Source organism: Amblyomma americanum, chromosome 6, assembly GCF_052857255.1.
Source record: "Amblyomma americanum isolate KBUSLIRL-KWMA chromosome 6, ASM5285725v1, whole genome shotgun sequence".
In the NCBI taxonomy this organism is placed as follows: domain Eukaryota; kingdom Metazoa; phylum Arthropoda; class Arachnida; order Ixodida; family Ixodidae; genus Amblyomma; species Amblyomma americanum.
Genome location: NC_135502.1, coordinates 60,478,865 through 60,623,043, shown reverse-complemented (window position 1 = coordinate 60,623,043; position 144,179 = coordinate 60,478,865). Strand labels below are relative to the sequence as shown.

At 46.5% G+C, this 144,179-nt stretch overlaps 3 protein-coding genes across 4 annotated transcripts in view; all 3 read left to right on the top strand.

Moving 5' to 3' along the window:
* The window catches only part of LOC144093590 (chymotrypsin-like elastase family member 2A), a 52,140-nt gene extending 50,404 nt beyond the window's left edge, over positions 1-1,736 (top strand). Inside the window, exon 5 of one of the 2 annotated variants that reach the window (XM_077627140.1) lies at positions 918-1,736. In XM_077627140.1, the coding sequence (XP_077483266.1) occupies positions 918-1,187 (270 nt within the window). In that variant the 3' untranslated portion in view covers positions 1,188-1,736. The remainder of the gene's footprint in view (positions 1-917) is intronic. The other variant, XM_077627141.1, reaches the window with a different exon arrangement.
* Positions 1,737-50,855: 49,119 nt separating this feature from the next.
* pHCl-1 (pH-sensitive chloride channel 1) lies at positions 50,856-115,656 on the top strand. The gene is made up of 9 exons (XM_077627127.1): positions 50,856-51,037; positions 74,597-74,753; positions 81,973-82,052; positions 86,625-86,689; positions 88,998-89,304; positions 92,704-92,844; positions 94,984-95,176; positions 99,581-99,815; positions 114,471-115,656. The coding sequence occupies exons 2-9, from the start codon at positions 74,656-74,658 to the stop codon at positions 114,876-114,878; spliced, it is 1,527 nt and encodes a 508-aa protein (XP_077483253.1). The 5' UTR covers positions 50,856-51,037; positions 74,597-74,655; the 3' UTR covers positions 114,879-115,656.
* A 7,187-nt stretch (positions 115,657-122,843) lies between these two features.
* LOC144094742 (xaa-Arg dipeptidase-like) lies at positions 122,844-132,056 on the top strand. Its single transcript, XM_077628650.1, has 4 exons — positions 122,844-123,094; positions 126,640-126,773; positions 129,352-129,862; positions 131,360-132,056. Exons 1-4 carry the CDS (start codon positions 122,887-122,889, stop codon positions 131,650-131,652), a joined length of 1,146 nt encoding a protein of 381 aa, XP_077484776.1. The 5' UTR covers positions 122,844-122,886; the 3' UTR covers positions 131,653-132,056.
* The last annotated feature ends 12,123 nt before the right edge of the window (positions 132,057-144,179 follow it).

The window sequence follows — 144,179 nt, the reverse complement described above, 5'->3', positions numbered from 1 at the left end:
TAAGACGCGTCGCAAAGTGGGTGAGAAGCACTTCCAAGCTGCATGACGAATGCTGAACCGTCCTGTCTCGACAGTGTAGAGGGCTGAAACAGCCTCGCGAATGGAGCACACAGTTCGTGAATGGATCGATCGATCGATCGATCAATCAATCAATCAATCAATCAATCAATCAATCAATCAATCAATCAATCAATCAATCAATCAATCAATCAATCGACCATTCAATCAATCATCCAATCAATCCATTAATAAATCTATCGATCGATTTATTAACCAATCAATCAATCCAATTTCTGGAGGGGGAGCAACGTACAAAAAGAGAGGACATTTGCCTAGGCATACACCATAAGCGTCTATAGTCGTAAATATTTGGTTCAGCGACTCGCACACGTTGCGTATGCGTTCTTTGTGTGCGCTTCCCCAGTCATCTTTTTCGCGCCATTCTTATCAAGACGAAAAACCAGCAAGTGCAAGCTGCAGTTCTCTCTACTACATCCCTCTGCTGCGCGTACTTTCCGCGTCGTGGATTGCGCTACGTAGTCGGCGGTATGGCGTAGTCGGCGTAGCACGCCTCCTGACAGATGGCAGGCAGTACCTGTGACAAGTAGTAGAAGAGCGAAACGCCGCCTGTCACAGCAAGAGTGGTGGAATGACAACCGGAAGATGACTGCCACTGGGAGATCCCGGAGCGTGGCTAGCAGCGTAACACGCCATCTGCCAGTGGTGGCAGGTCATTCGTCCGCTCTCGCCGTTACAGGTGGCGCCCACCGGTAGCAGGTGGCGTGTGGAGAGGAGTGCTCAAATCTCGCATTACCGAGTACCGTAATTGTCTCTCAATTTTTTTATCTGTCCACAAGATTATTAGTGAGCGACACGAAAGAGCGGTCGCGCGTTGTAAGCAGCCGCTCAATCCGCAGGGAGATTCCGGTGGACCCCTCCAGTGCCAACGCAGCGACGGCCGCTGGCAGCTGTCCGGCCTGGTGTCCTGGGGCGCCGGTTGCGGCCGCCCCGGTAGACCGGCCGTGTTCGTGCGTGTGGCCGCCTACCGCCGCTGGATACGCGACGCCACCAAACGCCTGCAGCACAGGGGCACCACGCCACCCAGCCACTCCTGGCGGCAACAGGCGCCGAGGCAGCGTGCCCCGCATAAGAACCACCGTCCACTCATCACAGCCATTTCGTTCTGACCACAGAATCTAGGCCAAAGGCGGCACTGCTGACACATGGCGTCGAAGCCATCACATAGGTGCAACTGCACCAGTGTGTCCTTGAAGTGCAGATGCTTTCGTCCGCGTCCTTGAATAAATTTAATAATTCGGGAAACCTGGCTGTTCGTTAAAGGGGGGGGGGGGGACTGTTTCGTTCAGTTATACCGCATGCGGGAAGAAAACTGTTTCCAATAATATAGATAGCATGGTGTATCTGCTGCTAGTCTGGTTAACTTTCTTTCCCAGACAATCTTAATGATATGCTAAGAAAAAAAAACATTATTTTTTTGTTTTTCAGTCAGAAACAAATAACTCGAAAAAGACAGACATGTACCTTAATAAGAGAGAGAACGACTTGCAAGAAACACCAAATGTTTCAAACAGTCAGCGTACACTGCACACAAACCAATGTGCCGTTTCCTGTTGAGTGTTCCGGCATAACGGTAACGAGTTTCTAGGTTGGTAACGTATATGAGAAGACACTGGGTCCACTACATTTGAAGTAACCATTAAAACCATTTTAAAGTGTATTCTTCTGCTGTCCTTCGAAAGCTATTCGCAACCTCTGAAGTTGTCCGTCTCAGTGACTGCGTCCATCGGTCACTCCCGTTTCCAGATGAGTCGCACCTTTTTTTTTCAGGGGGGGGAGGGGGTGCTTGGGGGAACCAATTTTCAATTTTTGACAATATATGACGATGTCAGTGCACGTTAAAGATCCCCAGGTGGTCGAAATTATACCGGAACCCTCCACTACGGCACCTCTTTCTTCCTTTCTTCTTTAACGCCTTCCTTTATCTCTTCCGTTACGGCGCGGTTCAGGTGTCTGCCGATATATGAGACAGATACTGCGCCATTTCCTTTCCCCAAAAACCGAATAATATTATTATTTTTGGGGAACGGAAATGACGCAGTATCGGTCTGACATCTCGGCGGTCACCTGAACCACGCCGTAAATGAAGGGATAAAGGAGGGATTGATAGAAGGAAGAAAGAGGTGCCGTAGTGGAGGGCTCCGTAATAATTTCGACCACCTGGGGATTATTAACGTGCACTGAAATTACACAGCACACGGGCGCCTTAGCGTTTCGCCTCCATCGAAATGCAGCCGCCGCGGTCGGGTTCGAACCCAGGAACTGCGGATCAGTAGCCGAGCGCGTGACGGAAAAATCCGGGCTGGTCGTAAAGATGGCTGTTACAAGAGGCTTCTATAGATGGCACTAGACACACCAGCAGCACGTCGGAAACCGGATCCTTGGGTTGCGAGTCACACACGCTACTACACGCCATGCAGTTATGTTAGTACCGCTTGGTTCAAGCGGGGCGTTATATGTACATCCTTTATTCTTTCACATAATAATTGTGATTGTGAAAGAAGAAACAATGTCCGTGTCTGCGTGGGCAAGAGGAATCGATGTCGTGTCATCATACCCGTAAAGGCGTATTAAGTGTCCCCCAATTTTTAAACTCTTGTTAATAGCTGTACGCGATCGAGCTGCTTGTGTATATTGTGGAGCTTAAGTTTACTGTCCAGGTTTTTTTTTCATGCATGATGAAAACATAGGCACATGTACAAGCCACAGCCGCGTCGTAGGGTAATCTATGAGTTATTTCGCTCAGTCTATGAGTGAGTGAAATTATGTTTCACACCTACAACTGGTTTTCAGTAGACGCGCACAACAATGGCTAAGTTTCACATTTTTTTATACGCATGTAGAAGTTCTGACACTTTTAGAGGGCCCTCCGATGCAGTGAAAGACAAGCAAGTCTGAGAAGTAAGCCTTCAGGAAAGGGGGAACGTAGCTACCAGAGAGCAAAATAGACATAAGAGCAGACTGTGCTGATAAGAACACAAGATTAGTGCATCGTGAAGGTAGAGCTACGTTGCACAGCTGAGAATGGCGTTGCGACTTAACCAGAGACTGGTATACTCTCCCGCTTCCCCTCTTGCACCTGGTCCCGCAGCAATGTGAACAGGTGGCGCTGCGACGTAACCTCGTCTGCAGGGAAGGTGTAATAATAATTGGTTTTTGGGGAAAGGATATGGCGCAGTATCTGTCTCATATATCGGCGGACACCTGAACCGCGCCGTAAGGGAAGGGACAAAGGAGGGACTAAGACAAGAAGGACGTGCCGTAGTGAAGGGCTTCAGAATAATTTCGACCATCTGGGGATCTTTAACGTGCACTGACGTCACACAGCACACGGGCGCTTTAGCCTTTTTCCTCCATAAAAACGCAGCCGCCGCGGTCGGGTTCGAACCCGGGAACTCCGGATCAGCAGCCGAGCGCTCTAACCACTGAGCCACCGCGGCGGGTGCAGGGAAGGTGTTGAAAGAGGAAAAGCGTGAAAAAAGGCGGGTCGTCGAGAGAAGGGGAGTGGACGGAAAGCATACGCAAACACCGAGGCGTAACGCCAGCTTGACAACAGCGGCGTGGGAGGCATTGCGACGAGTTCGAATCGGCGCTCCCTTCGATCCTACTCCGTAGCAGCTACCATTTCAACGTAAGGGGACCTTAGGCAGAAAAGCGTCTTTGCGTCATCTGACTGTGTGCTCTAGCTCTCGAAACACGCACGTATCTTTCTGCTTTCTAGGGCAATCTACCAACGTCGAGCTATGCAGCAAACTCTCCAGCGCTCGGTTGGCTGGTGTTTATAGGCATCATAACGCATCAGCGACTGGTACCTTAACACATTTAGAGCATCCTCTGAGGATTCCAGTTAAACAATAGTATTTCACAGGGGTTGCACTCGCTAGAACAGAAGGTGGACAACGCCTCTGACGGCTGGTTGAGCGAGCAAAGGTGAAGTATAATGCTTGTAACATGGAACTTGCGATAATCTAGACGTTCAAGGTGATTTTTGCATTGTTTTTATTACAAAATAAATTTGCAAGGTAATTTTAAAACTCTTCCCCTGCTGGAAAACGTTCAAAGGCAATCGAATTTTCTTGAGGGCTTCGCAGGGTGGCCACGTTTCATCCCTAGCGTTTCTATCTGTGGAACGTTTCTATCTCTGGAGCTTTCTTTTTTACCACATTGGGCCTTGATTCCCAGGAGCTGGGGAGGCTGCTTGAGCTCCTTTACACTGCTAGGAAATAATTTAATACCTTGCCTTTTTACAGGTCGTACTGTCTATCTTAAAATATTAAAGAACAGGACTTGTACGATTTTTTTTTCCTGTTTAATGGGTTGGGACGAGTATTAAGAGGAGTTACAAGGCGCAGGGTACAAAGCACAGTGGTGCACACTGCGCCGTTGATCGAAAAGAATCCGTTGAAGGTCTAATTTAGGGCTCTATAAATGGCGGCTAATCGAATACGACGAGTTGGCAGTGAACGTGAATCCGCTGCAAAGCGATGCATCTCAATGCTCAATGCGCGAAAGTTTTCTGTGCCGAGCAAATTATCAAAGGAGACAAAACACCGCAGATAAAAGTAGGCATCTATTTTTCTATATCCATTTAATTTTCGGGTGTATAACAAGGCACACAAGAAAGCGGAATAAACTGTGCGTAATGAAGAAGGCTGGCAAAGAATTCTGCGTGAGAGAAGCGATGAAATCACGGCACAATATTATAGGAACGTTTCGTCCAAGCGTTTCCGTCGCTTCAAACTATCTCATCCCTCAAGACTGATGGTCGTCAGCTCATCAGTATCGCCATCGCCATGAAGACAATGAATAACCCATGATCAAAATCCAGTCCGATCCAAGATGGCAAGGCTGTTTACAGCAGCAGGTTTGCTGGTTTTCGGCGCCGCCCAGCCGCCCGACTCGCTGACCAGGTAGGACACACCTGCCAAAGAACCTTTTTTTACAAATGGTCCGCAGTGCCTGTTCTTTATGTCAGCTGTCTACTGCTCGAGCATGACGCTACAGCGTACTTTGATCAACGCGTACGCCACATCCATAGCATTACACAGAATGCGCTGAGGTTAACGCGGACGTCACGGAGAGGACTTTTAATTGCACTGGGATTTTATTGCCGATGGTCTGGGGCAGTGATTTTATTTCTCTGTTAACCACCAGGACAGTCAGTTGGATAAGGCGGCCTATATGGCTGAGCCTGTTTGAAGCGTCGCTTTCGATATACGCAACTGGCGAATATATTTAGCTGGCTGTTGAATATGTGGTGCGGACGCGAAACAATGTTTCACTTACGTCCCGCGGCCGATGGAGAATCAACACCCGATTGACCAGCAGCTCAAAAATTTGCAGTAAAAAAGCATTTTGCGCTTGTACAAGCATTCAATTGCGCTTTTGGGGCGACACTGTTGATGAAATTCGGTCTTTATCCGTGCACATCAAAATTTGTCATTTCAGACGCAGCACTTGCGCAGCTTGCCGTAATACATTGATTGTAGTGTGCTGAAACATAATGACAGAGCACGCCATGGTCGCAACTTGCGAAATCCCCCCTTTTTATGTTCATTCTGCGATGGCTCAGTGGTTATGGTGCTCGGCTGCTGACCCGAAAGACGCGGGTTCCAACACCGTCACGGCGGTCCAATTTCTTCGCAGGCGAAATTCCAGAGGCATGTATGCCGTGCGATGTCAGTGCACGTTAAAGAACCACAGGTGTTCGAAATTTCCGGAGACCTTCACTGCGGCGTGCCTCATAGTCTGAGTCTCTTTGGGGCTTTAAACCTCGATAAACCATAAACCATCTTTACAACCGAATTGCACGCTGGTCGATGCAGGCGTAAGTGATTATAACGGTGATTTCGACCAAGGGACACTATTCGTAAGAATCATTCTTGTACACAATGGACATGAAAGCATGAAGCACCAGTGCACTATCATGACTCACTTTTCCAATAGCGAATAGTAATAAATATAAGCTTCCCCTGCTTTGCTCGCCTTGGCGCGCATGTCATTTATTCTCATGTTGTCAGGCGTTTTGTGTCAGCGATCGCATGGTGACCGCATTATGTCCGTGGTCGCATTGCTATCACTAAATGCTTTTTTGCTAGATTTCCACCAAGTAACAAATGGCCCCTAAGAATGAATCTACAGCTTGTACTATCTCTTGCTGTAAAAATGGACGACTGTGCCTTGCGATGGCGTGTTTTAATTTATGCAAATTATTATTTTTCTTAGCTACAGGAAAGGCCTCCCAGTCCAACGCTAACTCCCTTTAGTCACGGCTGGCCAATATTTGCGTGTTTTTATCTGCACAAGACTGGACACGGTCTCTACTATAGCTGCAGCATGTCACTACCTCTGCTCACTTAAAGTAAACGGAAAATAAACTTTTTGTGTACTGCATGCCTTAGGACGACAGAGCTTAAAAATGGTTAGGAATGTGTAGCAGGACCACGCGGCTTGCTGCGATTATAGACTATGCTCGCGGTATTAAGAACACTGGAAACAAGCTTCATTCCTTAGTGATGCCAATAATCGGAATCATCTAGGATTCTTGCCCCTTATGATCAGTGTGTTGTTGACGTATTTCACAAACTGTGATATTAACCCTTCAATGCCCGAATAATGAATGAGTAAAAGAAACAGCTACGTCCACATTATGCTAGCGAATGCATCCTCATTCAAAAGACAATATCGAGGTATTCTTAACGCCCATAAAATTTTATAAATCAGAATTTCGCCACTTACTAACAATTGCATTTCTACTAAATTGTACTAAAAGAATGGCAAGGTTTCGCTCTGGTTAAACCTGGAGTGACGCGATAGCTACAGCTGGCTGAGTGGAACTTGGTCAGGTGACCAACCACGTGAAGAACCACGCGATCAGCCACGGCTCCGCGCCGCCGGCAGTTGCTCCACACCACGAGACCAACCACGTGACAGCTTGGCGGCGCCGCCATGCTGAAGGCTCGAAATGCTACCGTAATGTAGCTATCGCTACAAAACGGTTGCCTTTGAACAAGACTAAATCTAACGCCTCGAACCAAATCAAGGACCCGGATACAGTGATCAATATGTTATCCAACAGATGTTTCTTATTTTAACTCGATATCGCTAAGGCAGTTTGGCAGAAAATCCGGCGTTGTCGTCGTCGGCGCCGTCGGAGCTGCGAGCGAAAAATCACCGAAGAAGCAACCTAGGTGGGCCACGTAGGTCACGTGACGTTGTGACATCATCACCAGATTGTGAGCAAACTGTCCACCATAGCAGGTGGCTGGTAAATTAATGATAGGTTGTGAGAGGCTGCTCGGCAAGAGCAACTTGGTTCGCACAAGCACCACCGGTGGCAGCACGTACCATCGCAGGGCAGTGGCGCATCGCTTAACCGCTGCCCCACTGCGCCAGGAGTGGTACGACGACTCCCGGGTGCCTATGAATGTAAAGTCGAGAATGAATAATTCCGCATATGTGGACATTAGTTAATCAACTCTATCGCAACATTAACGTTATCGCGTCACACCCTCAATGCGGAGCTTAAGTGTCCCCGTCCCATTTTTTTTCTGCCAACAATGTCCAAAAACTGGGAGATGAGGAATTGTTCGACGCTAGTTTGAAGTCGCGCGTTTGCGCCCCCTATTTTTTTCACGCAGATTGCTCACAGTCCCGCCAAACATTTCGATCGGGAAGAACTGGCTACTAGGAATATGTCGATATAAAACGTTCGATGAAAGCACTATTTCCCTTGTGCCTACCTTTATTGGTCTTTTCATTACATATAATGGAGGAGATAAGGCAAAAAGCTGCGTACGCAGCTTGACTAAGGCCTTATCCTATCAAAGGCAAAACAGTAGTGAACACAGACCGAACACCGATCAGAAACTAGTAACAAAGAATAATGAAGACAATAGTTACAAATGTACAATAGATTCAAGTATCTGCGCAAAAGAAAAACAAATTTCGGTTAGGAGCAAACACAAAATGCAGTGATAGGCCAAGTCGACAATGTACACAATGAAGAAATTATGGGTACGGAAGGAGCATGAGTAGCACAGCATATTATGACGTGAAGCAATGAAGGCGCATAAAAATGTCTAGCACATCATTTGACATAGGAAAACAAAGGAAAAAACGGTTAGGTTCTTACTCGCTGAGCATTAAAAATAGCGATAAGGACAGAAAAGTATGGTACAGCTGCACATTGCTTAAGATATAAAACTAATAAGGACATAACAAAAATAGTGTCGTGAATCATCGTGAAGGAAAAAAAAAGTTGTTTTAAATGTTTGAGGTGACTGTTAAGAATGTCTATATTTTCTTGAAAAAAATTGTTGAGAAGAGTTGGTATCTGATATTTTAGAGATTGTGTTGCCTAATTAGTTCGATAATGCTCTACTTTCCAGTATAAGGAATTTCGCGTATTATAACCCGATGGCTCTTTGATTTCCAACTCACCAAGGTTAATAAGATAATTATTGTGCTCTAGTTTGCCACAAATCAAACATTTACAAAGCTGGTATCTATGTATATCATTAACGCTTAGCAAATTCAGGTTATGGAGCAAAGGTGCAATCGGATTATCATAGGCAGACCGGGTCATAACACGGATTGCCTTATTTTGGAGCCGGGACAGTTTTAACTTGTTGCTTAGTGTGGTAGTACCCCATACAGGAATGCAATAATTTATGTGCGACATGAACAGAGAATTGTAAAGGATTAATGCTATTTTCCGAGGAAGGTAGTCTCTATAGCGATGAAAAATACCTACCATGTTTCCTAACTTGGAAGCTATGTGGTCCACATGGGCGTCCCGAGACAAGGTTTCTGTAAATAATACGCCTAGCGTTTTAAAGCTAGGTACTATCTCTACTGTGCAATTATTGAGGGTAAGTGTTGTGTTTTGCGGAACAGATCGAGACTTTGCGCGATAAATGATGGCTTTAGTTTTTGTTTCATTAATTACTAGACCATTTGCCCTTGCCCAGTTACTAACTTTATGTAGAATTAAGTTACCGGTATCAAGAAGTTCTGTGCACGTGTCTGATGAGAGGTAATATGGTGGTGTCGTCTGCATATATTACAAATTCTGCTCGTGCATCAATTGCTGAAATGTCATTAAGATATATGTTAAATAAAAGTGGACCCAATATACTGCCTTGAGGAACTCCAGAGTTAATTGGCAACGGACATGATCGGTGATCGTTCATGCTTACGTACTGGGAGTGATTACTCAAATAAGACTTCAGTAAGTCTAAAGGTGGGCCGTATATACCATGATATTGTAATTTGTCAGTAAGAAGATTGCGATTCATGTAGTCAAATGCTTTAGTGAAATCAATGAATATGCTTAGTACAAATTTCTTAGCCTCCAGATTTTTAATTATATATTCTTTCTGCTTAAGAAGAGCTGAGTTGATCAGTACTTGCGAAAACCGCTGATCGTCGCTTAGTATATTCATCTTTTCACAGTATGATGTAAGCCGTTTGTGAATTAATTTTTCAAGTCCTTTCGAGAAGACTGGCCAGATAGAAATAGGACGGTAGTTATTGAGATTATTTTTTTCACCTTTTTTATGGATGACAGTTACTTTCGCTAACTGTATTGATGCAGGAAAGACACCATCTCTGAAGCACATATTAAATATATCAGTAAGAATGGGGGCTATGATGTCTAGTACAAATTTGATAGGCTTGATTTGCATGTTATACGCATCACAGCTGCAACTGTTTTTGAGGGACATAAACGCGGTGATTACTTCGTTCTCAGTTACTGGACGGAGATACATACTGTTTGTGTGGTTAGGTTTTATAAAAGAACTTGCAGCACCGGTCAACGTCGGTGTCGGCAAATTAGTAAAGTATTCATTGAATACATTCGCTAAGTCAGAACCGGATATTGTTCGACCATTTATGACAAGATCGTCTACAGAACTTGAAGATGCTGACCGATTTAAGGACTGTTTAGTTTGTTCCACGTAACTTTAACGTCACTGGCGGTACTTTGAAATGAATTTTCAAGGTAACTTACTTTAGCAACCTTCAGTGCTTTATTAAGATTGTTGTGGTATTTTTTGAACTCGCGCAAGTCGCTGACTTCACGGGTGGCTAAGAATTTGCGAAACAGTTGATTCTTCATGGTAATTTTGGTTAACAATTGAGTCGTTATCCAAGGTTATCGAATTCTTTTAGAGGTACGTTATTCTATAACAGGAAAGTATTGATTAGAAAGTGTACTTAATTTGTCACGGAACAAATCAAATGCGTCACCTGCGTTTACAGCATTTATCACATACGACCAATTGACGTTCTGTAGATCCTGACGAAACCTTATGAAACTTGAAGGCAAAATTTTCTGATACAAAACAGATCGCGCGGTGTTTATTCGTTTTCTACCTAACTTAACACATAAAAATTGGAAGATGATCACTGAAGCTGTAAGCCATAACTCCTGACACAGTTTGGTTTAATTCGTAATTAGTTAGAAATAAATCAATTAGCGTTGCAGAACTGCATGTAACTCTTGTGGGTAGTTTAATGGTATTTTTTATGTAATGTGTCTTAAGTAGAAGACTGAGCTCTTTCACAGCTGATGAATTTGAAAGAATGTTAAGATTAAAATCACCGCCACAGACAACATGAAGTCTATTCTCATTAACATATGTAAAAAGACTTTCGAGAAACGCAAAAAAAGGTGAATAATTTCCTTCTGGTGGACTGTATATTGTTACCAGTATGGTTTTGTCGCATAGTACTGATAGTACTTCTATATCTCTAGTGCAAAGTGTAAAAGATGGCAGAAGCTCATACTTTATGGTGTCATGTAATAATAAGGATACACCCCCTCCACGACTGTATGTTCTGTTCAAGTTGCATGTATTGTAACCAGGAAGTCTGTAGGCGTCCATATCACATGTGTACCAAGTTTCAGAGAACATTATAACCTGATATTGAATTCTCGACTGACTGAAAAAGGTGTCTAGTAAAGAACTTTTATTTCTTGCCGACTGCGTGTTCACGTGAAATACCTTAAACGAAGTTTGGAAACCTGCACCAAGAAATTTGTATATATTATCTGGATCTACGTAACATTCACCTGACATTCAAGAAAAAAAGAATCCGCTTAACCAAACAACAACCATGGAAACTACAGTTCTATCGTTGCCAGGTCACCTACTGTCTTGACGCGCCACGCATTCTCGCCATCTTTCCGCCTGACAAAGATCTTTTCATTCCTGTGCCATGCATACCGGAAGTTGTGGCTTTTCGCCCATTGTTTCGCGTCCCAAAGAAGAGCCCTGCAATGCTTAGTCAAGTTTTCTTGAATGTAAACTGAAGTTCCAGACGTCTTTAGCGCATGCCTTTTCTGAAACCATTCGTCCCGCGTGTCTTGTGCAGCAAACCGTACGATAACACCGGGCGTCTTATCTGGCTTAGGCGGCAGTCGATGAACTGTTACAATATCTGCTTTCGAGAGGGGTGTGACTTCCAGTGACTGCGCTACATCATTTACTTTTGCTAGCAGGTCCTCATTTTCTGTTGCCTTGATACCGTGTATTTCTAGGTTGAGCTTGCGGTTCCGCCATTCCAAATCATTCAGTTGGTCCTGTACGGACGGCAATGCAATGTCTGTCTTTGCTTCTAGCGCCTGGACTCTGTTCTTGATGTCCTTTATCTCATTGTCATGACGCGCGCTGTCAGCAAGAATTTTGTCATATTTATCCGACATTAGCTGTACAGATGCTTCAATGTTTTCAACAGTGTCATTCAATGACATGAGAGCGCTGAGCTTCTCTTGAATGTCGTATAAGACATAGCTGATGTCAGGCCTGTCCTCATTCTGCTGCGCAACACTGCTCTCAGCTGCTCTGAGCTGCTCTCAGCTGCTCTCTGCCTTGTGCTTTCCTTTCGCATTACCTCTTGATTTGCTAACACGACATGTCTGACATCGCCATGTCTTTCGTATCACTTCCCTCATTGCAATATATTGCGTTTCTGAGGTGCCGCAACACTTTCCTAAGTGGTAGACGTATTCACACTCATTACATTTTAGGTAATGTTCACTGTCGACCTCTACATTGCACGCTACACACGTTAAGCAGTCATCATCACTCATCATTCAGAGCAAAATACACACTTTTGGCAGCAGCAGGGACACGAAGGAATGACAGAAAACTACTTAGAGTACACGGAAAGACACCAACCTGTGAAAAACAGGAGTGCGGCTTAGAACGATGTTTCCTGTGTCACCGCTGCTGCCAGAGTGAAAGCAGGTCACTTCTTTCTCGGCTTATGTAGCTGTCAGCCTTGGCACGTGTGACGTCAGTAGGTCCTTGCGGTGCCTTGAAGCTCGACGAAGTGTTGCTTCGGAGCAGATCTTCTGCGCAGCAGTTGAATCACAGCGTGTGATTACAGCCTCTGGGGATGACCACGGTCAATTGAAGAGACGATGGACCTGACAAGTTGTCGTGCCTGTGAAAAACAGGAGTGCGGCTTAGAACGATGTTTCCTGTGTCACCGCTGCTGCCAGAGTGAAAGCAGGTCACTTCTTCCTCGGCTTGTGTAGCTGTCAGCCTTGGCACGTATGACGTCAGTAGGTCCTTGCGGTGCCTTGAAGCTCGACGAAGTGTTGCTTCGGAGCAGATCTTCTGCGCAGCAGTTGAATCACAGCGTGTGATTACAGCCTCTGGGGATGACCACGGTCAATTGAAGAGACGATGGACCTGACAAGTTGTCGTGCCTGTGAAAAACAGCAGTGCGGCTTAGAACGATGTTTCCTGTGTCACCGCTGCTGCCAGAGTGAAAGCAGGTCACTTCTTCCTTGGCTTATGTAGCTGTCAGCCTTGGCACGTGTGACGTCAGTAGGTCCTTGCGGTGCCTTGAAGCTCGACGAAGTGTTGCTTCGGAGCAGATCTTCTGCGCAGCAGTTGAATCACAGCGTGTGATTACAGCCTCTGGGGATGACTACGGTAAATTGAAGAGACGATGGACCTGCCAAGTTGTCGTGCCTGTGAAAAACAGCAGTGCGGCTTAGAACGATGTTTCCTGTGTCACCGCTGCTGCCAGAGTGAAAGCAGGTCACTTCTTCCTTGGCTTATGTAGCTGTCAGCCTTGGCACGTGTGACGTCAGTGGGTCCTTGCGGTGCCTTGAAGCTCGACGAAGTGTTGCTTCGGAGCAGATCTTCTGCGCAGCAGTTGAATCACAGCGTGTGATTACAGCCTCTGGGGATGACCACGGTCAATTGAAGAGACGATGGACCTGACAAGTTGTCGTGCCTGTGAAAAACAGGAGTGCGGCTTAGAACGATGTTTCCTGTGTCACCGCTGCTGCCAGAGTGAAAGCAGGTCACTTCTTCCTCGGCTTGTGTAGCTGTCAGCCTTGGCACGTATGACGTCAGTAGGTCCTTGCGGTGCCTTGAAGCTCGACGAAGTGTTGCTTCGGAGCAGATCTTCTGCGCAGCAGTTGAATCACAGCGTGTGATTACAGCCTCTGGGGATGACCACGGTCAATTGAAGAGACGATGGACCTGCGGAGTTGTCGTGCCTGTGAAAAACAGGAGTGCGGCTTAGAACGATGTTTCCTGTGTCACCGCTGCTGCCAGAGTGAAAGCAGGTCACTTCTTCCTTGGCTTATGTAGCTGTCAGCCTTGGCACGTGTGACGTCAGTGGGTCCTTGCGGTGCCTTGAAGCTCGACGAAGTGTTGCTTCGGAGCAGATCTTCTGCGCAGCAGTTGAATCACAGCGTGTGATTACAGCCTCTGGGGATGACCACGGTCAATTGAAGAGACGATGGACCTGACAAGTTGTCGTGCCTGTGAAAAACAGGAGTGCGGCTTAGAACGATGTTTCCTGTGTCACCGCTGCTGCCAGAGTGAAAGCAGGTCACTTCTTCCTTGGCTTATGTAGCTGTCAGCCTTGGCACGTGTGACGTCAGTGGGTCCTTGCGGTGCCTTGAAGCTCGACGAAGTGTTGCTTCGGAGCAGATCTTCTGCGCAGCAGTTGAATCACAGCGTGTGATTACAGCCTCTGGGGATGACTACGGTAAATTGAAGAGACGATGGACCTGCCAAGTTGTCGTGCCTGTGAAAAACAGCAGTGCGGCTTAGAACGATGTTTCCTGTGTCACCGCTGCTGCCAGAGTGAAAGCAGGTCACTTCTTCCTTGGCTTATGTAGCTGTCAGCCTTGGCACGTGTGACGTCAGTAGGTCCTTGCGGTGCCTTGAAGCTCGACGAAGTGTTGCTTCGGAGCAGATCTTCTGCGCAGCAGTTGAATCACAGCGTGTGATTACAGCCTCTGGGGATGACCACGGTCAATTGAAGAGACGATGGACCTGCGGAGTTGTCGTGCCTGTGAAAAACAGGAGTGCGGCTTAGAACGATGTTTCCTGTGTCACCGCTGCTGCCAGAGTGAAAGCAGGTCACTTCTTCCTTGGCTTATGTAGCTGTCAGCCTTGGCACGTGTGACGTCAGTAGGTCCTTGCGGTGCCTTGAAGCTCGACGAAGTGTTGCTTCGGAGCAGATCTTCTGCGCAGCAGTTGAATCACAGCGTGTGATTACAGCCTCTGGGGATGACTACGGTAAATTGAAGAGACGATGGACCTGCCAAGTTGTCGTGCCTGTGAAAAACAGCAGTGCGGCTTAGAACGATGTTTCCTGTGTCACCGCTGCTGCCAGAGTGAAAGCAGGTCACTTCTTCCTTGGCTTATGTAGCTGTCAGCCTTGGCACGTGTGACGTCAGTGGGTCCTTGCGGTGCCTTGAAGCTCGACGAAGTGTTGCTTCGGAGCAGATCTTCTGCGCAGCAGTTGAATCACAGCGTGTGATTACAGCCTCTGGGGATGACCACGGTCAATTGAAGAGACGATGGACCTGACAAGTTGTCGTGCCTGTGAAAAACAGGAGTGCGGCTTAGAACGATGTTTCCTGTGTCACCGCTGCTGCCAGAGTGAAAGCAGGTCACTTCTTCCTCGGCTTGTGTAGCTGTCAGCCTTGGCACGTATGACGTCAGTAGGTCCTTGCGGTGCCTTGAAGCTCGACGAAGTGTTGCTTCGGAGCAGATCTTCTGCGCAGCAGTTGAATCACAGCGTGTGATTACAGCCTCTGGGGATGACCACGGTCAATTGAAGAGACGATGGACCTGCGGAGTTGTCGTGCCTGTGAAAAACAGGAGTGCGGCTTAGAACGATGTTTCCTGTGTCACCGCTGCTGCCAGAGTGAAAGCAGGTCACTTCTTCCTTGGCTTATGTAGCTGTCAGCCTTGGCACGTGTGACGTCAGTGGGTCCTTGCGGTGCCTTGAAGCTCGACGAAGTGTTGCTTCGGAGCAGATCTTCTGCGCAGCAGTTGAATCACAGCGTGTGATTACAGCCTCTGGGGATGACCACGGTCAATTGAAGAGACGATGGACCTGACAAGTTGTCGTGCCTGTGAAAAACAGGAGTGCGGCTTAGAACGATGTTTCCTGTGTCACCGCTGCTGCCAGAGTGAAAGCAGGTCACTTCTTCCTTGGCTTATGTAGCTGTCAGCCTTGGCACGTGTGACGTCAGTGGGTCCTTGCGGTGCCTTGAAGCTCGACGAAGTGTTGCTTCGGAGCAGATCTTCTGCGCAGCAGTTGAATCACAGCGTGTGATTACAGCCTCTGGGGATGACTACGGTAAATTGAAGAGACGATGGACCTGCCAAGTTGTCGTGCCTGTGAAAAACAGCAGTGCGGCTTAGAACGATGTTTCCTGTGTCACCGCTGCTGCCAGAGTGAAAGCAGGTCACTTCTTCCTTGGCTTATGTAGCTGTCAGCCTTGGCACGTGTGACGTCAGTAGGTCCTTGCGGTGCCTTGAAGCTCGACGAAGTGTTGCTTCGGAGCAGATCTTCTGCGCAGCAGTTGAATCACAGCGTGTGATTACAGCCTCTGGGGATGACCACGGTCAATTGAAGAGACGATGGACCTGACAAGTTGTCGTGCCTGTGAAAAACAGGAGTGCGGCTTAGAACGATGTTTCCTGTGTCACCGCTGCTGCCAGAGTGAAAGCAGGTCACTTCTTCCTCGGCTTGTGTAGCTGTCAGCCTTGGCACGTATGACGTCAGTAGGTCCTTGCGGTGCCTTGAAGCTCGACGAAGTGTTGCTTCGGAGCAGATCTTCTGCGCAGCAGTTGAATCACAGCGTGTGATTACAGCCTCTGGGGATGACCACGGTAAATTGAAGAGACGATGGACCTGCCAAGTTGTCGTGCCTGTGAAAAACAGCAGTGCGGCTTAGAACGATGTTTCCTGTGTCATCGCTGCTGCCAGAGCTAAAGCAGGTCACTTCTTCCTCGGCTTGTGTAGCTGTCAGACTTGGCACTTATGACGTCAGTAGGTCCTTGCGGTGCCTTGAAGCTCGACGAAGTGTTGCTTCGGAGCAGATCTTCTGCGCAGCAGTTGAATCACAGCGTGTGATTACAGCCTCTGGGGATGACTACGGTAAATTGAAGAGACGATGGACTTGCCAAGTTGTGCCTGTGAAAAACAGCAGTGCGGCTTAGAACGATGTTTCCTGTGTCACCGCTGCTGCCAGAGTGAAAGCAGGTCACTTCTTCCTTGGCTTATGTAGCTGTCAGCCTTGGCACGTGTGACGTCAGTGGGTCCTTGCGGTGCCTTGAAGCTCGACGAAGTGTTGCTTCGGAGCAGATCTTCTGCGCAGCAGTTGAATCACAGCGTGTGATTACAGCCTCTGGGGATGACTACGGTAAATTGAAGAGACGATGGACCTGCCAAGTTGTGCCTGTGAAAAACAGCAGTGCGGCTTAGAACGATGTTTCCTGTGTCACCGCTGCTGCCAGAGTGAAAGCAGGTCACTTCTTCCTCGGCTTGTGTAGCTGTCAGCCTTGGCACGTATGACGTCAGTGGGTCCTTGCGGTGCCTTGAAGCTCGACGAAGTGTTGCTTCGGAGCAGATCTTCTGCGCAGCAGTTGAATCACAGCGTGTGATTACAGCCTCTGGGGATGACTACGGTAAATTGAAGAGACGATGGACTTGCCAAGTTGTCGTGCCTGTGAAAAACAGCAGTGCGGCTTAGAACGATGTTTCCTGTGTCACCGCTGCTGCCAGAGTGAAAGCAGGTCACTTCTTCCTCGGCTTGTGTAGCTGTCAGCCTTGGCACGTATGACGTCAGTAGGTCCTTGCGGTGCCTTGAAGCTCGACGAAGTGTTGCTTCGGAGCAGATCTTCTGCGCAGCAGTTGAATCACAGCGTGTGATTACAGCCTCTGGGGATGACCACGGTCAATTGAAGAGACGATGGACCTGCCAAGTTGTCGTGCCTGTGAAAAACAGCAGTGCGGCTTAGAACGATGTTTCCTGTGTCACTGCTGCTGCCTGAGTGAAAGCAGGTCACTTCTTCCTTGGCTTATGTAGCTGTCAGCCTTGGCACGTGTGACGTCAGTGGGTCCTTGCGGTGCCTTGAAGCTCGACGAAGTGTTGCTTCGGAGCAGATCTTCTGCGCAGCAGTTGAATCACAGCGTGTGATTACAGCCTCTGGGGATGACTACGGTAAATTGAAGAGACGATGGACCTGCCAAGTTGTCGTGCCTGTGAAAAACAGCAGTGCGGCTTAGAACGATGTTTCCTGTGTCACCGCTGCTGCCAGAGTGAAAGCAGGTCACTTCTTCCTTGGCTTGTGTAGCTGTCAGCCTTGGCACGTGTGACGTCAGTGGGTCCTTGCGGTGCCTTGAAGCTCGACGAAGTGTTGCTTCGGAGCAGATCTTCTGCGCAGCAGTTGAATCACAGCGTGTGATTACAGCCTCTGGGGATGACCACGGTCAATTGAAGAGACGATGGACCTGCCAAGTTGTCGTGCCTGTGAAAAACAGGAGTGCGGCTTAGAACGATGTTTCCTGTGTCACCGCTGCTGCCAGAGTGAAAGCAGGTCACTTCTTCCTCGGCTTATGTAGCTGTCAGCCTTGGCACGTGTGACGTCAGTCGGTCCTTGCGGTGCCTTGAAGCTCGACGAAGTGTTGCTTCGGAGCAGATCTTCTGCGCAGCAGTTGAATCACAGCGTGTGATTACAGCCTCTGGGGATGACCACGGTCAATTGAAGAGACGATGGACCTGCCAAGTTGTCGTGCCTGTGAAAAACAGCAGTGCGGCTTAGAACGATGTTTCCTGTGTCACCGCTGCTGCCAGAGGAATATGCTAGACTTGTGCGTCCCTGATGGCGGGAGCACTGCTTGGAGCGGGGACGGGGAGCGGGATGTGTGTGTGTGTTTGGGGGGGGTTATTATTTAGTGATGAATATGCGGCGTTCGAACGGTGTTTCGCCAGTGTTTGTATTAGCCAAAATAACGTTTTTTTTTTTTCAAAAAGCTTAGAATCAGGCTCACCACGTGAGGAGCGTAAAGGAGAAGGCTCTAAAATCGGTGCATGTTCCTCGCCCTTACAGCCTGGACAGTCGTGATTCTGGTTTCGCGATGCCAGCCACCTGGGGCAGCTGGAGCCCATGGAGCGACTGCTCGCGCAGCTGCGCATTGGGAGTACAGACGCGCACCAGACACTGCCTCCTCTCCGGCGGTGAGCGCTTTTTCAAACTGCTCGGGAAAAAAACAACCTAAAAAATTCGCAACGTTGTGCCGTTTTTTAGAAAACTTCCCTCAAGCACTGCGCGTGTCTCAGACTGTTTCGAGCTGCCAACCGTGCACTCTAAGTAGAAAGGAGTAAAAATGGGGCGAGCTGTCTTCTGGCACACTCCGTTCGATAAAAGAGTGTGCGCTAGAGGATAGCGTGCTTCGTTTTTACTCCCATGAGGTCGGATTAGTGTTGGAGAGTATGGCGTTATTCAGCTGAGTATTGAACAGGCCATGGCCGAGCGCGACTACGTGACATAATCTAGAAGTGCAAAAACGCTTGTGCACAGAGGCTTCTGAGTGCGGTGGACAACTTCAAGTTGTAGGAGTCAGTCCGCAGTCCATAAGTACGGCATGAGTTCTTGCGTGCAGAGAAGCTCAGGAGGAGGAGGGGGCAGTAGAAACTACTTAGTTCTCAGTTTTTGATCGCAGAAGGTGAGTGCCAGTGGGGCTTGCGACAAAGCAGTGAATGCGACGATAGAAAATTTGATTTAAATAGCTCGTAGCTTTGACCATGCGTTCCCGTTCTCATAGGCGCCGTGCTCGGTTAAAGAGGGGGGGAGGAAACCTCATCGGCAAGTGCTCGGAAGTCACAATCTGCGCATCAAAGCGATCCCGAACTGTCAGCTCCAAACCTGGAATTGAATTTAAACGAATACCGAGGAGAACTCCTTGTAGTAGTCGTTGTCAGTAAACATTGATTCCCTGGATTTTTCTGGCCACGTTAACGTTTCTCCGGCCACAACATATGCATTTATTGGCGGAAAATTTAGATTTAAAAATGTTCCCGCCAGTTGATTCAGTTTTCACATCCTTACCGAGAAGCATGGGTTGTCATTGTGGCTGTGGAGTGTAGCCTCCGAGATCCGCCCCGAGAAGGCGGCCTAAGCACACATTTCACTTGCCAAATATGTAGGTGATGATGAACCTCTCTTTCGTATCTTGATCTTTTCTTGCTTCAAAAGCTTCAGTTTTCGGCGAAAATGGTCTCGTTGTGATAAGAACCCTGCAGCCTATCGACACACGCCAACTTCTTTTTGACATTTGGAGTATCAGATATCCGTAGACACCCGCTGACGAACCCTCGCAACTTGATCGTGCCACAAAGCACCTTTATATTAGGAGGAATGTTTTACGTAAACACTCACGTGTACTGTACAGCATACGTCAATCCCGTAGCCTTTGTAGAACGTCGGAATTCTTGGATCTTCTTTAAAGTGGGCAGCGGTGGAGCCCTGGGTCACATTTTTTCATCAAATGGGTTTCAAGAGGCTGAAGCGAGAGCTTTATTTTTGATCCTATTACAAATTGCGCCGAACGAAGGGGCCTCTGTTTTTTCAGCGGTGTCACACGTAAATCCCCAAGTGGCTCGTACACGCGTCGTCCGAAATCCTTTCTGCGGTGGACAAGAAATTGAAAATATCGATCGCTGATTTTCTTCTTGTTATCGCGCGCATTTTATTGGCATTTTGTTTGTTCTCTCAAATAAGATTCACAGAATTTCAAGTACATAAGCTCCTAAGAAACCTTGAAGAAGCGTTTTTTTTTTCACCTCCTCCGGGACAAACACGTACCACCGGTGTTTGTATAGTCAAAGTGCTCATTTATGTTCCGACGACAAATAAACCACTCTGAGGCATCTTATTACGGGTTGCGCTACTAATATTTCCAGGCTTCTTCCAATACACACGTGTCTTCCAATACACATGTTTCTTCCAATACACAGTCTCCGATCTAAATATACAGGGAGAAAAAACAACAACAAAAAGACGCCTAACGAGAGCGACGCTTGAGAACATAATCAAAAATAACTCTAAAATGGTCGTGCTAAACTTCCCCCGTTCTTCTGGCGTTTCTGGGAAGTTTCCAGCATGCCTGGGTCAGGGAACATGTCCTAATCTTCGCGTGAGAAATGGCGTCTGTCGGTGGGCGTGCATTCATTCTGCAAGCGCTGAAGGAAATAAACTACAAAGCACCAAAATGGAGCAATTTTTTTCTCGGGACAGGTACAGGAGAGCACTGCACTCAGTACCACTGTCAGTCGGGAGGGGGGTTCTCGGCGTTGTAAGTACGTAGAAGAGCAGATAAATTTCCTGAACCCAATCCGACGAGGAACCGAATAGAGGGGCCTTGCTATATGACACCCACAGGCGGCACCAATCGACAAAGGCCGAGGCGCGGGTACCCCTTTACGGATCTTTTCTTCTTTATTTTCGGCGCAAGTCGGGGAAAATAGAAGCGAAAAGAGGGCGCTGCGGGCGGCAAATGCATTTGTCTTAGCCAGTCCTTTATTTCGTTCATGCCATGCCAGGATGCCTTGAGATTATTCTCTCGGCAGAAAACTAATCTTTTTTTTTTCTGTGCGGAACATTCTTCTCCTGATAGTTTGTTAATCGCAGCTGCGTGTGTTCCTTCCAGTACTTCGCTCTTTATGCAACACTCATTTCTGTCTCACTGTCTTCGCCAGCTAAGGTCAAGTTACGAGCACAGAAAATCCGCAGTAACTCTCTCCATCTATTATATGTTGTGCACACCGCGTATGAAGGGGTGAAAGAAGGAAAGAGGAGTCTGGAATTAAGTGCAGGTACAGACAGCGTCCAATGAAACGCGAACACGAGATTTGAAATGGGAACAGAAAAACGAAGAGGTTTCTTCTGGGAAAAGACTGCGTATTAGCGTACTTGATTTTCTCTTCGACTGCGCGAAGCCCGGTGCGCGGAAGTGATAATGAACCTTGCCTATGCTGGGTCTCCAGCAGCTAATATTAATTTGGTCTTGTATTCACGCTACTATTCTGTTCGTTTGTTGCTCTAGGGTGGCCATTGGGGTGGGTAAAAGCCACTTGTGCTCGGGAATGTAACATGGAATTTCTCTACAGTGGAGCCCAGGATGCCGCAGGCTGAATTTGTACGGATGCTTAAGCTTGCATATATAGTATACGTAAACCTGGCTGGAAAGAGCTAAACAAAAAAAAATAACTGACAGGATGATCATGAAACTTGATTCCAGGAAGCTGCGATGATTAGTTTGATGATTTTCCTCTACTGAAGAGTTTTACTGGATGGGTGGAGGTGGGGTATGGAAGCGAGTCGAGGAGGGTGGCAAGTGACATGTGCGTTGGGGAGGTGGCTGCTGAGTGCTGGCTATTTAATAATAATAATAATAATAATAATAATAATAATAATAATAATAATAATAATAATAATAATAATAATAATAATAATAATAATAATAATAATAATAATAATAATAATAATAATAATAATAATAATAACTGGTTTTTGGGGAAAGGAAATGAACCGCGCCGTAAGGGAAGAGATAAAGGAGGGAGTGAAAGAAGAAAGGAAGAAAGAGGTGCCGTAGTGGAGGGCTCCGGAATAATTTCGACCACCTTGGGATCTTTAACGTGCACCGACATCACACAGCACACGGGCGCCTTAGCGTTCTTGCCTCCATAAAAACGCATCCGCCGTGGTCAGGTTCGAACCTGGGAACTCCGGATCAGTAGCCGAGTGCCCAAACCACTGAGCCACCACGGCGGGTGCTTATTTAGCGCAGCTGGCTTGCTCAGCGTGCCTTTGAATTCAATTTCGCCGTCCCTTTTTCGGTCTGCGGCTCCATGAGCTTCAAATGGTTGGAAGCATTGTGAGGGGTAGAGTTAGGTGGACTGTGGTGGGTGGTGCTTGTGGAGGGTAGAGTTACGTGAGGGGGTAGTGGGTGGTGCTTCTGAAGGGTGTAGGCTTCCCCCGCTTAGGCTTCACACAAAGAAACGTTCCTGTCTTCAAATATACGTTACGCCGGAATTTTCTCTAATTGCCGCTTTATATTACTGCTATGACAGTAAAAGCTAAAATGAAATAAATGGCAGCGTTTTGTGCAGGAGTGATGCTGAACATTGAAATAAGGCCCGCAGTAGAATGAAAATGTCTGTGTTGCTGCTTGTTTGTTATTCTACTTAGTAGTGATCGACCGGGGTCCCGTGACAGTCGCTTGACTTTGGGACCCTCGCCTGTATACCGAATTTGTGTACTTATTTTATATGTACTCAAAAATTCTAAATACTAAAAATTGTAAAAAAACAACAAAATCTAGCTTTAGATTAACGATGAAACGTCGACGGTGCTGCAGAGCATCATATTTAAATACCCCAGACACCGGACTGCACCATGTGCCTTGGCGCATTAGAGCAACATCCAGGCTTGGTTCCATCAGCCACTGTTTCGAATCAAGCGCCTTGTTTTCATACGTACTTTCTACCACAACAATAATGTTATTTGCCTTTTGAGGTTAACAGTGCAATACATAATTTGCGAGACTTCGAACCTCGGGTCATCAACTTCCTCATCCGAGTACAGCGAATTGTTCTCTACAGTCCCTGATTTGTTTGCCTTCCTCTGGTATCCGCTCTTACGACGATAGAAGCCGGTTGCTTTCCGTACTCTTCTCATCATTCGCAGCTCTCGCCGGTTGCCCGTGCTATTATTTGTAAACGCTGAGCACGCCTACGAGCTAATACAAGGTTACGTTACGAAAAACATCCGCATAATATATAACTATGTGAGGGTCCGGAGCAGTTGGCGCTTCAACGTGTACTGAACACCGTTGCAGGAATAAAAGAATCGCACAAAGGACCGACCTAAAGGGATGCGACCTTCCAACTCTATTCAATGGGCGTCCGTTCTTTTCAGGCACGAAAAAAAACAGCATATATTCGCATATCCCTCGTAGTGACCCAGAAGTATTTCCGGCTGCTGCAAACGTGAACTTTGCTAGGTTATTTGCTCTCCAGTTTTTACGCGTTTGGTTCATCTTCTCTTTATTGTGCGTCGTGTCTGCCCTGCGCGCGTGGCTAGCAACACTGCAGCGTTGTTCAGCCCACAATAAGGCCGTTCTATATTCAGCAGCCGCATCATTCTTTCATGTTGCCGTCGTCCTCCTCGCTTTTACACTCAGTCTCTATTTTCTTTCTCTCTATCTCTCTCTCTCTCTCTCTCTCTGTATTTCGCATATATAACCGATCCACAGTGGCTACGTGACGCGTCGCGCGGCTAGTGGTGTTTATTTTTTTTTGTGCGTGAATGAAAAAAATCCCGTGCTGTTGTGAACAATGAAAAAAAGATACCTCCGCGCATGTCCAGAACATTACTTCGTCGTAGTATATCGTGCTATAGATTGCACAAACGATTTCCAGTGAGTGGAACATAGATTTACATGAAAAAATTGCTGTAATCGAGGTGCAAAACAGCATCAAAACTTGTTTTTTTATGTGCGCTGGCAAGTACTGACCCTCCGGGGAGGTGATATTGATTGATTGATTGATTGATTGATTGATTGATTGATTGATTGATTGATTGATTGATTGATTCCACAACTTTTATTTTCATCACAAAAGACATTTCTCCCCGCCCCTGGCACACACGCCCGGGAGACGGGGAGTAGCGCGTCTGCGGTTAGAGAGGCTGGCTGGCAGTCCTTGACTGGTAGCGGCCTCTTCCGCCATGGTGCGATAGAGGAGCCTCACTACGTAATGGACGTGCCGCTCTGCCATCAACGAGCAGGGCAGCACGCCGACCCTAGGCTGTGCGGTGGCGGCGGCCAGGACCGGGAGCGGCGCGTATGCGACTCTGGCCGGGCGTGTCCCGTGGACGGCGGCTGGGGCTCCTGGGGTCCGTGGCGCTGCGCCCGCCGCTGCGGCACCAGTGCGGGCAAGCGCACGCGACTCTGCGACAACCCTGCGCCTCGGTGGGGCGGCCGCCGATGCCAGGGAGCACACTGGGACGTCGGGCTGTGCCGCCTCGCGTCTTGCTACGACGGTCCCGTGGGTGAGAGCGTGTTTTACAGCGAGAGCTGTGTATGCGGTTTTCCTCAAGAGTGTGGCGATGGGTGTCCGCGCTAAAAATAGAATTCGGTAAGGGAAATCACGCTCGAAGCTTCGAGAGAGGGGAGCGTCACTACTACCGCGGTGCCTACGCTTGCTCCACACTGCGCAGATACTCTACCTGTGGGTTAGACAAGAAACTGACAACCTTTACGCTGTTCTCCGTTAATAGCAATACTCAGCGAAGACTGCGTTGCATGTGCGCATGTGCCGCGGCCCGCACTTTCAGATCAGTCCGAGCTCGGCGCGCTCGCGAGCTCGGACTGATCAGTAGCAGAGTAGTAGAGACCACCTTCTTCCATGTAGTGCGACAACAGACACGACATAGCCATCAAGTGTAACAACATACCGCTCTCAGCGCCACTTCTCGAGCACTACACGAAACACTTCCTGAAGTGGTTTTGAGGAAAGCAAAATGGCGCATCAGTAGTTCCACTTCTTGGTGGACACCTCAACCGCGCCGCGAGGAAGAGGAGGAAGGTTGGAGTGAAAGGAGAGAGAGAGAGAAATAGGTGCTGTAGTGGAAATCTTTAACGTGCACTTACATCGCACAACACACAAGCGCCTTTTACGTTTCGCCTCGATCGAAACTCGTCCGCTCGGCACCAAACAACGAGATCATATAATTTAAAAAAAAAGAGGAAGCTAAGCTTTTTCGAGGCACTGGTTTAGAAGCATATGCCGATATCTGCCTGAGATTATCCTTGCTGTAAGATTCGAAAATTAATTGCAGCCACCCGCCATTGGATTTATCGTCTGCTGTTCAGAACCTTAATTTAAATGCACCTTACCATGTTATGAAACGTAAAACACAACGCAAATTTTCCTTTGAACCAACAAGCCCATGCGTCTACCCTTCAAAGTTTATGCCGTCTCAGTTGCCCCTTTTTATCCCCAGGTGTCGCCTCGCACTTTCAAGGTGAGCTGAATCCGCCACTGGCCTGACCACCTACCCTGGGAGCAGAGGTGACGGCATCACCGGCACCATACTGATATTTCAGTAGCTCATTCACTCTTTCATCTTTATTGTGCAATCGAGCAAGCTAACTGAGTAGTGTGTCAGAGAGATATTTAAATCCTTAATTCATGTTAGGGTAGATATAATGGCAGGAGGGACATGTCTCCATCTTGCTGCTTCATAATTACACTGTTCTGTAGGTCAGTTCGTCCTGTATAATAAGAGCGCCGAAATTAGAAAATAAAACAAAAAATTAGGAACATTTATGATTTTTTTCGTTACTTCGAGAACATTGTATCGTAGCTCCCAAAAGCGCATTAGAGCCTGCCTTCGCGTTTCAGTCGAGTGCAGAGATCATAGAAAGTAAGGAAAGATTTTTTTTTTCGCTTACCAAGGGCCACTACGCTTTTTGATTCAAATCGAGAATGTGAGACATTAAACAAAAATAAGGACGAAGAAAGAGTGCAATGAGCCGTGGCAATCTTTAATGACTGATGGTACTCGACGTCAAAACCAGCCGAGTCGCGTTTCCTGATTGTCCGCTGGGCGCACTGCGCAGCAGGGCAGTGGTGCGAAGTGTCCTTGGCGATCAAGGCGTGATGGATAATCGGGTCACGTGCTCACGACACAACACAAGCGTGTCACGTATTCCGGGCAGCGTAGAATGAACGAAGAGAAGGAAAAGGGAAGGAGTTAGGGAGCTGCGTCCGCGCGAAAGAGCCTCTTTTCCCCTCGCTGTCAAGGGCTTTTCCTGAGTCGAATGGCGACGCGATGCGTGAGCTTTCACGGGGCCTTCGGGTGATCCCAATATAACTGCCCCAGCACGCCTGTCTTGAAGGGGGTCTTATACAGGAAGAATTTCAAGTTTGCGCCCACTTCGAAAATCCGGTTCATTAGGAGAGCACTGTTTTATTGCAGGCTGGCTCATTTCAGCGCACTTTTCCCGCAAGCTAAGCAGACTGGAATTGAAGAGCGCCTTACTTCGCACTCTGCACCGATAAGAAAAGGCGGGGCAAAAGCGTGTGAGCTATTTTTGGTGAACAGTTTACGGCTTAACAATTTCCCCGAGAAAGCAGGCGTGGACGACGATACCGCCTTGGTATGCAGCGCATGTAAAGTGCTGTAAAAGCAAAGTCCTTGACAACTACTACGTTGAGAGCAGGAGCGTATAGCGCCGCCTTGATAGTAAAAACAGCCCGCTAGCTGATGTTCAGTGTGACATTAAACGGCGAATTCGAAAGGAACGAATGCGCGCAACACTTACGAGCGCTGTGTCTGTGCGTTTTTGTTTCGTTTAACCGGAGCTATTTTTATGCGAACAAAAAAAGTTTTTTTCGCGTGCGAAGCCGTTAAACGCTAAGTTTAAGAGCCGCGGGAGCGTCCAGCTTTTGATGTGGCGTAGCCCACTTTTAGGCCGCTGTGTGGGCAGCCCTGCGCAGGGAGGCTGGCGGCAACGCGACCCTACTTTGCGCCGACGCGGATCGGTTACGGAGCCGTTACCCCGACGCCTCGCTGCGCTGGGAACACGAGGGCCGACCCCTTGCACTCGACCAGCGCCGCCAGCTGTTCACCGGGGGACGTCTCGGTGAGCGAACGCAGCCCGCTCCTTCCAGTGGTGGGTTTATGGCCAGTGAAAGTACGCTTTTACTCCGGCTATGCGTATGTCCGTAAAAGACAGATGCCTGCCTCTCTTCTTCACAGGAGGGAGGAAAAACACGAAGGAAAAGCAAGCATGACGCCATGTCTTCCTAAGTAAATCTCTCTGAGGCTTTTGCTAGACAAGACCTTTACCGACGTGCGTCTCCCTTGCTGCCAAATTTGCCCCACGCTGCGGTCACCGGGACTTTGCTTACACAGACACGTCCTTATCTGACTGATCGGTGGCGCTCCGCGCGACGTGCTCTGGCGGGATCACTTGTTAACTTCGGGTTCTGCTCTTCAGCCTATTTTTGTTTTATGGCGGGCTCCTATTTAGTCTGGCTACCCTTGTTCCTGGATGTACTCTATTTCATACTTTTCAATACAAATTTACTTGCAAAAACAAAAGAGGAGGTGTTCAACAGTCCAGTTTATTTCAGTATTGATGCCAGTGCTCTCTAAACACGAATTAGCCTATGTTGCAGTAAACAGAGAGTAGCCTGTCCTCCATCACACTCCCTTTTAGGGGCAGGGTATGGGTGCCCAAACTGTGGGGCGGGTTTCCATCATCGAAATACGGAACCCTTATATGTGGCAACGGAAACAAATTTCCTCCTCAAAACATTCGAAGTTCTAGCAGTTATGAAGGTTTTAACCGAGGTTTCAGTCGACTCTGTCACCTGACCTCAAGATCTCCGGTGCCGTATTTAAAAGCCTCCTTTAATATCTAACTGAATCAAGTTACTCTGTTTTGCGGTATGAATATGCCTCCATTGCCAAGAGCAAGCATTCCGTACATTTAGTGATACAAATCTACCCCGAAGCTTAGTCACACATCCTGCCCCTAAAAGTGTGTGCCCGAAGGGACAGCTTACTACCTTTTAGTGTGAAAGCACTACTTAACAAGGTCAAACGCAAAGAGGAATCTTGTGGCTTGCATGACCTTGAGGTTGACCTTGGCCAAGCTACAGAAATAAAATAAAATATCCCCGTGACTCGGTTCCGAACCCGCGGCGACGCGAATAGATCAGCTTCCCTGGCCACTGCATGAGAGCGCTATGCTATCGCCTTAGCCGATCACGCCTCGTGTTAAACTGCAACACTGTGTGGCGCTGTGCATTGCACGTTGTCGTCTCCATCAACTTCCACCTGTGCGCAAAAGCTTCCGCACGTCCCACTCAGTTTAACCACGTTAAAACCCTACCATTTTTGTTTACTCCTAGATAGCTCAATTATTATTCGGAGTATTTCATTCCCATTTTGATCGTACTCGCTATCCGCGTATGACCCCGAATGCCACGTGAGCTCCACCGGATGAGTTTGCCGAAATGTCTTTTTAGTTTCCGACAATTGAAGCAGTTTATTAACTTTGGAGCACCCCCGAAAGCAAAGTTTTGAGGCAGTGGCAGGTTGAGTGCTGTGGAATGGGGTAAGCACAACACGTTGCGCTAATGCGGTACTTCATTCCGGAAAACTTTCTCGAGACCGCAGAGCTGGACCGCTTTCAAGACGCTGGAAGTCTATTGAACGCTACCGAGAGAGTACGTGGAATGACATTTTTGTGGGCTGTAACGCAGAGCTCATTGACCTGCGACCTGACGACGGTGGTCAGTACGCCTGCTGGATGGAGGCCGGTCGCCGTCCACTGCCACCCATCGCCCTTGTTTCTCTAACCGGTGAGAAAAAATTTAGGCAGTGGCTTAGGTCTGGTTAAGCCTGGATATACAAGCGAAAAGCTTCAGTTGAGCTTTGTTTGACGTCATGGTTATGCTTCGTAGCTTAGCTGGTATTGTAAACATTGTTTATCTATAGGCGTAGACTTGGTTACTCAATGACATATGTTTACGAGTTAGACACAGAAGCGAGTACTTCTGAATCGGACGAATTTAGTTTCTCAGCTTTTCTGCGTAGTCTAGCAGCAGCCGCACTCTCCTTCCCTTCCATGTCGAGTGTGCACGCCTATTCTCTGGCAAGCGCATTATATAGCCTCCTTGCGCATGCACATGACGCACATGTGCAGTAGCGCGCGGCTGCGCCGAAAGGTCAGGCGACGGAGTCGGCGGCGGCGACGGCTGCGGCAGCGGCGAGGAGCGACCACCTGCGCGGCACGTGACGTCACTCGTTTTCGCGCATGCGCATAACTCACCAGTTCGGCTCGCGCGAAGCTCGGCTCTGACCCGCGTAGTGAAGCTTTTCGCTGTAAAACCACCGCCAGCGCCTACGCGCTGGAGGCCATTGAATTATTAATCGCTCGATGGAAAGGAATATCTTACTCTCCACCGTTTCACCTGACACTGGTGGAGTCGCAAGGCTGTTTGTTGGCCAAGGCTGCTTCCGATTACGAGGCAGTGACTACTTTAGGTTTTCCAGTATAGTTTGTTCAGTGCCTCGGAGCAGCGAAAGAATAAAATCTGAGACCTTTTGCCTTTACAGGGGCAGAGTAGTGTTAGCGGCTGATACGCCACATTCCCTCTCCCCATATGTGACAACGCCCTTTACCGAAACGAAGTGGCCGCGAATGCCCACATTTCCATCCGCCCATAACATTCCCTATGCCGAGGCCAACCTGGGCCAACTCAACCTTAATCACATGATCGCGTGACCATAACGTTTACATGACCTTCGTGGTCACGTGATATTTATGGCTCGATTCTCGATAGTTCCCGCGCTCTTCTCCCCATGAATAGCATTCTCATTCTCAATAGGTGCACACGAGCTTTTTATTTTTGTATTCTCATACCACGCGCTAGTGGCGATGCTTTCAGGCGGAAGTCCCACGTCGTCATACTCTCAGAAGAAACTGAATGAATGGCTGAGAATTTTTTTTTTATTTTGTAAGGCTTGAAATAGAATGCACTAGAAGCCAGTCTATATGTTACCTTCAGCAGTGTCTACGTTTGTCTAAAAAATGTTGGCAAGTTTTTTTCTATTTTTGCGACCTTGTTCTTTGCTTTTTTTTCTCGTGCTGGACGTGTAGAACGCGATGTTCAAGTGGCCCTTTGAAGAGCAATTATTCTTGGGAAACTGCTGAAACATTACGTTTATATATGAAGACGGGTTTGTCTACAGTTCTCTTTCTATGCCTTAGCTTCCACGGTTTCCAAGTGTCGTAATAATCTTATCGGCTGCCTCTCCAGAGCTCCAACGCTCTATCAGCTGTAACGAATTCCGAAGTGTAAACCTTCACGTAGAGCACTGCTTGGATATATGAATTATTACGGATCCTTAGTTTTGGTTTTTTATATGTGTCATTTATGCAAACAAAGTAAAACCTCAAGATTTGTTACTGTCTCTAGAAAATGACCAGCAAATAACAGCATGGGTATCGAAAACAGGGGACAGCTGAGAACTGTCTGAGAAGGCACAGAATAATTGTTGATCACTGGCGAACGTAACACGTTGTCCGGACGTGCATCCTCTATCGAGAGTGATAAAAATAACACTGACTTTTTTCTGGCTATACGATTAAAGGTTTTGGATATGTTAATGTGTTGCCAACAACCGCTGGTGCTAATGTAAGCGCGCCAAGGCCTGAGTAATGAAAACAATGTGGTTCCTCTTAAACTTGGAACAAGCAGGCTAAGAGGTAACAGTCTGCGAGAAGGCGATTTCGCGGCTCTTAACCGAAAGTTATGTCTTAGTGCGATATGTGTCTCAAACTGACCACGATCTCACAGCCACATGGGACGTGGATCGGTTGTCGCTGCGACAACAGCATCCTTCCTTTAATATAAAAAATTTGATAAATTTTAAGGTAAGTATAAGTGCTTGACATTTCGAATCAGTTACCTAATGAAATAAAATTTATGCGTGTCAGTTAAGCGGTAAGACAATGTCAACAACTGCTGTTTGTACTAACACGAAAGTATATACGACTGCGAAGCTTGCCTTTCGCTTGTTGTTCTAAACATCGTTGTTGCTACTTTGCCATCTCCTTTTATATACAGGGTGATTTTTTTAAAAATCTATGCAGCTTTATAAAAAAATCGAGTAATCGTCACGTGGATATTGCATTCCCCGAGTGTGAGTTGAGCTCGATGGACGCAAGACAACCATATAATGGTGACTGCTACGCGACTAATTGGCCGACGTTTGTTAATCATCGTTTTAATTATAACTTTATGCTGCATGTTGCTATCGCAGTCTTGAAAACTGCATTGATTCAAGGCTAACCCAATTTATAGAACTTGCCTAACAAGAATCAATCTTGTGATATTATTCAATCAATTCACTGCTTTTTCGCACCCAATTCAAAGCTAGATCAGCGTGCCGCAAAACTTGGCGCTCGCATAGAAAAAACAGCGAATTGGTTGAAGAATATCTCAAGACCTATTGAACCTTGGTAAGTTCTGCAAATCGTATTAGTCGCGAATCAATACAATGGTCAGGGCTATGAGCGCAACATAGAGCACCAGGTCAATAATAAAGGGTACTTCACAATATTGATTAATAAGCCCCATAACCGCAACCGCTACCTCATCATCTTGCGCCCACCCAACCCAACACGCACACCGTGAAAGCACCATCAACGTCACCATCAGCGGTAACTTTCTCTAAAGCTGCAAATGTTTAATAAAATCACCCCGAATCTGCGTTTTATAACTTAAAGACAAGATTTTATTATTTCATACCAATCAGGCGTGCCATATTGCGAGCGTGCGCGTTCTACGCGGTTTCTTTACTGGTGCTGTCTTAGTTGCTGTTTTTTGTTCAAGGTTCTCTTTTTTATTTTGTACGAGATGCCCCTCTCAAGGTTTCTCAACTGCGGGACCACTTCGTGTATCATTGTACCTGCCCCAGTGGCCGCGCCGCCGATTGTCGTAGCACCAGGTTCGTGCGTCACATTTCGCTGTCGCCCTCCTCCGCCATCCGCGACCCAGCAGCCGAGTGCGGGACGCTTGGAGTGGCGCCTCAACGGCAGTCTTCGCAGCACCGCTCGCCGGGCTGGTCGAGTGAGCGGCCAGTTTCGGAATCTTTCCGCCAAGTCTTTTTGTGTTCGCTCCGCCATCTAGTGCTGTGTGGAAGGTTGTGGTGAAAGAATTCTATTGGTCCGAATACAGTGTGTACTGGGAGGTATGATTGGACCGACTCTTAAGGGGCCGGCTCTGTGCAACGCGTATCAAATCCTTCATTCCAAATGAATGAGTGGCTTCGAGGCAATAAAGGCGTTCAGACTCTGTGCCTGTCTGCTACTTGAGCTACTACTACTGCTGCTGTGTAATCCGCGAAGTTAGTGAGTATAGGGCCTGGTCGCTGTAGGGCACCATATTAAAGCGAAATCATTTAATGGCTCATACTCGAGGCCACGAGCTTGTCCGTCCGATGTCACGCTCTTCAGCAAAGCAAATTGATAAGAAAAAATATTTGTGCACGATGGAATTCAAACCAACATCCTTCCGTGTTTGCGGAAAGGAGTTGAATCAGACGGATGCCTCCCAAACGCCCTCCAGTGTCTCCAGCATTTCAGATTCACAAAAAAAATCGTGTACTTAATCAACATCTTAGCCACACATCCGCGACACAAGCAGGAACACGGTGCTAAAAGCTTTCGCGTCACAGAACTTTAGGTCAACAATGTGCCCCGACCTCTGAATTTTTTACTTCTCGCCACGGAGCAGTCTTGTAACCTGCTCAGCAATCTAAAGAGCTAGTCAACATGAAAAGGTTGCCTATTCAGATTAAGCACGTGCTCAGTCTATTTAAATATTTGGGCAACCCCTCTTTTATTAATCGCTGAGCCGCCGAGGTAGGCCGTGTGGCGGAAGTCTTCGACGCGCTCAACGGTTCCCACGCGTTTGAAAGCTGTGTTTGCCTTAATACAGTACTGCATTGCAAAAAAGCTTCCTTGAGCGACAGAAGGTCATCTTCAACATGAGCTTAATTTTTTCTTCTTTTGCTCCCGCTGCTGTCACCACTGTTGCCCAAACAGGACATAACGCCATTGCGTTAAATCGTGTTTTGGTGGTTGTGACAGAATGAGTAATGCGCTCAACTAACTCTGTGAAGCAGCGCAAATTTTCTTTTGTCAATTGGGTTGAATGATTGCGTGGAAACGACAAAGATGGAAACAGCTACAACATGCGACTCCTCCGGTACACTTACACTTCGGTACATCTGTACACTTTATGCGCACAGCATGCGCATCATCCCTGACTTCATCTTTCCGATGTTCTTTCTTGAATTTTTTCCACCACAATGAGTGTCACGTGCTTACACGTGTTCCCTCAACACCCGAGTCACAACTTGCGCGACATACGCGCTTACCATATGAAACTCTTGGAGGTGCACGTCTTGTATGCGGGTGGATGACATCTGTTGAGAGCGGCCTTATGGGAGACGTTTCGTGTCGCAAAGGATTTTTATGAAAATGATTCAAAGTCACTGAACAATCAAACATGAATCTCTTCATTGTTTGACTTTGTTTGTGACTTGAAATTATTTTCACTTCTATGCCTGACAAGACAAATTTTCGACGAATTTTTGACTAGAGAGTTTGAATGCGGTTTAGCGTTTCCGGTTCATTGTTTTCCGACTCAAAGAACTTGCAAAGAGTAATCAAGAATTTCACGCTAGCAGAATATTTTTTTTATTTACTTGACCGGATATGGAGGTCTGACTATAAGCGATATAAAAATTGCTTATTCTAAGAACGAACACAGTTGTACGCTATGATGGCGCAGCATAAATCTTAAAGACGCTATACTAAGAGTATTAAATTGGCTCTGCAATGAGGGCCTTCAGGTCTAAGGCTATCGACGCGAGTTCTGTACTTGAGCTGAGATAAATTAATCAGTGCAAGTGACCGCTGGCTAGTAGGTCTAGTAAAACTGCACGTTACTAGCTGTTAGCTCTGCAATCAACCAGCTCCGCAACATTTTTTAATCAATCTGCAAGATAATTGCGTCGCGTCGTAGCCATATAGGCACAACATAAATAAAGATAACCTAAATATTTCATTTTTCAGGTGCAGACACTTTACTTGCCTGGAGTCACTGAAGCAGACAGCGGCCGCTGGGAATGCATTTTTACCGACCAACGTCAATCGCTGGCACTGGCGGAATTTATCCTCCAAGGTAACTATCAACAAATCAACCCTAATGCCCCAATCTCGCTTTACCCTCAAAACCACTGGGGCGTTCAGAACGATCGCGAGCAGTCGCATGTGCAGGGCTGCAGCTTAGATTTATTATTATCTTTCTGTCTTCTTTCATTTGGAATGTTCTCACGCCTACCAGAGCGGTGGCGCAGAAGACTAAAGAACTGGGCATGATCGGATGTAGTGAAAAGTGGTTAAATGATACAGGTTTGCCTACATTTATCAAATAAAAATGAATAAAATTGCCCACCGACATGTACCATCAGAAATGTTTGGTAATTTCACTGGTGCAAAAACTTAGTAAGCCTCAGCGTCATCCGACCAGCCATAGAATGAATTACATAGGGAGAAGTAATATAATCCAACAAATCGTTTGTCTTTGCAAATGAAGCAAACGAACCTTGGCCTGGACTTACAACGTTAATTCATGAGCGAAAAGCTACCAATGCTTAAGAGAACCGTTTCAAGGTGGGTGGCTAGGAAATTTTAAGGGTTAGGATATAGGCGGCATGTGTGGTCTGACTTCCCGAAGCGATGGCTGCGAGGGACATCGTAGTGGAGGTGTACTGTTGAATTTTGACCATCTGCGCTTCAGTAACATGTTCTGATATCGCAGAGCGCATGCGTGTTATTTCTTTTAGAGCGGAAGCTCTACTTCATGACCTAAGCTGAAAGCTGAGCCATCGTTGAGGTGTTGATGCTGACCTTGAATGAATAAATAAATATTGCCGAGAGTGGAATTCGAGCCCGCGGCGGCGCGAAAGGGTCAGCTTCGCTGGCTACTGAACGAGAGCACTATGCTATCGCCGCAGCCAAAACACGCCTCGTATTAAACTGCAACACACACTCGCGCTGTGCACTGCACATCGTCGTCTTCATCAGCTTCCACCTGCGGCGCCAGCAGATCAGATCAGCTTAACCTGGATCAGAGCTTAACCTGCGTCTAATATAGTCGCTAGCCCCAGCAAAGCAGTACCATGAGCCAGTCAGGCTAAATACACGCTTTCGCACGTCTACTCGCTTTAACTATGTTAAGACCCCACTAAATATAACAAATGTGTGCATGAGAGTTGCACTATATTACTGAAAAAATAAAAACACCTACTCGGCCGGCCCACTTTCAGTTCGAAAATTCCATAACTGCTGTGCGTAGAGGGGATAAGCACGCCTAACTTAAAGCTCCTTGTTGGTACGTATTGAACGAAGCGATGCGCAGCGCTAAAAGAAAGGTTAGGAGCATAACTTCATGCATTATTTATTAGTGAAGTTTGACTCTTTCTGTTTCTTTGCCTCTGTTGACGCTCATTATGCATCAGAGGAGGTATTCATTGCTGAGAAATTTGGAGTTGAAATTAAATAAACTTTTTTTTTCTTTTCGTCGATGGATTAAAACTGGTGAGATTAATGGCAAAGTAGAATGCATTATGAACTGCATGATCGCTGGCTTTAAGTAAATTGCGGAGTGCTGTAGCCTCGAAGATTAGGAACCAAAAGAAATGCAGTTTTTTATTGCAGCTTGCTTGTGAAAAACAGCTTGTGCCGCCGATATCAGTGTTTCATTTCGTTTTTACCTTTATAGTTGAATATAGCTTTGTAGCTCCGTTTCTGGTGAATGTATGCTTTGGCTCATTATTATACCGTTTTTATCGATCTATATAGGAAAGATTCAATTTGTCCCCAGGATTGTTGGGTCCCCGTGATCCAGTTTCGAAAGGAAGCGATAGAACGAGAAACTTTTGGGTGGCGTTTTCTTGGTATCCCTAATCTGCGATATCGATAACTTAATTTTTGCGCAGTGAAAGCTGGACCCGTCGGTCACACCACCCTCGTTATCACAGCTGCAGCTTTTGCTCAGGCTGCCACCTTCCTGTGCTCAGCGTGGGCCTGGCTGTGCAGGTATGTGGCAAACAGCTGCCCCACCATCGGTGCAAGCAACAGAGGTACTGATCAGCTGCGGGGCAATTTAGTTGTGCCCTGAAACGACCTCTCAGAGCCGCTCATTTTTTCAGCTGAGACTATGTGTATATTAACTGCTCAGAATCTTTCGCTGTGATGTGGACAATACTGCACAAAGGCTTTCGTTGGCATTATGGGATTTTTTGGGCTTTTATGGGCAGTGCACCGTGCATCGTTTGCGTTTTTATGCTTCAAAATTGTCCAGTACTTGCGCTTGCCAGTGTAGTTTAAACCCGCTAAATCTAGATCAGCATTCCGAACTGACGCCTTACGTCTAAGAAATGCGAACAGAGTAAAAAAATAATCGCAAAATAATCGCAAAAAATAATCGCACTGTGAATATCATGTGAGAATATTTTCAGTCAAGACAGGCCTCCCAGTAAATCCTCAGTTGACAGCCAGGGCCTGTCCTTCCATTCGCGTTCCGTCTGCTGTCCTGTCATTTCTTCTGTGGTGGGTTTAAATGTCAAATTCTGAGCAACCTCCCAGCTTGCCCAGTTTTCACTACATTCACAACGTTTCCCGATATGTAGGTAATTTTGACTGCTGTACTTGAACAGTGTTCTTTTTTTTTTATTAGCACTGTTTCCTCATTGTTTGTTCTCTGCTGTGCTCATTATGCGCTGTCATTCTAATCCCACATAAAAAGAATCGTTCAAGAAAATGACGACGGTTACTAATGTAAAGCTCAAATCTTCTCTTTCTTCCCTCGTCATCGCCCTAACCGCATTGCTATGGCTCTGTTTTAAGTAATAAAAATATATGACTGAACTACAGCAACGCCTCGCCCGCCGCACTGTCGTTTCCGCGTTTAGAATTTGTTATTTTCAACGTTAATTTTTTTGTCAGCCTCTGTGAGCACTGAGAGCGCAATTTCATAATTTGTGATCGGCTTGAAATATTTCGCATTGCTTCCTGAGAACGGCAAGTTTTTATCTTCACCCAGGCTTCAAATGGACTTAGGTAATTGATCACAAGATTAGAATGCGCAGCAAGTGTTACGTATTAAATGTTTTAAGCGAAAATACACAGCCGCCAGGTGGCTCAGTGGTTATGGAACTCGGCTGCTGACCCGAAAGACGCGGGTTCGATGCCGTCCGCGGCAGTCGAATTACGATGGAGGCAAAATTCGAGGCCCATGTGCTGTGCGATGTCAGTGCACGTTAAACAACCCGAGGTGGTGGAAATATCCGGAGCCCTTCACTACGGCGTCCCTCATAGCTTGAGCCACTTTGGAACGTTAAACGCCCATAAACTAAATATAAAACTAAAACTAAACTAAAACTAAATGCAAATACAGCCTTCGCATTTTCAGTGCCGGTAGATGCCAGAGTAATATATTTGCACTCGTGAGCGGCGACCAGCAATCGTGAATGACTTTCTTATGCCCTGGACGACGATGCCGAGCAATATCGCCGGAGATTTTCGCCCCATTTCACTCCGTTCGTGATTACACGAGCACACAGTGGCCGACGCGTTCGCGGAAATAGCCTGTGCAGTACAGGCCACCGCTGCGCAGACAAAGCGCGCCCTTTTGAAAGCCACCAGTTCATTTTCTTTCTTTCGCTTTCTTTGCTTCACACCCATTTTGTGCGCCATCAGCGCCCTACGTGCTTTGCAACCTAATGGGCGTTGCCTTCAAACACTGTTCCTCCTTAGGCAAGCGCTACTACGCGTACAACGCGTGGATCGTGTCGACCGTCCTTTCCGCGTTCCGTATACATAAATTTCGACGCGCCACTGGTCCTACGACAACGTTGAGGCGTCGCGTAGCCCTTAATATACAACAGCGACATCCCGGTGTTGTTTATATGCCTGTAGCTTTCTCTGTATTGTTAGGCTACTTGGTTCGAGATGAGCAATATACTATTCTGGGGAGAGCACAGCAAAGGAGCAAGGAGGCAACCCGTTTTTTGTTTTTTTATTATTCGACAAGTGTGCCATAAGGCATATGTCTAGAAGGGTGGATGGGTGTATAGGAGAGAAGAAAATGGAGGCCAGCTTCGTTCAGGAAGCCGCAAAGTTTGTAGTTTGCGCTGTAGTGTTGGCCGTCAGTGTTTCGCCCATTAAGCCCAGTTGGGAGATCGAAATGACATCGCGCGCTATTGGGAGCCCACCTACTCGTCTTTTTACGCTGAAGTAGCGCATTGCACTTAGGCTAGCTTCTCGAGTATGGCCGTACTGGGCAAAAGGCGAACATTTAGCACGAAGAAAGGAGGGCACACGTCTTGTATCACGCACAAGCGCAATTTACAGCCCACCCAGTTTACAGGTGAATGAATGAATGAATGAATGAATGAATGAATGAATGAATGAATGAATGCCATAAAGCTTGTGTGTCCTACACGTCGATGAATCAGTGGTGAAGGCGTTTCATAAAGGAGGACAGACGAGTGCTTCCACTTGTCAACATGCACTTCTTTTTCGCTTTTAATTGCTCTTTCCTGCAATGCTTTTCTTTTCCTTTTTTTATCAGTAAGTTTTTACACGAAGTTTTCATTACACTCTGTGATACACACCATATTGAAGGACACCGAATTATTTTAGGTTAACTGCAGTGCATTAACGTATGGAAGAATTTGTCTTCACCAATTGTCCCCACCAGTACACGCCCGCAACGGCAGCCGCAGAAGTTTTGTACACTACTTTTTTTAGTCTTGCCGGATGCTAGCTGGAACACCGTGTATACCTCAGCACCGTGCAGGATCAAAGCGGCCGTGACGGCTAGGCCTTTCTTCCTCACCCAATGATCCGTGTATGGTTCAAAAACGCTCCTCATTGGTGTTGCTGACAGAGCATGTCTGATGCGATGTGAAGCTCGAAGAGGGCTCCAGACCAAAAAGAACCACGCGGTCTATGCGACGACTTCCAGATAGGATATTCCCGCGGCACATTCTCTGAATGGTATTTCATGCCAGTCTTGTTTTACCATCAAGCACAAATGGTTGCTCTATGCTTTCGAGATGAAAAAGTGCACGAGAGACAGGGAAGAGCCCTTTCAGAATATATTCATGCAAAATGCCAGGCTGTGCTCATAGAACCGGTGGCTTCGCGTGCGGTAACATGCGAGGATTGAAAAGAGAAAAAAAAAGAGTGGCATTTCGCGACAAGACTGTTGCAAGTCAGCGCTCGTGTTTTCCGTGTGTCTTCCTTGTGTCCTCGTCTTCATTTGCGCTGTGCATTTCCATCGCATTTTTCGGGTGGGAATCGAAACGGTCCGCAATCTTTTATTGACTAATAAATAGTACAGATTACTGACAATTATAGTTACTCGAGCTACGCGAAAAGTTAAAACCATAACGCTGCAAGGCTTTATGATATGCGTTAAAATATATGATGACTGAAATGATAGCTTTATAGGTGTGTCGCAGTTTCTTTTTTCTTTGTTTTTTTCAGGCCTGCAACGAAGCACGTGAAAATCCAAGGGGACATAATATTATAGGCAGTTCTTAAGCACTGAGAGCGGCTTTTGCTTTCGAGTCGCGCCAAAGCAGCAAACAGCCAGTCCAGAAAAGTAGCCTGACGTGCCACGTTCAGAAAATGCCTTGACGTTTGCTTCTTTGTTAAAGGGGACGAAAACCTGCCATCTTAAACTGAGTTGCAAAAGTTGCACCTTGCGGTGCTTCCTTTGACATTTGAAAGTTTTAACGGAAGCAGTTCATAGGAGAGCTGTTGCTAAGATGCGTGACTCTGTCGTGATTCTCTCAAAGGAGAGTAAGGTTCCCTGTGGAGGCAGAGCGCTGTCTTCAACGGTCTCCTGTGCAACTAACCCTCGCCTATGCAGACGAACCAGAGTTGCCGCAAGACGCGAGTTGCTTGTGCTCAGCCGCTCGGAACGAGCCAAGGCCCCGCCGATTGTGTGATGCGGACCAGTGCAGCGAACTGTTAACAGCTCAGGCTCACACGGTCACTACCAGGTAAGTGACACGACGCACCTTCAGATAACCGTGACCTTCAAATCTGAGAAAACGGGGGTTTGGTTTGGTTTATGGAAGTTTAACGCCCCAAAGCGACTCAGGCTATGAGGGAAACCGCAGTGAAGGGCTGCGGGTAATTTCGACCACCTGGAGTTCTTTAACGTGTACCGACATCACACAGTACATGGGCCTCTAGAATTTCGCCTCCAACGAAATGCGACCGCCGCGGCCGGGATCGAACCCCCGTCTTTCGGGTCAGCAGCCGAGCGCCATAACCACTGAGCCACCGCGGCGACTCGAGACAACAATGAAGTCGCGCTCATTATGATAGAAAGACTATTGCTTATTTTATTGCAAGGACGGCTGCATGCGGTTTTTTACACAATGTAAAAGGTGTCGGCGTCGCAGCACCTCTCAAGTGAAACCACCTGCGCTCCTCTCCGTTTTTCCCACGCACGAAAATTTTCCCTCGTGGAGCAATGAGACACACATGTACGTAGTAGGCCTTGAACTAGTCGTTGTCATGAGTGTGACACCCTTGGTCACGTGCGCTAAATGATCTGGGATCGGTTGCACACATGGGGGTGAAAACGGCCTGAAATTCGGGAGATGCTGCAGTGAAGCTAATGCACTCACCTGCTTGTTCCGTGGAAGGCCTGAGAGTGGCCTTCCTTGTACTCTATCTGCGGCGTCGCAAACTGCTACTGGCAGCTAGCTCTGTAGTACTGCAGTAAAGTACTGCAGTGAAGCGATCTGCAGAGAAAATTCATCTGGCGTGGCTATCGCTATTGCTTAAACGGCACCGCGATTGCTTTCGTTTTTGCACTAAGCATCATAAACACCATGCAAAACGATTTACATTGGTAACCTGCAGAAAATTATAACGCAGAAAATAAACCTGAGGAGAGAATTCTTGAAGGAACGGGGAGACCGGCGGTTACCAGGTGCAATTTCTTCGTTATAGCCGTTGCTCGTTATAGCCACAGGTGACCTTCGCGAAACCTCTCTTATTTCAGCGCTCTTTCTGTCCCCAGGTAGACCGAAGAGAACATAGCTGGCATTCAGTCAGCCTCCCATTTGTGTTAAAGGAGCCTTGAATACGTGCACTGTATTGGGGGACAACACTGCCGAGTAGAGGCACCAAAAGAACGTCTCCAATGCGTGCGTTTTTCTTTATGTGGCAGCTAGAAAATGAGCGTTGGTGGAATAGTGTGATGGAGGATATGGTGAGGCCTCTCAAGGATATTTAACTGCGTTTTCTTGGCGCCAAAGCCGATAGAAGCTGCATGGAAAGAGGGCGCGCAGAAACGTATCCGTCGCGAATTCCTGTTTTGGTTTTCTTCTCTGTATGACACATGAGTAATTTGATTATGCTACTTCACCGCATGACTATAATGTCTAGTGGAGAATGAAAACGTCAAACCGCAAGGCTCCCGAAGACCCATTTTTTCACTTCATGAAGGCTCCCACAGCTACTTCGAAAAGAAAGTATTTCAGCAGCTTTCTTGTACGGTTCACACCGCGGTCGACAGCGCTAGTGCTTTCTAGCTTATTACCGAAGATTGCATACAGCGTGTTGGGAGGCACGTCAGAATCATCTGCTACCTGACACTTCATACTCGATGAAACTTATGTGATCTTGGTCACGTTCAGGCGAATGAAAATCTGCTGGCGCTTTCATTTTCAGCGGCTGTTACTAATCCTGACCTTCTGAAACCAGCGGTGTGAAACTAATCACTGACAGATGGTTAAACCAGGCCACTATTTCGCGAAAACCAAAACTAAAATGCATGAGAAGCACAGTGCATTAGCCGCAGAACATGCGCAGTGAGGAGGTTGGAGAACGGGGGACTCCCAATGACATCAGAAACTCTATAGAGATGCAGCGGACCGTTACGTGACATCTCTCAGCGGGCCGCTTACTTGAGTTTTGCCGAAGATCGATGCACCGGTGTCAGCTGTCACAACGGAACCAACGAATCATCCGAAAGAATGCTCCATGCGGGCCCAACTTGAGGCCGAAAAAGTTTTGCGCACGTTTTGGGCGCTGCTTGACAGAACCAGTTACGCGCGGTAAATTCAATCCGCCGCATTAAATGGCTCCGTAATCGTTGCGCGCTGTTAAAAACTGATGCACTCAACTGGAAATGCGAACGAAGTGCACTTGGTGTTCGTTATATCCCTTTGAAAAAAAATTTCGATTCAGAAAGTGAGACATCAAATACACGATCATTGTCATATTCATTATTTCGCTACAAACTGCTTCGTTAAAGCGAGGTTTAACTATATAGCGGGCAACAAGCACTATGGCTGCCTGTTGTTGATGAGATAGTATATTCTAAATTGTTTCAGAACCAGACTGGGCATTTGCGGTAGTTCCCGATAATGGTTTGAATGTTTGCTTTGACAACAAGTTGCTTTGAAGCTACCGACTCGCACGCCTCGCGTTCGTAAAATTCAGCGGTGCGGAACATAATACCTTCGGCATGGAAGCCGTCAGTACGACGGCAAACAGCAGCCGCGACGGCTCCGCGGAAAGGATCAGGGGAAAGATAGGGTCACGCACGGGGTTTGCGCCATTGCCGAAAATGGCACTGGTGTCGTGCGGGCCGCGCAAACTTCGCAAACGGAATGGGCACCTCACACGCGAGACAATAAAGCTGGGGATGAGCTCGCCGCCGCGTTCTCCGCATAGACTGAAGGACGACTCGTGTCAAGGGTGCCCTGTTTCAAGATACCGTTCTTCGCTGTCCCAACTGAATAAGTAATCGGCGTGTGTTGGACAGTAACAGGTAGGACACGTAGAGTCTTTTCATGGAGAGCATTCCAGTCGGTGACGCGGCCGTAAAATATGTAAAAAAATGTATTATACTGTGTTCAGAATTTTGGGCAGCGGAATATTAAAGTGTGCATCGCTGTTCGCCGTATATCATAGCAATGTTTTCCTAATGTTTCAATGTGTAGGCTATTCTGTCCAGATAAACTCGACTGTATAGTAATTATGTTAGGAACAATAGCCACATCACGCCCCTTGCACATGAGTTCACAACACCTTTAAGCATTGAAGTGTTTGTGTGTCTAACTGCATATATATATATATATATATATATATATATATATATATATATATATATATATATATATATATATATATATATATATATATATATATATATATATATATATATATATATATATATATATATATATATATATATATATATATATATATATATATATATATATATATATATATATATATATATATATATATATATATATATATATATATATATATATATTACGAACGTAGGTTGCGTTGGCTCCGCAGAATAAAGATTTAAGAGAAGTGGGCACTTCTCTTAAATATATATATATATATATATGGTACGAAAGAGCAATATTTGCCTTTAAAAAAGACATGTGCTAGCTGTAATTATATTTGTACAGGGGATTTTTCCGCACCTCATTAAACCAGAATTTTCCATTAAAAAAATTATAAATTGCCGTTTACGGCATTGTTTACAGCATATCCGCATGTTGAATAGCAGCAGCCGAATTTCGCACTTTGTTTTTCTACAGACGCTGCGCGTGCGTTTGTGCTGCAAACTCTGAAGGACGTTCCTAATCAAATACACTGTTTGTAGCAGTTTTATTGAGTCGTATACCTGGCAGCCACAACATATGCCACACTGAACAATTAGAGCCAAATAAATTATTGAAAAAAATTACCGATTGAGAACATTTTTTATAATGAAACGATAGTCGGCCTTTGTGTACACGTTTATGTCGAAAAAGTCAGGCACTTTTTCGTGTTCTAAGAGAACGAATACGAGCTGGAGACGAAATAAGTAATATTCCTCATGACTGTTTTGAGGCAATAATGCATTTAATACATAAAGATTTATATACATAAAGAGCAGAAGGTGCGTAAATAGAGTTTAAACTCAATTTTATTTTCACGACAGTAAGAAACTTTTTTCTTCTTATCAAAGAAAAGTAGGTGTGTTACGCGAATGAAAAAAATCAGCGGTTGCTAAAAGAACAGTAATTCCTATTTCATATCACTTTGTCAGCTTTAGCTTTGCCCTTTTTTGTACAGGCCGAAGCAATACGGAAAAGGACTTAAGACTTTTATTAAACCGAAGATCGCGCCAAAATTAAGAGATAGACGTTTATTAATTTTATTCATGGCATTTTTCCTCTGGGATAATGTGGTCTGTGATACTTTCCTCGTTTTCATCTGGAACAAAAAACTGAATTCAGTTACTGAGTGTAGGCAAAGTGTCCATTCTGCCGTCAAAGTGAAACTGCACATAATTTGTCTTGGTGTTTCTCTATAAAACAATGTCTTTCGATTAAGGGGGCGAAAGGCAGATATATTATGCCTAACCAGACCCGAACACTTGATAGCGCACAAGAAGTGTAAAGCATTAAAATGTATAACACACAAGCAATAATTTATACAATGGCAACAAAAGTAAAAAACAAATTAGTCTGTCTCGTCTTCGATATACGTGTAAGCATGGAGTGCATTGAACTAAAAGCACACGTAGCTCGCTCTAGGAATGCTGAAAGTTTATTAATGCATTCAAAGTTACAAACTTATACAGCGAGAGGTCCCATGGTACAAGACCGCGGGCGGGACCTCCCATGACAAAAAATTTCAATAAGCAACAAAATAAGAAATACGAAATAAGAAATAAAAAATGGCTCATAGATGTTGGTATCCGGCATTCGGGTGTTCGCAATATTTTCCAACTGCTTGACATGACCCTGATTTCGCCCGCTTCTCTTCGTCAAGCCAGGCAGTCCGAATGGAGACGCCATCATCAGCTACCTGTTAGCTATACCACAGGCTGCGCGTCCTTCGCCGCTTTCAGGAGTTTATGTGCCACGATGTTCAGCCCCATCTCTTTTTTTTTTTTTTGTGGTGAGCAGCTCGCTCAACCTCTCTCGCCGCTTTCGAATGCTTGATGCATCACACATCTCGTAAGCTCTTCTCCGTCCTTAACGACACATTCCGCCGCCGTGGCCCCTTTCTCACCTTCGCGTGCGGCTGCACTAAGCTGCACTAAGCTCCACTAGGATACAGTACCTCCTTACTCTTCTGGCTTCCTAGCGCGGTAACAGAAGTATTGTTTTTCCACGCGGAGCATGTAGAAGTGGAGAACGAATCGATTAAAGAGGATGAAGAAAACGATCTAGCCGTTAGCAAGCGCTATATGTTGATTGGAACAAGTAGCACCAGACGCTTTGTCGATGGCCGAGTCGTCTGAACAGTCGGCAAACAAAAAATTATCTGACAACGCTACTTTTGTTCGAATGCCGTTTGGAGCTATGGCACTAGTCGGATGGAAAGTTTTGGGATGCTTCAGAAGGGTTCGGTTTTATTCTCGGCTTCATATTCGGCTTGATGGCTCTGATGAATTTCCACCTAAATAGGATGACGATGGGATCTAAGCGCATTTCATGCTTAAAAATAATATGGTTGAACCTGCTTACAACAACGTCAAAAGGGGCCCTGGGATATTTTTTTTCTTTTTGCTATAACTGTGGTTTCCTTATAGCCGTTGGTGACCCTGGCCGCAACTGTCGCATGCTAAAATACTTATGCGTCAATATGTGTACCGAGGCCAGCCTAGCTAGGGCTTAATACATCGCCGATGTGTATTGAAGGAGCCTTAAGTACGCGCCGTGCATCAAGCGCCTCTGACGCGAACGAAAATAGGCGCACAAACTAATTAGGCCAGCCTCGTAAACGCGCACGCGCGCACCCAATTTTTATCTGTCGGCATTGGCTTGAGCACCCATAAAACTAATCTTAATGGAATAATGTCGTAGATGACAGGTAGGAGACCAATTCAGCATATTTACTCCGCTTTATTATCCGTTGAAGCCGAAACGGGCAGCTACGAAAAAGAGAACGCTTCGACATTTTCCGCGCAAGTATCCATTTCGGGTGGCTTTCTCGGCCTCACTCGCAGACAAGGAGTCTAATAAATTTCACTGCACGACAGTTGCGTCTTGTAGAAAATGGGCACGCCAGAGCAAAAAATAACAAAAGCTACTTGAGTAGGGCTCTCAAATTCTCTAAGACAAAGCATCTTAGCTCCTTTCTATTTCCTTTAAAACCACGACCGCCGGCGTTAGTGATTCTCTGCAACTCTCGGCAACAAGGACTCAATGTGCTCAGAGCTACGCTTTAAACTCCTTCACTACCTGACATTTGTTGGAGGCCGATGTTACGCCCTTGATCAGGGCCGCTTTCCTGTACGCGGAAATTGTCCTGCTCTTCCGTCTTCCACGACTGACAGTTATCTTTGCCTTGCGAAACCAGCCACACGTCGATACTGTCGAACACACAAAATGCACTGCCAAACGGACAAACCGTGCGACGACGTGCGAAAAAGGCAGTGTATACTGCGCACGGCACCACACCTGAGGAGCAGAAAGCGCTCACCGCGTGCCGTGTGCAGTGAGGGTGCTGGAGGCGGAGGAAGTTTCGAGGAAGATTGGTACGCCGGCGCCAAATTTTAAACGCACCATGTGGGACCCGCTAGAGGAGGAAGAAGTTTTCGTACGTTTTGAGCGCTGTTCGACAAAGCGGGTTATGCGCAGTAATTTCAGCTTGCCGTGTCAAATCAGTGCGGAAGTGGTGGTTGCTGTTACCAATCAATATGCTCAGCGCGAGCCGGCCATTGGGGTTCACTTGACGATTGTTATTTAACACTGTGTTGAGATTTTACTTCGTGAAAACGAAATGTCAAACACATAGGCTACGATAGGAGCTTTCAAGGGGAATAGCCATTCCTTCGAGATATCCAATATTTCGTAATAAACGGTTACGTAACGGCGAGATTTGATTGTATTTGCGAAATGACAATAAAGGGGAAAAGCATAATTGCGAGGTAAGGTTTAATTGCAAGTAAAGTAGGGAATTCAGTACCCCGTTGCTTGACTATTGAGAGCCACAAATCGTTGGATTCGTTCTCCCAGATTCAGCTTCAACAGCTGCTCCGTCCGGGCAAAACATTATTGCTAATTTGTACTCTGCCGCATCAGTCACATTGGGCACCTATGGTTTTCTTCTTTATTACATCACGGCGGCAGTCTTTTATTTTCTCGGAGTGCGAACGAAGTTTTGACCAGGTAAACAAAAAAAACGTTATGGTTTTTAGCTGAACTATTTACCAAAGCAGGGCTACAACTGCAATAATCTCCAGCAATGACAGCATTATAGTCTTTGCTCAATACTCGAACAAGCTGCATGAATTTGATGATGGGGCGAATGGCGGGTAATCTATAACTGACGAGGACCAGATACTCGTTACACCGCTCAGAGGAGTGTAACATAACAAACAGATCAAGAACATCATACAATCGTAATAAAAATTTTGCGTGTTTTCTTTTCTCGAAATTTTGTGACCCTTACGCTCAAAATCTAATAAACAACTCTCCGTGTGACGATATTCACCAACCAAAAACATACAATACGTGCAGACCATAGAGGTTCTTACTATTAACAATAAGGAAAGCTGGTGGCACTGCACTTGTACCTCCATGGGCGCCCAAAGCATCATGGGGCGATGAGCTACTTGGTGCGAGACAGTCGGGGTTTTTTTTTTTTCAGGAAGAAAGAGTGGCGTTCCTGAGATGTCCCGTTCCCTCCACTGCGCAGATGACTTTGGAGCAAACGTAGTGCGCAAAAACCATAGTAGGGAAAAAGCAACAGTACACTACGCCAATAAAAGGTTTTTGGTTTCCGAAGTGCCATTAAAAAACCTCTTGAAATGTTAAGGCAAAAACATTTTTCCTGCAAACATATTTATTTATAAAAGTGCGCCTGTTAAGCACGAATTATTGGCTTTTGTTGTCTGTAATAGTTGGCCATAGGAGAGCCAGCCATCGCTTATTTTGGGCAAACTTTACATTTACATGCTTTTCTGCTCGTTTGTTCCAATTTATAGACAGGATATTGAATGCTAAGACATTCTTGATTATCGAACAACGTTTGCTTTTTCATTATTTTTTGGCCAAAAGTTGTGGTTCTGCAGTCGGTAGCTCTCCGCCCCATGGTTCTTAGAGCGCCCATGGTGGCTCAGGTGGTCTCGAGGACGCTCTATGCAAACTCCCATAGGCGGGGCGCCAGCTTTCCCTCTAGTTAATAGTAAGAAACTATATGGCGCAGACAGGCCAAATTCACGGCACTGTTTCTCGAAATACTCGCGCTGGGCGCAAAGTTTTCCTGAAACTTGCGCAGACGCTTAATTTCGGAGAACTGCCAAGTTCAGTGCTCGGCGGCCTTCGCTGATTAGCGGAAAACACGGCATGACGGTTAATCCTAATTGGGAGGGGGGGGGGGGGGGACGTCAGTTCCAGTCTTGGTCCAACGGCGAGCTGAATAAAGCGGGACGCTCTGTACTGCGAGAAAAAACAAAATAACCGATGAATGAACCTTACTGCGCAGTGCTCACTACTCTTCAATTTTGTCTTTCCCACAGGGAGAATTACAGCCGCTATGAAAGTATTTGTCCACTGTTTCATCGCGAGGCATTTCTTAATCCCAAGATTACAACTCTTGTGGCGAAGTCAATGAGCAAATCGTGTTGCGAGGCTTCGAACTGATGACACTAATGTCGCACTTAATTTTTGCTCTAAGGAAGACAGAAGAAAGATTGGGACATTCTGCGTCAAAAGAGTTCAAGTTTTTTCGCGTTACATTGCGCACAACAGTGCATTGCTCTTTCTCTTTCGTTACGTAAGCTGTGTCCGTTCCTGTTCTGTCCACTTTGTATATTCCAGTGCGGGTTGGCAGCTTGTGACTATATTCTCGTCTATATTTTTTTCTACAAAAAATTACAAATATTGTTTGAATCGATTCTAAAGTTGCTTGTTTTGCTTCATTGCTGATGCCTTTCTTAAAAGCCTTTCATTTGTACTGTTCCTTATGTTCAATTAAACCAGGATGTATCTATTTCAACCCGCAGCCAATGCACCTTTCTTAACCTCCAAAACAGGTTTGAAAGAGGAGAAAATTAATTAACGACAAACTGTAACTTTGTAGTGAAATTTAACTTCACAGTTTCAAGAACACTTAGGTTCGCATCACCTTCTTTGTGTTTCCATAATTGCTGCTTTTGTTTTCTTATTGCCGCAAAAAACCTCGCACTGTCAACGTTAAAAACTGTAGGATTTTACGTTGTTATCATGGCCGCGCTCGGCCAGAAAATTGGACTCAAGATTAGCCAACAAGGTTCGGTTGTATGTTTGCTGGCTGTCGAAGTGCAATTTATGTGCCAGAGTAAACATGCGATGTTGTTGATACAAAAACCGGAGCCGCTCATAAGGCCATCCCTTACAAAAATTTCTTTAGAGAGTCTATAGACTGTCCATAGAGTTCTGTTTATAAAGTCTACGGACTCTCTATACACGAGCCCTAAAGAAAAGTCTATAGGCAATACAAAACTTATAGACAGTCTGTAGACAATATACAGACTTATGACTATACACTTTTAGTAGACTTTTGTCTGTAGGCGGTCTATTGACTATGAGTAGACAAAAGGAAATATATACAGGAAGGCAACAGAGTCTATAAGAAGTCTATAGACTCTCTATAGACCATTTTTATAAGGGATGCACTGCGCTTCGAAAATGAGAGGCAAGCCATTCCGCGGTAGCTAAAGCACCATTTAAATGTGCATGGTGGCGGGAAATGCTCGTTGTCATGTCAGAATCTGCTGATATAAACTAATTTGCTCATTAGTTTTCATACTTTATGGCTACACCAATTAAAGCCTTTCACTCGTTGTCTGGCGTGAGGCTACCTCCTGCAGCACCGTGCTTCTTCGAATAGAGCGTTCAGAAGGATAGCGAACAATAAATTGGAAAGGAGGGGCTGCAAGAACCATGGGTAGCTTATTTGAGCATCTCCAACTGGCGCGCTTCACGCCTGCTTTCATATCTGACATGCGACGTATACATCTGGCAGCACACCTGACTAGAACATTTAAGTAATAGCTAGGCACGACTTATATCGTAGAATATCTACAAGGGTGACTTAATTTTTATGGATACTATACGTGTAGCACTAAATTACGTCGATGCAGCCTGTTGCTCAAATTTCCAGCACAGCCAAAAAACGCTAACCTAACCGTAACCGACACCCATAGAGCGTAAACGAATGGTTTTGTGTCTGCTGTAGTTGCCTCTTTTATACTTTATTATTGATCCAAACCTCGCTGAGAGAGGACCTCACAACGTTTTAGCTCGAAGGTTTTTTTCTTATTCTAGCACAAAAATTGTATTGCTTAAATGATTGCGCTTTTCCCTTCTTCTCTTCAGTGCACGTGCGTTTGAAACACCTAAACTTCAGTTTTTAACGTGGCAACGTTAAGTTAATCTTGCTCTTACAATGCTTTTCTGTTACCGGGACGCAGGACTAGCTGCCTGCAAACTTCTCGGCATCCCCGCCTCCATCTGCACTGCAGCCCCCTTTGTTCTCTACATCCCGGTAGGTGCAAGACACGTCGCCGACAGGCGGCTCCCGCAACGTGTTCGTGTCCGCGTGAACGTCAATGCGCCAGGCGTGGCCCCTGCGTCAAGCCCGGCGACAAAGACCGCTACACAGTGGCCCCGACTGCGCCGGTACCAGCGGTAGCGGTGGCTGTGCCGCAGCTCAGCGCACCATTAGCGCCAGACGCCAGCGCCACGCCAGGGCCCGGGCCGCGTGCGCGCGCCAGCCCGCGGTCGGTGTGCGCCAGCTGGGGCCCGGGCCGCGCAGCAGATGGCGCCAGCCGAGGTCCGCGCCGTGGCTCGCGCCGTCGCGGGCGTCGCCGACGGCCAGTGAGCAGCTGCTGCCGCGGAATGGCGGGCAGCAGGGCGCGTCGGTGACCCCCGTGGATGCCGCCCGGCGGCCCGGCGCCAAGGCCAGCGGCTCGGAGGTGAGCAGCGCATCGATTGCGGTAACCCGCCACCACCAGGCACGCCCAGCCCCTTTTCAAAGCACTGACCCTGCCACCCCGGGTCGCCCTGCGCGCGTGCTTGAGCTGCGCGTGCTATGGCACGGCCTGCGCCACCCGGTTCCGCGGACAGCTGCGTTGTTGGCTGCAGTCGTGGACGTCTTCGTCGTGGCCTCGAGCCAGAAGCAGCGCGTAATGCACGCGCCTTAGCGAAGCCCGCGGCTGTGCGTTGCGCTTATGCGTAGATGTGCAAGGGCGCTTTCACTCAGCGCAGTGACCTCCGAAGTCATTGACGAGCGCTCGGTGTCGTTAGCTGTCTCGCTGCCTTGCTTGCGCACGGTACATCCCCGCCGTGACGCAACCTGTCCCCGGAACCGGCCCATGGTGCACAGCGTGGCCAGGACCGCGCTGCCGCACTGCCAGCCTGTTTTCGCGCTGCTCTCTCTTTCTACGACAGCGTCCTCCTTCGGTGGGGTGGCCAACGCTGGCCGCGGATCTCGAAATAAAGCCGCGCTTGGCATCGGTGAATCGGGCTCCCCCCTCACAGCGGCCCCTTCATTGTCCCACCAGAGCAGCCGAGGCGTTCGCCAAAAGTGCCGCTCATTAGTTTGGGTGTCCCGGGCGAACGGGCCCTTGCAAAGCACGTACTGGGACGCAGGCGCTCGAGACGCCGATGTTCGCGACTGTTCTCTGGGCCGACTGCCAGTCAGCGATTGCGACTCGAAATCGTTGACAGCGAGACTCCTTGCAAGAAAAAAAAAGAGGGTTCTGCCATCTTTGAATAATCTCATCGACTGATCCGATTGTTCCCTGCTCCAAACCCTTTCGAAACCGGCCCTTGCTGGACGCCTCTGCTGAACCATACGCGTACGAGTGTATATATAGAGATGTATATAGAGAGGCACACGCATGCCGCCCGTCTCGAAGGCGTGCGCCAGTTCTACAAGGGCCGCGCTTTGTCGCCCCCGCGGGAGCATCGTTATGGGCAGCACTCCTTCCGGCAACTGGGTCGCCCCTCTCCGCACTGGCCGGAACTCCTCCGGAGGACGCAATTTGCGCCGCGTCCCGGTAGTCCCCCAGTGGGTTGCCCAACGGCGCGCTCTGCCGCTAGGCCGCCATGCAGTGCGCGCGCGCGCCATCAGCGCGCAAGGTGCGTCGCGCCGCGAATCGATGTCGCCGAAATAGCGTACCATCGACCGACGCCTGCGCAGCGCGCTCCTCGTGTGGCCGCCTCCAGCGCCAGGGCCCCCCACTCTTTCCAGCCACCGGCTCCTGCGGTGGGCCGCCGCTTCTCTCCGAGCGCCCCTCGAAAACGTTCACGCGTAACGCGCGGGTAAAAATGAACTCCAAATGCGGAGCGAATCTTCGCAGCGCCAACTGGCGAGCGTAGATGGCGGAGCGCTATGGAAAACGAAAACCTGCAAGCGATGCATTTGTTAGCGTCACTGCCAGCTTCCACCGCTTCGGCTCTTCCTACTTCGCGATGCCAACTCATTCATTCATCGGTGCATCCACTTTCCGTGGTCGAAGCTTCGTCGCTGCTCGGACCATGTACGTGTGTGCGTGTCTGTGAATTCCGGGACTGCAACGATGTGCTGCAGGGCGAGGAGAGGGCACGTCTGACACGCACGGGCGAGCTCTAATCTTCTCGGCCCCTGCCACGAGGCGTCCGGGAGGCGACCGGTCCCGGTCTTCCGTGCGTAGCGATACTTCTCGCCTCATTACTGGCGCGGTCGACTGCATGACGAGCATGCAGGCAGCCCCTACATTGGCAGATAGATTGCCTGGCGCGAAAGCTGTGACATCGACCTGTCTGCATGACCAATGTGTTTTCTTTGCTCAGGTCATCTTATATGTTTCATATGTTTATTAATGTCGTAAATATTTCGAGTTTTCCAAGAAAGTTGCTTCTGCCGCACGCAAAAACGTTATGCAGAGAACCATGCTTGCAGAAGGGTGTCTTTTCAGTAGTCCGAAAGGTTGCGGAATTCTCATGGTCCCTTCGGTGACAGCATCGCGATAATAATTGGAAGTGAAATGAGTGCGCTTAGAAAGTTCGAGGCCTACTGAAACATACCATAGCAAGGGTGTGAAGGAACGCGGTGTGAAGTTGCAGAGTCGGCTGTGGACTTGGCAGCAGGCCTATTCGCAACGGCGCGTGTCGAGTTTAAATGTTACCGGGTAGCTACTGCATCGGAAAATAAAAAAGAAAGAAAACGCAGCTGCAATTGTCGCCAACTTTTTTTACCTCTGCAAATTGCGCGTGCGTCTGTAAAAGCAAAAGAACACAAACTAACACGCACATATAGAAGCAGGCTATGCATTGCAGTGTTGGATTCACCGCTGAGTGGCTAAGCTGAAAAGAAATCAGCAGCCGCAAGCTAGTTGAACCGTTCTGGGATTATGTGTTATTGAAAATGATTGTTAGGCTTCGCTATTTTAGCCTTTATTTTTTTTCAGGGGAGGGGGGTTAGGTTAAGTTGGCCGCAATCCTCTACTCCAGGTCTCTTCCTTGTCATGCTTGTTCTCACCTTTTTCAACGATAGCTTGTATTTTCCTCGCCAAAACTTTCTTCGAGATAACTTTCCAGCTTCCGCCTCTAGAAAATATGGAAAGAGTTGGTGCAGAGAAAATATAGATTCGGGTGAATTTGTTCTTGATTACAAACGCGAAGACTTAGCGCACAAAGCTGGCGCCGACAAAGCAGACTACTCCGTGCAGTCACGCCCACGCTAAGCGGCAACCCACCGGAAGTACATGCCGCTTTCCGCTACCGTTTAGGCTTTGAATTTTTTTACGCTGGTGTTTTTTTCACTGGTGTACCCAGTTTAACTGCCGGCCTGTCAGCGTCCTATTCTATTCGCACTCGGTATTGAAGACCGCATGCGTAGATGACCCCTCACGCCCTATTGTTGATGAATCCGCATGCTCCGCTACCCTCACCTACTTATGACTCCGTTTTAATTTCAAATGCCTACTTTAATAAAGAAGTGTTAGGTGAAAATTATAGGAGCCCAATTTTGAGGGAATTCTTTCTCTGTTCCATTCTTTTTATTCTTTGCTATTCGTCAGCCCTGAATTATTTCCAGAGCCAGTGAACTACGCTGCTTGCTGGGTATCAACCATGACGCCACTTTCAATAACTTGCTATAATTACAGGACAAACAAACGAATCGGGAACCAATTGAGCAAACACTGCCCCAAAGCAAAATAATGAATAATGTCACTTGAACCGCGAGGCTCTTCCACGGAGGCGAAGTTTATCTAATGCCAAAATAAAGAAAGGAGGTAATCCTAGAGACGCTCTGCAGCAGCTGCTGAACAACGCTAAGCCCAAAGTAATTGAAAGGAAGGGGCGTGCCGTGCAATTCTCGCAGCGAAGAGTTAAATTATAGAAGAGATTGGTGTCCAGGAAGGTTACTGATTTATTAACATCGAGAGGCAGGATTTTTATCACTATTGGATAGATTTTTCTACTTCTTAAGATGATTTCTGCACGATGCGCTGTGCCTAACTAATTGCTCAATACAAGAGCAGTGATGCGCTTTTTGATGCAGTAGATGCCGACGTGGTTTCACCGAAAGCACCATGGGCACTTCTCATACATTAGAATGTGTCCAGCTTTTAATTTTCGTCTGACTTCTGGTAAATGGTGTCATTAGTTGGTCGAAGTGCATTTCGGGGGGGACGAAACTTCACAGTTAAGACAATTTCACGCTCCACGAGATTATCGCTGCTATTTTTTATAGAGTCAATTTTCGGTGTACTGATAAGACCAAGAGGAAAGGTTGATCCATAGCGGTAACTTGCAAATATTTATTCAACCAGCCATGCAGTTGCCACAGAATCTCTGAACGAGTAACTTCTCTTACACTAAGATTTGGATGTCCGTGGGCTATTTATTGAAAAAATACTTTCGTTTTAAACTTCCAATTTTTTCTTGTTTTCAACTCCTCGGCACTGTAGTCGGATACAACTTAAGTCTGCAGTGTAGCTGCGTCCACATTCAGAACCAGCGCGCAGAATTCCTCCACGACAAAAAATTAGTTCGTTGTTAAAACTTCTCTTGTCACTTAAACAAGAAGCTAATCAGAAGAAAAAAAGGTATAAGCTGCAGAATTTTGATACCGGGTTTGTTTAATAAAATCAAACACTAAAAAGTTGATTTTGTTTACTTTTGTGACTGGCTAGCGGAGTTATACAGTACGCCGTGGACCGCGGGCCAGTGTTAACAACTACTGTAGTGTGGCTCGCTCAGTATCATAGCTTGCGGCACAATCTTAGCCACATGTAATATCGATTTGGGAAATTGCATGCAGTGAAGAAGGGATTGCGAGTTAATTTTAGCGATCGTAACAGTTTAAATTTACAACATGCGCCAAAATTTTAAATGTTAAAGGAGGCGGGGCGTTTGACTTGTTATAAACCAATGAGAGCTAGACTCACGGGTGCTGGTCTTGGATCGAAAGATTGAGTACAAGAAAACTTGACTGCAATGGAAGTTATGTTTGACGAGAAGAGTCTTCAGCTTAAAGCTCAACATTGTCCCACGGGCATTGCATGCAATAAGCTACCAGAAAAAAACTTTCTGTAAGCGACATATTTTCATTTTTGTAAGCCACGTTTCATTCCTATTACATGTTTTCTGTGCAGAATGGTTTTCAATATACTTGATTTTGTCTTAAAATATTACATTCGAAGCATAATTACTTTTTGGTCATTTTTGTTGGCCTCTTAATTGTCACAAGTATGACAACAGAGAGAAAGCTCCAAAGAGCTGCTTATGGCTAGCTGCCAGACTGAAGACCGTGGTAAGCAGAGCACTACCGATATTAAAAAAAATTGCAAGTACTCTACAAGATTGCAACTGTACAGTGCGCTTAGTACACCTTTTTGCGTTCCATACAAATTAACGTGTCGTTAGTTCTTCTGCAACAGAATTATGTTTCTGGGTTGGATCCTGACCACAACTGCTGCATCTGGATGAAAGTGAATTCAAAAAAAGAAATAATTTCATTGCCCACGTTAAACAAAATTCAATAACCACAACTAAACCTATACAAGTATACAGTGAACACTATAACATCTCTAATTTAGAGTACAAAAACATTGATAAATTTGATGTCGTTGCCTGTTGTGATGCGCAAGTGTTTGGAAAGCATAGCGAGAATATGTTACAAGGTATTTTTAGATTGGTCGGTGTCTCCCATATTGGCTACTCGAAGGCTGTGGTAAACCTGCTTTTTATTGTTTAGTGACTTCAAAGTTCTTAAGTCTTTTATTACCTCTGGAGCAGTCTGTCTATAAATATTGTTGAGCGTACGTTTCGAGCGCTTGTGATTTGTGAGTTTGGGCAGTTATCATGATTCTGTATTCATAAAATCAGAATCCAATCCGTAAGAATATAACATAGTCAGAATAAAATAAATCAGGCATGGCAATATTAGCAACAAAGTTGTCGCCTAAAAATAGAAGCAACAGTTCCCCGATATATTTTTTGAACTTTTAGTGAACGCATCACCTCATCTTTTGCGTTCCTACCAAACTTTCTCATTATAAAAAGCAACCTCGGCTGAGAGTTGAAAAATATAGATAAAATAAGATCCAGAGCTAATGTTAGCAATAACCTGTAGCCTCGAGCATGCTGCGGGCGTCTACGCTCATAAACATGCATTTGTAGCTGTAGAGTAAGAAATATTTGTAGCCATAGATTTTAGTTATCAATTTCTCTCATGAACCACCTTAGCTTTTGTCCAGCCGTGCAAAGCAAGCGCAAGGTACGACTACGGGTCAGACCTGAACTGCGGGCGTGTTTATGCGGGATTTTTTATTTTACACGTTTCTTTAGTAGGTGTTGGTATCCCGCATCTGTCCACCTTCGTTGAACTGTTGTCCCAGCGACGACACGCTGGTGTTGAATTATGCAAGGGGATGTCTGCCGTAGCAAAAGGGCACGGTCATCTCCTTTCTTTGTCTCGCTACACCTCGTCAGAGGACCGAGTTCACCGCTTTATATCACAATGTATGAGCAACGCGAGGCGCCTCGCCTGTCGCTGCCTTTATGCGACGCGAACGCAAACAATGAGGATGGCTACCGCATCTTCGCGGCATTAAGCCGCCAGCATTCCAAAGCACCGATTTACGCCTTTACAGTAAAGCTGTGAGAATGTTTTGTGGTGTGACTTAACATTTGAATTTTATTTTACTCTTCTATAGTGTTACGTAACTTTGAAAAACACTTCGAATACCCTGCAGCTGAAACACTCCCTACGTTTCGCTGCTTGCCCAACTGCCTGCTTGTGTCAACGAACTCTGTTTGTTTAGGCAACGATCGACGGATGTGACGAAATGACAGCTGGGAAAAAAGAAAGAAGTGAAGTTTGCGTTACTCGTTCTGTTGTTCTCTTATTTTCTTTTTCTCATCTTGCAACGGAAGGGCAATTTTTTTTGTGGTCGTTACTGCTTGTTGTACGGTATCCGGTTTTGCATTCAGGCAGAGCTCTTGTGTATAAGTGCGTCAGCCAGGTTATCGATGTATGGATATCTCAAGATCAAACTCTTTTGCCGATGAATGCACATATTCAAACAAACAATTCGTGCAGACTACTTATCACTAGCCGCCCCGGTTTACTCAGTTGGTAGCGAGACTGCCCCGGTGCGGCGGTGGTCCCGAGTTCGAATCCTGGACCAGTACGAACTCTCCTTCAACTACGAAGTTTCTATGGAAGCTGTATAGCTTTGTTTTGTAGCCGTATGGTTACGATTGGGTTGATGCTAGCGAGTGATTACTCGCTTATTACTGCTAGCCTTGCTTATCAGTGGGAGATGTAAAAGTAACTAAACACAGGGATTTTCAGTCACTGCTTTCGAGGATTCCTAACGACAGCGTGGTTGAAATAAAAAGAAAATGTTTACAGGAACATATTGCCTCAGCTGATGACGTCACTTATTTCAGATCACGACAATTATCTCGAAAATTAGATAATATAATGTTGTTGTTTTTTTCGTGGGGTTTAACGTCCCAAAGCGACTCAGGTTATGAGGAACGCCGTAAAGAAGGCATTCGGAAATTTCGACCCCCTGGGGTTCTTTAACGTGCACTGACATCGCGCAGAACCCGGGCCTCTAGAATTTCGCCTTCGAAGAAATTCCACCACCGCGGTCGGGATCGAGCAGTGTCTTTCGGGTCAGCAGCCAAGTGCCATAACTTCTCAGCCACCGCGGCGGCAGATAATATATTCTAATTACATTTTTAATACCCTCTGGTGGTTACATTTCTAATGTTCATAGCCACTTACAAAACAATCTCAAATCAGTTTCTGAAACGAAGAAAAACTCGTCCTCTGAAACTGAGAGGTGCGAGGAACTCAGATGCATTTTTTTCTGCAGAGAACAGAAACTAAGCGCAAGAAGCCCGCAGGAAGCTCTTTGAATTATGTTCATGACGATAGCGCATACAGTTCGGACTAGGCACCATAGGCACTGCAACTCGTCAGAAAAGAACGTTTGTAATGTGGGGTTCGAACGTAAAAACACAACGCGGCGTGTCGGTATTAGATGAAAACCATCGAAGCATGAATGCGAGTGGAAAAAAATTAATGCACTGACCACAAAAAAACTCTAAGAAATTTTTGGCCCAGTACGGCACGTATTTATATACTGAATGAAAGGCAATTAGAAGAAAGTGCTCGTTCAAGATCAATGTTCTCTTGGCACTGATGACTAAATAACGCTTTTGGCTCTCTGATATATTGTCGATTAAAAAAAAATAAAACTGAAGAAGGAGATACTTGCAAGCAGAAAAAAAGTCCATCATTCCAATAATTTTCTAAAAACGCATGACAATTGGTGACAAAGCAAACGCTGCTCTGCCGCCGCAGTGGCTCAGTAGATATGGTGCATAGTTGCTGACCTGAAAGGCGCGGGTTCGATCACGGCTGTGGTGGTCGGGTTATAATGGAGACGAAATGCTAGCGCTTTGTGTATTGTGCGATGTGAGCGCACGTTAAAGAACCCCAGGTGGTCGAAATTATTCGGGGCCCTCCGCTACTGCGTCCCTCATATAGTCTCACTCGCTTTGCGATGCTAAACGTCGTAAAACCAAATCAAACGCCGCTCTCTTGGATGACGCAGTGTGAGATTTCAGACATGAAGAATCAATGAGCAAGATGTGCCCCTCCCCTCCTCTTTATTTGTGGCGTGTGCCATCAAAATACCCGCCCACGCTAAGCAAGAATTGTCTCACGGTTCTTCTAGATCATATTTGTTAAAACAGAAGGCTCTAGCGGTGTAACTTTGCTTTTCATTATTTTTATTTTGGAACTTTTGAAACTCAGTTACAATCTTCGGTGCACTCTACTAATATGGGCGCTTTATTTGTCCTTCGCCCCATTTCTATTCTCTATCTATCCTCCTTTCATTCCTTTTCTCCAGTGCAGACAGGACAGCCACCCGGAAATAAGCCTCGTTAACCTTCCTGCTTTTCTGTTTCTGTTTTGCTTTATTACACAGTCATGTTTACCCCGTTTTCTAAAAACGCGTTTTTCACTTAAAACCTAATTTTGACTGAACGTTAGGGCATTCGTTGAAATCATCACGAAAACTCGGGAGCCCCGACGAAAGTTGAACATAATAACGATTATTAATCGCCAGTTTATTCCTGCGACGCTGCGGAAGGTGACTCGTAAAAGTTCATCGATTTCCCGGTTTCCATACGCTGCGTCAAAAATAGGGAAACGTAAAAGAGTCCGCGGCGCCTCTGGAAGCTCACCCAAGCGTAGCGAAGCACGTCGGCGACGTGTCAAGGTTGGGAATACAGGTCAGCCCAGCGTGTCTGCCACCGCCGCGGACCGCCGCCCTTCCCTATTTTATGCGAGGGGGAGTTACTGCTGTCCCCGCGGATATTAAAGCTCAGAGCTTCCTCAATTTGTCTTTCGTCTTTTCTTCTTTCTTGTAAGTACACTGTTCGTCTCCCTAATTTTGTCTCCCTAATGAGGAGAGAAAAAGAAAACGTCGTTCCTGCCAGATTTCAAAATGCTTTAGTCGGGGATGATAATGCAGCACTCACTCCACAACATGCCCGCTTAAAAGTAAATAACCGGATACATAAATTAGGTTTGGTTTGGTTTATGGGGTTTAACTTCCCGAAGCGACACAGGATACGAGTCCCCCGAGTGTCCAATAAGGGCGCGAGGAGGTGGACGCTTCACTCGGACACACAGACCGCGGCTTCTTCGCCGCAAGAAAGTTATACTGCTGACGCCACGAAAATGTAAAACTATGCTCACAGGCAATGCTACAACTCTGATGACATCCTTAAAAACTTCCATGGTTAATGAATTTTCACGGTTCACAGCAGTACCGTGGGCTATCAGACAGGATGAAGTTAAGGGCTCCAGATCACTTTTGACTGCTTAGCTAAGTTCCCTAACGTGCACCACCTCTTTAAAATGGAAAGCTTCTAAATACCATTTTTACCCCATTCCATTTTGTAACATTTATCTATACGTTGTCGCTTCTGCTACTAAATAATGAGCAGCCTCAAAGTAAAATGGAATTCAGAAACGAACGCTAAGTATTGGTCAAAACACCACGCGCATTGCAAGCCAGAAACAGATAAAATGGGACTCGCTGAGCCAATCAGTGCTAAGGGCAAGCAGTTAGTCCGTGCGGAAAGGAACTGTCTTTAAAGCAGCCGTGGACGTGGGGACACAGCTAGCTCCATAGGATTAAACCTTGTAGTGCTTTCAGCCGTCTCCAACGAAGAGTGTAATTGCAAATCCGGGACCCGCTGGCGCGCACACATCACACTGTCTCTATTGTTCAGCTTCGCGTGGGAAGTTCATTCCGGGCTTCCAGGAGCCTTCTTCCGTGCTCCAAAGGTACCGTTTCTCCGTCAAGCCCCGGCGGTCGCCAGAGGAGAGCGCCTGCGGCCCGGAAACGGCGTTCGTTGGACGCCCGGCGCGGGGGTAATTGAGGCGTCTCTGTGTTGACACTCGGCGCCGAGGGTCAACACAGCAGCGGGAAGCGCAGTATTGGGACCACGCCACGTAGGTGGCCAGGAATTGAGCTCCTCGCGCGATGCCCCCCAGGCCACCGGCGTTGCTCTATTTTTGTGGGGTCGTACAGTCCGTCACTGTACTCGCTACCACTGTGCCTCGAAAGGTTTCCTGCTGGCGTCGCACGATTCTGAGAGGATGCCGTTCTAGTATCGATATATCTCTTTTGTCTCCACATTGGTCGCCAAGCGCCACGTCGGCAGTCCATGTGACGCTGTCCAGGACAGGATGCTGTCCCTTTTTGCAGCGTTGAACAGGATCATTCCTCGTTATCTTTATGGTCATTTTATACTCCTTCCCCGTGGCTAAGGAAAAGCCATAAAGCGACTGAAGAATCTTGATGGCCGTTTGGGTTTGATGAGGCTGGATAGCGCCTAGTATTCAGAGTGGTTAGCCTTAAGTTTTTTTCACTTATGGCATTTTTTAGACGATTCCGCAAACAAGGCAGACTTGTCAGAAACGGGGCCACGTCCTTCTGGGACAACCATTGTTCCAAGCGAAAATTTTGACACGTTATCTGGTGGCGGCGCGTGACCTCTCGGTGTAGTCGTGGGACGACAGACAGCGCTTAAAGCACAATACTTGTAGCATATTGCGCTAGTTTAAACTAGCCGTTAGGTGGTGATGCGGGCGAACAAGAGTAGGTAGGCGCTTGTTTTCTAAGTCCTATGAAGTAGTTTATTATTTAGTAGGTAGGTTATTAGTTTATTAGTATATTAGTTTATTTATGAAGTAGTTGAAGTAGTTTATTACCCGGGGTTCAGCAGCTAATATCTTCTTCAACATAAACGATGCTTTTGCTGCTGCATATTTCAATTATGCTTTGGTAGCAACTGCACAGATATCTCGGTGCAGGCACTAAGTTTCTCTATTAAAGTGTGTATTAATTTGAATATAATCTGTTGGCTTAGTGGATCCAGTGTAACAGAGGTATAAGGACGCCGGTATCAAGATCAGCGAAGTTCAGTTGTAACAAGACTTAAATATTTATAATAATGCGCTGATGGCATGCGGGCCTAAACTGTCTCATTATGAAACATTGACGCCTTCATAAAATTTAAACCAATGCGAGAATAGCCAAAGCATTATTGGCAATGATGAGTTTCACAACCTTGAATTCCCATTCAATGGGCACTCGTCTTAAAATCTGCGAAATGCAGGTTAAGCATGTAGGATTAAAACTGTCTCTAGATTATATTTGAAGAGCACAGAAAACAGTACATACAGCTGCGATATGAAAGGGAATTGCGGACAAGGTCCACTTTGTTGCTATTCCTGTACGAGCGCCTCTTGCCTGCCCCGCAAGACGCATATGTCTTCTATTCGTCCGTATGAAAAATATTTTGAAAAAAAAAAATAGGCTTCGCTTCTCGCTAGTACAGATGTAGTAATCAATGCTGGAATGCAACACTATGCAGATTTTATACTTTGTACCATGCAGATTTTGTTCTATGCATCTTTTTGGGTATGTTGACGTTTGTCCGCCACGAAAAGACAGCTTTATTGTTGAGAAGATTGCATTACATATTTTCTCGCCACTCAGTTATTTCATGACATCCTAACCAGAAAGGACTCTGTGATCACCGTTTTGAACTGAATTTCAGTGTAGTCTAGCTTCCGGGATCCGTGCTCAAAACCATTTTTGACACATCGCAGTTTAGTTGCAAAATCGGCCGATAGTGACGACACGCGTATTTCATTTTTCAATGTTTTCTAGCTTATAAAAGCTATGTTTTCGAACAGAGTGGCCTGTTTGTTATTTGAACGCGATAATCTATCTGTACAGGCCAGCTTCATTTCTTCCTCAGTGTCCTTTCGAAGGCAGGCGGCTATCATGACCTCCGATCACACCCTACGCGCATCATTTCCGTTCCCTCATGAAGCTGCTTATCATCCGGTTTATTCGACCTTAATCACGAAATGGCCGACAAATGACGGCGTGCATTACGCAATCGCAATGCGCAAACTTGATGATGATGATCAGTGCGGGTTGTTTCATTCTTTCCAAACGCGCAATTAGCTGGCGGAAGAAACCCTCAGCAGTCATTCCAGAGCTATCACACGACAGCTGTCGCTCTGCGCGCCGGCTACATGCTTTTCGGGGCAAAGAGAGAATACGTCGTTCTCGATCGGCTCCGTTGTTCGCTGTTAGCGAGACAAGAGCGACGGCGCTAATCTAATTACCTTGGTTAATTTGTTTACACACCGAACGCAGAGCAAGGAGGAAAAAAAGGGGGCTTCCCTGCAGGCGAAACCGAGCCGTTGCTCTGATCTCGAGGACGAAGCACTGAAACAATTAGCGGCGGAATTGGCGCGCCGTAGACTGCAGCTGCGCCGCTACACGAACCGAAGCTCGTGTTTCAGCGAGTGGCCCAGCCTTCGCCAACTGTGTCGTTCAGGATCTGAGCACCGCAGCTTTTATTTCGAACTACATGACCGCGTCAGTCTGGACGGTAGTTAGTCTCTGCAGCGCATTCTAGAGGCAGGGTTCTGGAACATCTGCGCGAACACAGCGATGCTCTCTGGTATGCGGAGGTTTAGCGTCCCTAATCGACACATGGGCTACCAGAGACACCGTGTTGGAAGGTGTGCATTATTTGAGTACACCTGGGGTCATTTAAACTCTCACCGACATCGAACAGCGCACGGGAATTTTCACACCGCCCCACTATTTAAATGCGGCCGCCGTGATAGTGGTTCGATCACGACCCCTTGAGCTCAGCAACCGAATGCCCCACGTTTACGAAGATGGTCTATAGACAGTGTATAGACTTCACATAGACTCTATTGCCTTCCAATTTATAGACTTCATATAGACTCTATTGCCTTCCTATAGTTATTTCTTTTTGTCTATTCATAGTCTGTGGACTGTCTATCGAAAAAATCTGCTAAAAGTGTGTGCCCGTAAATCTATAGATTGTGTATAGACTGTCTATATGATTTGTATTGCCTATGTACTGTTCTCCAGGCAATGCCTATAGAGAGTCTATAGACCTTACAAAAAGAAGTCTGTGGACTGTCAGTAGATAGTCTAAATAAATTTTTTGTAAGGGCAGCTGCTCAGCCACCGTGACAGATAAGACAGGCCTGCGTGAGGAAAAAGTCCACGCGAAGAAGACATTCACACACTGAGCGACGCGTTTACAGTAGACGCAGCGCCGTCACGCAGGTTTTCTGTTTGTTTTTATGGGCGCAAGAGCTTTGCGTGAGCTTCTGCCGAAATCATTTCGTAGTATGTTTTGATACGCCCAGAGTAAGAGAGAGTGATAAAGCCCCGCGACTGTTTGTGCCGATGTTTCATCACCGGTCATTCGCCGTTGCCCTAATGGGCATCGGGGAGCAATGGCAAGAAGCGCGTCGGGTGTAAAAGCGTCTGCCGCATAAAAGGCGGTCCACCATCGATCCCTCTCGGACAGGCGCAGGCGGCGTTCGTGCCGACGGGATACTTTGCGCGGACTATTTTTCCCGCAGCTGACTCACAAAAAAGGCCTGTGACACCGGCCATATCATGCGATGTCTCTGAAACAACACCGTTAGTTTATTTTGTCTTCTTTTTTGCTCCTTTTCTAAACTTTTTGTCGCTCTTCGCCGCTTAGTTTTCATGGAAAATGCAAACTTCGCATTACTAGAAATTTTAAAAAGTACACCTCAATGGCGAGCACATCTTCGAAAAGCGCATTGACGCAGGGTTAACCGATGATAGTATGCTTTGGCTGTATTGTGCTAAGCCTAACGGGTAACACCGAGGAAGGTGCCAGCGCCAGAAAACTGAGAAAGGAACTGTGACGAATTGCGAAAGCAGCGAACGATTTAGCTATCGTCATGCGTTCTTCACCACGCCGTTTCTTTGCATATCTAAGTGCTTAGCTTATAATATGCAATAATACAGTATTCCTTATTGTCAGCAACCAGTATAATGAGAACGAACTGATTCGATTTTCATTTTATTTTTGTGCGCATTTGTGCTTTAGCTGCCACAGCCATAATTGCTTAGTTGGTCATGGAAGTCGATAGCCCTTCAAGCGATTTCTATCAGCACTCAGCATAACGCTAAGAATAGAACTCACTACATATGCTGAATCTAAAAAAGCACTTCAAGGTTTATGCTGGCACTCACACTTTATATTCTAGATATCCGTACGTAGCAAACACTGACCAGTAGAAATCACGTAGACAGTAATAATAACGTCATAAGATCCAGCATGCATGTTTACATCACATTATCTCTAATAGACGTCTCTTAGGAAGTTGAGCTCAAGAACATACTTAGAACATTTGAAATTTAGGTCAACGTCAGCTACTAATTCAGAAAATAATTTTTTTCTTTACGTTCACAAAGTCGCATAGCGCATTAAACTAAATAAAATTTGAAACAACATATAGGTCAATTAAAGCACTGTCACTTATGTGCTGTAAGCTTTGCGCCAGATATACCGGGTGAAGATATAAGTGCTATGTCGCAAACTGTTGTACGTAATGAGCTTCATACACTCGTCGTTAGCCTCTACGAATTATTGCGTTAAAAAATGTGTCCTGAAAAACAAAGCTTCCATGTAGAAGAAAATTCTCAATTTGGGCTACAGTAGCTAATAAAAATATTTCTTATTACGTGAAAACTTCTTCGCTCACTCACGTGATGTCGGCAATTGAAAAAGAAAGAATGTCAAGTAAATAACCTCTTTTATTAGCTTCGTTAAAGCATCTCTTGCATAAGTGTGAGATTCGTAGCTTTATTTTTCGCCAATTGGCCACATATGAATAAATACGCACACAATTATATCTTTACCAACTACATCCGCCCTAAAGTTGTTCATGCATGGCACCGCTCGTGATTTAAGCGGCGTCAGCTAGCGGTCACCGAACGAGATTAAACGCGAAGTAGATGGTCTGCATGCATTACGGCGGCGTAAGTAACTCACTAGTAATACAAGATTAGTTCGGTCTAGCATGTGCTAAAACTTTCCGTCGTTAAAAGTAGCAGAAGATAAAAAAAGAGCTCTATTAGGTTAGGTGAAGCCGCAATATTGCTTTATCTCGCTTCCGCATACGGGCAGATAAGGCTATAAAGCTGGTATACTACGACTTGTTTACGTTATCGGCCTGCGCGGACAGCGAAATACTAGTTAGTGTCATATTGTGGCGACGACGCGTTGCAAACACTGGCATCATTACAGAAAAGAATGGCTGCGTTTACACAGGACACACGCCCAGACATAAACCCTCATAAATGCTGTATACAACAGATGTGTGCCGGAAAGTATGGTACGTCGTGTACACCAGAAATTATACACTTACGCGTAGTTCCGCATTTTGCCGTAATGTATACGTTATATTATAGTATCATGTAAACCTTGTTCCCTTCGCATCACGAGAAGGCGATGGTAAAGAGCTCAGCCCGTGTCGCTGTTGTCACGGTACTGGGGCTCGGGTGCTTTCTTGTTTATTGAGCTAATCGATGTCCAGGTGAGTGTACCAGAGGGCTATGACAAGCCAGAGGGCCTTCGCACTATATTTCACGCAATGAGCGGAAACCACTCGTCACATATCCGTATATACGGTTACTCATACTGATAGCCAGAATTTTTTAGTATGTCTATGAAAAAATCACATTCTCAACATGTCTTGCGAGATCAGCACGTGAATGCGCCGCCTGTTAGCGATAAAGTCTGGCGTTTATGCTGGCCTGCATACCCGTCTCCCCCTGGTTTGTTAAGCCTTTTTTTTTTTAAACAAAGCTTCATAGCGATACCATTTCTTCCTTCACAGTTTGAGCAACACTAATAAGTTGATTAATGTGTTAGCATTGGAAGGCTTTGTGCAGGCGGAAATGGCGACCGACATCACCCGCCTCGCGTGACGTGGTGCGAACCCTGTGACGTCATCCCAACCTGCCCACCATGGCACGTTGCAGTTAAATTAATGAATGCTCGCGAGAGGTTGCTTCGGAAGAGCATCTGAAGTCTCAGAAGCACCACCTACGGCTTTGTTTTGAACAGCCACCTGCCGGGCCAGTGTCGCATCGCTTAACCCCTCAACCTCTGCGCCATAAGTGGTATGGGGAGTCCCACCGATCTATGAATGTGTAGTCCTCCCTTAAAACTCATATGCAGCTTCGGACGTTAAACCCCAGTCTCCACGTTCGGGCGAGGTTTAAAAGGAAGCTTTAAGTAAAGAATAAGGAAGAAAGCTCCTATTTCAATTCAAGGCAACAGTGCAATAACATTTTGCATCCGAAGCTGATATGAAGTTAGAAAAATAACTACACTCAAATAACCAGGCTAATATCTAGTAAATATGTTAAGAGGTGTATTTATATAGTCCACAAATCTGTTTTTTTTATTACAAGATTCCCCATTTTATTTTTTTACTTCAGTACCACAGTAATAAAAGCTGATATCAATTTTTTTTTAAGCCACACCTGTAACGGCGCTCAAACTGGACGCAACTGACCTTTCAATTAGGGTGTTATTCTCCACCTTTTTTTTTTTCGAAAAAAGACGTTTTTAGAACTGATGTAACCGACGTACTTACTTCATACGCAACATATTTCAAAGTACAAAACTCGTTTATTAATATTGATTAAGACGTGTAATTTATCGACTTACTTTCACGCAGCTATTCTTATAGGAAAAATATTTAGAAATCATGCGATCTTCAGTGCAATATAGTTTGATATGTTGAAGAGAACTAGAGTTTTCGCTTCCGTCAGTCATTACAGTTTGAGCTCATCTCTTAAATTCAACACGTATCGTCCGACTGGGTACATCGACCATCAAATGAGAATATTTGTCTTCCCCGCGTATTCGAATAGGAAAACTGGAGTTGGGGCCCAAGCCAAAGCTCCCTCTTAAAGCGATTGCTTTCGGGGCTACGCGCTTTAAATAATGAACGAGGCCGAAGCACGAAGCTGACGCGCCAGCATTTGCGATTGCAGTTCCTTGCGCAGCAAACGCGACGCGTTCATCGACCCAGTAAACAAAAAAAAATCCTGCCTGCCAGCATCGATAAGACAGCACGGCGCGAACTGTACTTCCGTGCAATGAAGCTAACGAACGATTTTCCTTTTCTACGAATGTGCTGCTTCTGAATAGCACGAGCCACTGTATAAAAGCGAAAAAAGGGTGGAGTTCCTCACTATCAAAACCACGCTTACAAGCGCACCTCCTAGAGTCGGGCACAAGATGTGGATGCAGGAAACGCATTAAAGAGTAAGTGTAATCGTAGGACCTTACATTGATGGCAGTACGCATTTGGCTAATTGAAACATCTTTATTCGCCTCTCACCTGTGGTAGACAGTTTTCTTCTACGTAGATTTTTATTTAGCGTGCTGCACAGCGATTGTTAACAAAGGAGCGAATAAATAAAATTTTTGAACAAATAAGCTTTTTTAGCGAGAGCGGCTTGAGTTCGAAAGGAATTCGCTGACTGGCAGAAATCTGCTGATTTCCCTGACTGGCAATGTTTTTGTGTGACATCGGATGGCGCGTTTTCGTGTAGCTTTATTCCTTTTTCCACTAGTTAGCGATGCATAAACACTCTACAGTGTATCACTGTGAATTAAATGGGAAAAACGAATTTCTAGATTTTGAAAAAAGCTTCTCGATGGTAGAAGTCACCAGGACCTCGTTGTGTTTAGCCTACAGTGGCGGATCAATATGCTCTAAACCAACACGGTTGGCTCATTCAAATCTTTTGAAGATTTTGCCAAGTTATGAGAAAAAAATATTACGGGTTCATTAAACTTGTGCTGCAGAGAAAATTGGGTGTACATAATCTTAGCGTTCATAATGTCGTAGTAGAGGCGATTCAGCAGAACGTAGCAGGCACTAGTACCACGAAATAGCCGGAGGAGCTTTGAGGGGACACTGACGGCAAATTGGAACTTGGCCTGTGTGGATTAATTGCCACGTTATCTTTATAAAGACACTACTTTAACTTTACACGGAAATTTTCTAAGCTTCATAAAGTCATCATCATCATCAGCCTGACTACGCTCACTGCAGGGCAAAGGCCTCTCTCATGTCTCTCCAATTAACCCTCTCCTGCGCCAGCTGCGGCCACCATATCGCTGCAAATTTCTCAATCTCATCCGCCCACCTAACTTTCTGCAATCCCCTACTACGCTTGCCTTCTCGTGGAATACACTCCGTTGTCCTTAACGGCCATCGGTTATCTTGCCTTCGCATGACATGCCCTGCCCAAGCCCATTTCTTCCTCTTGATTTAGACTAGGATGTCACTGACCCGCCTCTGTTCCTTCACCCACTCTGCCCGCTTCCGGTCTCTTAACGTTACACCTATCACTTTTATATCCATAGCTTGCTGTGTTGTCCTTAACTTGAGCTGAACTCTTTTCGTTAGCCTCCACGTTTCTGCCCGTAGGTGAGTACCGGCAAGATACAGCTGCTGTACACTTTTCTCTTGGAGGATATTGGTAAACTGCCATTCATAATCTAAAAGAACCTGTGTTGTGCGCTATCCCATATGTGAAAGTAACAAGCATGAAATAATGCATCACCAACCCCGGCTAGTTTTGCAAGCAGACTGTGGTGCGTCAAGGCAATTTTAATCACGCATCCCTGAGGCTAGGCAGCCCCACCATTCGCTTCGTTACAGTCATTGAGTTTCTCACTATTAACTAGAGGAAAAGCTGGCAGCGCTGCACCTCAACCAGCATTGGCGCTGAATGCATCACGGGCCGGTGAGCTACTTGGTGCGGGACAGTCGGATTTTTTCGGAAACACAGAGTGTCGTTACTAAGATTTCCCATTCCGTCCATGGTGCGCCCCGCGCGGACTTTGGCGCAAACGTAGTGCGCGAAATCCATAGTAGCGAAAACGCAACAGCATACGGCGCCAATAAAAGATTTCTGTTTTTCGAAGTGCCATTAGAAAACTCTTAAAGTGTTTAAGCGACAACGTCTTTTTCAATATTTTTTCTTTTGAAAACTTTACATTTTCACATTTTCATGCTCTTATGCTCATTTGTTGCAACTTATAGACAGGATATTGAATGTTAGGGCATTCCTGAGTATCGAACAACGTTTATTTTTGCGTTATTTTTCGACCAAAAGTTGTGGTTCTGCAATCAGTAGCTCTCCGTCCCATAATGCTTAGAGCACCAATGGTGGCTGAAGTGGTCTCGAGGAAGCTCCATGCGAACTCCCATAAGCGAGGCGCCAGCTTTCCCTCTAGTTAATAATAAGAAACTCTGTGGTCACAGTATCACGGTGTCCTTTTCGGTATGAACCTCACAAGTTCGTACCGGGAAGGAGGGGGGGATTTTGAAATAAAATTCCTCGGCAAGAAATGCGTTTTTCAGCTGAACAAACACCAACAGTGATAGTATTGTCATCAGCGCTCCTTATAAAAATAAATAGGATACAAGAACTTCGAAAATATCGCGAACTGTCTAGCTTTTCACAAATCCTCTCAGAATATTGCTACGAAACACGAAAGAAACAAGTACGTGTAATTTTTTTTTACACACTTGCATCACAACAGCCTGATTCAGCACAAGCCGACGTGAGTTAAGCTTCGCAATACCGGGATCTGTTAACTAAGTGTAGTAAGCGTTAACTTTGACATGGGACTTTGCAAGCGCAAATAAAAATATGGCGTGGCGTTCTCTGCTATGCATTTCATGTGTCTTCTGTAAGTCCACGCTATAAGTAAGGCGAGCAGGGATCCGACTAATGCAATCAGCCCTATTTGAAATGTTGTTCTACGCGTATGCTCGTTAATACGAACGAGTTGTGTTCCATGCTGTGCACAGAGCGTCACAGCTTCATTTTCCACGTATCCTTCTTTTCGCTGCAGCCAAGTTCCACTGGCTACAAAATTTGAATACTTGCCCGTTGGGCCGCAAATGGCAATTTCCATACTGACGAGTTCGTAAAACCACAGACTATCCCGCTACCCAAGTGGTGCTTTGCGTAAGATGGCTAGGAGTAGAAGAGGGGCCAGCAAGCATTAGTCTCAGTGATTGCTTCCTCATGTCCCATCACTCTAGGCCTTCTCATTGATCAGTCTCTGTATTTTTTTCTTTGAACACGCACCTCTGTTCAACCGGAAAGAGCAGCCGGACCGCGCAGCAGTGTCTGTTGGCTTTAGCGCGCCTTTCAGATGCCGCTATTTTTATTTTAAAAAACTTTTCGCTTTTACAGTCTACGCGGGGCTCAAGAAAGTGAGATATTTTGTTTAGCAACGCGAATCACCAGCTGTTAACTTTTTACGCGGGTGTTCAAAATTCGGGGATTTTTAAAATTTTTAAATCACAGGCGTTTTTTTTTTCAGAAATGCACGTGACGATAGAAGCCAAGAATACAATTTACTATTATGGGTGACAAAAACTGTCTGCCTTCCTATGTCGAAGCATGTTCTGTGCAGCTCACAGTTTGAGGAAGTAGTTTAGTGCACCCGCTAGCTAACCAGAAACATCCAGTCACGATGTGAAGAACGTTAACTTCTTGTAAACAAAAATACCAATGCTAGCATTAGCACACTTTGAAAAAAAAAAGCGGCGAGTTTGCTATGCATGCAACTGCGTGCTTAGTGCCTTAAAAGTTCATACAGACAAGTCGACGTTCTAACACAAAGATCGACCAGTGGTACATGGATTTCTTTGCTCATAACTGGTCACAGAATGTGTTTGTGAGAGCCTCTAAGAAAATCGTGAAATATTAACGGGCTCTAGCAGTCAGAGGCAATGTCATTCGAAGTAATTTTACAAACAGCGCGGCACGAAAAGGCAGCAGCCAAAAGAGCACTCAAAAGACGACATAGCTACAAAATAGCACAGCGGAAAAGCAGCACAGTGGCATTAAATATCGCAACAAGCTCTATTTTGTCGCCACAATAATCCATACAACCAGAGCTTTCCCCAGGAGTAAAAATTAGGGGGGAGGGGACGTCTAAATTTCTAGGAGGTTGGCGTTTTTCACGTGTTTCTAGCGACACATTGTGTCGTGGCTGTGCTTCGTAGTGCTAGACACGCTTATGACTCCAACACTCATGAGAAAAAAGACAAAACTTCTCAGCATCAAAAAAAAATCGCTACGAATTAAGGGGGTGTTTTCAGAGTAACAAGAGGGTGTGTAGGAAAATCATTGCACCCAGCGCATCATACTGACCACTTTTATTTCTAAAAACAAATGTTTTCTTGTGATTAACGCCCGTATTTACTCCCAAAATATCTGTTCAATAACCTGATAGTAGTTTTCTTTCCGTCACGATCGATGTGGGTGCGACAGAAAGAAAATTCCAGAAACGCGACGGAAGCGTGCCTTGCCTCATACGCACAGGATGCATGGTACGAGTATACCACCCGCAAATCCAGATTGCAGATACATGTATATGTATCTCGGCAATGCGGTTTCTGCCATCTGCACACAGCCATTGCATGGCGCTCGAAAATGACTCGTCCTCTGACTAGCCTGCGCTGTGTCGCTGCTGCCACTGCGGAACGCATCGGCACAGGAAGCCTATACCCGTTCCTCTGAGCACTACGATGGACGTGTCGTGTCAGTTGAAATATATAGTACGCACCGTTCTAGCATCGCTCTGTCGGGCTCTGTCAATGTGTCGAATAGTCGCATAATAGTAAACGGAACATGTCCACGTGATGTATGGGCTCTGCAGCATCTGGAGTATTTGAAACTTTGGAACGTGCCTAGTAGATAGGTACAAAACTGCTGCAATTAAACGTTCACATGCGAGCGGAGTAGGTCTGCATAATTTCACAAAGTCACTCAGCGATATTTGGTGTCCTAATCATGTTTTATTTACTTGTGAGATCATTTGTATCTTGTTGCAGTATCCAACCGAAATCATCGTTCTACTTTGCGCAATTTGAGGAATTTGTTGGTCGGTGGTCGGTAGAGAATTGACTGACGGCATTCCCGGCTTTTTGCGGTTGTTTGCCACGCGAGCAAGGAAACGGCGCAAGGCTACGAGAAGTGACGTCGCGAATCGGTGACGCTGGCATCTGGCTTCGCGCCAGCCTTTATTCCTGTCTGCGCTTGTGTTCCTGGCGCGACTCGTGACTGCCTGCTCCTCCTGAATAGCAGTGCTCGAGAGGCGGTGTAATTTATGGCTTGGGTACGGGGTTTTGGTTATGTCTAAATGCGGAGGACAACGTGTCAGCCATTCACACCATTTGAGTTAAGCAACGCACCACAGCGCTTGCCGCTTCGTGTGGATTGCAGGTAAAAAGCTTTTCTGCGCCGTGTGATGGCTTGCTTATGTCCCATCAAGAGGTGATGCGAGCCCGAGATGAACCTAATTAGCTGTTGATGACTACAACCGGAAACGCATCGCTGTTATGTGGTTCACTGACATGATGATTGTGATGGCATCATGGATAGCCATCATCACATAAGCTTGAGCCACGTATAGTGACGACGCACTCTCCGACAGTGACACCTCTCGGGGCAAAACGTACCTCGGCTGCTAAACGCGATTCTCAAGAGCTTTCGGATCATGTCAGCTGAAGTGTGTTGGCGGCTGGTATTTGTTATTGCATAACAGAACCCTGATTTTGAGGGCGCACCGACCAAACATGTATGTACACGCTCGAGCGAATAGTCGGTAGACAGGTGCTTTGAGAGGAGATCGCCGTGCCTATAACTTCGCCACTGCGCCCCATCACTGGTTGTCATTACGATACCGTTACAGTTCCGCAACGCACTACAAGGATGAATTAATCTCGCGAAAATCTGTAATCGTGAACGTGTAAAGGCAAAATTCATATATAGCGTCATACATTACTGCCGTGAGCCGCCGAATCACAATAAAGCGGCAATGTCACCCTTGAAAAATCCTACGTCGCAGTAAACATATACACAATTTAACATATACACGAGTCAGTTCCGGGTGCACCTCCATGCCTTTGAGCTTAAGCTGTCTAAGCTTCTACAGCTACTCACCCCACAATCAGAGAGCGCGGAATCTACGGATCCACTCATCCAGCGCGATTCATTTTTGTCGTTTTTTCGCGCAAACATTTATTCTTGTTAACTAACCCGGCAGCATGTACTGCTCACGCTCGCCTATAGCTCTCGAGTAGCGCTAGGCAACGAAGTGAAATTTAACAGCAGCTGGCAGAGTTCACAAGATGCACTGCCCTACAGCCTTTCCGGTTTGCGTGCACAAGTTCTACATCCGCGTGCAAACATTACCCCTGAAACTGAGCAGCTGCCTACAACTTTTGCTCCCTTTGGTTCGGCCTCCACCGCTCGAAAACTCTAAAATACGAGCCAGCTCGCATCGAGCGTAGCTGCCGGCGTACAAACGAATTACCGCGATTCGTTCGTTGCCGTTCGTAAACCGTTCGAGGTGCCCTCGATGGGCTGCAGGGAACGCGGATGCAGGCTGCGGCCATTCCGAGAGTGGCCAGGGAGCGAGGTCTGAGCCGAGGCCTTGTCCTCGTCCCCCTGGGATGACACAGAGTGACAGAGGCCTCCCCTCCTATCCCCTGGACGCAGGCCAGCTCGGCCGGCATGCTGTGACGGCTGCGTCCGACCACCCCCTCGGCGGCGGCGTCATGCGGCCGCTACCGCTGCTGCTGCCAGCGCTGTCGCTGCTGCTGCTGCTGCCGCCGGTGGCGCTCCTGGTAGCCTCGGCTGACTCGCACATCATCAGGTAAGAGGGAAGGGAAGCCCCCCCACCCCAACCTCCTCTCCTTTCTACACTCTTTCTCGTTATTTTTCTTGCTTGCCTTTCAAACCTACTGTTGCCTCGTTGGCGGCCACTGTTTCCGTCACGAGCACACGCCAAGTCGGCCGGTGTTGTGTGTCGAGTGCGTCCCGCTTTGCGCGCAGACGGCGTTTAAATGTCATTCGTGCCATGAGGAGGCTAAGATTGCGCCGGGAGGATGCTGATAATACTAAGCGGGGGCCCAGCGCTGCTGTTGAATAGTTCTTTTACACTTCAGGAGAAAATGCGCAAAACAAAGAAGCGTCGTTTAGCGCACATTTATTCCGAAAAGTTACCAACACAAATTGCATTCGGCGGCATTCGAGTCGAATATACCCTGCGGAGAACTCACAGCTGATTTTAATGATCATGAGACAAAAGAGAAAGAAACTGCGCTAAACCAGTCTGAGAGCCAAGTATGCAATAAACGCAAAAATGCATCAAATTACCATTGTATACTGAAGTCAAGATCGCTTTGTTCAAATACTGCATATTCCCTTCAACCTGCAAGTCACGGTTGTAGCGCGGAATCAACCCCTCTAGATTGCGGCTGATCACTAAGCTAGCGAACACAGCCTCTTTCTCATAGGTCTCCTGACTGCTGATTTAAATGGTTCGTTTTAACGCGACCGCGTTAAGGAGCTCGTGTCGCAGAAAAGCCGGTGTCGTTGGCGTCGACGCCTTTGGCCGTGAGCGAAAAATGGCGCATCTCGGTGGACACCTGAACCGCGCCGTAAGGGAAGGAATTTTAACGCGACAGCATTCAGGATTGTTTGTTTGATTGATTGATTGATTGATTGATTGATTGATTGATTGATTGATTGATTGATTGATCTAAATCGATTTTTCCTTCCCCTATGGTGCGATCCGGGCGTCCAGCAAGAAATGTGAGACAGGCGTCATTTCCTTTCCTTAAAAGAAATTGTTCATTTCATTTTCCTTCCCTTACGACCCTGTTCGGGTGTCCGCCGAGATATGTGGGACAGGTGTCCTTTCCTTAAATTGTTCAACGGGCCACGTGTCGCGCCGAATGGGCGATGGCGTTCCGTGTACTCCTCGGCAACGCTGCGACACGCTGTCGCTTCACACTCTTAAAGACGAACCTTAAGCGCCCTCCAATTTTTTCGTAGGTTTTTAATTGTTTTCCTTCTTTCGTTCGTTTTGAACTGGGAACCGTGCAACTAGTTATCAGGGTCGCCATTTGGTTTGTGCTGCTAGGCACAAAAGGGCCTACATTACAGCGAATTAATTTAAGACAAAGGCTTTTCAGAGTATCCATCGGTGCTTCAGCAGGTCTGATGGGCAATCTGGGCGTTTAGGATTTCGACGAAATAGTGTCACCGTCGCTCAATAAAGCGTACCGCCTGACCTTGTTCACTTTTCGGGAAAAACCGCTGCCCAGAGGGCGATTGCGACGAGATGATTAAGTGCATAAAGGCTTCCTAACAAAGGTTAATTTATTATGACTTTTTTTCTAAATAACCAAATTCAACTAAACAGAAATTGAGGAAAATGCGAGAGTGTCTTATCCGCACAAAAGAGCAGCGCCATCCTCGCTAACTTATGATATGCTTTACATGATAGAGCTACTGTGCACCATTTTGTAATGAAAAATTATGCATCCAATTTTATTTGATATCAGCGTGCTAACGGTGTATTTTCCTCTTTTCGGCATGAAACTCTGCAGCTGACCAAGTTTTGTTTGTAGAACATTGTTTTTAGAACATTGTTTTTACAGTAGTGATAAGTAAAGTAACAGTAGTAGACTCTGCTTATAAAATGAGTGGTTAAAATGATCATGATGTGAGTTTAGCAGAGCAACAAGCAGAGCATTCATGGCGTGCAATCAGGGGCGGTCCTATGGTTCACCAACACAAGCAAGTCACCGATAATAGCAGGCTTCTTTCACAAGCACTGAAGCGACAGCCTTTTTTCTTCTGTTCTTACTTCGGCAGCGGAAAACTAAACAAGCTTGAAATATGGGATTAATAATATATTCTACTTCAAAGTAGCACCCTTAATTAATTATTAGTAGCGAAATGGCAGACGCAGAGAGGACACAAAACGGCTAATCCTGTCATTTCCTGTCTGCATCTGGCATTGCGCTAATGCCGATGGGGCTAATGATCCCTTCGTTATGGTCGTCATCTGAGTTCGGATTTTTGACTGCTACCTTAATAAACTTCGCAGTCGATGAGAAGGTAGCGCTGGAGATAGAACAGATAAATTACGCTTGAATTGGTCCAAGCTGTGAGGCTCAAGCTGACAAAGATGGCTCTCCACTAGGGGATTTCTCTCATTTTGATCCGTACGTCACCAGAATCACTTTTTAATTGATATAAGATTCGTACGCACGGTGTCTAGGCGTTACGTGTCCTCTTTCGTTCTCATACTTTTCGGAACAGAGAGTTGCATGAATTGGTTTCCCAATGGTGCATAATTTGCCCTAGTTTCAGTCTGCGTTATTTCGGAGAGAACCTCCTCTATTGTTACAGCCTGCAGGAAAAACGGTCAACATTCGTAGCGTAGCGAGCAAGGTAGAGCGGTACTGACAGCCATGTTCTAATATTGTGGCCGGGTAAACTTTCGGTAAACTTTCGATATTCGAATCTCCAACAAACCACTGACAGTTCACTCAAGCACATTTTCTGTGATCTTCGACTCGGGGTTGGAGTTGATCTCTCGCTGCCCTACTACGAATCCTCGAGACCACTTTTCAAGCAATACCCGTAGAAGAGAATGTATGATGTAAAATTGTACAGAACATCCAGCGTCTACTGAAGTGCACCTATCAGTAAAATTCGCACAGCGCATTTAATTGGAGCATATATGCCTGCTTAGCGCCCCCATTTATATTATTTGCGAATTAGCGCGCGAAAGATCAGGTTCAAAAACGGTCTCAAGGGTGTCAGTGACCCTCTATTATGAAGGAACAATAAAAAAGAAAATATAGAAGAGCTGTTTTGTATCTTCGCGGCCATTTTAAACATTCAAATTAAGCTTCACTTGTGGGTTTCTTAGAGAACGTTCAGTGCTTATTTAAATATTAGCTTGTGCAGTGCAGCTCCTCTCAGCCTGCTTCGAAACCTGTGCGCCTAAGCAATGTGCTTTCTTCAGTTAAGGGTAGCTCTGAGAAATTCATTCATTCGTTCATTTATTGTACCCTTAAAGGCTCTTTTCGGGGATTACATAAGGGGGGGGGGGGAGGGGGGACAGTTGAAATACAAAGTAAAGAGAATAACAATGTTAATACAGTAAAATACAACACAATGCGAAAGTAAAGAAATTTTTGCAGTCACACAATGCAAGAAAATAGCTAAACTTAAAGGGGCAGGCAAATTTCACCAAAAAGTTTATGCGACCGCTCGTTGCCGAGCCAAAATCTTTGTAGCTAGAAATCTCGAAAGCTCGGTAAAGATTCTACTTGCGAAGATATGCCAGCACTGCGGTACGGGTCACCAACACTTGCGCCTGCGCATCAGCGCAACGTCCGCATCGCGAACCGTATTGGCTGCGGAATATGCTCGCTGAAATAACGCGGCCTGAGCTCTGCGCCAAACTTTCATTTTGTTTCCCCTCTAGAACAGCGTGCGCCGCGGTGGTCAAGAGCTCTCTGCGCTCCCAAGAGTGCATATACGCCTACAAGGAGCATGAGTGGTAGTGCGCGGTGCAGACGTAAATCGCTTTTCTCTTACAACTCTGCTTGCCCTGTCTGGGTCGGCCTTATCAAAAATACATTCGGGCTGGACGATTTTTTTTCTTTCTGCGTTGCTTGTCTAGTTTCCTTTCCCTTGCAGCGAAGACGGCTCCTCTCGTTGCCATGATCCGCGCTTGTATGCGTACTTTGTGCTGTCATATTTCACTTCTGGAAGTGGCTCCAACCCCCGCTGGCGAAGACGACACTTTTTGTACTTTATTTGCTGTCAGTAGCTGTCGCACTTTGCGCACTGGTACGGGTTGCTACGTGTCAGCACTGTCCCTTGAATACTTTCCGTTAAACAAGATCTCTCGAATCGCCTAAACAAATGTCTTGGGTCTCTTCACGTTATTTTCGCCATTCACAGTTACGTCGACTCCAGATAATTTCGACCACATGGGGTCCTTTAACGTCCACTGACATCGCACAGTACTCGGAACTCTGGCGTTTTGCCTCCATCGAAATGCGACTGGCGCGGCCAGGACGGCACCGCCGTCTTTCGTGTCGGCAGCCGAGAACCGCAACCACTGAGCCACCGCGGCGGCTATTGTTAAAATTGGAAGCTGGGGCCAGCTAAACATAGCGGAGGACTCAGGTGCAATGCAATTGCACCGCTGAGCATGAAGCAACGGGTCTGATTCCTGGCCGCGACGGCTGTGTTTCGATACCGGCAAAGCCTGAAAAGCTCGTGCACTGAGGAGCCCCAGCTCGCCCAGACTTATCGGTAGTCTTCCGCTGCGTTCAGCCTCATAGTCTATCATGTCTTAAGAAACAGGCGACGATTTGACAAAACTTCTTAAAGAGGCTTTGGTTTTGGTACATTTCATTTTGTAGCTGTTTTCGTCTGTTCTGTCAACGTACCGTCCTCGTATGCTGGAATCCCGGGGTCCTACCCCTGTGCTTCCGGATAATCACTGGTTTTCCAGTATGCAGGTCTTCCTCTGGTGGCCTGATGCTCGGCTTTCCGGTGTGAAATGCCCAGGAAATTCGGTATTTTATTCCACGTCATGCAGACCAATGCAGGTTAACTGTGGCGCGTTTTGGCTGAACAGCCCTCGTGCCATTAAAGTCATCGTCATACTCATCACCATAGTCGTCTTCGATGCCATCATAAACATCACCACCTGTCAACATGCTCCTCGATGTTTACTTTGTACTGGCTTCAAGGCAAAAAAATGAACAAGGAGATGCTGCATCTTTTTCAGACTCCCTTTTTTTCGTTTTTATCAATGAATTTAAGACTTCACCGTACGGTACAGACCGGTTAGGACCGAATCAGCCTTTTTTGGCCGGCTACTTTTGCTTCCGTGGCCTCCATGAATGTGTGGTGTCTTTGCGCGCTAAGGCGGCAACCGCAGCGGTTGCGCCTGGGGGCTTCGGGAAGCCATGACGGATACAACTGCGCGCCGGCAAACCTTGACGCCGCAGCGCAGCCCGACCGAGTGCGCCTCGCTCATTCCATCGGGGGTTTCGTTGCCCTTGAAGCACAGTGACGCGAGGAACAACAAGCTTTCCGATGTTTCGTCTTTGGCTCACGTGTCAATCGAAATCGAGTGATGTAGTATTTATTTTTAGCAGCCATTGCATACTGCAGTTGGCTCCTAGACAGCAAGAGCTACAAAGCAAAGACTGCAGTTACGACTTGTAAAGTCAGCAGCAAAAGTTTACGAGACGCCTGAGCTCGCCAAAGGTTTCATTGCAGCGCGGTGACTTATTAGCCTAATATTTACGCCGGTGCATAAATAATTGACATTTCTTAATATGTACTATCGCGATCAGAAGTTTACGGGACATGAGTATGCCGAAAAAAATTTTTTTCGGGCCTGTCACGCAATTAAATCACCAACAATGTGTTACGGTAGAGAGGGGCAAGTATGCTTTATCTCCTGAAAACAATACCACGCGAATCTCTCGCGAGGTAGAGCTGCAATAAACTTTTTTTAAACACGCGCCCCGTAATATTTTGATCGCGATAGCACCTGTGAGGATTTCAGGCGAGCAGTATTACTGATAATTAAATGCTTGTAAAATAGACTAGCATCTAACTTTTAAAAATGAAAATAGACACACATACCTGGGCACTCATTATATATTTATAGATATAATTAAGACCTAGGTGAAATTTTAGGTTGCTCCTTCGGGAGTGTTAGCTTTTGCACTGATTGTCTTAAGAATTTGGCTACATCTCAGGCAGCTGCACTTCGAGTTTGTTTTTAGAAATGTGTTGTGAAGCGCAGTTGAAGTGACTGTTAATCTTTAATGCTTTCTTCAGCTCAGAAAGGAAGCATAATGACTGCCGCAGTGGCTTAGGGGCTGTGCGGGCTGAGCCCACCTTAATTCAATATTGAGATACTAGTTGTGACGGCCCCATTTTGGTGCAGACAAAAATGAAACAAAAATGAGACAAAACTGGAGCTCAATTCACATACACATTACCTTATGTGATACTTAGTCACAAAAAATAAACCCTGCTGGCAAGCATCAGTGATGTAGTATTTAGTGCCCACCTCTACTGCATTCCTCATGACTGCCGTAAAAGTCCATTTGTTATTGCTGCTTGTTTTGGCGCTCGATTTTCTGTCTCTTTCTGGCTCTCTTTTTCCTCTGAAAGTTGCTAGCGTGTTGTCCAGCTAAGTTTCCCAGAATGACCGGCAAGTCACGCGTCCATATCCTCAGCTTTTGTTACCCTATTCCTGAAGATACGCTCGTGAGTGTTCTTCCCGCGTATTTGCCGCGGTGAAAGAACATAGGAGTGGCACTTTGCTTTCAGCCACGAACAGGAAATATCCCGAGGCAACAGAAGCTGCCATAAACAGCAACCGTTGCACTGAACTGTGGCAAGGCTAGGCCCTCGCCCCTTTCCACACTGAAAAGCTTACACGAAAGAGGGGGCGCGCTCGGCCTCAATCATCGTGAGCACCCGGCCACAAGTCTGAAAGTGTGCTTGCCGAAGCGCAGCCCACCATCAGCATGGTTGATCCCTGAAGTTTTGTCCCTGCATTTCGTTCCCTGTGCTAAATAAACAAACTTTCATCTTGCAAAAAGAAAAGAAAATGTTCTTAACGCGCCCGCGAACGTCAATAAAATTCAAATGAACATAACAGCTTCAGCGTACGGTGCGTGACTAGACTGCTGTACAATACTGTAATGCCAACGGCCGTGTGTTTTGATCTTCAAACCACGCGTCAACAGCTACGGTCCTCAAAACGCCCCTAGCTCTGGCTTCCGTCTCAGGCACTTTTTCGTTGGCTGCAAACTGTAACGCAGAATGCAAACTTTTTCGGCTAGTTTGTTTTTCTTAACGTGTAGAACGGCGCGGAGAGTACACAGAACAAAGAAGAGACCACACGCAGCACTGCAGATACCCGTAGCTCTGTGTTTACGGGCTATTTTTGTCCTGTGATGTTATCGCGCTGTTCTCCAGTTTACGACCGTACAGCGTTTCCTACTTCCCGGTGCCATTCGCAGGTTCCACAACTACACAGACAAGCAGATACTCGACTACCTGCTGGACCCGGTGCGCTACGACCACCGGATACGACCACAAGGTGCGTTAGAGTGGCTCGTTATGATTGGATGTCGGCGGAGGTTGGTGTCGCAACTATGACTTGCGGCTTAGTTGGCACCAATCAACGCACACTGTATTTTCGCGCCTCATGCGGCCTGTGCGCTGCCGTTTGATCTAGAAAGCTGAGTTCGCCGTAAAACACCTGTACGTGACAGAGCGCTCGAGATTAACCCAAGTGGCTGTCCTTACCTGACGTGACTTAGGGTCAGAGATTTGAATGAGCAAATGAATGTATGAAATCTTATTCAAGTTCTCCCGTGGAGAAAATATACACAGGACAATATCTACTTGAATCAGCCTCTCTGCTCCCGGCGTGAAACGATAACGTTTTCAATGTACTTGGTACGATGAAGTTTTGTAGCGAGAGCTACACCGGGCTAGCAGACAAGCATTTCGCGGTGAGCCAGGGTAGACAGTTGTGCACATGCGCCGTTACCATGGCAACCGGAGAGGAGCAGCAGGTGCGCCGCGCGCTCCGTCGCCGCCTCGCCGCACGTCACGTGCGAAGCATTGCGCATAAAAGGCGGGGATGTAATGGGCAACTGTGTCACAACGTTTGGTATGGATGCGCAGAAAGAGAGTCCAGCCCCTGCTAAACGGCGGTTTAGACAAGAGAAGGTCAACTCTTCCGATCCTGAGGTTGTCGCCTGGCGCTTAGCTACTCGACAAAGAGAGAATGAGCGTAAGAAGGCGAAGAGAGCAGCGGAGACGCCCGAACAGACAGAGGAATGGCTTGCCACACGGAGATGCCAGACTGCCGAGCGTAATAGACGGCGCATAGCAGCTGAGATGGAGCCTAATGTCTCTCATTGCTAAACATACAGTGATCACAACAAGCTCAGCCAGGGAAACGTACCTCTCGCTACGTATATCCAGGCATAGCCGAGCTAAGCGACTCCCAATTTTTTCCGTGGAAGTGCTAGGGGCATGAAACCATGACGTATGTTAACTAGATGCTCGATTAGCCCGAATTCAACTCGTTTTTTTATTGCCAGATACTACATGCATTAAGAACGTATCCGGTTGCGTGCATAAATATATCTCGAGTAATGAATAGCCATGTCTGGAAGTGGAAGACGGATGAGCCAAGTAATAGTCGTATGTTTCCTATAAAACAACTTACACAACGCCTATTTACAAACTTCGTTTTCGAATGCTTGCTTCAGCGCAAACCTACCTAACATTTATTTTAAATTCGCAAACATCGATGTCTCAAAAAGCGGCTTTCCATCTCTGCATACCCGTAAGAATGAAAAAAGAAGCGAATCGGCCCTTAGGACCTGCTTCCAAACGGTGTTGTTATATATTATGCGTCCGACGAGTGCTCCATGCTAGAGCATATCAGGTAACTCTGCTCGCAAATACACCATGCTTCATCGTGCAAAGGTGCAGTGTTACCTTCATGATTGGTCTCCCGCATTCATTTGACGTCAAGGAAACTTTGTAATTCGTCAGTAACACAAATAAATCGTCGTTATGGAAACAACAGGGTTTCTGTTTTGAAGTCTTACCAGCATTAAAAGGGGATTATCCTAGTTTTGCTTTTATTGAAATCGACCTGATTGCAGTCGAACCATATATTTTTCACATACTGAATGCCCAAAGTCAGGGAGGTCGCGCTCGAGATATACAAACGGAACGCGCGCTGTGAATTTAGTCTGGGTTCGTGCTCTCCAGCGTAGCGCTCGTCAGCGACATGCTGTCATAGGCGCCTTGAGATAGGTGCGCCTTCCACATTTGGTCACGTGCGAGGAGGGTCTAAAGTTCTCAGGCCACAGGGTCTGTTTTTCAACAGTATATCCTGATACTTGAGATGTCTGTAAAGCTACCAAGGTACTCAGAGGTTACCCACTATAGGTGTTTCGAGCTTCTAGGGTATCTTAACGACCCGACTATACTGCTCAAAAGCAGACCATGTGGCCTGGGAACTTTTGACCAACCCTGTATGTGTGTCGCGGGGTGCAAGGGGACGTGATGGCAGCTGTGGTAATTGCCTTTTCCCGCAAATGTTCCTGTCTTCCCGCGTAACGGAACCCGTAAGTATGGGGTGTTCATTAGCTCTCCCGTGACGTATAAATGAGCCAAAATGCATTTAGACAGCAAGATTACGGGACCGCACCCTTTGACGATGACCTATATGTGGCGCTTTTATGACCAGACCACTGCATCAAACGGCCGGCAGCACAATCCTCTCCGTGTCGTTTTTACCTCGACTTGGATGAACACGTTATTAGCAGCATTGAAGCTATATATACGAACTACAATAACATTTACACATAAGACACGGACATTTCTCTCAGAAATAAAGTGCACATGTAGAGGGCAGCCTGTCATGCACTCCTGAGTGCTTCACTAATATGGGCCTTTCTGACACGGACTTCAGAATTTAGTTGATACTTTGGCGCTGAGTTGAATTTTTCAGTGCTTTTTTCTACATTCTGTCTGCCCCCAAAAAAGGTGTAGCAATTTCCAGCGCAAGGAAATACTCTAAACAGGCCAACCGCACATACTATTTGGGCAGCTAAGCACTGTCCATGTGAAAGCACACACACCCTCGGTGAGGAGTAAGTACACATATTGTGAGATGAGCGTCAAAAACACAAACACAAATGAGAATATGGACAGCACTGTTTGTGCGTTCTCGCTTATACTTGGGTTGTATCGTAACATCGCGCAATATGGGTGGACAGCAACTAGCCTAGAACAGTACTGCGTTGAATCAGTATACGAAGTGGTTTAGAGCTCGGACTCACCAGTTATTGTCGCCGCCATGCTCTAAAGAGAAGTGACTTTCTGTGGACTTAAAAACTGTTTGACGCGTTTTATTTTAGAATTCTTTTTTTTTCTCACTTAGAGGTACATGGGGCATTTTTCCAAGTATCACGGCAGCATCGGTGTTATGCGCTATCTATGACTTTGGGCCGGTTGTAAGCGGTGTTGGTATCTTTTTCGAATACCTTTTTTTATTTTGCTGCTGACGTCTAAGTAATGTTAACGAGAGCACAGGAGAGCACTGATTTTCTATGATACAGCTGTCGTGTGGAAATATAGGGTTGACGTTTTTGTGTAAGAGCTCAATCTAGCTGATACGCCCACTGTGGTATCAGGAGAAAACTCAAGATTTATCTTCAGGAAGAGTGATAACCAATCTTGCCATTTTAAAGATGTTCGTACTCGCACTATGAGGACCGCCGCAAGTTGGTCGGGATCATTTAGGACGACATGCACCTGTTTCATACGTTCCGAACTGTCAGCGTGAGAGAGCTTCTCATTACTCACTCAGCACCGAAAACCGATTGTCATGACAAGTTATTGCATCCCCGCCATCGAGTTCAACAGTGGAACGCCACTTTCGCACAGCTGGTCCCGAAAAATACTGTCGAATAGAATCATGTACGCACCGAATGTGTAGACTACAGTACGTGTTCGAGTGCATGATGCAGATAGGGCAGGAGGATGGGTATTTTTTCCGCAGCTGCTACTTCTTATAGGGCCGGCAAAAGCGCTGGAGGTGGTTATAAGAGCTAAGAATATTCATGGAGCGACAACTCTTAGAGAGACGCTCGAAGCCTGCCATAGCACCCGTTTGTGTCTAGAAAAGTGACGTCACGACCGACCTGCGTAAACATACTACGTGACGGGAAACGTGAGCAAAACCAATGAAGCCATCTTGAACGAAGCGCCGGCAGTAGGCAGATACAGTTAGGCTTATGGAAAACAAAAACAAACCAAAGAAACCTAGGCGTTAAAACAACGCGTCAAAAAGGACAGCGCTCTGACTAAGCGACCGCGGGACATTGGTCGCTGCTGTAGATTAAGCAATGCTAACACACCCAGATTACCAGGTCTATTTGACACTGATACTTTACTTTTCCCTTTGTACCGCATAGTGGCGTATCCTTGGTTTCAGTGTTTGGCTCACGCTCGTCTCACGTTCTTTTCGTCTCGCAGACCTTCACCTGCGGTGAATATAACCTGGGTTCTGTGGATTACTATGGAAAATGCGGGTAGTATTGCAGCATTAATATTTCAGGTAACGAAAAATAAGTGTTGAGGTTGCTATCTCTTATGTTGTTTGGTGGTCTAGTTAGTTCGGAAGCATCATAAGGCTTTCGGGAGCATAGTGGCACAATAGTTTTTTGTTTTCACCCGATCACCTTCGTGGATGTTTTTGCGCCTGTGTATTGTTCAGCAACGTGCAGTCTTATACGAACAAACCTTCTTCGTAGCAACCCATACACTATACATAAGACCGGGAGCGAATGTTATTATTTGACCGCTCTCAGGAAGGACTCTTTGCGAGACCACGAGAAGGGCTACGGTGCAGTAAGAAAAATAATAATAACCACAAGTGTGGCCCTCTAGGCTCAGGGGAATGCCTAATAAAATGCTGCCTGTTTTTCTTCGCTACTCTCTCGAAGTGTTCGCTCAAGACGGAGCTGGTCGATAGGTACCCGCGTTCGGTGCGCAGAGAGGCGCCGAACACTTTGCTGCGCCCACATATAACAAGCTGCGCACTGAACGAGACCTTTCTCTCTTCTTTTTCCCGCAGAGCGGACCCAGGTCAACGTGAGTGTCCTGCTGCTGACCCTTTCTTCGCCGGACGAGTCAAGCCTGGTTGGTGGCCCTCAGTGCCTGCACGTGGCATGCCCTAGCTAGCCAGCTGCACCTCCATTATTATTTATCCCTAGTTCAAATTACGGCTCCTTTGTTCCTATGTTACTCATAGAAACTCTAGTTCAGTGAAGCTGAAACAATAACATCGAACGGTTCGTTGACTTCGTATTGTGGTGCGTTTGAGAGCCCCAACAATGAGTTTCAAGTTTGAGTCCTTGCAAGCGCGCTTCGACAGCTGACGATCAGCTACTCAGCAGCACTTGAGGCCTGAACGGAAATTTTTATTGAAGGGGATTTTGGTTTGCGATGCCAACTTGTCTTTTTCACTGCGTAACGAGAAAATTGAGAATGGCAGCACTTCTTTTATATTATGATTGTAAAACCATTAGATGGCACATCGACGGGAAAACCTGGTGTTACCCAAAAAGTGGCGGTGTTAAGAAACTCGCGATTGGTTAAAACAATGTGACGTCATCAAAGGCGGGAAAATACGAAATGTTAACTAGTAATAGGCAGTACTAGTACGTGCAACTGCAGCAACTACAAAATAAACATTATAGAATTGGAGTAGAATTGCAATAAAATTTCAATGCTTTCGAATTGCTCGCATGAACGTTCCTTAAGCGTCCCCGGTAATTTTTTTTTATTCTTACGTAGAGGCAAGCTCTGAGTGGAGCAGTGTTTTTTTTTTTCATGGGCGGCCACTAGAGCTCAGCACCGAAAATCTTAACCGGAATTTCGAACCTGCAACATGTGCCTTCTCCTAGTTGTTTTGCGAGGAAATTTTTTTTCTCTTATTCATAGTGCCCATACTCTCTTGGACACCGGCGTCGATTGCGCATTTAATATTCCTGAATTTTCCACATTTCATTGGGCGGCAGCCTTGAAGTTTTCCTATTCTAACGAATAATGTTAAGTAAATTGGCATTCACGAGTATTGCTAATACAGTGCCTTGCATTGACGTTTTCGTACAAGATGGACCACGCTTCTGCACTACCAAGAGTGCGTCCATGCTGACGCCGATACGGTTAGAAAAAATTTAATGTCTTCAGCTTTAAGCCTATCGGAGGTTCCGCAAAAAGCGGTGGCTCTGCAACTAGCAGAATAGGTGCAGTAAGAAGAGCCAAAATTGTTACAAATCAATACGTCTGTATAGAAATATTGACTTGTAACAATTTTTTAACGGTCTCTTTTTGCGTTCCTCTCATTTATCCAGCCATAATCTCCAGCGGAATCGCAAAGCTGCTTCTTCGGCTTCTTTATCTGGTTGTCATCTTGTCAAAAGTCGCATCTATCAATAGTAAAACAGCTAAGATCTGTTTGGTTTATGTGCGTTTAACATCAGTGCCGCAAAAAGATGGGCCAGTTGGTAACACTCCATCTAAAAACGGCGCTTAAAAAACACGAACACACAGAAAGAACATGGCTCTTGTCTCTGCTGTTCTCGTTGTGTTTTCGTGTTTTTATGCGCCGTTTTTAGATGGAGCGTTTAACATCCAAAAGCGAATCGGGCTGTGAGGGACGCCGTAGTGAAGGGCTCCGAAAATTTCGACCAACTGGGGTTCTTCAAGGTGCGCTGACATCGCACACTACACGGGCCTCTAGAATTTCGCCTCCAACGAAATGCGACCGCCGCGTCCGGGATCGAACCCGTGTCTTTCGGGTCACAAGCCGAGCACCATAACCAGTAAGCCACCGAGGTGGCTTAAAGGGCTGAAAGATTATTAGAAAAAGGAATCGTTAAAAAATACGGCCTATGGTTCAAGTGTTCTCTCCATAATTTTTTTTTTATGAGCTCCAGCTATTATCGAGTCGGAACATCTTGCCAAACCAGGCTGCAATCCCGTGCATTTTTCATAACTTACCACAAGTTGAAAAAAAAAATGGCGGGTTTAGCTCTGGTTAAAACTCGAGTGACGCGATAGCTACAGCTGGTCGAGTGGAACTTCCTGAGTTGAAATGCAAAATCAGTCTTTCGCCGCTCCGTTTCGCTGGGCGTTCCTCCTTCATCTTCGTCCCACTTGGTACGGCGCATGCGCACAGCTGTGGCAGCTCGGTTTCGCCGGCGCGCCGCGCCGCCGGCAGCAGCAGCTGCTCCGCACCACGTGGCTGGTCACAGGACCAATCACATGACTACGTGGCGGTGGCGGCGCAGCCACGGTCACGTGCCACCGCCACGCTGAAAGCTCCCAATGCTACCGTAATGTAGCTCTCGCTACAAAAGTGACGGCCCTCGTTAGGCGAGCGGCGCACGTGAACGCGCTTCTGTAGCGACTGCGGGAGCAATCGACCGCGCGGTGTTCGCAGAAATACGAGATCGAGTTCCTGCTGCACCAGCGCTGGGAGGACCAGCGGCTGCGGTGGTTCGCCACCGAGGAGGGCAGCGGCCACCTGAACGGCTTGCTGCACGAGGGCCGCCTCTGGAAGCCCGACATCTACTTCCTCAAGCACGGCGAGTTCAAGACCCCGCTGACGCCCATCCACATTAGCCTGCGCCTGTACCCGAACGGAACGGTGCTCTACACGCTCCGACGACACATGACGCTCGTGTGCCAGGGGAACCTCAAGATATTCCCCTTCGACAACCCAAAGTGCCCCTTCGCCGTAGAGAGCAGTGAGTGCGACCCCTTTTCTGCTACACTGCGGAGGGCGCAAAGTACTCTATCAGGGCTTCGAAGCTCCGATTGGAAAAAGAGGTCTTTTTTTCTAGTGTGGCTGCACTTTGACAAACACAGCGGCGCTGGTACGTGGCCGCGAGAAGAGGCACTAAGGGGCAGGAGATTAGGAGTGGGTAACGGGAACCTAACCAGAGGCTATATACAGGTAATACACAGGGTAATGCGTTTGGGAGTCTCATGTATACGCCGGTACCATTGGGAGGGGCCTTTGTAGTTCTGCCGGCCTAATGTAACTGGTTACGTGGACAAGTATATTGATTATGAAGTAGGTAGAAAATGCCGGTTGATTTTTTTTCATGTATTTTTTACGTGTGCAACATCCCACAGCGTCGTCCGGCATTAAAGTAGGGGAGGGGCAGGATAAATAATACAAGATAACTATTTGCCTACCTCTATAGAGGTAGAGAGCGTGCGGAGAAGCAGTTAATTTTGGTATTGTAAATGATCCTAACTCATCCCGTTAGTTTTGCCAGAAGTTACCCAAAGCATGGTGAATAAACTTTCACGGTTATGAAATTTTCGTGCTGCAAAGTGGGTAGGTGTGCTGAGAGTATACACATCCACACGTGTAGTGGTCCATCCAAGGCATACTTTTTTACTAAGATTCCAAATGTTCCAGTTGTGGTGACACGTGCAAGTTGAGCTCCCTGTGAATGGGGTTTTCAATTTCTTCCTTCATTTTTGCCTTTTTCGACAACCAATGTTCTCTGCCAGGCTTTTAAGAAACCTGCAAAAAAAAAGTAGCTCGAAACTTGAATAAAGTGGGGTTTTCATTCGAGAAGACTTGGAGTCCCTGACTTTAACCAGGCAATGCATTCGCAAAACGTATGGTAGCGGGAGCCCCCCTTTTTTTTAATGTAAACGATACTGATAGCATAGAAGTGGATAATACAAGATAAGAAACCGGAGGAATTTCCGCACTGGTGCTGAATGGTGATTGACTCTATTATAGCCCTTGTGCAACATGTTTATAAAGCACATAGCGACTTTAATGAAGTCAGCCAGGAGTCTGCGCCGGACCTAGTATCGTATAAATCTCTCTAGCTTTCGGAGTGACATGTCCTTTGAACCGTTGGGGCAGCCGTCGGATTCCGCTGTTGTGTTTGTCGGAGTCCGCTCTACGGGAATGTGCTTTGCAGTTCTAGGTTGTCGATACGCATGTTGTCATTTACTGTGTTTGAAACTTTATAGTGACATCTCCTGTCTATTTTGTATTTTAGTCAGTATTCTCTTGAGGGCAGTTATTTTGTCTGCCGCTCGTGTGTACGTGTTTATACTGAAGGATGACATTAAGAAATAATCTCTTCGTCCCATCACACAGAGAGCTCTTACCTAAAGAAACTAGCCGACATCTTCACGTGTCGGCTTCCTTTCCTGCTAGCTTCAAATTGAGGCGGGGGATCTTTTAACTGGTTTCACAGTGGTGTTCCTCCCTCTTTAAGCTGTTTTCTGTTTTTTCTTCACATCCTCAAGAGTAAACGGTTGAAGTTATTTTATTTTTCGAAAGCTAAGACCAATGCGACGACAATATTAACACTTTTCTTTGATCGCATATTACTACACTACCTGATTTAAATTTCATAAATTGCTTTGCGTTGCAGCAGCGTTCTGATGCGCTCTTTAGATAATCATCTCTTGTCCTCAAAATACCTGTCGATGCGCTTCAAAAGCTTTCACGGCACTGTTTTGGACAAACACGAACAGGCACTGTGGCTAGCACGGCTGCCAAGAATACCTTCCTACCTGGCGCGGCGCCCAAATAAGCCCAAGCAGAACGCTCCCCAGTAAAGCCGCAGTGTAGATAAGCTTGAACGGGCGTATCTTTGAGATAAGAATTGACAGCCGGTGGACATCAAAAAGTTTTCGTGCTTGTTTTGCGAGTTAGCTGTAATTTAACTGTCATTTTTTATACATTCTACTTTAATGTATGCCAATATCTAGTTAAAAATAGGGCAGAAAATTGCTTTGACGTTGTAACACAGATTTTGGAAGTAGAGACATAACTATGCTACAAGAGCAGAATTTTTTCTCATAGACAATACGTGCTGCATTATTTTTGTACGGTCCTCTTGCTATAATCCACGGACAAGCTCTGCCGCGACGCAAAAATGCAGAATTTTTTGGTTGCAGCAGGACTACAAGCATTATGGTCTATTTTGCCGCGCAATATTTGTCATTTTCTGCTGCTTTATTTTATGACCACGGCATCGTAATATAACCTGGAAATGATGGCATTGCAAGGAATGCAAAGTGCAACAAACTGGTTCGCAAACGTAATCCCTTCGGTCCCCTATCGCTTGTCAACAATAGTAAGCGACGTGTTGTGTTACTGCACAAATGGTTTTCACATTCAGTGCGTTTAACCTTTCATATTGTCGACATCGTCAAGTGTTTAACGTCATAGGCAAAGAAACCGCGGTTACCACCTGGTCTACTTCATCATGTCTTTGCGACTTTTTAAATAACCTACAGGAACATTTAATCTTCCAAGATGATTGTGCTACGTCAATTGCTTAAGAAAACTTTCGCGAAAACCTATCTCTCAGAAATCAGTCCGTTTATGCAACTCCTTTTGAGCATTCTTCCGTCGCAGGAAGCACATTACCTGAAGTGGGAACTTCATCATCAACGTAGAACTTGTTATCGACTGTTGTACAAGTTTCACGGTTACTCAATGACCAAACTGCTGGGATAGCGCTGCCGAGGACGGCGCCGGTTCATAGGAGAGGTGGTTGTCCTGCTATGGACAAAACGGAGGATTGTGCTGCTAATGATGATCATGATGATAAAAAAATGGCTGTGGCATATCTCTGGTCAAACCTGGAGTGACGCGATAGCTACAGCTGCCCGAGTTGAACCCGCTCAGTCGAATGGCAAAGTCAGTCTTTCGTCGCTCCGTTTCGCTGGGCGTTCCTTGTTCATCTTCGTCCCTGGACGTGGATTCACTCTCTCCCCTCCTCTCCCCCTCTACACTTTCCCCCACTTGGTTTCGCCGGCGCCCAGTGTTGCCGGCAGCTCCTCCACATCACGTGACCAACCGCGTAACCAACCACGCATTATATGACAAAACACGTGACCAACAACGTGAGCAGCCACGGCGCCGCCACGGTGGCCACGGGGTGGCCACGCTGAAGGCTCGAAATGCTAGCGTAATGTGCCTATCGCTACAGAACTGTGGGCTATTTCAGGTCAGCGATCATGTGCTATTGTTGTCGTTCTTACCAAGTGGTGCGCGGTAACTTTAGATCAAAGAAACTATAGTCCGGCCCAACTCTTTCCAGACAAAGAGCGTAGGTCAGCCATTCAGCCACGTGTTCTGCTTGCACCTGGCGCAGTGTCCTACGAAGAGAGCCAGCTCAAGATTGACTGGTCACCCACCGAGCCGTCCATCAACACGGCCACTTCGCTAAGGGCGCACAACGCCTACCTGGCCAAGAACGAGACCGGTTACTGTGACACAAGACACACTTGGAGAGGTACGTACCGCCACGCTTTGCGTCTTGTCCCTTTTCTCTCCATTAAAGATCTAACCGGGAAGCTCTAGTTTATTTGCGCATTTGCTGCTTTTTACTGTCGTGCGACATAACGCCTATGATAAGAGCATCAGAAAATTAAGTCTTTAACTTAGAGAAAGAGCCCTACACATATCTGTGAGTTGGTCATTCATGCATGAAACTGCCACCATAGCAGAAAAAGAAGATAGATGAATTTGTGTAAATTTTACATTTTGTATGAAATAATGTAAAGAAGTTATTACCACGAGTCATGCACAGGTATACGTCGCACTTCTCACAGCGTGCACAGGTCCTAGAACGGCAACCGCCAAGTATTTAAGTCTGTGCCGTCTCAATAAAAGGCGTCCTTTTAGGCGTTTTCCCGAACTAGCGTGACAGGTTTATTAACTAAACCCTCAAAGAAGTTTGTTATGGGCCGGAACTAAACTTTTCTTCGGGCGCCAAAATAAAATATGTCGCTTGTGGAGGCAGGGCAGGAAAGGGTTACCTCGTTGCCGGCCCGTTTGCCCGCAAAGTGACTACCGGCAGCCTTGTCCAGTGCAGCAGCGGTTGCTGCTGGAGCCTACATGAAAGGTTGCTGCAGTTGGGCCTAAGATTCGCTTGGCTTCCCATTTTCTTCCCACGCAGTGATAATGAAGTACGCAGGATAATACTCAGATATGCTGCTGGTGTAATCACAGTAATGGGAACGGGCAGCAAGAATGTACAGAGGGCCTGTTTTACCGCCCAAATAGGGACGGATTTTGCTAAATGTTATGGCCTCTTGTTTATGGTCAATATTCGACTCTCTTTAGCGTCTACGTAGTTAAAAAATATGGACGCATATGTAGAGGTAATTCGCGACTGTGCACATAGCAATAACTGTGACTGAAAACTTTGTCGAGTGAAATAAAATTATACTACCATGCGTTTCGAGAAATCACTGTAGATTAAGAAGCGCGAAAAGGGTTCCAGGGCGAGAGATCGCCCACACGTAAGTAATTGAAGTTATTATTTAAACTGTATTACCCTTCACAGAGACACGTCTTGTTTCAAAAATCAGAATTGTTTTCCACCCCGGGACACGTTAGTTATTGAAGCTTTCGCCTGACCTACTATTTGTTGTCGCCTTCACGGATGTTGTTTCATTCATATATTTTCAATCTGTGCGGGCTGCTTTGTACTCTCGTGGACATGACGCACTCAAAAAACAAACAAGAGGAAACAAATGCATGTCATAACAACACCACTCGCGTTAGTGAATACTGTGAAAAGTTGTGGTACTGATTGCACTTTTCTTAGCTAATCCGAAAATTTTGACCCACGCCTCGTACATTATGTTCTTTTCCATATAAAAGGATTGACAGCATTTATGATGATATATATTTAATGTATGCATATGTGCGTTTTCAAATTATGATTTTTTTCTTCTATGGCTAAAAATTCGTCTGCTAACTTACGTATAATTTTCCTTCATTGACACTGCTCCAGTAATTTGTGCGCTCACTGATGGGGCCGTATTCTTCATTCTTTTGTGTTACTGTCCATCGGCTTCAATACGGGGCCAGAATTTTTTTTCTATAATGCCTTCAATTACATAAGCCTTTGGGATTTGTCAAGGCACATATCGCTTGCTCAGCTCACTGGAGTGGAGTTTTGATCCTCACCGCAAACTAGTCTAAAGACTGTTGCAAAAACGACGTTCCCGTTTCAGTCTAAGGAAGGGAGCTTCGCTGTCTTCTCGTCTTACAAAGACTGCTTCCTGCGGTCTTAGAAAAAGAAATAAAAAGCAGCACAGCAGTTGCCCTAGTTTCTGTAAAGGCAGTCTGTCAGCGCCTTGCCTCATTCAGTGTGCTAAATTTCCATGCAATGAGGACTTGCGAAAGCCAGCTTTGCCTTAATCCTTATGGTAATGGGGCTGGGCTCATCCTTGTGCAACTCAGGCAGCATGACCTCGGTCGCGTTGCATCAGGCCTGGGGTAGATGAGGGGGTGGCGTTTGCATCCGATGGTCAAGATCGCTTAGGCCTCGTCGTTTTCATACTGGATGCATGCACTTTCTTCTCCGGGGCTCTGCGTCCGCACGGCTTTCGCAACCGTCGCGCGTGTGTGCGCAATGCAGGGAACTACAGCTGCCTTCGTGTGCTACTGGTGTTCACGCGGGACAAGTCTTTCTACATCAGCACCGTGTTCGTGCCGGGCATCGTGTTGGTGACCAGCTCGTTCATCAGCTTCTGGCTCGACATCAACGCCGTGCCGGCCCGAGTCATGATCGGCGTCACCACCATGCTCAACTTTTGCACCACCACCAACAGGTCAGTGGGCGACCCCACGCTCTAGAACGGCCCTCCGCGTCCTCTAACGGCTCTTTGCTTGGTCTTGGGGAAAGGTGTGACACAGAGCGAACCCAGAGACAGCACACTCTACGTTGTGAGATTCGATTGCGTTGTTATGAAGTTTGCTGAGTTTTAGCAGATATCAATAAGCCGATAATGCAATGCACGGCAGGATCAAAAACACGCGATCGCATTGTGCACCGCAAACATAACGCAGCGGCTCCATTGACGGAAATTAGTCAGCATATGCCGGGTGTCCCTAGTAAAATTAGCTAAGAGTATAAAGAAGGTGTCGTAGGTGAATAAAACCAACGAAGTTCTACTGAGGGTTGCATGGGCTAGTGAATAGTATTTTTCTGTCCTGGAAAGTAATTAAAGAGCTAATGCTAATTAGTTAACTTTTTAGATATTGGTGTGAGGAAAAATGCGTCAGTGCGGTAGCTGCAGATCGGCTTGGAAAACAACCGGCCGCAATGTTCGCTCCAAGGTGCCATTTAAGTACGCGTTTTTAAACCCTTCTTGAAAACAAAAAAGGCTACTCCGGGGCAGGGGTGCTACTTTTATCACCCTAAAACGCTCCACAGAGAATATGGTCCACTCTTCTCTGCAGCTCTGGGCGAGAGACATTCGTCAGCAGCTGCTACGTGGTACACTTTGCATTTTTCGAAGCTTCTATTATGGCTGTTAAATAAAGCTGCACGTTTTGTACCTTAGCACAATATTTCAGACAGCTGTTTTTCAAAATGACTAAAGCTTCTTAAAAGACTCTGAATTCCTCAAACCATTAAATAAAAATTCACTAAATAATTTCCTAATAATCCAAGAAGTACGATCACACCTAATCAAGATATATAATGGCTTTTTATTTCACTCTAAACGTATAGTTTTTCGGAGAAATATTTCCACTAACAGCAAAAAACAATTATGCTTGTTGTAAGCCAGTCGAAGCTGCCCTATGTCACGCTTACTTTTTCTGCTTCACAGCAGTACCTCAAGTTATCAACATATTTCAACACCGTGTTCATTATAAATGTTTTTGTCATGTGTCATTGACTTCCTAAAGCACTATGCTCTCCTTGGGGGCTTGTGCACCTGGCACGATTAAGTTTTACGCAACTAGCTCTTTGAGAGGCATGCAGCGATTTCGTGTCGTCCGAAGTTGTGCGCTTTTATGACGTCACCATCACATGGAATATGGCTCGTAGTTCTTCAGCACACCGTCACTAAGTCGCTTTTTAGCATGGCAGAGAACATGGGTCTCCCGAAGCAGTACTCGAAAAACATTTTGTGAACATCGCAGTGAGCGCGAGCGACAATTACGTGGAAATCATATGTGTTGTGTTTTGTAGTGTTAATTTCTTTTTCTTTAAATTCCGATTAAGATAGACTTAATCCATAAAGAAAACAAATCTTTCTGCGCTTGAATTTCTGCAGCGGACAGTTGAAGTTATTGACTAAGCACAATATGGGCCGGCAAATGCTGATTTTTTTTTTCTCCACTGAAAAACAATCGGAACGGTTATAGTCCGATAGCATCACCGGACAGCATCAGCATCAACAACATCACCAGCATCAGCAGCACATCACCAGTCCGACAGTACCATCAGAATGAAAAGAACATCTTTTTTTCGTACTTAACGACCTCGGTAGCTGAGTGGTTATGGCGCTCGGCGGTCGCATTTGGATGGAGGCAAAATGCTACATGCCCACGTACTGAGCGATGTCAGTGCACGTTAAAGAATCCCAGGTGGTCGAAATTTCAGGAGCCAGTCACTACGGCGTCTCTCATATCCTGAATCGCTTTGGGAAGTTAAGCACCCATAAAACACAAACCATCTTTTTTGTAGAAATTCTAATACGATGCCGCTAACTGAAAGTGAAACTCAGCATGAAAACCTTGGCTGACGACAATTGAGATGTCTCAAAATGGTTTCTTGTGTTTTATTTTGCCTTCTTGTGACTTGCCGGCATGCCTCGTTTATGTATTCATCAAAATGATGCATGCGCGTTCGCGAGTGGCCCACTTTAGCTGCCGGAATACACTGCAGATGCAAGAAAGAGCAAAAAAACTTTCCCAAAAAATTACACGCATTTTCTTCAGCCTGTACATCCATCCACAGTAGCGGCTGCTTTGCACTGGAGGTAGTGGCAACGCATGTGCAGTCGTGCAACATAGTAACGACCGGTTGTTATGAGACATGCAGTGTGCCATCAGCCTCCTTCGTGAATTTCCTCTCCCTACTGGCCACGCACTTTCGTCACTGATCCCTCCTCTCTCATCCCCGGTCCAAATGCGAACACACATATTTCAAAAATGTAAACTGCATTCATGCAATGGAACTATTATACAGAGAGATTCGTAGCTGTTTTGTTTTTAGGAGGTCACGGGGCAATTCATGCTGGCGTAGGTTTAAGAATTGAGGTCTTATGGTTTTATAATGACAAAAAAGTTATTTTCACAATGAACAGAGGTCTAATAAGCAAGAAAATGCTTGAAACTGGAAGAGAAGCGTCGCCAGCACCCGCTGTTCCCACAAGTATGCTGCAGTGACGGAAGATGACAGTTTTTGATGAACAGAAGAGAAAACAAAAAACTGCGCGCCTTAGAAATAAGAATGCTTTACACCGCTACCGCTGTAGTACTTTTACCGCGCAAGGAAGACGGAAACAAAATGTAAATGTGAAAATGTAACGTAACACACTCGCGACACTCGACGTCCTCATCACGTCACGGGTTTGAATTGGAATAGGAAGTCAGATAAATGCAAACTTTTTCTACATAATTCGCAGCAACAAAATCGTCATTTGGTGCCAAAAACTCCACCAAAGTCACAAACCGCCTAGCAGTATAGATTTTCTGAACAAAATTACTAGCAGAGACCTCCTCAGCTTTCGTTTAAATAAAATGTTCCCTTAGTGGCACCCGCTAGAAGCCACACAGTTCCATGTAGCAGAAACCGAGGTGTTAAATGAAGGTGTTTACTGCACACGCACACAAGCAGATAGACACAAAAAAGAACTGGAATCATTTTCTTAGCGGTAAAAACACAGACACTGCATCTAAGACAACACATTTTAGCGGTTGTTACTTGTGTGTTGTCTTAGATGCAGTATCTGTGTGTTTACCGCCGAGAAAATGAATCTAGTGAGCCATTACCAACTACCCCAACATAATGTGTTAAGAGAAAAAGAAGCAGTGCTCAAAGCGAAATCAAGAGCTTCTCCTTCACAGAGAGCGCCCAGTGCAGCTCGATAACCTCCGTTCGAGGCGTGTGAGGCCGGTCCGCAGATTGCAAGGGTAAAATAGCCGCGAACCTGTTCTCGCTCTCATATCGGCGGCAGATCGTTCAAGTGCTAGGGTAAACAAAGCCCGTCGGTCTGGGTGCGACGCTATTGTTTCCTTTTCCGCCCCGGGAAAAAAAAAGCGAGCGCGGTCATTTATCTGGTGGTGTCTCCTACTGCGACGTCATTTAAGGCCATTTCTCCGCGTACCTCCACCATATATTAGGCGCAACATGCAATACAAGCCACCAACGAGCACATAACTTACCCTGGACGTATCTTCCGTCTTCGCTTATGAGAACGTATTTAACATGCCATGTATATTATTATGCCCAAGAATCTTTGCGGGCTGCGAACAATTTCATTGCTAATTGCCCCAGATTATACCTGCCCACCTCGATTTATCGAACGGGCACCAGCGTCTTGCTGCACGGCTTAATAGGTTAGGTTCGTTGTCCAGCTCTTTATGCATCCTTTGGAAATCTTCGGTTAGATTGTACGGGACAGGATAACACACAAACGGAGAAGCCAATTTTTCAGTGCTTCTGCGCTTCTGCGCATTAAACGCGTCGTTTTGTATTTCGGCCGCCGCTGCTGAGGTCGAACCCACGTAGTGATTGCCACCCTAGTGCAACAAGTGCTCAGCCAACGCTGTGGGTGTTTTTCTGGAATCGCACTCCACTAAAACGTCCAGCGTCACCTCTCTCCTGCCAATTCTGCTTTACCTGAGGCTTCTTTGACGCTAATTTCAGGTACCTTTGCAAAATCACTCCAGTTTACAGTCGCCGAGACCCGTGGGAACGTTTTTAAGAGGGCGTTAAGTACAGGCGAGTTTGCGGCTTAACTGCGTTTATGTTTCCCGGCAATAAGCACTAAACGTCTACCTCTTGTTGCAGCAAATGATATCACTTATGAAAAGCACTACTATGCAAAAAAAAAAATTGTTTAGGGAAAACATAATGTGTACTAATACATCACGAACTACGCCAGATGCGGTTAGTCGCACGCTGCCTGTAAAGGGTGCACCCTTGCAGACAGAGTGGTTGTGAGAGGAAACTGCCTCCGAACGCGCAGGCTGCTTACGCACTTCTGGATGTGCAGCTTCCGGTCCACCCTGCCCGTGGTGTCCAACCTGACCGCCATGAACCTGTGGGACGGCGTGTGCATGTTCTTCATCTACGCGTCCATGCTCGAGTTCATCATCGTCAACTACCTGTACCGTAACCTGGGCCTCCGGCAGCGGGCGGCCGCCGCACGGCGGCCCAGTCGCCCGGCCTCGGCCGACCCGCTACGAGTGCCCCCGCCACGAGCACCCCACGAGCATCTCGAGATGAAGGTACGTGCATTCAACCTACTAGGGGCTGCAGTTATCCACTGCTTCCCACTGGCACTCGTATACTTTCCCATTCACAATAATCACTGTGTAGTTTCGGTCACCTTTACAACTTTGATTTTGACTACTGTGGTGCTGTGCACAAGATTTGAGTCCACACGTGGGCTGGTTTTGAGCCATAGAGTTGAATATGTACTGCTGCACTAGCACAAAAATAGTAAGGGTGACCAGAGGAGAATATCTTTCCTCCTGTACATATAAAAATTTTAAAGCGCTGTAGCTGTGTAACTACATGTGGTACCCTAAAGTTTACGTTTTCGGACGGTTTCGATATGTTTGGTAAGGCGGGATATACACCACAGGTTTTTGCCACCCGAACATCGAACCTGAATACTTCGTTTCGCCGGCTCTGTTTCATAGCCCAATTATGATGCGAATGTGCATCGGACGTGTAATATAATTACAAAAAGTAATTTGTGGCCAGTGTTATTCAGCTTGCAGTTTTTGCAGTGACGAAGCCTCCGACCACTTTTGAAGTTTAGGGTAGCTCGGTAGGTGTCCACATTCAAAAGGCGACGTCAGCCTATAGAACTACGAAATTGATTTATTGGGCTTTCTTGATTTAGTGCATCTATTTACTTTGCGTATCAAGCTATGTGAAGCGCCTTTCTTAGTCGGGGATTATATGACGGTACGAGCAGAGCTCACCATTTATTCTGCGGGTAAAATGAGCCGCACTCGTAGTAGCGCCAAGAGGATGAAAAGCGTTCAGGACCCGGGAGTGCAATGCTTCCCATTCGGCGAGTGTACGATCGATTGCGCAGTGGCGTAGGATCAAGAGGGCGCGGAGAGGGTCTGCGCCAGCTTTGCGCCGTGGGCTCGGTGATTCACGGGCCGATTATGCTTCTCCTAGGAACTTCCATTTCCCGTCTCCCATGGCACCACTTGATCAGGAGAGCACTCCAGAAGACGAGGCGGGAAAGTGCGCGGAACGAATCACTTCGCTGTCGCTTCCGTTTATTCAGGCCGCTTCCTTCCCAGCTTGTTTTCTTCTCTTGTGTGTCTGGACTTACTGTGTATAGGAACCCGCATACTAACCATTACCGTTTGCTTTTGCTCATACTATGATGGGGTCATGTGACGGATCTTGCTGCGCAAGGCCAGCGTATGAACCGGCAACTTGCGAACGTCAGGAATACCGTTCGAAGGCGAATGCAGCGCGGCCACAAACCTGAATGGTGCTGGTAGGATGTAAATAACTTCATTCCTGTGATCTGGTTGCCGTTATGTTCGGATAGCTGCCTGAATGCACTGACCGATATACAGGAGAAGGTTGGAGCCGAAATTGCAATGTGCAGGGGAAGGAAAGAACGGGTCCACGAAGGTGTCGAGAGCCTTCTCGCAGATGTGCTGAACACCCACGTTTCGTGTATCAGTGCTTAGGTATCACGGCAGTGGGTGTCCGCATAACTGAATTGATCCACACTGGAAGAACGTGCGATGCCTGGATCATTGTCATTGCGGGGCCGTAGCCACCACATCTCGTAACTTATTCTCTAAGGAGTCCGTTTACTCAGAAGATTCTTGGGAAGCCTGATGCTCTCACTGTAATATTTCCGTTGAGCTTCAGTTACAAAGGGTCGTTTGTGCACAGAGTACACTAGGTCAATTACACTCATTCGGATACAGCCTTGTGCTCATATTTCAAGCGAGATACGCAGTCTCGCTTCTTGCAACTTGAGAAAGGTTCTATTACGAAAATGCTCATGTAAACTGAACGGACGAGTCTAATTTCTTATTACTGCACAGCGTACAACACACGATAAAACGTTATGTTCACTGCTATTCATCGCAAGACACATCAGCATCGGTTATGCAACCAATTCGTGCTACCAGTGATCGGCCGGTTATGCGCGGGGCACCCACGACGTCAAAAACACTTGTAAGCAGCTTCAGTCACTTCGAATCCAGATGTACATCACGCCTCTCGGACCTGTTGTGTGATAACAGGGCAATTATTATGTTTTTTTGAATGATAATAGAAAACAAACGCTGCACACATTCCGTAATAGAACGGAACAAGCGCTTCTCTATGATCTTTCACAGTTGTGTTTCCATAAAAAATTTAGGCTCTTTCACAAAAAGAGCGAAGATGTAATGTTCCGTGTCCATAAAGGAAGCGCCACTGCGAACTGTGATAGGGGCTGCCAACATCCACCTTCGCTTACATCCGAGGAAATGCGCTGACGGGCATCCGCCTTTCAGATACCCGGGGGACCACGAGGGGAGAAGATGTGCCCAAAAGACACAAGCACCTCGCCTTGTCCTCTACACTCCGGTGGCCGACCTGTTCATAATGCGGTATTAGCAATGCGAGCGCCCGAATTTGAACCCCCGTCTTCGCGTGTGCGAACTCGGCACGTTGCCCACTCGTCTATCGGAGCGGCAGGGGTGGGAAGGTAAGAGGCAATGTCCTGCGAGTCACTAGACGCAACCACCGTTCGTTATCGCACGAGATATGGCGTGGTGAGTCACAAATATGGGAGCCCCTTGAAGCGTGTGCTTTCACAAATACGTCACTTAAAATGAAGGATGAGGAAAGCGGCGAACTAATGACCGAACTAACCCTTCATTATTATCATTGTTATCAAACCGGCCGAAAATTCAGAATGCAAGCCCTTTCCTGCCCCGCTCTCCCACCCTTCAGCTCTCGCTAGTTTTTCTACCTATCATGACTGAGGCTGACGAAGCAGGTCCGTCGCATTGCGCCGAGCTAGAATTGACTGGTGCCTACCGGCTGGCTGACCACTGCAGTGACGTAACGTGGGGCTCCGTGGCTCCCACCTGAGCGCGCCGTGTCACGGACAACCGGTAAATGGGGGTGTATACGCTGCTTTTATTGGAAAGGTGACCGTCCGGCAGGCACTGATAATAGTGGAGGCGCTAGTCAGGAGTACAAAAGCTAGTTTTAACTACTTCAGCGCGCCAGGCGGCTGCAGGAGAACTGGAGCTTAAAAAAGAATAATTCCGGCACATGCATGCACACCGAGAGGCTGCGTCGGTGGCCAAATTGTCTGAGCCACCAGCAAAGTAATTTGCTCTGTGTTGACCAGCTGTTGTTCGAATCAGGGCCGGGGATGAAGTCTTCTTTTCTTTTTTTTGGCAGTGTAACGCGGCAGTAATAATGATACGACACTCTAGTCCCCGTTCCTTCGACCGCCATAGGAGGAATTAGCGCTAATGGGTGGAACGAACGGCTGCGCACGGCGGCTGTCAAAGGAAAGGACGTGCTTTGGCCTGGAGACGTTGCTTCTACTACACATGAAGGTTTCGCATTCTGGTGTGCCAAGCGATTTTGTGGCTTGATTGCTTGTCCGCTCGATTTAAAAGTAAAGCGGTTACGATTGTCTCAATGCACAAGTTGAAATGGCTCCTTTCGATGTAAAGGAAGACTTAAGACAACGTCATGCAATTTTCCTTCTTTCTAGAAGTTATGTTCTACGGCGCTTTCTGACTACGGTAGAGTTCGTACTATAGCAAAAGGAGACTATATAGCCTAGAAAATTTTATTTAATATAACAAAACTTTTTGCCTCCATTTGATTCAAACTTGTTACGGCAAGATCGGGCCCGATGATTGCTGTTCAGTAGGGAGTGGCGCTGTAGCGTAGCCGAAATGTGTCGGCTAGTAGAAGTGGTGTTCACGCACTGCGGTTTACTTGCGGAAACAACTGGCGATGATGATACCTTCATTTTGTTTATGGCGTGTTCTTGCAGAGTAGTTCAGTTTTCATTAAAATTAGTGTCTTAAAAAACAGGCGAATTAGAATTCGTTGTTAGTGTCGCAATAAGCTCCGAAACGCGTGACCAAATGCTTCATGTTCATCGCTGGTGTTAGATTAGCTGCACAGTGCACGTGTCTAGCGTGCGCGTACGGAACTGAATGTGGTCAGCCATAGAAAATTAGAGAGCACTGCAGTCTTCTGCATTGCAGAAATGCAGAGTCATTTGCTTTTGCACGCCGGAAACTTTATTTCAGTATGTAATTGTTGCTACGTGACACTTATTTCCAACTTTTGTTTTGTAGTCCTCGATTTCTAGCATGAGCACACAAAGGGCCTGGGTTCGAACAGCAATTCTAGCGAATTTCTTTTTTAGAATAGTTAACCCATTGCTCACAAACCCAAGTATTGAATACAGGCTTTCAAACAACAGGCTTTAACTATGGTTATAACGCAGACAATACAAATCGCGCCGGCAGTCTGCGCTCATCGCGTCTTCGGTCTTCGTCCTGAACCCCTAGGCGTTGAAGGATGACTTTCTGCGCCCAAAATTCACGCAACTATTACATCACATGTTGCGTTTTTTAATTACGGCGCCATTATTTAGTTCTTCGCACACTTCGCAGCGGGAGCTGGCTCCGCCCAATAGGCCGCCATGTTTCGAACATATGGGCTAAGTGCCACTCTGCGTATACCTTCCACGCCGCCCTTAAGCTACTGAGGCGCGTTCGTTCGACTTTCTCAGAGAGAGACCTGACGTGCCTTATCCGAAAATGTCCGTTTCTGCGAAGTGATATGCAAAGAGGACACCAGGACACTGAACATTAGCCATTAAATATATCGCGTCGGACTGCTATGGAAGAACGCAAGTCTCCCGGGAATTTTTTTTCGTCATTCGAGCTTACATGATAATTTCTTGCTGATTCGTATTTTCTGGAGCGACACGAATGCTCACATATTCTACGAATTAATCACGACAACTGTGAAATTTTCTTATACTGGAGTGGGAAGCGGGACGCCATGCTAGACTGGCGGTGAGAGAGCATCGTGTGTCAATAGACAATGTGTCGATAGGCGGTGCGAGAGCATCGTCTGTCATCGTGTGTCAGAACCGTGCGTGATATTCTTGCCAATCACGGAGCGAAAGAGGCATGTTCACCGCGGCTCACAGTGGAGGCCCGGACTACTCATACAAATCGAAACGGGTTCTCATTCATTCTACACTTCGGAACAGCGTACGAATTACCGAGCATATCCGAACAGCGCAAGTATTTCAATCATGCTGCGACGAAAGCGTCTGAAATCGGAGCGGTGTATGTCAGTTTCGGTAGGGTCATCCTGCAGTTCCAAGTTTTTTTGAAGTGTGGAACATCTGGTCTCTTTGGTCAATTCTATGACTTGCAGATTCCACGAACTCTTTGCGTATAGTCGTTGGAGCGGTCACTTCCTACACAACAACGCTGCTACTTCCTACGTAAAGCTGCCGGAGCTGCTGTTCACTGCCAGAATCTAGCAGCAACCTCGCACGAAATCCTCGCAGTAAAGATGACGGGAACCAAAAAGACCGCCGCATAAAGCCGGAAACACACTGAACAAACTTATCGAACAGATGCGCCCCACACGGCACATCAAAACGGTCATAGTATAGGACCAGAAATGCGCAGCGCCGTAATATTTAATGCGACCGTACTTTTCCGTCGGCCAGAAACGCATACCTTTGTAGCGGCGTGCATCGGCGCTCTGCGAAAAAGGGACCCAGAGCTCACACCAAGCACACTGCACAGAATAATGTCAGCTACAAATGCAAACCCACACACCTTGCTCAATCGAGAGAGACTCCCCATGAACCATACCCTATGAATCGTGACACATATATGAATTATACAACGACCAGACGTCACGGCCGGCCTCACAGTGTGACAGTGGAAATACAGAAGCAATAGCCATACTAGTGCCGAAACATCTAAATGTGATCGAACAAACGATCAGGCTACTAGACGTAGCCTCACGCCATTGCGATGCGAGACTTCAACGCTGCTCATGCACTCGCCGGTCCTCCTTCCAATACTGCGAAAGGAAGAAAGTGAGTGGAAGACACCAGGTGCAGAACTCTCACTGCTCAACAATCCAGCTGCAGCCACCGGAATAAAAAATAATGTTACTTAGTGTTTGTGGAAGGTACGCCTCCTGTGCCTGGAGCGACACTGTTCATGCTGTGGGAAACAATGACTACATATTACAGATACATGTGAGGGCAACTCCTTACAGATTGCCTGAACGCACGCTCCACATCACATCACTAATTCCTGAACAATGCATTGAGCACACAAGCAGACCACACTCAGTGTCGTGACACTGTGGGCGCAAAGTCAGCTTCCGAAAGACACTAGACTAATGAATATTCTGACAAAGCCACGTATAATTTTTTCGTCACTGGAAGGCACACGAAGGTCTGTTTGGAAGATCGAGAAGCCCGAAGCAGAACAGATGACAATGGCTACCGAACAATAATTAGAGAGGGCATGATCACACCAGCTATGCTCCTACAGGTGAAATCGCACGGCACAGAAAATATTACCACGTCCTACGCGGCAACCCTACTCCCTCTGGATCTCAACAGACCTTCGGTGATGTAGTACATAGCATGATCAACAAAAATTTCGCCAGCGCAAACTATGGGTCAAAAATGTGCTATAATAACAGCTACGTCCTGTAAAGTCACACTGGCGCCATCCGACTGACTCTGACCAGAAAGTTTCCATCAACCTGCACCACCAGCGGGACAACGTCACTTAAGAGAAAAAAATGGTACACCACATCTGCGGTACTTCCATTAATGCTTTGAAGAACAGCCACAGCAGAACTACCGTCATTAATTACTGCAGTCGCCGACATCAGAAATGCGATCAACGAAGGGCTCTGATAGAGAAATCGAGGCAGCGCTATCTAGAGCATATGCGTTAAAAGCAGGTCTCGAATTATCCCCATTAATTTAAAAGCTGCTCGTGACGAAAAAGTAAAAGCTACAGCACAGACATCAAACGGAAGGTAGTACTTCTTGTGCATGAAATACAATATCCGAAAGTAACGCAGGTCATAAAACCGTACAGATAATTGCACAATGAGAACTTGTGCAAACATGGGGACTCAGACTAGCACTGCATTTATTCGTGAAAGCTTCGGGAGAGCACTGCTTCGGCGGTCACGAGGCGTACAGCGATAGTAAACAAAGGCAGCAACCACCAGTTTGCCGCAACAGTACTAAAAATCTGCCGTTCTTCACTCCTTAGACAACAAGGCACTGAGAGTGCATGTTCCAATCTCTGTTAATCTCTACACAAGAAGCGATGTCTGCAGGATCGCTAACTCATAAACGGCTCAAGAAACTACCACAGTAAGATAAATTATCCGTAATTCCTCGCACTTTCAGAATCCCTCGGAAAAGAAAACGAACTTCTCCTCTACACCCTTATGTCGGCGCAATCATTCCGTCTCGCCTATTCTCACATTCAGATCATGATCTCGGTCGTGAGTGCGCGCTGAGGCTCAGATTATACGGGGCGTTTTCGCGACGACGGTGTATGCGTACGTTTTTTCCTCTCCTCGTCTGCTGACAGTGGAAAGGACAAAAGATTCACCGCCGCGAATAAGGACACTTGGGGGCGACTTTTGTGGGCTACCAAAGAAGACGATTCCGCTAAAGTGACGAAGACGGCCTTTTATCTGTTCCCGTTTGCTATATTCTGCGGGATGGGTGCCGTAATGAGCCGAGTGAAGATGTGCGAGAGGGTCCTTGTAGCGCGTCCCTAAGCTCGGGGGCATCCTACTTCCGAGCTTCGATGATTCCATGTGTCTTGAATCAGAAGAAGTGAGGTGTTGAAATGAGTGATGGAGTCCGAGCGAGTTCTGAGCCTAAATGAGATTCAGGATTCAGGTATTGAGTTTGGGCGTGTCCGAACATGTGTGAGTTTGAGGTCTAGTGATATCAGAGGTTGACGAAACTCCTGTGCTTAAACGTCAGTGAGTACTTGCGATTTTTCTGAGATATGCCAACACCATTTTTATTCTTCCTCTTTCAGAATGCACAGTTTTTGAGGAATACCGCATGATGTATCAAATGAACTCGCAATGTCAGAACATACCACAAGAACACCTCAGCCTGACCTGACCCTTTCCCTTGTAACGGACCGGCTACTGGGCTCCACCCCCGAAAAACAGAGATGCCGACCATAGGAAACAATCAAGCGCACGTCGTTATCATAAAAATTGCGATCGTCCGTATCTCCTTCTCCTGCAGATTTTCGAACATCCTCTAGTTCGCGTCAAACTTCGCGAATTCGGGATAATTTCGGATCGTTGAGCCGTACTCTCACTCTCATAAATATATCGCATTCATAACGACAAGCATTCCGCCATAGTCACATAATAGTCTTATTAGTGTCCATAGTTTTCTTTCAGAAGACCTTCGAGCAGCATACGAATGGTACTAGTATTACTGCACTTTTCGGTACACTTCTGCATCACTCCGGAAGGCAGGGCGCACCCAATCTCCCTTTTTCCGTACACTACATTACAACAAGGTCCCACAGAGTTCCCGCGATCTCCTTGCGTCACACGGAGTTCCAGTTTTTCAAAAGTCCAGGCAAAGAAGGCCAGCCCTGTAGCGCGTCAAAGACGACCTCCACACTGTATGCCTTCAGGAATAGATGAGTGAACCGTGCCTTAAGCGAATAATATTTCTCTACAGCTTCGCATCGTCAGTAGATATGAGCCTGAGGCTACCCTCCCTGCCATTCCTCGGTGGTGGGAAAATTCACTTCCACGCCATTGTCTGCACGAGACAATGACACTTACGACAAGTGACCGCAGCCGTCGCATACGGTACGCGTTTATGACGCAGGGCTAAACTCTTTATCGAGCACACAACCTGAATAGGAACTTATGCACAGCGCATCCCTGTTGTCGAAATTAACACGACGGCAAGATTCTGCATAAATCCTGCGATTCTACCCGACGGCCGAACAATCTAAATGCGCTCCGCAGAGTTCAATATCAACGGACTCAACGCTTTGAAAACCATTCCACTGCGCACTCGGGGTAGGATGCGCTCGGCTTTCATCGCGTTCTGAGTCGGTGCATGCCGTGGAATTATCATGCGCACAGTTCGAAGTCGAGCGTCATGGTACAGTACGTTTTTCGCATCTTGTGCGTTACCTCAAAATTACTGCAATTATTAATGGTCATGGACACTTCTCCCGGAAGTCCAGTGTAAGAACAGGAGTGTGCAATTCGGTCGGAAAGAAACACCAGCGATAAATGAGGCACCCAGTCTATGACACTGCGTTCCGCTCGCAAGTGCTCCGAATGACTACGCTTGAACCAGTCGTCTGTCTAGCCCCGCCAGATGTCAGGTGTGAGTGAATGACGCCGATCGGTTTAACGTTTGAAGATTGCACTCTGCGGTGATTGGAAGCGCGGCACCCTCTACCACTACTGCACATTAAAGCTGCCGGACCCTTACAATATATCACAAGACCCTAAAATTGCGTAGCTGCTGCCTTTATGCTATGTCTGATAAAACGGTACTCTCCCCGCTTCGTCGCATGTCGGTCGAGCCGCTCCGGTAGCCGAGTGGGTAACGTGCAGAGGTCGCACACGCGAAGACTGAAGTTCGTACTCCGGCGCCTGTTTTGCTAACGCTTCGATTCCGAGGAAAGCGGGGACCGGGGCGCTGACCCTAGTCGCCCCGGGTCCATTCAAGACCCGGCTGAACACGCTGGCCGCTGGAGCGTCGTGGACAATGCGAGGTGTCTTGTGCCTTTTAGGTACCTCTCCTCGCTGTCCCCAGGGTATCTAGAGGCGGGTGCCCGTTGCAGCTTCTGGTAATGCTGTTTATTTGTTCCTGATGACCTCAGTGTATAGAACAAAAAGAAAAGACTGCTTCTATTCAGATCGCTACGTAGCAAGACGTCTCATTCAGCGCAGAACATGCACCGAACAAAAAAATAAGGAACACACAGGACGAAACAAGGGCGCCCGTGTTTCGTCCTATGTGTTGATTCCTTTGTCTGGTGTGTATTTTGCGCTGAATGATATGAATATAATGGCTGAAAACCAACTAGTCCATCAGTTCCCTTCTGCAGGACGTCTATTCCGCTGCTATCGGAGGGCGGCTTCGGGCAGCGTGGACGACTGCAATGCGCTCTGTCCGGAGTCTCGCAACCCCTAGAATATGCAAAAAGGCCGCTCTGCATGACTGGGCGACTGTTCCAGTCATCGGTGACGCACATCTCTAGGTTTGATATGTGAGGTCGCATCAGAAAAGCCGCATTTTTAATACATTTGAATTTTTGAAAGTTTCCTTCAAATTGCGGGTTCAATTCTAGATGAACTGCAACAAAAATTCTGTTTCTAGTTAAAATCATTACAAAGATACAGCTGAAGTTCTAACCCCCTACACATCTCGTGAAATCGAATCCAAATATTCTGCAGCCAAATGAACCGAATATTTTTATTATTCATTATTTTCCTTCGTAATTTTTCAGTTCATACTTATCATAACTGTTTCTGGCCATCTATGTCTAATTTTTTCACATTTAAAAACTAAGAAGCTCATAAAAGCGATGCAAAATGTCACAATGGGGACAGAGGATATGATAGAAGTTCAGACGCACAGTAGGATCAAACCTGGTCCACACGAACAGAAAGCGTGCTGCTAGATATGAAGTTGTAACACCCTGCGCTTCTCGCGAAGCCGAAAGAAAGTTTTCCAGCCAAATAAAAAACCTACATTTCAATTATTTGTTACTTTATTTTGTTAATTTTTCAGTTTAGACGTATAATTTCATTTTCTAGCAATCTATGCATATTTATCTTTCTGCTCGATAACTAAAATGCTCACAAAGGCTACGCAAATATTTGAAGCACATCGGATGGTTGCGTCAGGATACCAACACTGAAGTTCCATTTCTATGATCGCATGTGTCGTTTCAGCAGTGGTAACGAGGGTACGCTTGATGTTTCCAAGCACACTGGAATCAACCCTGGTCCGCACACAGAGACGGCTTGTCTGACACGTGACCAATCGCCGCGGTGGCTTAGTGGTTATTGCGCTCGGCTGCTGACCCAAAAGAAGCTGGTTCGACCGGGTCTAATTTCGATGTAGGCGAAATTCTAGAGGACCGTGTACTCTGCGATGTCAGTGCACGTTAAAGGACCCCAGGTGGTCGAAATTTCTGGAGCCCTTCACTCCGGCGTCCCTCATAGCCTGAGTCGCTTTGGGATGGTAAACTTCCATAAATAAAATCAAATCAATGACTCGTGACCTACAGCGCACCTGGAAATCTTCCTTTCGGTCTATTCCTGCCGAAAATAACACTGGAAGAAATATCAGAGGCCACACTAGGAAAATCACAGAAAATCCAGACTAAGCAGAAGATGACCTACATATATTGCGTTTTTTGACCGTATTCAAGATTGTTTTTTGTCGTTTGCAGTTGTTATTCATAATCTTCTTCGTCATTTTTTCCTCAAAACTCTTTTTCTCGCCATTCTTTCTTGCGCGAGAAATGCGAACTTAATCCCTCTACAAGATTTTTTTTTTGTTGAAGCTTTGTATGCTTATTCTTTATTATTTAGCAATGAACCGCAATTAATTCTGTTGTGAGATTTTTTTCTGCCGCGGTTTTTCTCGAAAAATGCGTATACGAAAACCCTTGATTTCTGTCAGGTCATTGCGCTATTACAAAATGGTAATTGTTGAGATCATAATTATTTTGGTTCATTGCACAGCTCTTGTCTTTCTGTAAAGAACAGTAAAAGTAACTTGACTTGCGGTGAAATAATCTGAAGTTACCACTGGTCGTGTCACAAGTATATTCAGCACAATTTTTAAAATACAAAATAAAATCGTTCTCTTATTTAGGTATTTCACTTTTCGATTCGAATAAAACAACGTCCTCCAAGGCAGACAAGTAATTTGCTGCTTTTACTTGCTATTAAAAATTTTTCCGGTAAAACAGCCGCATACTTTCAAGTTCAACTATTCATTGATAGACCTACTTCATTAACCGTTAGAACTTGCAGCATGCACTGGCATGCTGTACGCCACCGGCAGCCTTCACAAGTTCCATTCGAAGAGCCGGCTTGCACTTCGAGGTGAATCTTTTGTATAAGACAGCAGTGCTTAACGAAGACAGAGCACACGAAGGATCCGCACACGGCAACGATATATACTTCTGGTGCTGTTTCCATGTTTTGCGCTACGGACTTCAAAAATATACCGTGTCGAACTCGTCCACCTGTATGTGCGGGAAAACCTCGGCGCATAGGAGTACGAGCATGGCGCTCTCCATTGTACGTTACGATGTGGAGCACTGTTCTTCTTTCATTGCAAGACACTTTAGGTAATCGGGCACAAACTCTCAATTCCCCGTTTTCCAGAAGTGAGGTTCGAGTGTTCCCGTTGCGACAGAGGGGCCTGCGGAGCTCTAGAGTCTGGGCAGTTGCCATTAACGCAGTGCCGTCAGGGCGGGAAGGCACAGACTAACGACTGCTTTATGCTGATGACGCGTACAAGTACGGAAAAGCGACTTATTCACAATTTTCCTGGAATTATATCAAATGGCCACAGCTAAACTACTATTCCTTTCCTTCCCGGAGCTAATACTTGTATTAGCATTCGAAAAATACGCAAACAACATAGCTGACTCAGAATATATGGCCTGGACTTTCACTCTTCACATTTCAGTAAAATCGAACAAGGCTTGAAACAAACGCCTGCACAGCCAGTGACGTGTCGGCCAAGCTATGAGGCGCAGACCTTTATAAATAAAGATACCACTCCTCGCATACGTAATCCGCGTTGCACCTTGCGCTTCTTACCGTCTTGTTTCTGCACGGAAGACTCTGCGGTCATTACTTCGTGACACGCGAATGCACGGGGACTCAAGAAAGATGAACACACCTAAGTGCTTGATAGCTGTTGTTGTTGTTGTTTACCTCAGTAAACATGGCACATACCCACGTGGGGGGATCGGCCAAGGTACGGAGGTAAATGCCAAGGAAGTATTTGCGCGAAAAAAAAAGCGTGAGGCGGTGAAGTAGAATAGTGGAATGACTGAAACTAGAAAGAAAAAATAATTTTTGAAAGATTCAAGTAAATTAAACAAATTTCAAGAACTAGGAATAGAATAAAAAATTACGAGACACTTTGGCAACTAAAGTGTTGAAGCATGCTGCTATTGCGAATGATTGCGAGTGATTGCTTACTGTTTGCGAGTGCTGGATTGCGATTAAAGTACGCGACTACTGTTTCTGAGTGCTAATGCTTTATTAAAACACATGTGTTGGTGAGGCGCTGGAGGCGCCTACAATTTGGTGACTTATATGGTGTCCATTGCTTCGATGTCGCCTTCTGAGACGCATGCGTTCGCGCGCCTTTCGCACATCGCGTAGAAGGGCTTTGGGGAACCCGTTCAGTTGTGTCTTGCTGTTGATTGAATGTCTTCGACACTCACTCAACAATCGGTGTGTGAGATTGCGTGTCTTCGACACTCACACACACACACCGCAGCACCTGTCAATCAATGCCAAATTTTCAGAAAGTTCCAATGCTTGTCACACGTCACACCGTTCCAGTGGCTATTTTGATACCCCGACTATATACAACTTTATGAGATCTTAAGTGTTAATTACGCTTAATTACACAATTTTCATCTAATTTGACACAAACCCGACGTTTGTCCGACCATTCTGTGACAATTTTCACTATGCCGTGACGACTTCCGGTGGATGTGACGTCACACCGTTCCCGTATCTATATTGATGCCAAAATTACACATTTTTCGGAGATATTAAGTATTAATTACGCTTATTTACAGTTTTTCATCTAATTTGACACAAATTTGAAATTTTTCCGACCATTCTGTGACAATTTTCACTATGCCGTTACAACTTCCTGTGAATGTGACGTCGCACCGTTCCCGTGGGTATATCGACTTCGGCGCTATTTCGACGCAATTCTGACATTTTTGCCTATAATTATCTAATTACTCTACAGTCATCAAACTTGGCTCCTAGGTTCATTTTTTCCTCCTGTATCTGACGCAGCCATTCTTTTTCAGCTATCTTTTTTTAGTTCCAGGGTTAAACATGTGACACCCTCTGCGAACGGACGACAGTATGAGCCATTAAAGGTTTTCGCCTTAATTACACTGTATTGAAATTCGGCGGATTTTTGTATACAGTTAACAAGGTAACCAGCAAGTGGCAATACTGTAATCATGAACTGGAAGAGACACACGGACTCCTAACCTCGAAAGAGGGACCTTCAAATGCTGCTTTTTCTGAAATGGGAACCGCCGGCAAGAGAGGAGAAAATGTTCTATTGTTTGAACTTCTCCAAATGAGTCACAAAGGTTTGTCGCCGCCTCCACATGTGCGTTCGTGCTTCAATGTAATGATGAATGCAGGCACACTAAATCAGTTATTTCATCATTTTACATCCCCCCTCCCTAATTTCGCGGTGATGCATAAAGTAACGAGGTCCTGAGTCGTACGCTGCTGTTCATCGGCAGCTAGTAAAGCATCCATTCGTTTCAGATTAAAACCTGATGTTACGAAGTTCGCGTTCTAACGAACAAACTCTGATTCCTCGGCAAGTATACCATAGGGTTCAATGTTTTTTAGTGGGAATTAGATCGAGTTTTAACTGCCTAAAACAGCAAAACGTCTCGTGTCATGTCTCTTTCCTGTGCGGTGTTCCTCACTGGCTGTCCTTATATTTGCGCTATGAACTAACCAGGTCAGGTTCGGATCATCCAGTGTTGCATTCGCGCGATGGTGAAGACAGCGGATGCGCGTTCATCGCCCCGCAGGAGCAGCATCCGAGCAGCAACCACAGGGCGAGCCCGGGAGGCCTTTCGGCGGAGCAGGAGAACAGCCTGCTGCGGCCTGCTGCGCCGGGCCTGGCCGGGTTAGACACCAGCGTCAGCGCGACCGACGAACTGGGTGGCGTCGGCGTCGGCGGTGAGCGGCCCGCCTCCTCGTGCGGCGTCAGCAGCGGCCAGAGGCTGCGCGCCGTCGCCTCGGTGATGGCGTGGCTCCGGAGGCCGCAGCTGCTGCCGCGGCAGCTGCCACCAAAGCCGCGAATCGCCAAGGCCATCGATTACTTCTCGCGCACCGTGTTCCCCGTCCTGTTCGGCGTGTTCACCTTTGGCTTCTTCCTCGCCTACGCGGTGATCGGGCCGTCGGCCGAAGAGAACTGGAAACTCATCGAATACTAGGCTCCCTCCCGCCGTCGCCCAACCACCGCTTGCACCCACCGCGAAAGCTCCTTCTGCCCACCCGCCTCTTCGCAACAGCAGCAGCAACAGCAGCAGCCCCACTTTGCGTTCGCGCTTGGTCTGTGATGCCCGCCCGCCCCACACGTCACCGCCACAACTTCCCGCTGCTTTCTGCACCGTGCCTTGTTTCTTTGCTGAGTCTAAAGGGTTGTGCAGGGACGCTTCGACAATCTCCCGCGTGCCTCCGCGCTTCCCCCATTCCCGGGAGACCGCTTGTTACTGGCCGCCGCGCTGCAGGTGGTGCATCTTTTTCTATGACTTTTTACCGATACTGTTACGTTATCGACATCGGTCACAAACTATTGTTGTGACACCGACGGTCGTCGACGACCTGGAGGTGGCTTTGACAGCGCGCGTTTCTTGCAAGGGTTTTTGGTGAGTGCGCTTTCGGGAAGTTCCAATAGAGAGTGAAAAGTACGCGTACGACACAACAACTGGGCCAAGCCAAGTTTATAAAGCGCCGGCGGAAGCGGAAGAGGAGGAGGAGGAGGAGAAACGTCTCTCCGGGGGCCGCACCGTGCTGTGGCTGCCCCGCGGACGCTGCACAGACTGGCCGTCGCTCTTCTGACTTCCTCGCTGGCCCGCAACTTTCCCGTATTTCTCTACAGAGTTTTCAAATCTAGAAGCGTCTTTTTCTCCTGTAGGCAGACACCTTCCACTCTTGTATGCAATTCCGTTCTCGCATTAACACATGAAATAAAACCAATTTTTCGAATTACGGACTGCCTTGCTGAGTTATTGGCAGTACGAGCTTTATAGAATGCAACGATGGCCGAACTTCCCTTCTTGTCTGCGGGACGAACTGTATCATAAAATGCGCGAAGGAAACAAAATATCCGCACGCTTTATTCTAGGTCACGTGGTCCTTATGTGCGGCTGCGGTGTTTCTAACTATTCCGATGCATGTAGACACAAAAATCGTGACTAGAATCGCCCATAAAATCAGTGCGCAGATGTCTCTCAAATGAAGAAACACCGTACAAACGTGGGAAAGGATCAGTCACAATGAACATTTTAGAAGACATATAGGAACAGCCGTAGAGCAACTATAACAATATCAGCAAAGCATAGCAAGCATCCAGTGGTAGCACGGACCACTGAAGAAATGCTTGCGTATGCCAGACTATACGGAATTCACGTGACAGTAGACGATCAGCGGTTCCAAAATGTTCATCTTGCAGTGCCAGAACACGAGGCCAAAAGCGGGAGTGAGGAGAGCATTTAGCAGCGGGCATTTCGTGGCTGCAAAAAGCCATTTGTACCCTGCTTCAAGTCCAATATGAGCTGCTGTTCTTTCCTGTTCCTGATTTGTTCAGTCTAATTTGCCGCAGCATGTACAGTACTCACGGATTGAAATAGGACATTCGGAGCGCGTGGCCGTCGCTTCATGGAGCGCCGCCCGTAGACGCTCATGGAACCAAGGTGGTGCATTGTGGTATGGCGCGAGAGGGAGAACATCTACAAAGCCGAATTGTTCCTTCCAGTAGCCAATGAGCCAGCCTGTGGTTTACCACATGCCTGCGTGGCACTGCAAGGCTAGCGCTCCGAATGTCCTATTTCAATCCGTGAGTACTGTACATTGCTTCCGGAGTTGTTTCAATATTAACGTGCTTTCCTCTGATTCTGCAGGCGTTTAGATTAGGTTTTCATCAATGACGTGATATCCAGGTTGCATAGCACCCGCATGGTTTTTTTCTTAGAAAGATTAGAGCCAAAATTCAAGCGAGGGAACAGTTCCAACAATTCCCATTTATATTTTATGCCTTTTGTTACGTTGTGTCTGTGTGGAAGAAATTGTGAGCGAAAAAGAAACGAAGAAAACGTTAATACCGCTTCTCTCATAAGGGCAGCAATTCCGTAGCAAAGAGGCTGCGCACGATTGGCCACACGTACGCCATTTAATTAGACACAGGTGTAAGAGCAACAATTGCTGTTCGCAGCACTTGAAAACGGAAACAACAGTTTCAAAACACCACACAGTACTCGCGGTTTTAAACATGCGAAGTTATACGCACAGAGAAAAAACTCAACTTCTTGCGTAACACTACTATACAGTAAAGCATTCGGAACTTCACAACAATTAGTCACTAAACATCGTTGAATTCGACTGACGTGCAACAGCAAGAGCAAAAATGTATGATTCGCACTTGAAATTCGAAATGCTTGCATGCCTTTGTACCTATGTGAACTCCTCAGTACTATACGACTCCACCATATGCACGACCACCGATCTGTTTTCGCAGATCCTTTGCAGGACACAATTTTTAAAACACCGCCGAGACACAGACTAGCTTCATTGTGTCTAAAACCATAGGCTCGCTTGTCTGCGCGCGTCCAAAACAGTGCTCGGATTGCGCTGTCTGAATTTCGCGATGCGTGAATATTAACGCTTAGTATATGGACATATTTGGCCTCTCGAGATGTACACAGCTTCAGTCCACTTTGACCGTTGACACTGTCAACAATAGGCGCAAATCACAGCTTTATAATTCAAAATTTTCTGCGCTGATGACTTCACCGTGTTCAAGGTCTTAAGATTCTTCACTGCTCCCGCTTATAGGTAAGTTCTATGTGTCCTGTACTTCCGGTGTGTCACGCGGAAATCGTCTTGTTGTCCAGTCATCTCTTTATGTATGCAATACACAAACATAACTTTTAGCAAGGGCATAAGAATACTTCCGTCCAAATCGGCAGCAGCTGCATTCAGCAAGCCACCTATTGAGATTTCACAATGACCTCTTACCCTTTTTATTTTTTATTTTATTATTTTAGATCTAATTTTAACCGATAATATAGTTTACTGCCCACAAACCTCCGATAACAAGACAAAAAATTGTCAAATATGTGTAGAATGGAAGCCGTGTTACTATATACCGAAAACCAGAATTTAAGGTCGTTTGCTGTAACTGCAGCAGCTGAACCGCAAGTAAACGGTTTAAAAGAACGCATGATACAAGACTGTGCATCAGCAACATCAGCGCTGGGTGTCACTGAATCAACAACGTAGTACTATTGCAAGGTGAGAGTTAGAAAGAAGCAGCTCGCACATGCTCCCTCGAGCAGCCGTTCACGACCATTACAAGAAGGATACCCCAAGATTAGAGTGAAAACCACACGCTGCTCTCGCAGAGCATCCATGGTCGCGCTCTGGGAACTAAACACGAACTAAACACGGGACGTTAAACATCCATAAACCCATAAACCATAAACTTCTATAAATGTTTCGCCACGTTTCTGAGGCCTTCCTGTTAATCCTAGGTCACGGCGACGGCTTTTCGGCCGAATAAGCTGTATACGCTGTCGCGTAAACTATTGTGCTACAAACGTTCCCCGACTCGATGCGTAGGCTGACGCATCACACACGTCAACATGTCATAGTAATGCACTAACGTAAAACCGTTGGTTACGGACACCCTAAGAACTTTGGAAATATGCCAGCTCTACACATATCTTCAGACTCAAACCGGCGAAGCACTTTGAAAGTTACACCAACGCTTTGCAAAAAGACTAATATAAAAATAGAAAACAAAGACGAACTGTTCAACCTACATCGACGTACCATAAGTGCTTTGCAGAACTGACGTATAGGTATACATGAGCAGAATTTGACCCTCTCGCCACCAATACACCCTGAAGACGCTACCGCATGCCTTGGGCCGCATATAGCGTGTTCGTATCACGTTCGGCCCATCCCTTATTCGAAGCCATGGTGCGAGCTAGGTACCGGGAGATTTAGTGCCTGTCGTTCCTGGCTCGGCCTCTGCAAAAATGGCAGGCTTTGTTTCTGACGTGCAATCACGAGCCGCTGCTTCCCGCGTGTGCGAAGCATGGACAGAGTGATGAAGTGCCGCTTGCTTCTATCTCCGGAAACACTCTTCGGCTCGCGAAAGGGGAAGAAATTTTACGAAATAACCTCGAGAACAAACCAAATTGACCATAAGGTCGCGAAGGGGGTTAAGATTTCCTACATGCGCCGCGTATGTTTTGTAACGGGGCTGCAAGCCGAAGAACATGACAATATGGATGAAGGTGAAGGAAATTGTTTAAATGGCCCACTTCCTGCTTCGTCTTCTTCTGTTAAAGCTCTCACTTTCCTAAGCGAGCGGTCAAAGCGACCTATGATTATTAAAGAAATGACAGCCACAAGGTCGTCAGCTTAGCTTGGGGACTGTACCGCTGCACTCTAAACAAAAATACGCCTGTATGGGAGAAAAGGGATTGAGCTGTCCTCTAGCTCACTCTCTTTTGTAAAACGGAGACCGCTAGAGGACAGCTTACTCTAGTTTTACTTCTTTCTGTTTAGAGTGCGTAGCCTTGCGGTTGCTTGAAGGGTGATCTCGATGCAAGGCGTCGCTCAGTCCTTCCTGGCCAATTATGGGCGGCGAGAGTGTCTTTGTACTTCCGCCTTCGCAAACAGAAGCACATGCCACCTCAACTCGAGACCTCATAAGCCTTCCGCAGCACCCCACGGCTCGCAAGCGAGGATTCTTATTTGTCTGTTAATTTCAATTCCAAGCTATAGGTGACAAGTCCCGACAAGCTTTTTTTTTTGTTGCAGTCAAGAAAACGACCTAACAATGCTGTCCAACGTTATTTAAGCAGGGAGCGCAGAATCTTGAGGGAGAGAGAAGAGAAGCCACCGGTGTGAAGCTACCAGGAACCTCCACTTCCGAACTTGTCGCGCGACCCTTGGTATGACTGACTGTTTTCTTCCTTTATCATATCTATTTTTACCTGAAGAGCGCGTTCAGAACGATTAATAATTGGACGCTCCACTCCAGTTGTAACCACCACAGTGCTGTGCGCGTGTGTGATTTAATTCCTCTAAAATGAACTAATCACGCGCACAGCCTGGACACATTTCTTATTGTGTAAATAGTTTGTACATATTACTTCTCCCCCTATCCTCTCTTCCTGTCCTCTCACCGCTTTCATTTCATTTCTCCATTCTGCCTGCTATCCTTTATTTCCGCTGCCCCAGCTCAGGTGCTTCTGTATCGATGGCAGATGCCGGGGCTAGCAAAAATCTTTTCCTTCCTTTTTACTATTATTTTTAATAAAACCACTACCACCACCACCTCTAGGTAGGTAGACAGTCTATCACGGACTATGGTCTCCACCAACTTCCCCACAAAAGAAGTGAAAGAGCATGGGCCGGATGTTGTTGGTATTAATATGCTTGCTTGGTGTAGGCATGAATTTGACGAGGGCCGTCTTTCAATCCATCGGGTGAGGCGTATCTCCCGTCTAGATGGTACTGAAATATTCGAGAAGACGCTCGTAGGAAGGTTCGGAGAGGTTAGCAAGAAGTTTCACCGTCACCTAGTCCCTGCCCGGGGCTGTCCCTCGTTTCGTTTTGACCAGGGTCGCTTTGAGGTCGTGAAGCTGGGACGCAAAACGCCTTTTCAGACACTATATACGTGCTCCGCTTACGCCGGTCCGCGTAAGATGTACTGCTGCAACTTCATAACGAGATCTTTGATCCTGTCGAGCACCGTAACGACGACAAAGTGGTCCTCGCACTGGACTTGCGGGGGGCCTTCGACGCATGAGATCATCTTTTCCCACCTTTCCCAAGTGGACCGTGGGTACAACATATTCCAATACATTAAGCAATTTCACAATATCGGCAATCATAGCTCCGACTCCAAGACACTGAACATGGCCCGTGCCAACTTGGCACGCGAGGGACTTCACAGGGAGCGGTCCGCTCGCGTCTTCTCTTCAATCTAGCCAAGCTGAAGCTCCTTATCCTGCTGGGTAATCCCCGGTTCGCAGCATGCCCCGTACGCGTACGAAATCACCCTCCGGGGAACACACGGATCGGTTGGAGAAATCGAAGCCAACCAGCAGCAAGCGGCGGCCATTGTGGACGAATACGCACGCTAGTGCGGCCTTGAGAGCTCTCCGAGCAAATCGAAATTCGTGCACATACGGCTCAATCCGTAGTCTACAACCAAAATTGTCCTCTCTCTGCTCAGTGGCCCGATGCAAGAACACGAGGAAATCAGAGTATTGGGACTCTATATACACAGGAACTGCAAGATTGATACCACGCTAAAAAGCTCCGCAAGGTGGGGGACCAGGTGAGCCATATGGGCCACCGGGTATCAAACAAACGGGGATTGGGAAGGGGGTTTGCGATGCAGAGACGCCCTGCGGCTGGTCAATGCATTCGTAACCAGCCGGATATTGCACTCGGCGCTGTACCTCTACCTACAAAAATGCGATGAGAACGCTCTCGAAGTGATTCTCCGCAAAATCTTTAAGAGAGCTCTTGGCCTCCCCATTTCCACTTCCAACCAACGTCTCCTCGGTCTGGGGATGAGGAACAGCCTTGGGGAGCTGCGCGAGGCTAATCTCAACAACCAATACTTGCGGTTAAGCAAAGCAGCTCTGGTTAGCCGCCTTCTGACCCGCCTCCACATCACTTCCACAACCCAACAGGAGAAGCGGATATCCTTGCCCGAGGCCTGGCGCTTCGCCCTGCAGGTTCGCCCCCTCCTGAATAACATGACGCAATAACAAGGAATCACTGGGCCGAATAGGGTTAATCGCCTGAATTGCATGCAACTACTTGAGAACATCACTGTTCTCGATTTGGTTTGCTTACTAGGGCGCACTATCCAAACAGAATCCTGACGACTTCCGCAGCGATGAATCCAGCCTTTTGCATAATTTACAGTGTGCACATATCTTGCAACGCCCCCCTGGTACAGTGCTGAATACTGCGACGAGCTTTATTTTGTATTCGCGGAATGCGAACGGTGGTAACACTTCATTATATTTCAAGCTCGCAATGTGTAAATGTTCATACACAGCGGTACGCATGGCTTTTCACTCACCGTGCACGTTTGTATGCGTTACTACGTTTTAATATAGAACCTGGAATAGAACGTACTTTTGGCGGCAAAATTTTACGGGATGCGTCTGCATGGAATTACACTTTTTTGTATCTCTACCTCGCCCCTAGTCACCTAGTGATGTTAACTGTGGACGGAGCGGTCAGCTCCCCTTTTAAGTATACATTCAGATATTTAATACGATTCGTTCACGAGACGGCGGCGAAATACCAGATTGTCAAAAATGTTAGGTGTAGGTTGGTCGAAGTGATTTCGGACTCGACAAGTGTGTGTTGCACTGATCTCACCCGGAGTACCCGGGTTCGAACCCGACCACGGCGGCCGCATTTCGATGGAGGCGAAACGCTAATTCGAACGTGTGCTGTGCGATTCAAGTGCACGTTAAAGATCCCCAGGTGGTAGAAATTATTCCGGAGCCCTCCACTACGAAACCTATTTCTTACTTTCTTCTCTTAGTCCCTCCTTTATCCCTTCTCTTACGGCGTGATTCAGGTGTCCGCCGATATGTGATGCAGATACTGCGCCATTTCTTTTCTACAAAAACCAATTCTCAATTTTTTTATCTCACGCTACACAGTCGTTAGCTGGTTTAGCTTTTAGTTGCGAAAGCTAAGCAGTCGTCTCTTGCAACATTTTAAATATGAAACTGTATTATTATACGCGTTCACGTTCATCAGCAACTCTCTACGTAACCAGTAAAAAACGCTGCATTAAAGAAAAAAAAAACGAAACCGAAACTTCAAGTGGTGTTTGCGTTCAATTGTTCCCCTATTGTTACGTCAGTTACAAATACAGTTGCAAGACTTTTTAACCTTTAAAAATGTTTCAGCAACGTTTTCAGTCCGCATGAAACTTGAAGATGGTCATTGGCTGTACGATTTTTTTGGCAGTTTGAGTATTAATTGCTGGCCACAAATGTGCTGGCCACAATGAGAGCTGTGCGCTGTCTGCGCTACCAGTGCGCCCAGCGCGTCGTGTAGAGCGTTTTATTTAGGCTATCGCTGTGTGTCGTGTCATTTCGTTGCGATGACGTCGTCTTATGTGTGCACCTAGCCAGGGGGCGCTGGCATCAACAACAGGATATCATGTCTGCCTCGACGGAGCAGCAGGAGAGAGAAGAACGCTGGCGGGTACTGAGCAGCCAGCTGCTGTCGCAGCCAGAAACAGCGTTTCGCGAGTATCGCGCCCACGACCTGCTTTGCAATGAGTTCTCCCGCGAGGGGTTCAGCGTTCAGCAGAACTACATCTTCAGCACAGGCTTCCGCGCAGAGTTCCAGCTCCCACCTGCGCCAGGTAAGCGACATTCGGAGGATGCACTACATTTAAAGCCTTCATTTTTGTAAGCGGCTTGCCAACCGAGTAGTTGTTAAGCATAGACAACCTGTAAAGAGGTTGTGACGTTGCGAACATCAGAACATCTTGAACGAGCCATAATTAGTGACTCAATCAATGAACAAATTTATTCACAAATAGAATGGGCTGTGTCCATTCTTGAGAACAGGGAAGGTGAGCACTGAGAACGTCGATCCTTGGTGACTTCTGCCCTATCGTGATTAAAATATTTTTTTTTTCGTTTTAGTTTGGTAATGCGCTGAAGGGCTGCATTAACGAATGACATCTAGTCTAAACGGATAAAGTACGGGTTAGCAACATCAAATTTGTTGCTCGCGATCTGCCACAGTATTGAGCGAAGAGAGCGAGAAGTCCGGATACTAACCGCACGCTCAACATTCGCGAGCCAGCAACGCTGCAAAACAAGCGTGCTATAAGGCGCTTAAGGTTTGCGGCTGCAGCTTATGAAGGCAATGAGGATGCGCGAAATTCAGCTCAGCTGAGTTGAGAACGAGCGTCTCGCTGCTAAGCCCTCATATATGTACACTTAGGACATCACAACTCCATCATGTTTTATTTCGTAGTAAAAGTCGATTCTGCGTCTCTTTGGCTGTGTCTGCGTTTGTCCGCCAGCAAATGGCGCATTTCTTGCAGAGAAAATACAATACGGAAGACGAGACATGAGAAGGACAAAACCCGGCGCTGAGTAACAACCAAATGGTTTATTGCTGCAGGTGAGGCAGCATATAAAGGAAATGGCATGAGTAAAGCACAAGAGAAAACCTTATAAAAAGATACCGCACAACCACGCAACCCGATTGAGAACAAGCCGCGTCACTGATTAAGATATGCGTGTTTCCTGTGTAATAGATTTATCGACGGGCTGCAGATACAGGTGTCACCTAGTCTTTGTGTATGGCAGGCCAGACCTCCGAAATGAGCCTCGACGTGTCATCTTTATATCGGGCGATGATAGCGGTCCGATTGAGAAGCGCTTCACAATCTTGACACACTGCGCAATGCCATGCAAGGTAGTTTCTGCGTGACCTGTTCTCTATGTCTTTTGCGTGTTCGCGCAGCCGATTGTTTATGCAGCGTCCCGTCTCACCTATGCAGAAATTGCCACATGAAGTCGGGATCTTGTAAACACCACCAACACGACAGTCTACAAACTTCCTCATATGCTTCTTCTGGCAGCCCTTTTTTCTGCTTCCATCCTCGTTTACACGTTTGCACAATCCCTTAAGTTTATTCATGGCTGGAAAAGCCAGCCGAATGCCTCCTTTATTCATTTTTTTAGATTGTGCGAAACTTTGTGCACATACGGGATGCACGCTGTTTTCTTTCGCTCTGCCTGACCCGCATCGGTGCCCTAGCTTGTTATTTCGCAGACTACATTCTACCTGTGCCTAGAAACTGGCTTTTGTTTGATGTACACATGATCTTTGCAGTGCGGCTCTTAGGCATGCCTTGGCAATACCGCGCTTAACAGTCTTGGAGTGAGTCGACCAGAAAAAGAGAAGGCTCTTCCTGGACCGCGGCGAGTATGCCCAACAAACAAAAATGGTTCTTAGTAATTGTTAGTTCCATGTATAAAAACCTGAGCCTGTTATTAGTGGGAAGCTCAGAAGTCAACTGGAGATCATTAAGTTCATAACAGAACACGTCAAAAATCTCGGCAGCTGTTTGCTGAGCGTCATCAGTGCGATATAAAATTAAAAAGCCATCACCATATCACATCATCTTAACAACGGTCGCACCATCGAGCATGGTTCGAAGAGGCCTTTCATAACTTGCCAGTAGTAGATCACTTAGTACAGGAGCGATGCTCGAGCCAATGCAGACACCTTGTTTTTCAATAAAATATTTGTTGTCTAGAGTCACAAAGGTTGACATGAAGTAAAAACAGTTGCCCGACCTCATGTGGCAATTTCTGCATCGGTGAGACGGGACACTGCATAAACGATCGGCTACGTGAACACGCAAAAGATATAGAGAACAGGTCACATAGAAACCATCTTGCATTGCATTGCGCAGAGTGTCAAGATTGTGAAGCGCTTCTCAATCGAACCGCTATCACCGCCCGATATAAATATGACACCTAGGGGCTCGTTTCGTAGGCCTGCCTTATACAAAGACTATGTGACTCCTGCATCAGCAGCCCGTCGATAAATCCATTACGTAGGAAACATGCGTATCTTAATCAGTGACGCGGCTTGTTTTCAATCGGGTTGTGCGGTTGTGCGGTATCTTTTTTCTCGTGTTTTTCTTGTGTTTTACGCATGCCATTTCCTTTATATGCGGCCTCACATGCAGCAATAAACCATTTGGTTGTTAGTCAGCGCTGGTGTTTGTCCTTCTCTTGTCTCGTCTTCCGTAGCGCTGTTTTATCTATAGTTCTTCCAAAATGTACCAACTAACCCGTATTTTCCCTCTTTTTTAAAACATGAACTTATATTTGTCCGGCACTCGATTTAATCTCGTGACATCAAGACCAAAGATGAACCCGCCTTCACCAATCGGAACTGAATGGCTGTGTGTCCTAGTCTCAGAGACCAGCATTGAAAAAAAAAACGTCGTCGCAGTTAGTTTTTGAAAACGTATGGCGGCGGTGATTTCATTTCTTGGTCTTATCTGGCTTGTGAATGCTCCGGTTTCATTGAGAACACCGTTTGTTATAAGATGCAGTTACCGATTCATAAAAGCCAGTTTCAATTTGTGTTGAGTACCCGGAGGTCCGGGCCTCCGGTCGCCTGAGTGCGCGAACGTTTGCTTTACAGCGAGAAATTGCCAAGGCCCCCTTGCGGAGTCTGCATGCTACATTATAGATTTCCCCTTGGTCGATCGAGAAGGAGGGATTGCGACTAAGATAGAGTCCTCACCAGATAGAGTGGCCTGCGCCCTAGCTTCTCGCTAGGGTTCGCCCTCACCGAGGTAAGAACCTGTTGCTCTCTCTGGCAAGTGCTACAGGCAAGATGGCAAGATAGTGGAAATGCGTGCAGCCAATACGGGACAAAATTCTTGAGAGTGTCTGGCTTTGTGCCATGCAGCTGTGGGCGTTGCCTCGGTGTCTTTAGTGACCGTTGTTTCTCCAACACAGACGGCGCTGGTTACATTGAGACTTTCGCGAAGTTTTGATTGGGGCATGGCTGTTTTCGAGGAGGACAAAGAGCGGTACAACAGACCAGCGTGGCTCCTGTGTCTGTTATTTCTCGCTTGCGATGTTGCTGCACGTGCCCAGGCGCTCAATAAATGCGATCATCTCTTCTACGGTGTTCTCGCACCAACCCTACAGTTGTCTCTGTCAAACGCCTTGCAATGAAGGGCAGTGGATCACAGCAATCACTCTAACTCTTCCGTAGTACTTTGAATATGGAAGCGGTAGACTTGGAAAGTTGTGTGCATGAATCGTCGCTACGGCGAAAAGCTTTGCCTCATATTTATCCAGCGACTTGCCAGGGAAATTTATCTAATGACGGTATACAGACACGTGGTCGTGGTTGCAGCACGCGTCGAAGGCCTCACAGTCGGGCTGGTATGCGAGTACGACGCCCTGCCGGAACTGGGCCATGCCTGCGGACACCACCTGGTTGCAGTGGGTGCGCTGGCCACGGCATCGGCCGTACGTCGGCTCATGCAGGTGAGCGCCGGTGCAGGGATCTGGGGCACTCTTGAGTTTCGTGTAGAACTCGAACGCAACAGTCCCACGGACGGACAGCACACGTTGCATGCTTTCCAGGGAACAGACGACATGTACGACCACGTTTATGGCGCCCTTTTTTTTTTAAATTGCAGTGGCAATGACTGTGTCCCGTATTGAGCTTGCGGTCGACCACGCCAACCATCCTACTCCTACTGAAGCACTGTTCAGGGTTTTTCTTTCTCTGTCGTAACCTTTAACGTGCACGGTACGGGCTACAAAGTGCAGGGTCAAAACGCGGCCGGGCCTCATTCCGAGTGCGTCCAGGTTCATGTGCGACACTTGAAGCACCACCTGTGTACGGTCAGCCATTTATGAACTCGCTACCTATTTTTGTTTAGGTGGCTGAAAACTTTGTCGCGGTACGTTGTGACACTTGATTCAGAATATAGCTCGAACCACGAACGTACCCGCTCTGCCGAAGCCACGGAGTGCGCGCCTAAGCGTAGGGGCTATTAGCGGCTACAAGGAAAGGAACGGCGTGGTAGCTGTCTCACAATAGCTAGACACCTGGGAGGAATTAATCAAGGGCTGAAAGGGGCAGAGGTTGGTCAGGTATATAAAATAATGTCAAAGCTGACAATAGCTGTCACTGAATTTTACAATTTACGCAGTGATATTAAACTCTGTAAACCTTTCCGCTGTTTTTATCATGTGGGGTTCAACACGCTCTTCTCTTATCGCGCTCGAGGAAACCTGCCAGTGGCATAGTTAACATTATCATCATCAGCCTGAGTACACCCACTGCACGACAGAGGCCTGTCCCATACCCTCTCCAATTAACCCTGTCCTGTACCAGCCGCGGCCACATTAATATCATCCGTCCACCTAACCTTCTGCCGCACCCTGTTATGCTTGCCTTCTCTGGGAATTCACTCCGTTATCCTTAAGAACCAGGGGTTGTCATGCCTTCACATCACATGTCCTGGCCAATCCCATTTCTCCTCTTTTATTTTCGACAAGGATGTCATTAACCCGCGTTTGTTAGCTGACCCACTCTTCTCTTTTCCTGTATCTTAACGTTAACATACGGCGACAAAACAAAGCCATATCACCTGGTAGCGCGCCCGAAGGTACGAGGTCAAAGCCGCAGCACTCATTTCGGCTAGGCCGGATGCACACATAAATAATATCAGCGATGCCGTATTTATTTCTGGCACTTGAACCGGGGAAAAAAATCATCGTTTCCCCGTAAACCACTCAGTTTGCCATCTCAGGAGTAGTCTGAAGCGGACACCATTAATTTGCAACGTCCGCAACCAAAGCATGAATACGTTCCAGAGGTTCGCCCCCTCCCCCCTCCATCATTTTATTTCTCTCTCTCCTTCTAGAGCCATGTGAACTTCCTAGTCTTCATAGAATATGTGACATGAAGTAGCACTAAATTGTCACAGTTTTCACGTCCATCTTTGTCGTCTAGCAGTTCTCTCTTGTGTTCAAATTCCTAGTTTTCTGCGTTGTAGTAGCTCACAGAACGGGCGCACATTAATGATGCGTACTCGCTGACAAACTTTCGAGAACATTTTCGTCAACCCACTTGTCCCTCCCGGCATAACTGCAACCACCGATGTCCTGACAAATTAGTTGGTTGGGAGCCACTCTAAACATAGAGGTATCACGGCCAACGCCGCCTCAGCGGCATAAATACATTTCTTATCCGCAGTACGTTTAAGCGTGGTCAATAGTGCGGTGTGCTCCTCACGTCGTCGTGAGCACGGCTCAACGTTTTCGGGTTTCCTTCCTGTGAAACAAGGAGCGGGACTGCCGCAACGCTGCTACGCTTAATTAGCACTCAGGGCACATTTAAGTATTTAAGTTCGCCTGTATCAGGCATTTAGGCAGATATTATTTTAGGGGAGGGGGGGGGGGGGGGTCTGAAGAACTTGTATAGGGCAAAGCCGGGGAGGGAGCGTGGTACATGCCTCACAACTCAAAAGAACCCTGCCGAAGTACTGGGGGAGGGGGATGAGAGGGAACCCCTTTTGAATACGTGCCTGGCCCCTCCATTGACAGATTATCAGGTTACAATGTCAAAGAGGCTGTTTTCACTGAAAACGGAGCTTTTTTTATAACCTAGAAAAAAAATGTATTACACACATCGTAGCCACCGCTCGTTTTTGCGACAAGCTGCAGCGACTTCAGGAAATTAATAGCTGATCTCGGAGTCAAGGCTACAGGGTCATTCGCATCCATACGACGATCACAGAGTCCTTTGCAGTCTTGACACGACGTATTTGAATGGAATGGCGGAAAAAGAATGTGTTTTAAATACCACTGAAATACGTCTTTCGCTGCCGACCAAGCATCAAGATAGTCACGAAGAGCAGAACAATAGACGTTTACAAACAACAAAATACACGACTTGGTGCTCACGGCCTACACCGTGCAATCCGCCGGAAACCTCTCCGTATAACAGCTCTCGCTGTAAATTGGTTGAGGCTTTCCTCAGCGTCCCTGTAAAGCTGAACGCCATAACTGGAACAGCGATTCGACACCGCTGTTGCCTCATGCCCCGCAGGAGGAGCAGTTGCACGGTCGCCTCGTGGTGCTTGGCACACCAGGCAGCGAGAGCAGTCGCCTGTGCTGCAAGGCGCGCCTGCTCGAGCAGGGCGCCTTTGCAGGCATCGACGCTCTGCTGGCGCTCCACCCTGCTTCCCCCGCCATCGGCTGCTGCGTGGCGGCAGGCAGCGAGGGTCCCTGCCAGTGGCTCGAGTTCCGCTTCCGTGGCGCCGCAGCCGCGGACGCCGCCGTGCTCGCCTACTGGGCGCTCGCCAGCGGTGCCCGTGGCGTGCTCAACGGCGCGGGAAGGCGACCCTGCGAGCCGACCTCGTGCTCAGAGTCACAGTACGTGCTGTTGGCCGACAACGACGCACAGCTGCAGGAGCGAAGGCGCGCCGCCGAGGATGTCCTGCTGGGCACGGCCAAGGCGACAGGCTGCTTACTCGAATGCCGCTTCGGGAAGCCCCGTCCCTGGCCAGTATTCAACAATGCCCTTGAACAACTCTTCGTCGCACAGCTGCACAAGCCAGGTGAGATCCATCTTTTCACCTCTACATAAAACTTGGAGTACGTGCGATCAAACGACCACAATATCAAGCAGTTGCTGCGGGGTTCGCTCCACTTGCAGTTTCATATAAACCTAAGTGGAGCGTGTTTAACATGACCATTTCACGCGGAAAGTGGACCACCTAAGAATTTTATTTTGCAGCACCGAAGCAAGGTACTGCCCCCCCCCCCCCCCCCCCCCCTCTTCCAGGCTCCCGGTCATGCAGCCTGTTGTATCAAGTCGATTACATTTCGCAGAATGCTCGCAATACTTTTTGGACTACCGCATTTATTTGTCTAAATTTATTTTAAACAATATTTGAGACGAAGTTTGATATTGTACAAAAGGAAAAAGTTACAGATCATCTCTGCCTTTTAGTGCGCTGCCCGCAATCACGAATTCCTCATGGCACTTTTTGTAGCTACACACGCACTAGCAGAGGGTGACACACAAGATCTGACTGCCATTCGGTCGTACCTTTTGGCACTAAAAACTATAAACTTATCATTCAGTTTAAGTTTGCACTTCAGCTGCAGTTTTCAGTACATTCGCAAGACTTTTATTGTTCATGAGAACTGAGGGAATTGGGAAAATTTCCTACCTTGCCCTGGGTTCCGCTTATCTGTTTCAATGGCGACCGGAAAACAGCTAATTCCTGCAGGCCCTCTCGCCGGTGCTATGACATCCTCACAAATCCTCTGCGGTGGAAACGCCGCCAGCGCTGACTGACATGAAGTCATTACCAGTGTTCGCTCAATACGCTTAGTTTCACTAAGTCCGTTTCTGTCATGTCTACCAATAAACTCAAAAATGTATAGATTGTTATTTGTCATACTTCGCGGATTGTTAGAGGCTCTCGCACGGCGATGGTGTCTCCCGATGTGCAGCACTGTGTAGGGAACAGGTTGGGCTAGCCCTCCGCGGTGCCGTTATGGTAGTGCCGAGAATGCCTCCTCGAAAAAGAGGCAAAAAATTTACGTTTCAATGCGTCAACAAGAGTCGAAGTTTGTCTACAGGGATAAATTATTGTTCTTTTAAGCGCTCATATCTGGAAAACGTTCCAAGAATGCTCTTTCTAAGCTTCAGTTTAATGATAATTCATTGGACCGTCATGGTGCTGGTTAGAACCACGTGATGTTAAATCGCTGTTGTCCGACTACTCCACCCCGCATTTCGTCTTCAAAGTGATGGTTAGCTATCGACAAGTGTTCCCATAATAGCTGACCCCACGGTTATCAAGAATGGGGAAAGAATATGCGTGGGACTACAGCCGGCGCAGGAAGTAATGTCAGTACACGGTGTGCAAACGACATGTCGTGAATTCGGGACAGTGTGGTGAGGAGGCTTAATGATTTTTTTTTAATATGAGCCTCCTTATCATTGTTTATGCATTCTGTGGTTGCACTGCGTGTCCAACATTTTTGGACATAACAACATTTTTTGATTTAAAACTATGTCTGGTGTTTCGTCCTGCACGCAGGCGTGGCGTCTGCTTGGTTTCCCTGCTGCTGTGGCCGCTGGTGCGGCGCCTGGTCGGACTGGGGCTCCGTGTCACGCGCTATGCCCTGCCTGCGCGCCACCTACCCGGTGCCGGGCGCAGGCGGTGGCCCTCACTCCCGGTCCTTCGCCGCGGCTGCAGCGACACCACAGGCGCTGCGCGCAACCCTGGATGCCGCGGTCGCGTTGGCCGCCACCGCCGCGCAGATCCTCGGGCTACGAGATATCCGCGACATCGAACAGCTCGCCGCGTCAGCCCACCCAGCTCATCATTGAAGACGCTATACTAAGACACTAATGACACCGACAGACGCGACTGCGGTTGTTGATGCTTATCTTTACGACGATGACTTCGCACTCGAAACTTGTGTTCGAACTTCCTGGGCTCACGTACTCAGATACGCGCTACCAACTCCTTCAACCCTGGCCAAGAAGCTGGGTGATAACAAGAGTAAACGAGATTATAAAAGCTTTTTCACTGTGTAACTTAACGAGCCTTTGGTGCAAATTGTTGCTGCAAGCGTACAATTAATGCAGTTCGACGCTCAAGAAAAGTGCTTAATTCATTCCCTCTTCTTCTTCACGCACTGCTCAAGTCCACTTCTTTAAAACAAACTACATACATCAAAATGCTCCGACTAACCACGAGACTGCTGCAGATTTATTCGGGTATATTTTGCGCTGGTTGTTGCGGTCCGGCACTATTCCGCTTTCAGCTTGGTCAGTAGCCGCCCTTTCATATCAGCCAGCCAACAGCTAATGAAACTTCGCACCGGAAGCACGTATCAAGTGGCAATAACTGCTCGCAGCACACCTGCGCACAGAGGGGAATATTTCTCCTTGGTTCAGGCTGAATAACGAAGTTCGATTCAGCGAATACGTGGAATGAAAAAGTGCGAACAACGAACAGAAAGGAAACAGCGCTCGCAGCATTTGTACCGCGTTTGAGGAGAACAGAAAGCACCAGGGGTTCTTCGCGTTCTTCCAACTCCACAGCAGCAATGCTGTCACGTACGCACAATAATGGGCCGTTGCCACTCCGCAACCGAGTCGTGAGATAGATACAGAGAGAGCGGCTTTAGCCAGCTTTTCTCAACTTCGAGTTTCAGTTTTTCGAGCCGGCAAATACGTAACGACGTTTTACTTATTCAAGAAGCGGATGCGCGCACGTCGAGAACGCTCCGTTTCGAAAAGGCTCGCGGCGTCGTGAAAGCGGAAATGGAATGCCCGCGTTTTCGGCTGAATAAAATGTGAAAGCACGCCAAAAAATGGAAAAAATAAATAAATAAAACAATGCGGGAGACGCGCCATGCGAGATATTCTTTGAGTGGTTATCGAATTCTTGAAAGCATATCTTTTGGTGGCGCATATACACCCGGACATTTTCCCTCGTTTTCCACTAAAAGCGGCCGACTGTTGAAACAAGAGAAAGCCAAGAGCGAAACTAGTTTACTTGCTATTGATATTTGTAGGCAACCTACTGATATGTATACATATTTTTTTTTCAGCGAACAGGCTACTAATATTTTTTTTATAGTAGCTTCCAAATTGTAGCAGATACCTTTGAATTCAAGGAATACGTTCCGAATTTCGAATGCAGCAGAGAAAGGTAAAGATATTCAGTTCCGTCACCCTGTTCAGAAAACTCGCCTGGCTGGTGGTCGTCTTAAAATACAGCTCACACGTATGTTCCGAGGCGGGGGGGGGGGGGGGGGGGGTTGAAAATGGCAATCATTCGAATATTTCTCACACTTTTCGTCAGCAACAACTCGGTGTCGAATAAAATTCTGACCATGTTAGATAACGTTTATCCACGGCATCGAGGGCTAAGCACACACCTAATTTCACGACCGCCGGCCGCCGTGAACCTTTTTTTTTTTTCACTCACTCAGACCTAATTTATCCTTCACGACAGCAATGAAAGGCCGTGTCTTCGGCGCCATGTTTGTTCCTGCATCTGCAGCTTGTGAGGGAAGCAAGCGCGGGAAACGCATGAAAAAATGACCGACTGTTGAACAAATTGTTTTTGCCATGGCTTGAAGTTAAGCGCCCTCTCTTAACGCAAGCGCTGCGTCTTTTCTTATAAGCCTGCTAAGTGTGCTTTTCAAATGCCGTTGAACCGAATGTTATTCGACTCAGCTGCCGGTCTTGAGCTGTTACAGGGAACTTTTCGACGGCGTTTGGCTGAAGTATCATTCTAGTCGACAGAGCACCGTAGAAACATGGGAGTTTCAAATGCCTTTGAAACACGAGCACCTATGTATCTTCGTGCGCAGCGTCTTGGGTCTTTATTGTTTGTTTGTTTGTTTGTTTTGGAGAAGAAAAATGTAAGACTAGTTACGTGCTTTCAGTTAAACATTGACACATTACATGGAATAGGTAAATGTCTTTTCTTGGGTTAGTAAGTATATAATTTTGGTTTTTGCGCTACCAAAATCGGCAAAAACATGCAAGAGGTTTTTTTTTTTTATGGTGGCCTCTATAGCTGCACATTATGTATGGCTGCGTTGGTTATCTTTGATTTCGTCACTTTTTAGCCCTCCTTCAAAAATGAAAGAGTGATTAAGAATACTCCCAACGGTTAGTGTCTGACTTTATTTCCAAAGCGCTGCAGTAGAGATAAGGTTAGCCCTCGACACGATCTATACATGATTGTTTGATCATAACAGAAGACAATGAGAAAGCTACAATATTTACCAGGTTTATCAAATCAGTTTTTCCCCACTCGAAGCCAGTTCAGGCCCTCTACCCGCCGCGGTGGCTCAGTGGTTAGAGCGCTCGACTACTGATCCGGAGTACCCGAGTTCGAACTGGACCGTGGCGGCCGCGTTTCGATGGAGGCGAAACGCAAAGGCGCCCGTGTGCTGTGCGATTTCGGTGCACGTTAAAGATCCCCAGGTGGTCGCAATTATTCCGGAGCCCTACACTACGGCGCCTCTTTCTTCCTTTCTTCTTTCAGTCTCTCCTTTATCTCTTTCCTTACGGCGCGGTTCAGGTGTCCTCCGAGATGTGAGACAGGTACTGCGCCATTTCCTTTCTCCGAAAACCAACTTTCAATTTTCAACCGCGCAGAAATGGCACCCTCCCGCCCCCTTCATTCCTCCGCTTGACCTTTCACCCGAGGTAATACTTGAGCTTCTTAATAACATAGACGAGTACAGGCCTAGATGGTATACCGCCATGTGTTCTAATGCATTGGTCTCAGGCAATGTCTCCGTTATCTTTATGTAATTTGTCAAATTTCTTGCGCAAGGCAAGCGTCCAGACGAACGGAAACAAGCTAATGTTGTGCTAGTTTTTAAAAGCGAGGCAAAATAGGACGTGTCTAACTACCGACCTATTTTCCTCACGCATATATGCTGTAAGATGCGTGAACACATACTATATTGGGCCTTAATGCAGAACCTTTCTTTCCTTGGGTTGCTCAATATTCGTCAACATGGATTTAGAAGAGGATTTTCAGGCAGTGTTCAATTCATAAATTTTATCATGATATAGCTGCAGTTAATGATGGTAAGGGCCAGACTGACTTTTTGTTTCTAGATTTTCATAAGGCGTTCGATACTGTATCCCACTCGATGCTAAGTCAAAAGCTTCAGCGTCTTAATAATTATGAAACAATTACTGCTTGGAATGCAGATTATTTAACTTTGGGGTAACAGAAGGCATTATTAAATGGAACTTGATCGAGTTCAGCCTCTGAGTTTAACTCTTAGATTTTTCCGGCGTTCATTTAAAGCATACCGGCAGATTCTCTTTTTATTTTGGTAGTTCTCAGAAATCAGAAATGTCCTTTTCCTTGTTTTTATTAATGACATTTATTTGCATAACCTCTAAAACCCGATTGTATACCGATGATCGGGCTTTATACTATGTTTTAACAAATGAGACGGACTCCTCACAGCTTCAGGACGATATATCCCGCATAAAAAAGTTGTTACGAAAAAATTCTTTATTTTTGTAGAGCAAGAAGTGTGTTCACGTCAGTTTTACAAAGGAACGCAACTAACTTTTTAATAGTCGATGGGAGAGAGGGGCAGGAAGATGGTTTCTTGATACACACAAAGTGAACAAGGGAGCGGAAAGCCTTAAGGTGCTTGCCAACGTTTCGACAAAAGGACTTGTCTTCGTCTTGGCAAGGCGTTCATCATTGGCGGGGTTTAAATAGGACTTCCTCCTCTGAGTGAAGGCCCTGTTTAAGCATCGCCAATGCAGCTTTCCTCTCCCTTGTTCACTTCGTGTGTATTTTCCTAATAGTTATATATTGGTTAATCAAATCATCAGAAATGAATGAATTTATAAATGTCTAGGATTAACTTTTTCCAAATATGGAACATGACGCTGCATATACGTAGTATAGTTAGTAAGGCGGGAAGAGCGCTAAGGATTCTTACAGAGGAATTTGAAGAATGTAGCTATGAAAGTGATATAGGATGCATATCCGGCGTATGAGCCACCAGTATTAAAGTATGCCTGCCCTGTGCGGGGCCCCTGCTATCTTGTGCATGTTGACGCAATTGAACGTATAGAATCTGTTGCTGTCTCATTGTTGTCACGGGGAAGTTTAACAGATTTCTGAGCTCTACCAAAATAAACAGAGAATCTGCCGGTATGCTTTAAATGAACGTCGGAAGAATCTAAGGGTTAAACTGTTCGTCAGCATGTTTCACAATCAAACAGTAATTCGAGCCTCGAATTTCTTACAACAATCGCATTACATTTCTTCTCGAAATGTTCACAAATTGAATGCTCGTCCAAATTAACGCCACACAGATTCGTTTAAGCGCTCTTTTTTTTTCCCGTATCATTACAGACTGGAACGTGTTACTAGAAGATGTGGTTTGTCGCAACAATGTGGGTTTGTTGTCTGATGTTTTGTGTCCCCCGCTGTAATGCCCTAGTGGCGCTGCGGGTATTGTATGGATAAAGAATAAAGTTTCGAAGTTCCATTACATAACATCAGTCAGTTGTCCTCAACTGAAACTGAGAGCCGTCGTCGGCGACTCCTTTTTAACCATCATTTATAATCGTAAAGCAGAAGACACGACAAGCACACTTACCGAGCAAACGGACGAAAACGAAACTTTGTACTGTTTTTTTTTTAATTCGTTTTGCACAACCGCTGAACACGGTCGAACATGAACGCCATTTGTAGTCTCGACTTGAATGTCGTTTTGATGTGCTTGATGTGTGATGCGCGGGTGTTAGTGACTACTTTCGGTCGCACCGTAGCGTTCACGGCTTCGCCACCACAATGCGGGCGCCTCACATATAAAAGGCTAAGGCTACAAAAAGCCTTTCCCGTCATCGCCACCGCTAAGCGGTGCGCAGCCTTCAAAAGGGCTTCAGTTCAGGATATTGGCCGGGGATCACTAAAGCTAGGTCTTCTAAACGTCTCCGAACTGCCTAAGGAGCCTCGTTTGTTCTTTCAGTTTAATTCGGAGCCTACGCTATAAGACTGAAAAGAATAAAGGCGAAGTAAACGCACACCGCTAGTTTCCCCAGACATTGTTTACTTCGTCTAAAAGGCTTGCGATGTTTGCCTCATCCGCTCACTTTCACTAAAGGCTTGGGCAAAGAAGGCAGCCTTTGGTAATCGAGAGTGCACCCGTTAGGTTTACACTTGTCCCGTTAAACACACAGGTGCGCTCATCCACTTAGTCGCTTGGTCGTCGTACCGCTGGCGTCCTGGTGTAGTAAACTGCTGCGTTGAAACACTGCGGACGCGGACTTTGAGACAACGAATGTGTCGTCTGCAGAGCGCCTGACCGCAGAAAGCCGGCAGCCACAGTGATTGAGGGGAACACGTGCAGTGCGGCGAAGGCCCATTTCTGCACGCTGTAGCTGTAGTAGAAAACATCACTATCAAATGCTATTTTAAAAAGTGATGCCGCGGTAACCGCATTTTACCGCTCTTTGAGCTGTCTAAGGCGCAGTACTCGGCTCCTAACATTTACCGCAACCAGTGAATATTTATTCCGATATCTGTTAAAAGGTAGTCGATGAAGCAAACACGGCTAGTGGGGATTATCTGTTTTAATTTATGGATGCCTGGCTAATCGAAATCTAGCCAGTGAATGGCAGTCAACTGTAAGCAAACCTATTATCTTTCTGCGAGCTCGGCTTTAGAGCGTCAGCTCTTGTGAATAATAATAATAATAATAATTAGTTTTGGGGGAAAGGAAATGGCACAGTATCTGTCTCATATATCGTTGGAAACCTGAACCGCGCCGTAAGGGAAGGTATAAAGGAGGGAGTGAAAGAGATGCCGTAGTGGAGGGCTCCGGAATAATTTCGACCACTTGGGGATCTTTAACGTGCACTGAGATCGCAAAGCACACGAGCACCTTAGCGTTTTGCCTCCATAAAGACGCAGCCGCCGCGGTCGGGTTCGAACCCGGGAACTCCGGATCAGTAGCCGAGCGCCCTAACCACTGAGCCACCGCGACGGGCTGCTCTTATGAGCTCATTCCTCATCTTGGCCTCAGCTTGGCGCCATCGTCGGCATACGCAGCGCAACCTGCCACCTGCCAAGAGAAGGCTGGAGGCTACGGGTGGCTAAGTGGAAAGGGAAATTCCCTGTGTACCTTTAGGGACAAGGAGGTAGAAAGGAAAGTGGAAGAGGAAATAGGGAGAGAGGGTGTGAAACGACGGGTGGCCTAGTGGCTTGGGCGTCCGCCTCGGCTGCCGGAGGTGGTTGGTTCGAAACCAAAGGACGGACAAGAATGCGTACAAGCGTCCCCCCGACCCGATTTCCGGCTTCTTTCTGTGCTATCTAACTACTGCTAACGTTCAAACCTTTGCGTTAGACACTCACAACCGTCTTGGGACTTTTTCGGGATGTCATACTGCGCTATAGTTTTCAGTGATTCGCGAAATTTTGCCAAAGAACTGCAATGGATTTCGCGACGTGGTCATGACTTCTATAAAAAATGGCTACCAATGGCATAAATTACATCTCCATAGCACAGGGCTACGGCAAGCTAGCAACTTCGAATGGCATATGTTATATTGGGACTAAAAAATGAAACAAGAAAAATGTGTCCCAGTCCACACACCACTAAGTATACTGGCTTAACCTCGAATGACATCGTGATGCACAACCACAGTGAATAGCTTTACTCACCAGGGAGCAGCACATGTGTGAAAGAACGTCAACAAGGCATAGCACACGGCCGATATAAATGTGGACTTGGCTTATTAGGTACAGGGCAGGTCAAAAGTTCCCAGGCCACACGGTCTGCTTTCAAGCCCTATACTCAGGCAATTAGGACACTCCCGAAGCCCGAAATCTTTATAGACGATAGATGAAGTATCATTCTCACATCTGAGAACCTAGATTTATTCCTATCATAAGTGGCAAAATATATCGCTGAAAAGCAGACCTTGTGGCCTGGGAACTTTTGACCAACCCTGCACATGCACGCGGACCTTCAGAGGCACAAAGAGAATGCGAATATTGCAGCCTACGCCCTACGCTTTGCCGGGCGTTGCATTAAGATGTCCCATAAGCCTCAGAAAACAGCCGCCTTTGGCTTAATAAACATCGCTTCAGGTATGTCCCTGACATCGACTGCAATGTCACATAACGAGAACCTATAAATACGTCTTATAGCAAACTTAGTGTGATTTATAGTTAGGCCCTCGAGAACATCAGTAATTTGGTATATATCAACAAACAGATACTTGAATTTCCGCTCTTGAAGAAGTATGCGAGAATAAACTGCAGACGGGGGGATAGCTTTGACATGAGGGTTTCCACAGAATAAAATATCTTCGCCGAGTTTTTGTTGCATCCGGAAAGACATTTGAGTAATCAGTTCGCATTCAGACTACGCGTAATGCCACCACTGGTAGCGGTAATCTATTTGCATAATTTGTTCTCATTAATTTGCGCGTTCTACTGGATTTATTTGGCACTAATGAATTCATTGTGCTAGCTTATTGCTGATGTGGATGTGTGCATTCAGTGTGAGCTGAAATACACGGAAGCAAAACAACGTGCGGACAATTATTATTCGGAGGTAATCAAAAGATAAGAGTAAAAAGAAATAGTTTTTGTAGTTCTCCACGCTTTCTGCATCTATAAGGGGTCTAGGTCGTTAACAGAGTTAGCTCCACGCACGTAGCAAGCGGCGTGAAAGTACTCAATCGTAGCAAGTGGTTTTGTTAGAAACGCTGTAGAATATTTTTCTCGGGCATATTTAGATGAGAGCTATGTATTCCTGTTCCGGAAGCCATGATCAGCGAGAGTGATGGAGATTGCACGTCGCAAAAGTATTGTACCGAAATCTAACATAAATATCAGCCGCCAAAGAGTCATTAGTCATTAAATTATGGAGTACCGCCTATTTCAGTGACCACAATCACAGCTGTCGCGGCAAAGTGACATACGCCTCGCCGACGAAAGCTTTCGTGGACCGTAATTGCCGCTTCATCCGAGAAATTCTGAACACTGTGGCGCCATCTAGAGAGGAGAGCTAAAAACACATCATCGGCGATGCGAAGGAAGGGTTGCTTTCCATCGAACGGCGCGCTGGACAGTGCGTAAAACGTAATAAAAATAGGTGAACACCCCCGAAAAAAAAAAGAACAATATGCACTAAAAAGAACTGATACTTTACTGAGATGTGGTCACGTGGTGGGATACATCAGCAATGGCAGGGTTTCAACGTAAGATGGGACTTCCGTTTGTATTGCACGATTTTCAGTGCCAAAGTAAAACTGTAATCCTTGTTTCTTGGATATTGGAGTGCTCTCACGCAAAGTAAATACCATCGCTACCTGTTCGCAACAGACGAAAAAACTTAAAGCATCGAAACTTAGCCAATAAGCGTCGATAGAGAACTTCATCAAATTCATTTCTTGGAGTTCAAGACATAATTCGTTGGTCGAAAGGTTTTGTTCCAGGCTTAAGTGTAAGTTGCAAACAAGAAGAGGGTGTTAGAATCACAATACTCCCCCTCCCCCCCACCAAAAAAATACGCTGATTTTCTGAAAGAAGCTGACAGGTAATAAAATGTTAGCCTTGTGTGAGATATGCGGCATGATCTTACAAGAAACAATTAATTATAAATGATAGGTTTTCGTTTGTTGAAAACGAATATACTTGCCCGCCATTCAGATCATCTCTAGGGTCAGACTTGACCTTCATTTAGGACGCAGGGTAGGGTAAAATGGCAGAAAAGGTTAATTTTTGGTTTTCTGCAAGTCTTGAATACCCAGACCTTCCTGAACAATGCTGATTGACTCACTCGCATTTGCGTAGTTTAGTAAAGTCCGAACAGTCCATGTTCGAAATAAAATGGGTGGGCACGGTTGATATTTTTGGAGCGTCCAATCCCTCTTTTTTCTGCTGTTCAAGAAATGATGTGCAAAGCCAAAGTTCACATTTTCCTGATCTTAGAAGATTCCTTAACAGCTTCCAGGCAAAGCAAAAGAGGAATGACATGTTTCTTGCTCAACGCTGGCACAGTTTAGCCAGTGCTCTTACTTCGTGTGAGATGCGCGATTTCTTCACTGCGGAGTAGTTACCACAAAGTTTTCATTTGCTTTTGGCTGGTGACTTGCAGAACATGCGGAAGACTGTTTGGGCCACGTATTTACAGCCGGAGGATACCGACAACCACCATAGGGATGTAGGCTGTTTTCTAAAGACCGGGAGAGCTCGTAGCGTACAAAAGCCAGACGAAGAACGAGCCTTTTGTGCGCAAATGCTCGCCGAAGTCATTCCCGCCATAAATTACGCCTTCCAGCAAGTGCCACCGCAGATGAACCTGAAATGCTAACGGGTCTTTGTGATTCGAAATCCTCCAGGGCAATGCTTACCGCAAGCAGGAGCGAAATGTATACTTTCTGCATACAATTAAAATAACGAAAACATACAATTTCTAGCAGCATACTTCACGCAGCTTAATTTGCAAAAAGGCATTTCAGTTCGCCAACAAAATCTTCAGAATGAAATGCATGTATCGGCAAGGAATTCCAGTCTTCGAGAGTCCTAGAAAAAAAACTGTATATAAAAGTATCTGTTTTAGCAGAGATCGAAAAAAGTGATTGCTAGTGAACGTTTCGAGTTCTTCTTACTGGGGGAAGCTTAATTAATGCAGTATGGAAGTTTATTTTCTCCAAGCTGTTGTAGAGAAATGTCAGTCGATTTATTTTCCTGCGTGTTTTTAGTGTTTTAATGTTATTTGAATGCATCAACTGTTATGGGGAGTCTTGTATATTTTCCAAATATGAGCCCGGCAGCTTTCCTGTTTACTCTTCCAAGCTGCATGATGTCCTTTCTTGTGTACGGGTCCCACACTGATCAAGAATATTCAAATAAAAGTCGTATGCAAGTACCACAAGCTAATTTCTTTAGGTGCAAGCGAATTTTTTACGCTTCTTCGTGAAAGCCATAACCCATAACTAAAGCCCATAACAACGTCATCTGGGAATGCTCTCTAATTAATGCTTTCCTTCGAACGTACAACACAGAATCACCATCTTAGACGCAGTGCTCCAATTCAGTGATGGCAGCTTGGGCCTAGCTCACGTAATGCGACATTCGCGCTAATCTGTCAACGAATTCACCACGTCATTTTGGTGGTACCCCGTTTTTTGGTTGCGTGAAGTGGACCGTCACCGAAGGTAATTTAAAGAGAGATGCAGAATGGATAGCAAAGCAGGCCACTAGTGTAAAGTGAGAAGCAAAGCAGCGCAAAATTCATGCTGTTCCTGAACACATCCCTTGTGGACACTCCAAGGACGTTTCAGTGCACATCGTATCTGCCTAAAATTGAATGCGAATGCGCGTTTTCCCTTTAACGTCAAAAGTCTCTCTTTATTTTTTACGTCTCATTCATTATTTGAAAAACGAGAAAAGATAGAAAGGTGGCGGTTTTCTGTTTATCTTTATCGGCACATTGATGAAAACCCGCAGAACTAGTACGATACATACCTACACAGTATTTTTTTTTTTACTGGCGGAGTTTCACTGTATAGTCACCAGAGAAAATGATGGCTTCGGCTAAAAAATTATAAAACAGATTATTCACCACAAAGCAGTCTATTCAGGTTGAAAGAAGAGTAACTGGAGAATCAAGTAATATAAGCCCAAATTAACGACGTGCAGTATTTGCTGAAAAAACGAATCTTGAATATGCATCAAAATACATGGAAAGTAAAAGGCGTATACCTTGTGCCCGTTAAATTCTTTTATACTTTCTCCTTGTCCACGCGCGACAAAAAAAATAAAAACGGACAGAAACAGACTTTGAAATCCTGTTTCTTACAATTCCACATTCGTATAATTCGCAATTTCAAGCTGCGAAAGCTAGGGACAATGACAGTTAACTTTGAATGACCGAATACAATTTGCTACTTGAATAGTACACGAGGTGCCGGCTCTGCGGACATGAAATGTTTTAATCATAGCGGCTCAGTTTCTTATATATTTTCTTTATTTCGCCATATTTGTTCTGTGCTAAAAAATGATGACGATGAAAAGATTTTAATTAGAATTAAAACTGGTGGTCGGTCCCACAATTCCTGGAGTCAATTGGATCTTGCATCCGCCCTAGCCCTTTCGGCCAACTCCTGCGTAACTTCTGGGTCCTAGCTGGACAGCATTTCCTTCCATAGCTCAATCCTCGCCGGTCCTTTAATCCGTTCTATTTCTGTATTGTTTTCGCAAGCCCATGCCATGTGGTATAGGACCACTTCTATGCTACGGTGTGTGCACTGTGGCTCACTGTTTTCCGGGTGGATTTCGTGGAAGTATTTTGGGGCTTCAGCGCACGTTTGCTTCTATTCTTCTCAGCGTTATTTCCTCTTCCTTGTCTAGGTCTTCATCAAGTTGCGCGCATTCTCTTCTGCCTAGCCTATAGTGTTGTAGGATTTCTAAATATATGTGGTTAGCATGCTTGAGTAGTTGTGCTCGTTCGTGAGTTAGGGTGCCCGAGGTAGGAGTGCTCGCGCTGCGGCGTGTGCGCCTTCGTTCCCTTCTACGGACTGATGCTAAGTTGAACTGTTGTTGTTAGCCTTTCAAAAGATGGCACGTACCCACACTGGGGGATCGACCAAGAATCGGGAGGCAGAGGTTGCTCTTCACTTGTGCTCCATAAAAACAAAAAAGCACCCGGGAAAGCCACACCGGTAGTGTCTATCTCCTAAGTTGAACTGATGATGATGATGATAATGATGATGATGATGATGATGATGATGATGATGATGATGATGATGATGATGATGATGATGATGACGGTGATGATGATGATGATGATGATGATGATGATGGTGGTGGTGGTGGTGGTGGTGGTGGTGGTGGTGGTGGTGGTGGTGGTGGTGGTGGTGGTGGTGATGATGATGGTGGTGGTGGTGATGATGATGATGATGTCCTCTGGATGATTGGCAAATACCCACGGCGGGCGATTTGCCAGGGTGCATTGCTGATGCAAACGCACACATGGGCAAGGAGTTGATTAACTGGATAATTTTGTAAAGAAGACTCGAATTTGGGTTGAACTGTCGAGAGAGGGAATCTTCATTCTCTTCAACGGCTTGAGTTGCCTTCCATTGCACTACACAAAACTATCCTCTTATGAAGTTGGTTGGTTATAGTTGAGCTGTCCACACATTGCCTTTTGACTGGCAATGTAGGCTCTTAATACGGACATATAAAGCCTGGATTCGGCTGCATGGCTTTCTCGGGCAAGAAGTCAAGCTATTCAGACGTTGGGTTTGATTAAAAGAATTGCCCCTAAAACGGGTGGCGCAGGCTCATTCGTTGCAGGCCAATTGGTGAGGGCAGTTCTGTA

Coding starts and splice junctions, on each gene's coding strand:
- pHCl-1 (XM_077627127.1), top strand. CDS start 74,656: ATGCGGCCGCTACCGCTGCTGCTGCCAGCGCTGTCGCTGCTGCTGCTG. Junction 74,754..81,972: donor GCTGACTCGCACATCATCAG/GTAAGAGGGAAG, acceptor TGCCATTCGCAG/GTTCCACAACTACACAGACA. Junction 82,053..86,624: donor CCACCGGATACGACCACAAG/GTGCGTTAGAGT, acceptor TTTTTCCCGCAG/AGCGGACCCAGGTCAACGTG.
- LOC144094742 (XM_077628650.1), top strand. CDS start 122,887: ATGTCTGCCTCGACGGAGCAGCAGGAGAGAGAAGAACGCTGGCGGGTA. Junction 123,095..126,639: donor CCAGCTCCCACCTGCGCCAG/GTAAGCGACATT, acceptor TCGTGGTTGCAG/CACGCGTCGAAGGCCTCACA. Junction 129,863..131,359: donor CGCACAGCTGCACAAGCCAG/GTGAGATCCATC, acceptor TCCTGCACGCAG/GCGTGGCGTCTGCTTGGTTT.